Here is a 144179-nt window from a genome sequence, read left to right as displayed (position 1 = left end):
TGATAACATAAGACAGAGTCAAAAGGTCGCATGGTTCAAGAACGACCGTCAGATAAGTGAAAATAGCGTATTACTTCAGAGTGATTTGATAGACCCTCAGCGGTACAGTCTTATAGGAAATCCAAAGTACAACTTGTACATTGCCTCACTTCCATACCAACATGCATTTCAAGATAGCGGTCGATATCAGTGCAGAGTTTTGAATGCTGACGGTAGTCTTGTAATTGCATCTGACGAAATAGAAGTCACGGTCAATGTCATTCCAAGAGACCAATACCCCGTGTGTAATCAGTTTGTAGATGGACGTCAGTACCAGGGCAATAGATCTGAATACTTTAACGGGGACAGTGTGACCTTGCAGTGCTTATCTGATCCCGGAAAACCAGCGGTGGTCTTCATGTGGTTCAGAAACGATTTTGTAACACCTTTAACCATCAGGACATACACAGACAGAGATTTAAGTGATTACCAAAGTCTCAACTTCACTTTAGATTTATCAACAGAAGTGACGGGTACAAAATTCATCTGTCAGCTATCACAGATAACACATGAAGGCCAGATGAACAGAAACTGTACCATAGGACCTATCACTATTTATGACGAACCAACCATCAACATTTACCCGGAAGTAACTCAAGTCAATTCAACAAACCAAACTGTCACTTTTACCTGCAATGTTGAAACAAGTGATCCAAGCATTAAAAATTACTATTGGAATGTGGAAAACATTGCAAATAGCAGTGAGTTTGCCCTCTTTGAAGTTGAATATATGTTTGGTAACAATACTATTACTTTATCAAGATTTGAAAGCATTGACAATGGGAAGTATAGCATTACATGCGTTGTGGATTATGGCTTCACTTTCAGAAAGACATCAGCAAGATTACAGGTAAGCATACCCTCACTACTGCCCTCAACGACAGAGACACGTTCAACGATAGCAACGTTTACTCCTGAAATGACCGTTGCTCAAGTTTCACATCACACACGTATTGACCAATACTCTTCCGAGCAGATAAATAAGGGAGATATAAAAACGACGATTGTTCATGACCAACAATCAGATGATCATCCGAAGACAGAAACAGTTGTCGGAGCCATCTTTGGTGTTTTAATGCTTATATCACTTGTAGTAATAATAACCATAGTTTACATCCGTAAACGACCAAATCGCAAACAAGAAGACGAACGAGAAATGGCCACGCAGGGTGACTATGCTAATTTGACTGTAGACCGACCTGAAGAAATTCCTTCTGACATTAATGCCTGCCCTCCTGAAGTTACTGACAATATTCATGAGACGGATAAAGGACGCACAGGGGAGGACGGATATGCTAACCTGACCGTCGAGGGACGTGATAAAAGTGCTGATTCTGTGTACACTCAGTTGAACCACGTTGACAACGACAGTATTACCCGTATGCAGAGAATGGTCGGCGAAGACGGATATGCTCTCGTAAATTTGGGTCGGAGTGAAGATAATGTAGCATCTGAATATGCTCATTTAAGTCCCATGACAGACGAGAGTTCAGTTGTTAAGAGAGAGCTGGTCGGTGATGATGGATATGCAAATTTGACAAGACGATCTGAAGGTGATAGTGACCTATCATACGCACAATTAAGCAATGTCGGCGAGGATAACAAAACCACAACAAACACGAACGAACAAAACGATGACAGAATTATAAATAAATGAAACCTTGCGGAGATAACCCTTTCAGATATCTGATAAAATATACCATATGCTTTGTATATACACGCGTATAGTGAGAGTCCATGGTATATTTTGTCAGGTCGAAATATTTGAAGTTAGTACATCATTGTTAAATTGTCGTCTAATAATTTCAAAATATCAGAAATTCAAATTTGTTGCGATTGACATTTTCCTTGTTCTACATTCTAAATAAGCAGCACTCTTCTTTCTGGATTATTTTATATTCTATTTGATTTCGCCATCGTCCGACTATTTACTACTATACCAGTTAAGAGATATTATCAGATGGCCGATGAATTCGATATTGTATTTTTCGCTTCAGTATCCTTTAGAAAAGTGACGTAATTTCCCCATTATCCCAAACTACTTCCAATTGTATTTTACGGTAATAATATTTTACTATGTTATCCTTGAGTTGAAAATATTAATATTGAATGAGATACACTTGCGCGATGACAATAAATCTGTAGTACTTTGCAGAATGACAGTACATTTTCAGACATGTTATCGTAAACATATAATTTGCCTCGGAAACAATGGTATGCGTACACAAATGAGGTAATTACTTAACATGTAGTTCCCCATCACATAGGTCAATTGGTCCCATCGAGGCATGATCATCAACGTAACTTTCACTTCCCACTTATAGAGCACTGTAGTTTGTCAATATCAATATCTCTTTGGACATGCCTACTTCTCAATTCATGCTTCCCAAAGTGGTAACGTGTATTCGAGCGGTATTTCAGACAATGTGAGGTACCGCCAACGAAGCGGTTTGCCAAAAAAGTATTCGTGCGCAGATTTAGCGTGCGGGCAAATGGAAAAGTACTCAACTGGAGAAAAGGTTTATAATTACAGCGGAATACTATAGTGAGATAGCGAAGGTAAAGTAATAGGTATACACTAGACACAGGCAAGGCCAGTATAATGAAAAGGTTTTACATAACGATTATTGAACATATTCATAAATTCTAGACGAATAATGCCTGCAGTACCCTGTGATGGAAGTGACTTGAAAAGTAATTGAAAGCAGAGGTTGGCATCGTAATTACAGAACTTTGAAGTTGCCGTGCGTCATGAATGTACGAAGCAAATATTTAACATCTGACTTACTTTTACTTCTCTTTTGAAAGTGGTTCAAAATATTAATTTTCTTTGTAAATCAGTGATGCCCGTCCAACTACCTGGTATTTTCACTGACTGAAGTTCTGCTTTGCAAATTCATTTGAATTTATGACATGCATGATTCTCAAACTGAAAAAGCACGCTTTCAAATAAAAAGTCAGCGGGCGTAAATTGTGCTTTTCTGGAGATTATTCAATCAACGTAAGGCCGAAATAACAAATATAAGTTTGTCTCATAGACCAACTTATGAAATTGCTTGTTGCTATTTAGTATTGTTATTAAATAATATGAGGGAAGTTTGATTATTTGGCTCGGGTTTTGTTTTAAATTTATTCATATTTGTTAAATAGATTTCTCACCAGGTAAAATTGAGTATAAAGTTTCCCGACTATCGGGAAAATGCTCATTCCATTTCAACTTTGAGCATTAGAAGTCCGTTGCAATTAAGGCTTCGTTCACAAAGAACGGATGGGGAGGGTTTAAGGAATCGTGATTAATTTTTTTCAGACCCCCTCAATACCCTAAAACATTTTCAAGTCCGCCCATCTATATGATCAAAAAATTTTCAAGTCCCCCCTCCATTTATCATATGGCCGCATATTTATTAGAGATGCACGCAAAGAAAAAATAAACATGTTGGCCTATTTAGCAGTTCTGCTGGCAGATGTTCACACTGCCTGTTATTAGCAGCTTCTAGAGCCATGCTTACAAGGCCAGTTCCTAAAATGATTGTTTTAAACGCGTCCGAGGACTTTATTTGACTTTTCACTCTAAGCCGACTTCAGTTAATCCATCTCTAGCCAGGTCAATGACACCTGCTGAACAGCACACAAAAAGCAGTCATGAAGTATGCAAATTGTGAATTCTTGGCTACATTAGATGCTACTTAGAAACGTTTTGCAAAATTGACAGTAGGTTCGAATATTCTATCAAATATACATCTTAATATCTGGAACTTTTAGTGTGATAATGGTAAATTTGTTAAAATTAAAACATTTCTATTTATAGTCACACATGTTTTTCATTTAAACTAGAGTCTCTTCTGTACAAAGTTTTACTTTTGTGTTATTTTACGATGAGCATGTAATTGTATAAAAATTAGAAAATCAAGCATGATGACCATCCTCCTTTAATATTTGATTATTCCCATATGCCAGAATTCAAAAATCCTGATAACTTTCAAGTCTCCTGGCCTTCCATGTGTTGCTTTCTGGCCTGATCTTGTGTACAAGTATGTTTCACTGTCATGAGCGTCACATAACCCGAACTCTTCTTCAGCTACTTCATAGTCAGAGCTATCTCTGTCACTGCCGGTATGCAGTGACAGTGACACTGTCCGTAGGCAGTAGCAGGGCAGTACTTTCATAATTTTGACAATAGTTTTGTTCGGTTTATACAGCTTTGTTGTTTTTCTTCTCCCTACAGCATGTTGAACTGTCCAGTATTAAGCTTGCCAACACAGCCTGTGAATGTGTACCAGCATTTGTACCGTGCATTAACAAATGACTTTCAGCCTGGACTCTAATTCAATTATCACCCAATATTTATATATGCAGGCTTTTGTCGACAAACTGAACATTGTGTGTTTCAGCATGCTGTAGGGAGACAGCAAGAAACTGTATTTGATATATTGCATAGAAAAAAATATCAACACTTTCAGCTTCTGCCCCGATACTAGGCCTACTTGTGTTTACGAAAATTTATACTATTTTAGATTTTTTCGAGAATGTAATGCGACAAAATGGTTCTACATCTTGTTTAATTATTGCTTACATTAGAACAATTGGACGGCATTAAAATGTTATCAAATTTCCATTAAATTACCCACAAAACCTTGGAATCGGAAAAGTAAAAGGGAACCAAAATATGTTCAGCCCCCACCCTAGGCAGAACAAAACTTTCTAGTCTCCCCAACTACCCCTAAATGTCCGAATGCCCCCTGAATTCCTCCAGCCCCCCTCACTTCTTTCTTGTGAACGCAGCTTAAGAGTAAACCAGATATGAACTGAATGGCCTCGCGTGCACATTTTGTAAAGTACTTCTTGGGTATTGGCTTTTATGAAGAAGGAAAATGTGTCAATAGATGACAAAATTTGTTCCCGAATTTCTCAAAATTAGAATAGTTGGACGATAAAGTTTCAAAGTTATAATATGAATATAGAATGTAAAGTACAGCCGTGTGAGGGCGCTCCATATGCCCGGCTTAAAAAACAGAGCGCCCTCACACGACTGTACCTTACAGTCTACATGTATATATTGAACAGTGACACTGATTTTCATTGGCAATGAACAGTCAGAGGTTCTGTTCATAACTATTGAATGTTTGAAGTCGTGTGGTTGTATTGGTAAGAATGAGAGAAATACATTTTTAGTGAGGTCAAAGGTGAGGGGGTAACGCCAAAATTTGGCTGGTTTGGTTTTATACTGGTCTCCGGTGAATAAACAAACAGCAATGCCATAATATGTCATCATTAGAATTATGTGACAGAATCAGACATGATCTATGATGTTGAAATTCGAAATGTAGTACTATCAGTCACATGGTCTGCAAGGAGTGTGTACCGAATTTTGATTAATCATTATTTATGCAAAGATTTATACATACATATTATAGTTGAAATCAAAGATTTCTCCTGGTTATGTGAGCTATTGTTGTGGTAATGAAATCAGAAATCAGCATGCAATATAGTCTACATGCAGTGAAAGCATTAATTTTCTGCTGGGTTTTAATTTTGCTATTTTGATTATCATTGATAAAACCACCTGCAGTAAATTCCAATGAAAATGAAACATAACAATAGGAGTGATTGTTCTAAAGCTGAGCCTGTGCGTTTAAAATCCATTGAAATTTCTCTGATCATCAAACCATGAAAGTAAATCCGAGTAGTAATAAATGGTTGTACAGTATCTGGCAAATTACAAGTCATTTGGTGCAGTTGCAATGATTTATGTACTTCATCTGATATTCATATTGATATTTGCTATCAGAATTGAAATTATTTTTGCCATCCATAAGAAAGGCTGGTGCTGTAATATATTCATTATTAACGAATGTGAATATGGGATGTGTTATAATCTTGAAATACCATTTGTGTAATGTACTGGAAAACAGCAAGAGAGTAGTCTTTCTGGTGTGAACATGACAGAGTTTTTATTTATACAAAAGTAATGGAGTGACAACTTTAAAGTGTATAACATCTGTGTTCTTTCCGTACTGGTAAAGAAACAGTAAACTGTGAAACATCAGGATCAACAATATTGAGAAATGCGTTGAAAGTTACAGTTGCTGTCCCTATCACAAGAGGGAGCATATGACAATCTTAGTGCAGATGAATTAAACTTCGAAATGACAAAAATGTGAAAACAACAATATGAATACTGTTCTGATATTGTCAAGTGAAATGACATTCATATGTATGCCACAGAACTTATCCTTCTTTCAACTTTAAATCAAATTGGTCCGGCTTTTGTTTGTGTTATAAGAGTTATATTTCTATGAACTAATTTTAATTTAAACATAAAATCATAAAAATAATGTCAAAAGTTACAGGTCATGGGGCTTTCTCGGTTTCGCATACAACGTTCTACACCCATGATGCTTTTCGAATCTATAGCGCCTAATTTATTTAAGGACGGGGACTATGTACGAAAATCGACGTCTGCGCAGGTGTTGCGCAATATTTATGTCGTAACAGAGTGAGCTAAATATCGCAAAAGGAGATTATTTGCGACATCTTAAATTTAGGCTGTGTTACGCATAAATGAAGGTAAACGTATTAACTTGATGATGGTTGTTATGAATGATCAAATTAATTATGTGACGATAAAATATTGTAAATTTCCACGATATTGGCATCGATGTGATCGATTTAAGAAGGTACCGTAAATGGACTGGACCCTGCGTATCATACCGCCATTAGCCATCAAACTACGTCGCGCTATCAGTGAAACTATGTCGTTTGATCGTGCCAGTCAGCTGAAAGTCACAGGTAGATTCACTACCAAAGGAACACAAAACAGAGCCAGAAGAGTTTGTGAGGCCCTCAAGGATAAATGGCAATCCTCTAGTCATGAAATTTAAAATCTGATACTCTTGTCGAGTCGACTGCGGCCACAACGGCTGACGACCATTGCTATGTTTGCTCGTGCAACTCGGTTCCGGAACCCATATGAAGTAGTCATATGTGAATATGATGAAGTCTACGATCCTTGGCGGCCAACAACCTACAGTGCCACGAGGAGAGATGGTAAGCGAATTGTTGATCTTGGTATCCTTGCAGATGGTTTATATCTGGCTGCAAGCAATGCAGCCTGGCGTTACGGATGACCGACACTATCAGCGAGACTCGTCATGGTCTGGGCATGGAAAAACTGGGTAGCTGGCTGCTTGTCAGGTGTTGCAACCCCATTTGTAATTTTGTCAACGTTATTCCCTTGGCCTGAGACACGGACCAAATAAAACGATTTTGGATGTAAATACCAAACTTGCAATTGGTAAGTACGAATTTTTTACTTTTTTTGTTTCATGCACGCGCGCGAGTGCCAAGTCTCACGTTTACCTCAAAGCGAACAGATGGCTTGATAATATAGTCAGTGCACAGAAACGCTAGTTTTCCATAAGCTGACAGTAACACTGGACTGGTCATAATGCGACTCAAGTGTTATATTTATGCCAGAAATTACAAACATTGTTTCAAACCAGCCCAGTGACCATGTGATGTGGATCGAGTTAGCATCAATCTACACATTGCTTATGGTCATGGCACATATTTATAGAATTTTTCAGGGACAATGAAACTACCGTTACTTCCTTTCATAGTGTCATCAATTTGGATCTGTCTAGCCACTCTAGGAAGCTATTTATGTAGTTCTTCTTATCACAAATGTACCCTGAAGTGTTGGCTTTTGAAGTTGTATTCTCACACTTTCCCTGGACATGAAGTATAATTACTTCTATTCTGTGAGATTTTGGCAAATACAAGAAATTGTATCTTATGACCATAAATAATTTCAAACTGGAGTCGAGACAGCCCATTCAGTTAACAATACAACAAAAATATTTCAAAAATTTATACTGATGTCATTGTAAACTTGTCATTGTTTTGCCATAGGTAAATGAACGGATTGTCATGTCTCCAGGGAAGTATTGTGTGTCACGTGCGTCCTATCTGGATAATCAAGAAAGAAAGAGACGGATGAAGAGCCAGACCCGGTGTGCCAAAAAACATCGTATCAAGCTGAAGGCAAACAAGTGTTTACAACAGAGTGTCCAAGAACTCCGTGAAGGTGACACATACACAACAGGAATGACCTTGTTCAAAGTAATTACTTGTTTAATCTTGTTTATAATTGATTGAATGAAAGTTTGGATTCAGATAGATGTAGGTGAATGATTTTAGAATCAATGTAAAATGACTCTAAATTGCTAATAGTTGAATGCTTGTATTGATATGGCTCCCTGCATATACTGACTTACCTTTCAACTCAATGTCATAAAACTGATGAAACATGTGCATGAAGGTTTGTAGTAAGTTTGACATTTATTGATGTGGTAATATTGTAAATGATCACACAAAAACCTAATGCTTACATTATGACATGTACCATTTCATCTACAAGTGTGCACATAGTCATTGAGTGACCTGATGTACTCTATCATTTGCTGGATGGCAATTTTTTTATTTGCATAATTGTAAGAATAGTTACTCAGTTCATGTCTGCTTAAAGTTTGTGATTTGCCAAATACCTAAAACATTTAGCCATGGACCATAGGCTGTACTATTTTGTGAATATTCTGTTTCATTAGAAGTAAAAACTGAATCATTCATTCCCATATATTTTATCTGTATCTGTTTCTATTTTTTTATTCAGAAACCCAAGATATACAGGAGATACCTTCCCTCTCTACAGAACCTGTTCCACAACCAATAGAATTGACTGATCAACCTGTAGTGTATTTTGACCTGGAGACTACTGGATCAGGTAGGTGTTGTTGTTATCAATGTGATAATACGTGTTGTTTAATCTGATATTGCAATCATTTCACTACTTCATCGTAATACCTTTAGAGGCTACAAAGGCTATTGAACTGTACACACACAGATCAATCATTAAACTGAAGCAAATTTTTACTGGAAACAGAACAAGTTCATCCATGATTCAAATTTCTGACAGCATTATTTTAATGATCATGACTTGCTTATCAAAATCAGCAATGGTTTACAGACAATAGTTAGATGACATTATTTTCATACCAACAAGACAATCATGCCTCAAGTGTCAGTTTCAGTTTATTACTCATCTCCCAGGGCAAAGTCTGACTCAGCAAATGAAATTTTCATTGAAATTTACTGTAATCCAAAATAACATAAACAAATTATCTTGCCATTTGTCATGAGTTTTTTTCTTTTTCAGCAAGAACATCACACATAACACAGCTTGCAGCTGTTGGACCAAAAGGGTGTCTGAATGTGTATGTGATACCTAGGATTCCAATAAGTGAACCAGCATCAAGAGTGACCGGTCTGGCAATGAAAAATGGAATCCTAACACAGAATGGAAAACCTGTCAGTGCAGTACCTGTAAAACAAGCATTGTTGACATTGTGTGACTTTCTTGGACCAGAACCTTGTATTCTGGTTGGACATAACATCAAGTCATTTGATTGTAGAGTTTTATATAATGCTGCTGTAGCAACAGATATGGTTGATCAATTGTCTTCACACATTGCTGGCTTTGTTGATTTGTATAAAGTCTTTAAGACCTCATATCCTGATTGTGAAAAGTACTCACAAGTTGAGCTTGTTCAAAATTTGTAGGAGAAAGTTACAGTGCACATGATGCTTTAGCAGATGTGAAAGGTTTAACCCTTTCACCCCCAGTTCCCTGTATACAGGTCCAACTTTACCATAGAAAACAATGGATTTGGGACAAACCATGGTGGTGAAAGGGTTAAAAAACTTATTGAAAAGGTACAGCCATCTTTTGATGAGTTGACATTTACATGGGAGTTTGTGAGGGAGTCTGTAGAGCATGCAAAGGCAGCAAGCCTAAACATGCAAACCTTACATACTCTTGTACTCAAAGGGTATATAAGTAAATGTATGTGTAAGAAAATTGCAAGCAGTGGCCTTGCTATGGGCCATTTAGAGCTTGCATTCCACAGGAAAGGTGAAGAAGGCATTGAATTGTTGTTGAAAGTGAAAAATCAAAATAGAAAAGAAAGGGTGACAAAATCAAATAAGTTATCAATAATATTTGTAAATTTTCTCTCACAGAATCAATACTGTATGTCTAGCATCGTAACTTTGAAATTTATGGAAAACTCCATGTTGACTTGTGTTAGATATTGATAACCTTAACTGTTAAAGTTCTCCTGACATGACAAACCATCTCAATTGCATTAGCAAACTTAAGTATAATAATAGGTGAAATAAATTCATTACTGTTGAAAACTGTATCGTTGACCCTAGAATAAACACTTTTTCACCCAATCACAGCGATTTGAAAGAACACACCTAAAGACCTGAAGTGCTCTTTTGGTGATTTTACAAATACGGAAGTGACGCAATACAAACACAGTACCGCTGAGCCAAGCCAAGACTGTAGACGTCCCTAGAATTTGGAAGATTATCATGTTCAAAAAGTTCTGACATGCCAAATTGCTGTATATGTATCGCAGCAGAGTGCTCAATGTTTCCAAGTGATTGTGTTTCATTACTTCAGTTTTCAAAGACCCAGGATTATTTGAAATCTGGGTTGCAAGTGCAGTGCCTGAAGCAGAACTGGACACCTATCCAGTACCCGCAACTTGTGTTGTGCATGCAGTGATCATGCATTTGAGGCTGCTGCTTCCAAATCTGCACCAGATCTGAAACAATGAAAGCTATAGTACTAGGATTCAAATACTTTCTGCCATTCTCATGGTTAGGAATTTGCCTTGTGAGGCAAAACACAAAACATGTTGAATATTTTTGCAAAATTTCGCAAAATGAAAAACGCTAAAAATCACCCATACACGAGAATGGCTGAGCAAGCAGCCTCAAATGAAATTTTGCTCGTCTTTATTTTTACAGCTAATTTTACCATTTTTTGTCAGGCCATCCTGAAATGAGCTATCAAAGATATCAACCTTCTCCATCCATACATGTGTCACAAAAAGTTATTCTCTACAGAACACACCAGAGCTGTGTCAACCGCTGGTATAAATATTCGGTTAACAGGTCCCTAGGATGACCTTAGTGAGATAATTTCATACAGTCAGGAAATACTAAATTTTGTATCAATGTCTATAGTAGCTTCAGAGACTTTGGTCCTATGTTATCCTCAGCTGGTTTGGAAATGTCACTCATGTCAACACTCTGTTCACTAACGTAGTCATTACGGTATTCAAATTACAATTTTTCTTATAACTTCAAATCATTTTACACATTGGAATATCTATTTGCATATAAACCAGTCATTTTGAGGTCATTTACAGGTCATGCAGAGCTGTTGAGACAATACTGAAAGATTTTGTAGAATATTTATTGTACATACTATGCTTGGTATTATGGCATCTAACTATGCCTTACTTAACAATCCATTGTATCTTGAAATACTTTTAGTGTGTATGCACAGTTGGCTTGGTGATTCATTCTCCATCTTTTAATCACTCCAGAGCAAATAAGTAAATACAGCATAATATTTATAAAATATTGATATAAATATTTATCATATAATATAGATTATACAAGAAGATATCATACTATGATGTAAGTATATATGAGTAAGCAATAAAGCAACATTATCAATCAGTCAAACCCTGCTTATGCTCTTTTTTTCTACACTTGTGTAAAGGACACCCTGTAACTCAAAAAATAACACTTGAAACTTCCTCAATATTTGTTGACATATAACCAATGCAACAACATAAGCAAAAATCAGAAAAATGACAATATTCTCTGATAATTTTTGAGCATGTACTTTGCTAAACCTTTTTTCCCTCTTGTTTTTGTTGACATAATTGATCAAAGAAACTATATATTCAAAAATCAGAAAAATGACAATATTCCATGACAGGTTTTGAGCATGTTCCTTTGCTGAAAGTGTCAAAATGTGAGAAAAAGGCCCTTTTTGGTTAAAAAAAACATGGGGTAGGGGTACTTTAGGGACCCTCAAACTTCAAAAGTAGCATGGGAACTCCACTTTTTCTGTTGATATTTATTGACATAATTGATCAGAGCATATTATATTCAAAAATAAGAAAAATGACGATATTCCCTGACAGGTTTTGAGCATATTTCTTGCTGAAATTATCAAAATGTGAAAAAGGCCCCTATTCAGCTGTGGGAAAAACATGGGGTAGGGGTATTTTAGGGACCCTCTAACTTCAAAAGTAGCATGGGAACCCCCCTTTTTCTGTTTATTTTTGTTGACATAATTGTTCAGAGCACAATATATTCAAAAATCAGAAAAATGACAATATTCCCTGACAGGTTTTGAGCATGATCCTTGCTGAAATTATCAAAATGGGAGAAAAAGCCCCTTTGTAGTTGAAAAAGCATGGGTAAGGGGTAATATAGGACCCCCTAACTCAAAAAGTAGCACGGGGACCCCCCTTTTTCTGTTTATTTTTGTTGACATAATTGTTCAGAGCACAATATATTCAAAATTCAGAAAAATGACAATATTCCCTGATAGGTTTTGAGCATGATCCTTGCTGAAATTATCAAAATGGGAGAAAAAGCCCCTTTGTAGTTGAAAAAGCATGGGTAAGGGGTAATATAGGACCCCCTAACTCAAAAAGTAGCACGGGGACCCCCCTTTTTCTGTTTATTTTTGTTGACATAATTGTTCAGAGCACAATATATTCAAAAACCAGAAAAATGACAATATTCCCTGACAGGTTTTGAGCATGATCCTTGCTGAAATTACAAAATGGGAGAAAAAGCCCCTTTGTAGTTGAAAAAGCATGGGTAAGGGGTAATATAGGACCCCCTAACTCAAAAAGTAGCACGGGGACCCCCCTTTTTCTGTTTATTTTTGTTGACATAATTGTTCAGAGCACAATATATTCAAAAATCAGAAAAATGACAATATTCCCTGACAGGTTTTGAGCATGATCCTTGCTGAAATTATCAAAATGGGAGAAAAAGGCCCCTTTGTAGTTGAAAAAGCATGGGTAAGGGGTAATATAGGACCCCCTAACTCAAAAAGTAGCACGGGGACCCCCCTTTTTCTGTTTATTTTTGTTGACATAATTGTTCAGAGCACAATATATTCAAAAATCAGAAAAATGACAATATTCCCTGACAGGTTTTGAGCATGATCCTTGCTGAAATTATCAAAATGGGAGAAAAAGGCCCCTTTGTAGTTGAAATAGCATGGGTTAGGGGTAATATAGGACCCCCTAACTCAAAAAGTAGCACGGGAACCCCCCTTTTCTGTTTATTTTTGTTGACATAATTGTTCAGAGCACAATATATTCAAAAACCAGAAAAATGACAATATTCCCTGACAGGTTTTGAGCATGATCCTTGCTGAAATTATCAAAATGGGAGAAAAGGCCCCTTTGTAGTTGAAAAAGCATGGGTAAGGGGTAATATAGGACCCCCTAACTCAAAAAGTAGCACGGGGACCCCCCTTTTTCTGTTTATTTTTGTTGACATAATTGTTCAGAGCACAATATATTCAAAAACCAGAAAAATGACAATATTCCCTGACAGGTTTTGAGCATGATCCTTGCTGAAATTATCAAAATGGGAGAAAAAGCCCCTTTGTAGTTGAAATAGCATGGGTAAGGGGTAATATAGGACCCCCTAACTCAAAAAGTAGCACGGGGACCCCCCTTTTTCTGTTTATTTTTGTTGACATAATTGTTCAGAGCACAATATATTCAAAAATCAGAAAAATGACAATATTCCCTGACAGGTTTTGAGCATGATCCTTGCTGAAATTATCAAAATGGGAGAAAAAGGCCCCTTTGTAGTTGAAATAGCATGGGTTAGGGGTAATATAGGACCCCCTAACTCAAAAAGTAGCACGGGGACCCCCCTTTTTCTGTTTATTTTTGTTGACATAATTGTTCAGAGCACAATATATTCAAAACCAGAAAAATGACAATATTCCCTGACAGGTTTTGAGCATGATCCTTGCTGAAATTATCAAAATGGGAGAAAAGCCCCTTTGTAGTTAAAATAGCATGGGTTAGGGGTAATATAGGACCCCCTAACTCAAAAAGTAGCACTGGGACCCCCCTTTTTCTGTTTAATTTTGTTGACATAATTGTTCAGAGCACAATATATTCAAAAACCAGAAAATGACAATATTCCCTGACAGTTTTGAGCATGATCCTTGCTGAAATTATCAAAATGGGAGAAAAAGGCCCCTTTGTAGTTGAAATAGCATGGGTAAGGGGTAATATAGGACCCCCTAACTCAAAAAGTAGCACGGGGACCCCCCTTTTTCTGTTTATTTTTGTTGACATAATTGTTCAGAGCACAATATATTCAAAAACCAGAAAAATGACAATATTCCCTGATAGGTTTTGAGCCAGATCTTTAGTGAAACCAGCAAAACATACGAACAACAGGCCTGTCAGTAGTTGAAAAAGCATGGGGTTAGGGTGCCTTACGAGCCCCTAACTCAAAAAGTAGCATGGGAACCCCCTTTTTCTGTTGATATTTGTTGATATAACTGATCAGAGCACAATATATGAAAAAATCAGAAAAATGACAATATTCCCTGACAAGATTTGCGCATGTTCTTTGCTGAAAGTATCAAAATGTGAGAAAAGGTCCCTTAACACTTAAAATAGCATGGGTTAGGGGTACTTTAGGACCCCCTAACTCAAAAAGTAGCACGGGAACCCCCCTTTTTCTGTTTATTTTTGTTAATATAATTGATCGGCCACAACATATGCAAAAATCAGGAAATTGACATACTTTTTATTTTGAGTAGACCTCCACCTTAACACAGGTCTGCTATGATCAAACATATTTCGCCTGTTTTCAGACCCATTCTGTCGACAAAACTTTGTTAATTGGGCGTTTTGTACATATTTCTATTTATTTTAGCGCTGTCAAATGCAGTTTTGCCGTTTAGTCAAATTTTATGAAATTACAGAAAATATTTTTGCGGTGTAGCAAACATCAGTGAATTCGCAATATTGTAAATTAGAGTGGTTGCAATAACGAAGGCGATAGATTCGAAAAACATCATGGGTATAGAACGTTGGTACGCGAAATCGTGAAAGGGCTTGATTAATACTGTTGCTGATAAGCTGGGATTAGTGGTGACGACCGAGGGTCTTGCATCAAAATTTGGAGGAAAGCCTCGTATAATGGGTAACATTGTGGGTTTGACATAGTATTTTGTTTCTCAGAATTAAAATATATGGACATATTTCTATGCATTTTAAAATTTGGATTTTTGCATTTTATGGTACAGTGTGACTAATTGAATATTGATTTACACAGAATATTTGTGACACAATCACTTTTATTAGCATTTTGACACATTATGGACTTGCACTATAATCTATGAAAAATGTGATAAGAACTTGGTGCAGGTGCCTGCACCATTAATTCATTCAATTTTATAAAATGAAATACACACTGTACGTTACACTGAACAACAAATCCTGTAATTTTCAAAAGTATATGGATGGAGTTTATTGTTTACAATGCAATCCAGATTGGTTTGTGATCACTGTAGTATGATTCAAGTATACCAAATTGTGTGCAGTGAATGTTGGTATAAATATGATCAAGACAAGATCCATAGTCTGTTGTTGGTTGTTGAATTAATTGTCTATACTGGAGCTGGTTTGTCATAAGCTCTGTCAATTGTCTCGTTGTTGTTTGCTCTAGCAAATCCACATTGAAATCACCAAGGAGCACAGTTGGTACAGTGTAGTCGATTTCATCTATAATTTTGAGAAGAGCACATTGTAAATTATTTATTGATGTTGAAGGGGAATATAAACAGCAACAACTTGAACTAATCCAAATGTTGTTTTGTATATCGCAGTGACAAAATCACAGTTATAATAATGCAGTGATTGCGGAAGAGATTCCAGTGTGTTAGGCTTGCTATACAAAATCATGCCATGATATGGTCTTCTTGTTTGTTGATTACTTTTATCATCATATCTGTAAATTTCAAAACCTGGAATTCTGTAATCATCATTCTGATCACCACTTTGTAATCTTGATTCACTGCAAATAAGTACATCAACTGATGTCAAACTGAAATCATTGACAACATCTTGAAAATGGCAATGAAGAGATCTTACATTTTGATAAGCAACAATAAATTTGCTTTGTATATCATAGGGAAAAGTCAAACAAAGTTGTAACATGGAATGTGATCTCATGCGTTGTATTTCTTCTGTGACATCACTGCTGACTGATATTTGATTTTCCTGTAATGTGGTTATGTGAAGACCAGCAAGTTTAGTGACTCTGCTCAGAGCAACATAGTGTATATGACACTGGTTTCTGTTTGAGGCAGTGCTAAAATCAACAACCACATCATTTAGAGTATCACCTTGGCAACGGTGGACAGTCTTTGCACTGGCTGGTCTAATAGGAAATTGTTTTCTCACAACTTCAGCATTTTTGTGTCTTCCTACTCTGAATTGCCGTGATATCTGTGTAATGGGTGTCCATGTTTTGGTAATTCTCCTCTGGTATAAATGTCTTTTTTCTTGTCGCACTGCTTTGCCAACTGTACTATCATCAAATAAAATCCATAGAACTGTGACATGATCCAAGTCTGGTCCATCAATCAACTTTATTATCCCTGGGGTGCCATTTATTAATCCATCATCAACAGACAGATTCATGCAGAGTTCAACTCGTTGATTAATTCCAACAGATAATTGAGATATTAATCCCATTGTCTTTTGAGGACCTAACATAGCAACTATGGATAATGTTTTTTGTTTCACTGTTTCAGAGACATCTCCAATTACAGTATCAGTTGCAGATATAATTGTTTTAGTTTCTGTAAGTCTATCATACACTAACACATTGTGGTTATCAACAAGTCTGTTCTCACAATATAGATGGACTACTGAATCATCATAAAGTGGGTTTTCATTATTCCTTTGTAGTATCCGAGTTTTAAGAACATTTATGTCATGTGATGTCTGTTTTCCTTCACGAATACGATTCAGTAATTCAGCAAAATCCAAGTCATCTTTTTGGCGCATGATATCTGTTAATTCGAACATTTTGAAAAGTTCTTTCCAGATATTTAAGGCAAGTGGTCCGTAATCATGCCTAAGATCATTAAATATCCAGCCATCAAAGACAGGCTTTAATTGATATAAGTCACCAAATGCAACTATACTGACACCACCAAAGAGTTGATTATTTCCCATGATTTGTTGAAGTCTAAGGTTGATATAATTGAACATGCCATTACCAACCATGGAGATTTCATCAATGAAAATGACTTTTAGATTTCTATACTTTGCTTGCAAAGTATTCAGTCTTTCTGATGTTAAAGGTCTGTAATGAAAGCCTTGACTTGCAGGAATTTGCAGAGCTGAGTGAATTGTGTTTCCCTTGATATTGTAAGCAGCCTTTCCCGTTGGTGCCATGAGCAATAAAAATATATTGTCGGGATTTTGACCAGGGAGACTTGAAAGATGTTTCAGAAGTACCTGATACAGTGATTTCAGAACCAGAGATTTTACCAACTCCTGCTCCCCTGTTACAAACACATACAAAGGATCTTTCTTTGTTTTAATCCAATGAATTATATGATAAATATTTGTTTTTGCTTCTTGTTGAGAGTCTGTAGAAGGGGGTACAGTTCACTGTTAGCCATCCGTGGTTGATGAAGTTCTTCCATATTTGGATTATTCACAGCAATTCCAATGTCTTGTCCTATGTCATATTGTGAATGACTGCTATTATGTGGGGCAAATATGTTCATAGTGTCACTTGGTCCTTGTGCACAGTCTTGTCTTTCTTGATGTTGTGTATTTGGAGCAACATTATCAAACATATCCATAGCTGTGTTCTGCACTGCTTCTATTGCTTGATCTAATGCTTCAGCATTCTTATTGTACTCTTTTTCCTTGGCATCAACCTCCTGTTTGATTTGCAAGTAGCGGTCATAATATGTGTCTACAACCAGCAAGTATTGATTTTCATGTCGCCAATGATAGAACAACATTATCAACTCTCTGTAATAATTTTCTCTGTCTTTCTCTTTATGAAACCGAACATATCTGATCACTTTACTTTTAGTGCGTTTCTTGTACAAAAGACCACCTACACGATAACTTGTTTGACTGTCATCATCTTCAGAATGGTACAATTCATCATTGTCTTTATCCTGATCTTGTTGATCATCTTTTACCCACTGAAAAGTATACCAAGCAGCCAAATCTGCCAAGCACAGTTTCTCAATGGCTTTTGGACGCTGTTCATATTTCTTCAAGATATTATCACTTTCTATATCAGTGGCATTTTCTTTCATATTTTGTATTTCATCCAATGGTTTCAGTAGGATAACTCTATCATCGGGTGGTGATGTATTAACAAATATGAAACTACGTGAAGCTCTTCTGAGTTTCATTTGCATAGTGAGATACACAGCCTCTTGAGCACTAACTTCAACATGATTAAGGAATTTGTTTCCAATGTGTCTGACACTTTCCCTGATGTCTTGATTTCCTTCTCTCACTTCATCTACAGCTCTAGCTAGCAAGTTACTCATTCCACGCTGAGCTTTGCTTATGTAAGATGCTATGTACATAGCACAGGCATAAGGATCTATTATAAACTGGATGTCCATATTTGCTCTCCAAGCTTTCAGTAGAATCTCATTATAATTGTTAATTCTTATTTCATTTGGTGATCTCTTGAGGAATATTTTATCACTTGTTAGAGATGATTGTACTGCATTAATGTAGGTTGTTTCATCCAGTTGCAATTTATCTAAGAATTCAGAAAAAGACAGATTTTCTCCAAATTGAAGATCAGCAAGTACACTTTTGATACGTGCATAATGTTCTTTAAGTGTCTGCTCTGTGCTGTCATCAATATCCATAGGTAATGGTTGCAATATCATTGTTCTTGGCATAGGCGGCACTGGAAAGCCAAATCTACAAACACACTGCCCTTTGATTTTACATGTCTTTGCATGTCTATGCATCTGATAATTTATCAACTCAGCAAAGGACTCGTCATCCGTATCATTGTCACATGTAATGTACTGATCGATAAACTTGGTTACTTCATCATCACTATTCTCATTATACTGAGGGCTATCTTTGATCCATAGAAGCATATGTATATGGGGTGATCCCCGTTGTTGAAACTCCACTCTGTAAAAGAAGTCCTGTATTTCACCAACTGGATGAAGTGAGCTCATGAGAAAATCATGCATAAATCGCTGAAAGGTACGGTCAAAGTGTCGAGCACAAGTAACAGGGTCTGACTTGATCAACTCAGATTTTGTACTCCATGACATATTTCTTATTTCATTTTCTGTATATTCTTTATCATGAACTGTCTTTCCTAGAATTTTCAATAGATGTATCCATTTAGATTCTGCTGATGAGAAAGACATGAAAAATGTGGGAATACCAAGCTGCCGTATCATAGCAAATATGTCTCTCTTCGCACTTTCCCAATACGGTGGCGAACCTCTTAATGTTTTTAATACTCTGAATCCCTCATCAAGTCGCACAATCTTGTCCACATTTTGGGGAGATTGTATTTCACCTGCTGTTACTTTACGTCCCTTCAGATTACATTTACGCAAGCACAATGTTGCCTTGTCTTTGATTTGCTGAATTTGTAACTTTTTCACTTTAAAGAAAATGTTAGGAACAGATTTGGCAACTCTTCTATCTTTGTGTCGCATTTCCCATTTGCAGAGTGTGCTGTATGATACTGGTATCAATCGTTCACTTGGTCTTGGCTGACCACAATATATGGTTGGAAAGGAAAGTTCTTCAGAATACTTGTCTTGAAATATACCTAATGGTCTGTTGCCTTCACCGGGTGCGTAACAAAATGCACCTTCTGAATCAGTATGGTCATCATGCAAGTGAGACAACATTGTATCTAATGTACCACCAAGATGATCCTCTATATTTTTTTTGTTCTGTCCATCATCATCATCATCATCATCATCATGATTATTCTCATGTTCACCATCATGCTTACAGTTTTCGCTTTCAGACGTTTGAGAAGACCTATTGCAGCCACTGTCATCACAAAATTCTCTCAATTCAACATTTGTTCCATTCTTTTCACAAACATCCCAACAGGTAGAAACTGTTACTTTCTCTGCCTTATAAAGAGGACTGTTTTCTATTAACCACTTTGCCGCCTGGAAAACTTTCTGAGGTCTAACATTTTGCACCTGATAGGCATGACTATAGCTTATTTTTCTTTTAAATTTGACAGGTATTGTTTGTGATTCATTCAAAGTCCTCGGTAATGTAGAAACAGTACTAGATACATCAGATATAACATTGACAATGTTACCTCTTAGACTGACTTGTCTGCCCCGTGGCAATTCTCTTATTTGCATGAATGGAATACGTAAAGCAACAAGTCTTTCTTCTAGTGGATGTAATTGTAACTCAGGGGGGATTACTGGAAATGACATTTTATTTGTAATGGCACAAGGAGGTAGTTTTGAGTCTTTTAAATACGAGTAACAAGTTTTACATAGTGGCAACATTTCATCATCTGTAGCATTTATGTGGGTCAATGCAAATACAGACAATTTACTTTTGATATTATTGTAGTTTACAACACTTTCTCTGTACCACAGCTGTTCACAGCACACACATACAAAAGTTGGACCATCTCGAACTGATTCATGGAAATTTTCAATAAGCTGTTCTGTAGATTTAGGAGCAGAGGAATTTCGCTTATTTTTTTTAGCAATGACATCTTTATGTCTTTCATTTTGTCTGTAAACTTCATCACTTCTTCTTAATTTCATTGAATTAGCATTTCTCTGCTGTTCACTTTCTCTGTAAACTTCATCACTTCTTCTTAATTTCATTGAATTAGCATTTCTCTGCTGTTCACTTTCTCTGTAAACTTCATCACTTCTTCTTAATTTCATTGAATTAGCATTTCTCTGCTGTTCACTTTCTCTGTAAACCTCATCACTTCTCCTTAATTTCATTGATTGAGCATTTCTCTGCTGTTCACTTTCTCTGTAAACTTCATCACTTCTTCTTAATTTCATTGAATTAGCATTTCTCTGCTGTTCACTTTCTCTGTAAACCTCATCACTTCTCCTTAATTTCATTGATTGAGCATTTCTCTGCTGTTCACTTTCTCTGTAAACTTCATCACTTCTTCTTAATTTCATTGAATGAGCATTTCTCTGCTGTTCACGTTGTCTCCAAATATCATTACTTCTCTTGGTTCTCTTTCTTGTAAAATCAGTAATTTTTTCATTTTCTCTGAACCCACTTTGTTTTCTCTTTTGTCTTTTTGCAATCCTGTCCCTCTCTTTTTCGCATTCTCTGTAATTTGTACAGCTTCTTGTTATCGCAGACATATCATCTGTTTCATCCAATGCATCACCAGCATTAAGTGCCCAAGTAAGATGTGTTTCTATACTTTGCAAAAAGTCATAATGGCCGCTATCAATTTCTCCTCGTACACGAATTGGGTGATATAACAGATGTACAGTTACAGAAGAATTACCTACAGTTTTTAATGGTTCACTCTGTATATCTAGATGTACAACAATGTTGACATTGTATGCAAATGCAGCTGCAGTCAATTCAATGTCACCTCCATAAGTTGCAAAACCTGGCTCAGATTTAGACATGAACTGCTTGTATTGATCTGGATTATTTATGTGCCATCTTTCATATTCTCCTTTAATTGGTTCCTCATATTCATCCCAATGATCAATTATGTAATTTATAGTTTGCAATCTGATAGCGTTATGATGGTCTTGTGTTCCATAGATGCCTTGACTTATAGCACGGAATAAACAGTTCCCATCTCCTTCAACAATAACCTTCTTGTAAGATTTTGGTTGAATAGACAACTGTTGTCTTTTATGTTGCATGTGTAACTTGCTTTTTTCATTTCTAGTCTTTGTGCTTGATCTTTTTACTCTCATTGTATTTGTTTTGTATTTTCTTATATGAAAGATGCGACAATAACAGATGTTACAAGGTGCTTCAATCTGTACTTATAAAATGACAAATAATGTAAACTATGATCAGTGTAAGGCTGTTGTGTATTACTCTAGATTTTCCCAAAATTCAAGTGAAGAGCAATGCTTCGAACAGTGTAGATGGTATTTTTAATGGTCTGAATACTTAGATTGTACACTTTGATTATAAGTATGTCTATATTATTTGTTTATAGTATCAACCCTTGCACTACTGTAGACAGTCTAACTCTTGTTAGACTGTTACACAGGAAAAGTAGAGGATAGGGTTGATGGAGTCTGTGGGTAAAAATGTCACTATTCACAAGAAAATCGTATGATGATAATGCACCAAAGAAGTGTTGAATCTTCTAATTTAGACTATCGATATTACAATGTAATAAATAACTGACCTGTTGTGGTGGCTGATAGCATAAAAATGCAAGTGGTTCGATTTACCCCTAAGTAAAATATAAGTGTATGTGATTGCCAAATTGTTTGTATGATGAAGGAAAAGAAGTAAAATGTCAAAATTATTTGCTAATTTCAGTGAGAATCAATGTTTGCAGTTATTGCTAATCAATCTGTGATTTTTTCTCGGCCTCTGTGGGCAGTCTGTGCCGCTTACTGGCAAGTGATTGTTTGCGCCTCTTATTGGCAAGTGATTATTTGTACCTTTATAGGTAAATGGTTATTTGTACCTTTATAGGCAAGTGATTCTTTTTGCCGCTTACGGGCGGGTTATTATTATGCCACTTTTGGGCAGATGGGCCACAGTGTGGCAGCTTGTGGTGGTCACGCCGGCTTTGTCGACTTTTGCAGCCAGTAGCCTTGTCACTTCTAGCACACAAACTGTAAAGAGAAAGAAGGCAGACATGTTAACAATGTATAATGCCTATGTATTAAGATATAGACATGCAAAAAACTACCTTTGTAACTTTGCATAGTTGCACTCATTTGCATATTATAGTAAATGCAACTATATTTGAACAAAATTCCATCTACAATCTCTATACCAAATGAAAGTTTTATGATCAATCAAGGAGTTTTGATGTTTACGTGAATCTGGTTACTTAGAAGAATAGCTTTGTAAATTTGTTCCCTAGGATTATGTATACCAACTTTAAGAACAATTAGAGATTTTCTATCCACAGCAAAATTTGTCCAAAAAGACAAATATGCAAATTTTCCAGAAGTTCATCAAATTTTACTCAAGGATCCTATATACCAAATTTCACAGTAATCAGACAAGTGGTTTCAACAGAAAATTATTTTTGACCAATAACAGCAAAACTTCCTCCAAAACCAAACATGTACAAATTTGCTCCTATTTGACTTAATTCCATTTAGGTAAAAATATGAAGATGTCATATTGTACACATACACATGCAGTATTAGAAATACTTAGTGCACGTTCAAGGAACAAGAAATTCACACGTGATCAAAACTGAAACACTTACCTGAACTTACTGCCGACGCCAATTTATACTGGGGAGCAACTCTGTATCAATTTCACTTGCACAGTCTTTAGATGGTTGTAAGGTTGCTGTGAACTGTGCCTATGACAAAGATAAAATAATGATGGCGTAAATAAAACATACATACAGACATACATACATACAGATGACGGACGCCGTGTCATACTATAAGCACACATTGGTATACCAAATGTATGCCAAAAAAAATAAATAAAAGCAAAATCAGCTTATAAACATTGGAAAATTTACAGAATTAAAACTTTTACAAATCATTTACATTACATTGTTTTTATTCCCGAAATTAATCCAATCTATCTAAATTTGACATTATCCCCACTGTATTACGCAATGAAAAAAAGAAGAGAAACCATTTGAAAAATTATGATCCAACAATATCTGTCGATGCAAGTGCAAATGGCTGAGCAGGCTCTTGACTGGCAGAGGTCGCGTTTGCGTATACATTCTGCATATTTCACATAAAATTGCCATGTAGAACGAGTTGACCTACTTCACAGTATCTCAATGCGCCCAAAAACGATACAATCATCTGTGCCGCGCCGTGCAGCAACAAAATGAGTTCGTGACCTTTGAAGTACGCGTTTCAAAAAAATAAATACCCATGGGAACCTGCCCACCACGCCACGCAACTCATGTACAGCTGACTATGGTGCACTTGTCAGGCGATGGTCGATGATTCTGGTTATTGCCTATATTGTCAAGTTCAATGCCTAATTTACGGAAACACGAACTCTGTCTAGTGTATTCGAAGCTCTGCGTACAGGTTGTGCACACGGCCTCTACCACGTGGTGTCCTGTGGACAGTGTGGTACAAGCCGTCGGCCTACCACCGTACCGCCGGGAAACGCAGACCTATTGTACGCAGGAGCTAGCCTACTGCTGCTGATTTAACATCAATGCCAACATGGAAATCTCATGAAAAATTTGTCATTGTTGGTTCTGTAGCTAATACAATCTTGAAAAGCAACTTAAAAGACACAGACTGTCAATACGTCGCCATAATATTATGCTGATCTCAGCGGAACCATGCCGGAATATAAATTCGCTGACACACACACAAGATTGAAAAGTGTCACTCTACATCTCATTCTCAGAGAAAATGCATTGATCAAATATTATGACGCTTACCTTCGATAATCTAGCTTTTGGTTCGCTATGTCCAGAGTAACCCACACGATTCTTAAAGTCAAACGTCGACACGACGACATCAACAGTCAAAACTCAAGATTAGCGATCAGCGCGACCGAGTGACTAATTCAGAAATAACTTTGTGTAAAATTTTAGTATAGCGCCCTCAAACATACTTATTATTTAGCTCCCATAGACTTATACAGGCCACAAATTTCTTTTACTCATAACTTGATAAATTCGCAAAGCACAACCACCCAAAACTAATCAGTTCTTGCAAATTTGAAGAACAATTGTGTGCGAAATGTGATCGGAATCTGCCAAGCCGTTTTTGAGATATCGTGCTAACAGACAGACAGACAGACACACACACACAGAAACGCCTAAACCATAACCTCGCTGCGCGCATGCGCACGCGAGGTAAAAATTCCCCCACGCATCAAATTTCTAAAACGTTTGATATCGATCAGTACATGAAGAAAACTTTTACTCCTTTGAAAACTAAACTCACTTTGTTGGAAAATCACTATGTCAACCTCTGTAGAATTCGTAACGATTAGGATCTGTAGTCACAAGGCACAGTTGACTAACCAGTAGCGCCCAAGCTTATGACAAGGGATGGTAGTTACTTGAACGAAACACACATAGAAACAGTAAATTGGGTTAGATGATGAGTTTACTATAACTGTGCGATTTTTAAATGTGAAAGCTTACATATCGGTGAGGTAACAGAATGTGCTGCTCAGAATGTGTCTACCCGCGTCAGGTCTGTGAATCCGTAATAGAGGTAGTTTCGAAACGGACGAACTACAGACAAGACTAAAACTGTACACGACATAAAATGCATAAGTTGTTGTGTAGTTGGAAGTGAATGTCAGGCCTACGGGCGCTCTAGCGATTTGTTGCAAACGTTGAATAAAAACTTTTACTCTTAGCATTATAAGTTGTCGGTTTTAGAAATTGTAGTTGTAAATCTCGCATTATGTTAGAGATCAGTAAAATAATAACCATCTTTTAAAACTTGAAATCTGTTGAAAGGACGCTAGCAATATAAACCCTAAGCCCCGCTTACAGACAGAAAACATGAATATTAAACATTAAACAACATGAGTTTCTCATAACTACCGGAAAGATATACTATTTGACCATCACAACGAAATTAAATGTTACTGTAATTGTATCTTGTATTGTATCTTGTATTGCATAATTTTTCTTCTCATCGATTAAAGATGTATATATGTCTCTTCCAAAACCAAAGCCTCCACTGTTATGTTTTTCTAACAAATAAATGTTTACTGGAGTGACCATCAAAAGCCACAGTAGACCTAGTCTGCAGTCTGCAGCGTCACGATAATCATAGAGTCTGTCCTGCTGGCTTTCTTTCACAGAAATTGTACCTTTCAGTATTGCGTATTAAATACTGTATGTAACGTCTACATGCAGTGAGTTAAGACAATCTGCCCTATACACTCTAACATTACAATGAAGGAAAGCACATAAATTGACAGTTAAATAGTACAAACACTTACCCACTTTCTCAGAATTCACCTATCTCTAAATACTTAATTTCATAGCACGGATGTATATTTTATGTATGCTAGTCGCTGAATTACATGTGGATTAGTTGATTTCATCACAGAGATAAATATTCTCTTTCTCAGCGGATTGAAATAATATCGGTGAATATACTTCAACCTTAAAGGGAAACAGTCGTGGAACTGCGCCTGTCCGAGTTTCTTGTTTACAAACTAATTATTTTCACGATATCTAGATGCACCTCATTATCATAGCTGCAACGTTCAAATTATACCATGTAGATTATGATAGGCATGTTTTAACTTTCAAGAATCGCCATCGTACCTGGAATTAAGTGTTTACATTGGTCGTATGGGTCCCATACGACCTTTGAGCGCAGTTCCGACGACTGTATCCCTTTAAACTATCAGAAAAGTTACACGGTAAAACAAAGTGGCATTTGTTTTCAACCTCATTCCTATCAGTGTTTAACAAACATATTCGCCCATGTACATCACTTTTCAATTTTCTATCTGTTTCAATTAATAAGTGATGAGAAGAGTAGTTGAACTTGATATATACAAAAGAAAAAGGCTAACTATTTTTTTCCATTAATGATGACATATAGATATTAACCAATTATGTAAATGGTATACAGAGTTACTCCCCTGGTTAAACGATAACTTCAGATTAAAATTCATCAGGTTTTTGGAATATGCACATTTCTTTGTTCTTGTAGAAATTCGAAGTACGTATACTATTAAGGCGATACCGAAGGATTCAAAGCGCGCGTGGTTGCTATCGCTGGCACGTTCCAAACGCGCACTTTTGCACGTATTATACTGAAAAAATAGACAAAAAATATACAAAAAATAGAGCTATTAAGGAGAAAACAAAATGAGTGAATTTTTAGTTGATGAAACCCCACTAGCGTAATATACAAGTATTTCTGCATAAAGGTTACGGCTAGGCAAAGCTGTTGTGTTTTGTAAATATGAATTTGCATATCAAAGAGTTTCAAATAACGAATGGGTGTTTGCGACCTGTGACGACCTGTTAAATAATTTGCATATAACAAGTACTATACAATTTGTACACATATAATTCTCCTCGAAAATAGGACAAATGCAAAAAATACTTCGAGTAAGGTATAACTACACAACATGCCGTTCGAAATCACGACAAGTAAATTCAAATTTTACAAACTTGGTATGACATTCGTCCACATGAAGCGACGGTGGATATATTTTGTAACCTGAGGACCACGACTCCATGAGTTATTCCTGAGTATAATAAATAACACTGGTGATTTCATATAAATTATTACTTTTTTGTTAGTTATAATTCTGAATATACACGATTTGTTATCTCACCTACTCATATTGTTTTTCCCTGAAAATCATTCTCTGAAATTCAACAAAAATACTCATATTAACAGACAGCTGGCCCACTTCGGAAAGCTTAGGCCAGTAAAAAATGTCGGAAGGTGTGATTTCACATACCTGTGGGTCCATAGTTGAGGTGTTTTCAGACGGGATTTCTGCATTTTACGGGATTATTTTGACTTTTACGACTTTTATGTGGTGGAGGGGTAAAAGTCTGAACCAACAGCTGGACTTCATGTAAAGAGGTTTGGCAAAGATTTAGAACAGTCTTGTACTTTAAGTATTTATTAAAGGCCTACATTTGTGGTAAACGCAAATAATTTTTGATCACGACGCATAGAATGAAAAAGATACACGGCGACTGCCTTTGGAAGCATTAGAAAGAGAGGCCTCTTTCTAATGCTTCGTTTTACGTGTTTAATATACACACGTCTATGGGGCGCGTAGGCCCAGAGCGGAATTGCAGCCAACAAGTGAATTTGATTCATGAGATATTAGCCAAAAGGGGCCAGTGAGCCGAACGCTGTCCTTGCAAGAGTCAACTATGATCGCAGCTAGATGTTGTCTAGAGGTGAGTAGTACTCGGCCTCTTTTTGTTGGCTTTGCATACATTTCGTCAAGTGTTTTGTTTGTTGTATTCCCCGCTACGGAACTTCGTTCGGTTGTTAGCCGTCGGCCACTTGCACTCTCCTGACCCCCGACCTCTCTCAATTGTCCACCTTTGTTGTTTGACCCGACTGGTCTGTCAACATTTTTATTTCCGTCTTCTTTATTTCCATCAGGAGTGGGCCTGACTTTCTTTTCAAGTGTCTCATACAAATTGCCCTCGGCGTAGGCCGTATCTTTCGCCGAAATATTATCGGCGCTTTCGTATGCTATATTGTCGCGTAGATTCGCAGTTCGGTCGTCGAAAAAGCTATCAGCTGTTTCGTGTGTTTCGTTGTCACGTAAATACTGGGTCTGGTCCTCACTATGTGTATCAACACTTTCATATGCCACATTGTCCACTAAATGAGTATGATCATTCCCTTGGATACCAGCGCCTTCGAACGCTATATTATCGCCAAACTTTGAATTTCGGTTGTTCACCATATCATCGGCGCTTTCGTATGCTATGTTCTCACGTGAGAATGTTGTCTGGTCCTTGCCATTGTTGTCAACACTTTCATATGCCACGTTTTCAAGTAAATGTGAAGTTTGATGATTTTCCGGGTCATCAGCTCCACTGCATGCAGAATTCTCGGGAAATGTCGAATTTCGGTTGTTATCTAAGTCATCGACCCCTTCGTATGCTATGTTGTCACGTGAATACGGATCTTGGTCTTGACCATGGTCGTCTGCGCTTTCATATGCTATGTTTTCGAGTGACTGCAAAGATTGGACTTGCCTCCCGTTGTCAGCACTTTCATCATTACGCGTGTTCTGGGTACTTTCGTAGGCAATGTTGTCTTCTAAGTAAATGTTTTTGCTTTCACTCTGGTCATCGACGCTGTCATATGCTATATTCTCACGTAAATGTAAAGTTTGGTTTTCCTGCGATGGATGTGCAATTACGTTAACCTCAATGTGCTGGTTCAATACTATTTCGGAATTTCTAGTCTGTTGGTTCGTTTTTCTATATTTTGAGATACACAACGCTAGTATGGCAATAGTCAGAATTAACAAAAAGCCAAGTCCACCGACAGTAGAAGCAATGATTATCACACTAGCGTCTGTGCTCTCACTGGATGAAGTTAGTGTTGCAGTTGTTTTGGTGTATTCACTATTCAGACTCGTTGCACGTGGTTGTTGTTTATGTATCGTTGTCTGCATTGACATCGTAATTGGCAACACACCAATCTGCAGAGTTGACATTGATGTTGTTGATTCTCCTAGAGAGTTTGTTGTTGGCAAAGCTACAATATTGATGACCAAACGTGCTGATGCATTACGGGAACTAAATCCATAATCCACATTGCATATGACATTGTACTCCCCATTGTCAGTACTCTGAAATCTTGAAAAATCAATAGTTTTGTTACCAAACATGTAGTCAACTTGATGTAGAGCGAACTCACTGCCATTTCCAATGTTTTCCACATTCCAATGGTAATTTTTAATGCTTGGATCACTTGTTTCAACATTGCAGGTAAAAGTGACAACTTGTTTTGTTGAACTTATTCGAGTTACTTCCGGGTAGATGTTGATGGTTGGTTCGTCATAAATAGTGATAGGTCCTATGGTACAGTTTCTGTTCATCTGGCCTGGCTGTGATAGCTGACAGATGAATTTAGTACCCGTCTCTTCTGTTGATAAATCTAAAGTGAAGTTAAGACTTTGATAAAAATCTGTGTATGTGTATGCCTTGGTGATTAAGGGTGTTACCGTATCGTTTCTGAACCACATGAACACCACCCCTGGTTTTCCAGGATCAGATAAGCACTGCAAGGTGACACTGTCCCTGTTAAAGTATTCGGATCTATTGCCCTGGTACTGACGTCCATCAACAAACTGATTACACACGGGGTATTGGTCTCTTGGAATGACATTGATCGTGACTTCTACCTCGTTAGATGCAACAACAAGACTACCGTCTGCATTCAAAACTCTGCACTGATATCGACCGCTATCTTGAAATGCATGTTGGTATGAAAATAGGACAATGTACAAGTTCAACTTTGGATTTCCTACAATGCTGTACCGCTGAGGGTCTATCAAATCACTCTGAAGTAATGTGCTATTTTCACTTATCTGACGGTCGTTCTTGAACCATGCGACCTTTTGACCATGTCCTATGTTATCCACTTGGCAGGTTAGGTAGACAGTGATCAAGGAAGTGTTTGCGACCGATCCAAAGTACAGCGTTTCAGAATAGCTCTTTGGCGATACGTCGATGGACAGTGTTGACTTGACTGACACCAGAGTCAAACCCCAGATTATACACACGATCCATGTACAAAAGGTAGAGTATTCAGAAGCCATCGCCAATGACTTTGTCGAGCCACAAAGTTAGGCAGTTTGATTGAAAGTTCTGAAAACACCTGAGAGTAATGGGTACGTGTCTTCAGCGACTTTGACAACGATAGTCTGTCTAGTTATTTTACTTTTACTTCCGCGTGATCTGCGCACTCTCGGTATAGTTACTTTTCGTGTATGAGCCGGTCTAGAAACAAGTTTTAAAGGCAAGACAATATCATACTTTTCACTGAAATTTCAAGAGTGATTAAGTCTCTCAGCAATGTTTGGGGAAAAAGAAACTAGAAGTAGAACAGATCAGTAAACGAAGATAGAACAAGAGATATAAAAATCAGCAAAAACGCAGCAAAGATAAAACAGTAAACAAACAAGCAAGTAATCAACAGCAGACCAGCAAGACATTCATATCGAAATGACTGAAAGATTTATAGCATATATGCCTCGTGTTATTAATAAACTTATTTCAAGCAATCATTCCAATGATGAAATTTTGCTGGTCGTCACCCTTCTTTCATCGCCGTGGTCATACTTTACTTTTGTGACCTTTTCGGATGAAGTATTTGACAAAAACTGATTAGATGATTCCGAATGGGTTTCACACTTCTAAAATGTCGCATTCGGTACAGCTTATTTTACATAATATTCTATCAGCCTGTCAGTCACGCCAACGTTTCGTTCTGATTGGACAAGTATTTATTTTCATTTGATTGTTGTTGTATATATATAATGACTCTGTTTCTTTATATTTTCTGGGGGGGGGGTGGATTTCTTGTGTTTTAAGAAAATTACGAAGATACCATTGTGAATTCAAACATCGAAGAAGAAACGTGTATCCGCCAGGAGAAGTTTACATAAAAGGAAGACAATTTTGTACTTAATTTTTTATTTCTTTTTAATTAATTTTTTTATTTATTCTTTAATTCGAGAACGTGCTCATAAAACCAGAGGAAAAAAACAAAAAAAACTTAACTAGGAAATAAAACAAACAAGACATACTCGTCACTTGGAACACAAGTACATAAAGTTTAAAAACAGTCTGAGAAAATCTTGTGCCAAAAGTTGCTGTGTCGAATAATATCAAAAGATAAAGCTGCTGCGATGAGATGATTTTCGCTTTCCATCAAATGAACATAGAAATTAGAAACAGGCCATCCATTGTTTATTTTGAAATATCATGATGCAATGACTGACAAAGGTTTCTGAAATACTCAGTCGGTGTCTAATACCCAACAATATTCTAAAAGCGTTATTTTATGAAACTCTGACATCATTGATACATTTCTCAGTGTATGTACTCCAAAGATGGGAACAATACAGAGCAGAACAATATGCCTTAAAAATACATATTTTAACTGAAGAAGAACATTTATAGAAAGTCCTAATCAAAGAGTTGGCACTTGTATAGAAACTCCTCATCTGTCATCATTTCCTAAATTATTTAACATAATCCCAAGGTACAAATGTTTCTTTACAAAAGTAAGCAGTGAGCCATTTAAATACACATGAGGAATGCGAGTGATTCCGCATTGCTTTGGCATTACAAATATACAAATTGACTTATTTGCATTAAAGACAATATCGTGTGAAGATGTATAATTACTACAAGTTTTTAATTTCTATTCAGACCTTTAACAGAGGGACAAATAAAGACTATATCGTTAGCATACATCAAATGGTTAAGACAATGTCCCGCAATGTGACAGCCTATTTTAGTTTTACATAGCAAGTTTCTTAAGGGAGCGTTCAGTTATTATGGCCGGGGGTGGGCCGGCAAATTCTTCCTGCGCATCAGTCAAAATAAGTGAATTCCCCTACCCATTGTACCAAAAAATTGATGACCCCCCTTTTAAGATGACAAAAATTTCATGACCCCCCCCCCCCCCACATTGCTTGAGTAAAGCTGCACACACAAACACCTCGGGGGTATGGAGCGATAGAATCCAAAAAAAATCTTAGATTTTTTCAAATGACCTTCCTTACAAACTCACAAGGTGTTAATGCTCAGATTTCCCCTTCTGACTTGCTATAATTTTGAAATTACCCCTCAAAGGGGTTGGACAGAAATTACAGGTGGATCGCAATATTTTTGCGCAAGCGTGTGTGTGATATTTGGATTTAATTGAAAATCAGCTGTTGATAATGTTGATTCACTATACATGGTAATGTATGAGAAAACTATGTAATACTTTTTCAATGCAAAACCATATCTATGCATTTATAGATATTTGATAATTTACATAAATGTACTTAAATGAAATAGGGTTGTTACAACTGGTATGTGGACAAAAAGTTTGACTTAGAATTTCACCAAAAATGTTCATCCCACTATACATGGGAGTCAATGATAAAATTGTGAATATTTTTTTCCAATGAAAAACTTGCTATACTTGTGCATATACAGACGTTCAATAATTAACATAATTGTACTTGATTAGAATATGATGGTTCAAGGTGCATATTATGTGTACAAGAAATCTGATTATGAAATTTCACTGAAAATGATCATCCACTATACATGGGAGTCTATGATGAAAGTATGAATAATTTTTTTCCAATACAAAAATAGGTAAACCTGTGTATTTATGTACTCTCGATTATTAATATTAATGTACTTGATTAGACTAGGGTGATAAGAAATGGATGTGTTCGCCAGAAATTGGATTTTGGAATTTTACCAAAATGTAGATTCACTGTACATGGGAGTCTATGAGGAAACTATGAATAATTTTTTTCCAATACAACTATCAAAATCTGTGTATTTATAGACATTGATGATTTATTTTATAGTACTTAGTTAGCCTAGGATGGTTAAAGGTTGATATGTGCGCAAGAAATTGGATTTTTGGAATTTCACCGAAATGTTGATTCACTATACATTGGAGTCTATGAGAAAACTAAGCATAATTTCTTTACAATACTAAACTAAATTGATTTGTGCTTTTATAGGTGTTTGATAATTGATACAAATGTACTAGATTCAAATAGGGTATTTGAAAGTTCAGATGTGGACAACAATTATGATATTGGAATTTCACCTAAAAGTATTATTTAACTTTTCATGGTACTGGTAGTCTCAGTACAGGTAACTATTAAATAATTTCCCTGACAAAACTTGCTATATCTCTAATATGTAAGTAATAGGAATTGTTCATTGCCCTCAGTGAGCTCGATTTACAATAAGACAAGCCTCAGAGTTGCCAAGTCAAGATGTTCATGTGACAGATAATTATACTTTTGTTCAGATTTACATTTCAATAACTTCAGAGAATGAAATCATGCAACGCATCATTTTTATCTCCCAGAATATTTCTGAACACTGAAACTGCTTTTTGACGGGACGGATACTTATGAAAATTAAGTGACCCCCCTCTGAGCTGTTTGAAAAATACATGACCCCACTCCTTTGCAGTTTTCAAATTTGAGGTGACCCCCCTGGATTTTGCCGGCCCACCCGCGGCCATAATAATTGAAGGCTCCCTAAGTTTCAATGCATATATTAAATAAAAGAGGGATAATACACCTCCTTGTTTAACACCATTGTAAACATGAAAGGCTTCAGAGATGACAGAGCCCCATCTGACATGAAATTCTTGGTTTCGGTACCAACATATTATGATTCTAACATATACAGACGAACATTCCTGTCGAGTAACTTACGAAACAGAGTCCAATTATTGACTCTGTCAAACGCCTTTGTGGCATCTAAAAAGCGCAAGAAAACTTGACTGTTATGACGTTTGTAAAAGTCTATGGTCTCTTTCAGAAGAAAAACACACATGTCTGTAGGATGGTGGGTCTTAAAACCAAATTGATGATCACTGGTATCAAGATATGATTCACATATGTAAAGCAACAAAAATTCATAAAGCTTAGAAATCACAGTAGCAATAGCAATTGGGCGATAATTGCCAGTAAATGTAACATCACCAGTTTTATCCTTGACAGTGGAATTAAGATTGTATCTAACATGCGAGATGGCAAATATGAACACTTGTAAATAAAATTGACAGCAACAGGTGAAGATGTCTGTCAGCAGTTTTCAAATGCTCAGCAGAAATACCATCGGACCCTACTGCTCTTCCAAAAGCTAGATTACTGACACACGTAACAATCTCGTCTGCCCTGAAAATCATGTTTTTGTTAACATCAACTCCTGAGATACCATTCATAACATAGGATTCACTACTATTGTCGGTAACAGATGACATTAGGCCCGCAAAATGGTCGCGCCACATTTCAGCGATATTATTGTGGACTTATGCTTCCTCTAATAGCAGTTTTTAGGAATTATACATACACTTGTTATTTTACAAAGTGTGGCTCAGCTATATTTCGAGCAGATTTATTGATCACTCAAATACGCTTACCCTCACAACTTCAAAGGGGATAATGTTTTATTGAAGTTACAGAAGAGTGTTCTGCTTAGTGTTTTAAGGGAGCGTTCAGTTATTACGGCTGGGGGTGGGCCAGCAAAATGCAGGGGGTGTCACCTTAAATTTGAAACAACAAAGGGGGGGGGGGGGTCGTGTAATTTTCAAACAGCTCAGAGGGGGGATCACTTAATTTTCATAAGAATCCGTCCCGTCAATAAGCAGTTTCAGTCTTGAGAATATTCTGGGAGATAAAAAAAGAATCGCTGCTTTATTTCGTTCTCTGAAGTCATTTAACTGTAAATCCGAACAAAAGTATAATTATCTGTCACATGAACATCTTGACTTGTCAACTCTGGGGCTTGTCTAATTGTAAATCAAGCTCACTCAAGGCAATGAACAATTCCTATTAATTACATATTAGAGATATAGCAAGTTTTGTCAGGGAAAATATTTAACAGTAAGGTGAAATTCCAATATCAAATTTGTTGTCCACGTCTGAACTGTCAAATACCTTCTTTGAATCAAGTACATTTATATCAATTTTCAAACACTTATAAAAGCACAGATTAAGTTAGTTTAGCATTGTAAAAAATTATTCATAGTTTCCTCGTAGACAACCGTGTACCTACCTTTGTATTGGAAAAAAACTTATTTATAGTGTTCGTCATAGACTAACATGTATAGTGGAATCAAAATTTCGGTGACATTCCAAAATCCAAATTCTGGCACACACATCCACTTGCAACCACCCTAATCTAATCAAGTACATTAAAATGAATCATCAAATGTCTATAGATACACAGATTTAGCTTGTTTTGTACAGGGAAAAATTATTCATAGTTCCTCATAGACTGCCATGCATAGTGGCTGAACATTTTCAGTGAAATTCAAAAATCAGATTTTTTGTTGTACACATAATATGCACCTTTAACCATCATATTCTAATCAAGTACAAAATGAATTTTGTCATCTTAAATGGGGTCATCAATCTTTTGGTGCAATGGGTAGGAGGGTTCACTTATATTGACTGATTCGCAGGAAGAATTTGCCATCCCAACCCCGGCCATAATAAGTGAACGCTCCCTACATGTAAACATCTCGTCCAAACTCACTGTTGCGATTTGTCAAAAGAGCAACAAAGCCTATCAGCCTGTAGGAACTGATTAGTGTCTCTGTGTGTAGGGTAAAGATTTCCTGACTTTCCATCCCCGTACATTTCGACAACTTTCTCACAATCAGCTTCTTGCGCATGTACACCTCTTTTCCCGCGGATCATATTTTGCCAAAGAACTTCATTCAATGCAAAAGCAACAATTAAGAGTCTAAATGACAACTAGACTCTGACTCTGCTGTGATACAATTTAACTTAAAGCGGTGGTATATATTACATGTAATGTAATGCGATTATGTGTATGTAAAGTACCCTGCAAAGGGTACTCCCTTGTGGGTGTTTATTTTGGGTTCATAAAAGCTCTTTGATTTTCACCGCAATTACAACAAGTCAGTGCAACTTCTGAGGCAAGTTTGGAACAACTTTACAAATTTAAACCAATCAGACAAGTGTGATATCATTTAGATCAATTTCACTGTCCATTCTTATCTGCATGGCAGTGTAAGTGCTCTGAATAACTGTTGACTGGGGATATTTGAAAGTTCTGTACGAAAGGGCACAATCTAGACAAAATGAATGATGATACCTGTGAAACTTGTCGATATTTTTTTCGTGAAAATTAAATGATGTGTGTATAAACAAAACACATGTTGACTGGCCATATACGGGTCACAGGTGCATGGAGTTGCCAGTGTAGTGTACATAGAGAGAAGCCCCTCTCTCTATGTATACTACACTGTCAACTTCTGGCACCTGTGATTCGAGTAACATCATACATCTCCCGGGCCTGAGAGTCGATAAAACTGTTTTCGGGCGACTCTCCGGCCCTCGGGCGAAATACGTATGCTGTTACCTTCATGGCCGGTCGATATGTGTATATTATTAACTGCTCTTTATGAAAACGAACAAGGTGATGTCACTAAAAGGTGAATTACTGGTGCTGAGGGAGTTGGAAGACTTTGGCACCAAAATAACTTTTGACCAATATAAATGCATTTTAAAGCAAATTCCATTTTTCAACCAGGCGCAAAGCAAATCTCCCCTGTCAACTTCACACAGAGTTCTAAAACTTAATTTCAAGGAGATTTCTGGACAATGAAAAAGTGCTTTCTACGTATACATTCCACTGGATAATATTGATGTTCTATTATCCAGAAAATTAGCATGGAAAACGATTGAAAGTAGGATGGAAGATTCAAAATTTTCTATTCAATGTTCAATTCGAGAATTTAAGAGATCTGAAGTGAATACCAATCAATTCTGTGTACTAAATCGAACACCGAAGATGAAAAAAATAGAATACAAACATACGTGTACGTAAATGCTGTATGATGTCGATTTTCTTAGGATGTAAATGATCTAAATTGATAAAAATAAATGAGAACATTATTGCCAGGAAATAATGAGATCATTTCCTTACGTTGCGCAACCAAACGTTTTAGTAAATATTGGCGTGCGAAAAACACTGTCGGTAGATATTGTGGCCGGTCTGTGGTGGAGGTAAAACAACTGCAAGATATTTCATTTGTAGGGATTTTCTCAGGAGACAAGACAGAAGACTATAATCAGGTTTTTTATGCGTCTGAGCTGTATAATGACATGCTAATGAACCTTCACTACAAAAATATTACGTATCAGGTCGATCGGAACCACCGGCCACACTGTGCTTGGCCGCATTTCGAGGTTTTCTACTTACATATCATGAACCCCTGGGAGAGTAATTGAAAATCGTGAACTTGAGATAACAATACATGAAATAGGTTTTAAATTGGGTAATAATTTTAGAGATTTTGGAGCCATTTTTAATTGTATCCAGAATATGGTGGGCATTATCAACCTGATAACTCTAAAATTGAGGAAAGATCAATGCATTTCCTTACAACAGATGATGGTTTCGATGTTAAATTGTAGCGTCACAATTCACTGATTATTGTGTTAATTGTATTAGGCCTATATTCAGATAGGCCACGACTCCCTCTGCACAAATTTTCCTGTCAGAAAAATAATCTTCTGAAATAGATATAGATGAAAAGAACGTCGGCGGGACTGCCCTGTTCCTGTGTCAAGACGCACGAAACTTTCAGCCCTAAAATTGCAATATCACATTGTTTATCACTGCAATTCCTCCCACATGTAGAATAATTCAACTAACTGTCACTGAAACATAGAAAATAAACCAATAGTCCATGGCTCGTACTCTGGGTCTACAATATCTTACACATATGCAAATAATCGCTTTTGTATTGAAATGAAAGTATGTATTGTAGGTTCGTCAACAGAGGTAGTTCAGACGATCAATGGAATGTTTGAAGAGGATTATGATACACAATTTCGAATCGACAAAACGCTCCTGTTCATTGTGTGGACCACTGGCAACTCTATATTTGTTCGCTCTACTGATCAGCACTGAGTGACTGGGAAATGCGGCCAACCGGGTCACAGAGGTAAAAGTAGATAGAGTATTGTTCCTCATGCAAGCGGCACTAAGGCTTGCATGCTGTCATTTACCTCCAATACTTGGCGTTGACTTCATTGTCAGAGTTCCGAAAGCAAGATCTCGTGTACATATGTGGATTATATTGCACATGTTCTTCTGGCTGGATACTGACAAGGTCATTTGTGATGAGTTCTGAGTTCCCTACCTGTTACACATGGACCGTGTGTATAATCTGGGGTTTAACACTTGTGTCAGTCAAATGCACACCGTCCGTCGACGTATCGCCAAGCAGCTATTCTGAAACGCTGGACTTTGGATCGGCCGCAAACACTCCCTTGATCACTGTCTACCTAACCTGCCAGGTAGATAACATAGGAGATGGTCAAAAGGTGGCATGGTTCAAGAACGACCGTCAGATAAGTGAAAATAGCACATTACTTCAGAGTGATTTGATAGACCCTCAGCGGTACAGCATTGTAGGAAATCCAAAGTTGAACTTGTACATTGTCCTATTTTCATACCAACATGCATTTCAAGATAGCGGTCGATATCAGTGCAGAGTTTTGAATGCAGACGGTAGTCTTGTTGTTGCATCTAACGAGGTAGAAGTCACGATCAATGTCATTCCAAGAGACCAATACCCCGTGTGTAATCAGTTTGTAGATGGACGTGAGTACCAGGGCAATAGATCTGAATACTTTAACGGCGACAGTGTCACCTTGCAGTGCTTATCTGATCCTGGAAAACCAGCGGTGGTCTTCATGTGGTTCAGAAACGATACGGTAACACCTTTAATCACCGGGGCATACACATACACAGATTTTTATCAAAGGCTCAACTTCACTTTAGATTTATCAACAGAAGAGGCGGGTACAAAATTTATCTGTCAGCTAACACAAGTAACACAGACAGGACCGATGAACAGAAACTGTACCATAGGACCTATCACTATTTATGACGAACCAATCATCAACATCTACCCGGAAGACTCTCAAGTAAATTCAACAAACCAAGTCGTCACTTTTACCTGCAATGTTGAAACAAGTGATCCAAGCATTAAAAATTACAATTGGAATGTGGAAAACATTGCAAATAGCAGTGAGTTGACCCTTTTTCAAGTTGAGTATATGTACAGTAATAAAACTATTACTTTATCAAGATTTCAAAGCGTTGACAATGGGAAGTATAACATTAAATGCATTGTGGATTATGGCTTCACTTTCAGAAAGACATCAGCAAGATTACAGGTAGCATACCCTCACTACTGCCCTCAACGACAGAGACACGTTCAACGATAGCAACGTTTACTTCTGAAATGACCGTTGCTCAAGTTTCACACCACACACGTATTGACCAATACTCTCCGAACAGATAAATACGAGAGATATAAAACGACGATTGTTCATGACCAACAATCAGAAGAGCATTCGAAGACAGAAACAGTTGTCGGAGCCATATTTGGTGTTTTGATGCTCATATCACTTGTTTTAGTAATAGCCATAGTTTTTATCCGTAAACGACACAATCGCAAACAAGACGATGAACGAGAAATGGCCACGCAGGGTGATTATGCTAATTTGACTGTAGATCAACGTGAAGATATTCCTTCTGACATAAATGCCTGCCCTCGTCAAGTTACGGACAATATTCACGAGATGGATAAAGGGCGCATAGGGGAGGACAGATATGCTAACCTGACCGTTGACGGACCAGACGGACGTGATAGAAGTTCTGATTCTGTGTACACTCAGTTGAGACCCGTCGATAACGACGGTATTAACCCTATGCAAAGAATGGTCGGTGAAGACGGATATGCTCTCGTAAATTTGGGTCGGAGTGAAGATAATGTAGAATCTGAATATGCTCATTTAAGTTCCTTGACTGATGAGAGTTCAGTCGCTAAGAAAGAGTTGGTTGGTGATGATGGATATGCAAATTTGACAAGACGATCTGAAGGTGATAGTGACCCAGCATACGCACAATTAAGCAATGTCGGCGAGGATAGCAAAAACACAACAAACACGAACGAACAAAGAGAAGACAGAATTATCAATCAATAAATACCCGCTGAGATTATTCTTTCAGATACCTGATAAAAATTTACCATATACTTCTACATACAGGCGTAAAATGAGAGTCCATAGTATATTTTTGACATGTAGAAATAATTGAAGTTGTACATTACTGTGAAATTGTTCACATTATATAACTTCAAAGTATCAGAAATTCAAATTTGATCACGCATGACATGAATAAGCAGGAATCTGCATTTTGTATTACATATTGGATTTCCCTTCCTATTCAGTATTTATTGATGTACCAGTCAAGAGATATTATCAGATGGCCGGTGAATTCAATGAACGCTTAATTTTTTTTCCATATTGTATTTTTGCTTCAGCAACCTTTAAAAATTGACGTAATTCCCTGTTATAAATGTCACCTTTATCGACAGATTTTACAGTGCTTGTTATTTGAGTTTGGACTTTCAGTGTTTGGCACACATAAATTTCTTGACTGTGAAGTACAATCTGTTTTACTCTAACACACAACATCAAAGTATGTGTCGATTGCCGCATGTTCTCTTATCATACGAAATAAATACACTGTAGCAGAACTTTTACCTCTCGAATGACAGTACATCATTACAGATGTGTTATCGTACACATATAATTTGCATCGGAAAGTATATGTATCTTATGCGTACACAAATGAGTAATTACTTATCATGCAGTTCTCCATCACATAGGTTAATTGTCCCATCGAGGCTTCATCGTCAACAAAACTTTTACTTCCCACACTAGCCCACGTTAGTTGGTCAGACACCGCAAGCAATATCTCTGTCGACGTGCCTACTTCCCGATTTGTGACCTTTACTTCCCAAACTGGAAATGTGTATTCAGCAGACATTGTACATTTTGCACAAACATTGACCGATGCAGCTTGCCTGCAGGCAGGCTCAATTATTAAATTCTGTTTACTTAAGCTCGTAATGATAGTATGATAATGAGTTTGTTGAAGAGACTGCTTTTCACTGATTTTTCTGTAAACATGTATATTTTAATGTTTAAATATTAGTATTTTCTTTAAAAAAATCAGATATATCAGATATATTTTGCATAAATGATGAAACAACTAGAAAATGTACAGGTCTCTATATTGTCATGAATATTTTGATCTCTAACTATATGAATATGACATGCTAAAATTGCATAAAAATTAAAACTTAGTTTTCTAGCTGACGGTGTGATCTGTACATTACTTAATACCTTAAAGATATTAAGTAATTTCATTTTCAAGGAAAGTTTCCTTTGCGTGAAAGTATACATGTTGCGAATGAAGTTATATTTTTACTAAGCGACCTGCAAACTATATATATATATATATATATATATATATATATATATATATATATATATATATATATATAAACAAGATAGAATAATACAAAAATAACATTCATTGACCAATTCTATTCTTTGTGTCTTCGTTCTATTCTTTTTTTCTTTTTAGCTTGTCGGGTTTTTTGAATAAAGAACATTTTCAATTTTTATGTGTCCGTTTGTCTCTAGGATCAAGTAACACGATTTGAACTAATATGAGATGATTGGATCTTTATATTTTTCAAATTTCTCAAAAGCTGAATGTTGTGATATTACAAATTACTCATAAAATTCATTAAATCGACTCATTAAATCGACATTACTTTACCATCCAATTATCCCAAATGAGTTCCAATCGTGTTAAGTATCTATGCGTCAAGCTGTGTACCTATTGCCTTTTCAGTGACCCTGGTTGTACTCTGTACATCTAGAGTACAGACATGTTTGACAAAAGGGCATAAAAATCCTGCTATAATTTAACGAAGGTCACAGTAGGTCGAAAAGACCAGCGCTACATAGCTTAGCGTACAGATAGCTAGTCCTAAGACAGAAAGACACATGAACACATTAAAAAGGAAAATTTTCTTTATTCACAAAACTTATCAAGCTAAAAAGGAATAAAGAAGAAAAAATGGTCAAGTAATTTTACTTTCTTGTTATTTTCCCTGTTTCATTAATATTTATACAGATATTCTAGTTATTTTTGCCCCTATTGATTAAACTATACAAGGTGCAAACTGTAAGGTTAATATTACAATGCAAACTGTATTCGAATATTCTTGAAATAAAAAAATCGTAAGAGTGAATGCCTCTTATTGGTGATTGAACAATTTCACGCAATGGAAATATTTTTTGCGGTGTTTGTATGCACTTTATTGTCTTAGAAGTAATTTGGACACAGTGTCAAATGGTCGGGGAAGAAAAAGTTACCTCTGATAACAATGTTATTTGCGCCACCAGACAAAGCCAATGTGATATGGATAAAATCATTACTCCACTGTGAATTAACAATCGACTCAATATAGTTTCACATTACGAAGGAAAGTACATGTAGAATAATTGACAGATATATTATCAATGTTTACTCAACGTCTTCAGTCCTTTTCACTTATCTATTTTCTAAATCTCACAGCATTGAATATATATATATATATATATATATATATATATATATATATATATATATATATATATATATATATATATAAATGAACAGATTACTTCAAGTACAAAGTAATGAAATCTATTACTTAAGTTTCATGCATCTTGCAATCCTCAGATAGAGTGAAAGGATTACTAGCTCGACACTCTTACATATATGATTGGGACGAACCATTCTATTTGTAGGTAGTGTTAAAATTCGATAAATAATATTTGTTTTGGTGGCGACATTTTGAAACCAACTCAGAGCGTTTGTTTAACAGTGTAGCATTGATAATGTGCAGCTTTTCTGATATACAAATGTCGCCACCAAAAGAAATATTATTTATCTAATTTTAACACCACCTACAAATAGAATGGTTCATCCCAATCATATATGTAAGAGTGTCGAGCTAGTAATCCTTTAACTGAGGATTGCAAGATGCATGAAACTTAAGTAATAGATTTCATTACTTTGTACTTGAAGTAATCTGTTTATTTATAACGCTCTGCTTTTGCATCGAGCACTGTAATTTCCCACGAGGACATCTGTATTCTTCGATATATATATATATATATATATAATATATATATATATATATATATATATATATATATATATATATATATATATATATATATATATATATATATATATATATATATATATATATATATATATATATATATATATATATATATATATATATATATATATGCGCTGCTAGTCGCTGACTAATATTTGGGTCAATCGATTTAATCAGAGAAAGACATTGTCTCCCTGTCGCAGGATGAAGATAACATTGGGGAAAATACTTTACCCTTTAACAATCGAAAAACAAACACAGTAACAATGTGGTATTCGGGTTTTTTTTCGGTTTTTTTTCGACCCCGTTCCTATCACACAATAAACATATTCATTCATGTACATAATTTTTCAATTTTGAGTTTCATTTCGTAAGTGACGAGAAGAGCATTAATTGTTCTCAATATAAATACGAAAGAAAAATGGCTAACGATTTTGCCCATTAATGATGACATATAGATATTAGCCAAATATGTAAATGGTAGACGGAGTTGCTTCCCAGGTTAAACTATAACTTGTGATTAAAATTAATCATTTTGTCTGAACTGAGCACATTTCATTGTTCTTGTAGAAATTCGAAATAGTTTTAACCTTGCCAACACAAAGTACATAGTTGTAATTAATTATAATGAAAATAACAACCATGTAGGCCTACAGGTTATGTTGACTAGTTTAGCACTACTAGGAATTTCTATCTGATTTTCAGGAGTAGGACAAGAAAACATATTTACCAAGATATAAAAACACACACACACAAAAAACAAAAAGTTTAAGCTAATGGATCCCACATCATTTTGTGATTTTTGTTATTCTGTGTCGATGAAAACCCCTATCTTATATAAGTATTTCTGTATAAAGTTTACGGCTAAGTAAAGATGTCGTGTTTTATAGATGTGACTTTGCATATGGAGTTGCAAATAACATATGTGTTTATGACTGTGACTACCTGTTGATTAATTTGCATATTACAATCACTATACAATTTGTGCACATATCATTGTCCTCGGAAATAGGACAACATAAAAATTATACTCCGAGTATTGAGATATAATTGAACAATATGCAGTTCGAAATCACGACAAGTAAATTCAAATCTTATATCTTTCGTATGACATCCCTTCTGCATAAAGGCATTTATAAATTGAAGACAACGACTCCATGAGTCACTCCTGAGTAAAATATATAAACACAGTCATTGAATTTTAAATATGCATATTAATTGTAAGTTTTGCGTTAATTATTATTCAGAATGTTTTACGATTTATGATCTGAAATATAAAATCTCATCTACTCATATTGTTGTTCATTGGAACATTTTCTCTGAAATTCAACAAATATAATCATTTCAATAGGCTGAATCACAAACCAAGCCAGCCAGTGTTGAAAAGCGTAGGCAAATAAAAACTATCTGAAGCTATGTCTTAGTGTTTCTAATGAGATTAATGGAACATTCTTGTATTTTGTAAAAAGCCCTGGTTTCAGGCAAACGCAAATTTCTTTATTCAGAGTGCGCAGAGATGAGGAGAACCCATGGACTGGTATTATTCACGAGATTTAGGTCAACAGGAGTGAATGAACTGAACACTGTCCTTGCTAGAGTCAATTTATGACCCCAGCTACGTGTCTAGAGAGGAGTGTTCGCTCTCTTTTTGTTTGGCTTTGCATACATTTCATCGAGTGTTTTGTTTGTTGTATTCCCCGCTATAGAACTTCGGTCCGTTGTTAGCCGTCGGCCACTTGCACTCTCCTGACCTCCGACCTCTCTCAATTGTCCACCGTCGTTGTTTGACCCGACTGGTCTGTCAACATTTTTATTTCCGTCTTCTTTATTTCCATCAGGAGTGGGCCTGACTTTCTTTTCAAGTGTCTCATACAAATTGCCCTCGGCGTAGGCCGTATCCTTCGCCGAAATATTATCGGCGCTTTCGTATGCTATATTGTCGCGCAGATTTGCAATTTGGTTGTCACCCAGGCCATCGGCGACTTCGTGTGTCCCCTTGTCACGTAAATTCTGGGTCTGGTCCTCACTATGTGTGTCAACACTTTCATATGCCACATTGTCCACTAAATGAGTATGATCATTCCCTTGGATACCAGCGCCTTCGAACGCCACATTCTCACGAAAATTTGAATTTCGGTTGTTCACCATATCATCGGCGCTTTCGTATGCTATGTTCTCACATGAGTGCGTTGTCTGGTCCTTACCATGGTTGTCAACACTTTCATATGCCACGTTTTCTAGTAAATGTGAAGTTTGATGATTTTCCGGGTCATCAGCTCCACTGCATGCAGAATTCTCTGGAAATGTCGAATTTCGGTTGTTATCTGAGCCATCGACACCTTCGTATGCTATGTTGTCACGTGAATACGGATCTTGGTCTTTACCATGGTCGTCTGCGCTTTCATATGCTATGTTTTCTAGTGACTGCAAAGTTTGGACTTGCCTCCCGCTGTCAGCACTTTCGTCAGTACTCCTGTCATGGGAACTTTCGTTGGCAATGTTGTAAATATTTTTGCTTTCACTCTGGTCATCGACGCTGTCATATGATATATTCTCACGTAAATGTAAAGTTTGGTTTTCCTGCGATGGATGTGCAATTACGTTAACTTCAATGTGCTGGTTATACTATTTCAGCGTTTTTTTTGTTGAATGATTTATCTTTCTTGATTTTAATATGCACACTGCAATTATGACAATAGTCAAAAGTAATAGAAAGCCAAGTCCGCCGACAGTAGAAGCAATGATTATCACGCTGGTGTTAGTGTTCTCAGTAGATGAGCTTGACCTTACAGTTGTTTCCGTATGACCACTGCTCGGAGTTGTAATATATGGGGTTTGTTTTTGTGTCGTTGACTGCGCTGATATCGAAATTGTTGACTTGTGTGTTTGTAGCGTCAACATTGATGTTGTCAGTGTTGTTGCAATGTTTGCCGGTGGTATAGATGAAATGTTGACGTACAAACTTGCTGATGCATCTCGGGAACTAAATCCGTAATCCACGACACATCTAATGTTGTACTTCCCGCTGTCAGCACTTTGAAAGCTAGAAAACGTAATAGTGTCATCAGATAGATTGAAAGATCGAGAATCGGAAATAAAAGAATTCTGTCCCATCTTTTCAACTTTCCAATGATAGTTTATAACTTTTGGGTGACCTGTTTCAACATTGCATTTAAAAGTGACAGCCTGATCAGATGGATTTACATAAGTTACTTCCGGGTAAATGTTGATGGTTGGTTCGTCATAAATAGTGATAGGTCCTATGGTACAGTTTCTAGCTGGCTGTAATAACTGACATCTAAACTTAGTACCAGTCTCCTCTGTTGATAAATCTAAAATATAGTTGTTTATTGGAATTACGACCAAATCAATGTCTGTTTGTACCCACGTGCTGAGTGGTGTTGTTTCGTCGTTTCGGAACCATTGCAATATGACCTGTGGTCTTCCAGGATCAGACAGGCACTGTAAGGTGACATTGTCACCACTGAAATATTCAGATTCATTTCCATGGAAATGGCGTTCATAAATAAACTGTTCACAAATAGGATATTGTTCTCCAGGAATCACATTAATCGTGACATTTACAACGTTAGATTTAGCGACAGCAGTGTTATCTGCATTTAAAACCCAGCACTGGTAATTACCACCGTCTTTATATGCGTCTAAAGATGTGATTTGAGTAATCTGTAGATTGTATTGACCGACAATTTTGTATCGTTCGTCAATCAATTGATCGTCCAGTACTTCTCCATTTTCACTTATCTGACGGTCCCTTTTGGACCAAACAACCCAGTGATTCTGTTCCAAATTACTCACTTCACATCTTACATAGATAGATGTTGCATGCTGTGATCCATAGACCAACGTTATAGAAAAGTGTCTCGGATGCACGTTGACAGAAGGCGTTGAGTTGACTGATAGAAATGTGAAATCATAAAATACACATACAATCCAAGCACCTAGGCAAAAACATTCACAAGACATCGCAACAACCAGAGGGACGATTTCCTGCGATATTGACAAATAATAAAACAGTATCCTTTACCAGTTCGACAGCATATAGACGTGTAATAATGCTGTATGTATGTGGATCTTGAAGTAAAGTTTACTTCCGTGATCCGGGTACTTTTGAAGACGATTGACCTGTGCAGTGAGGAGCATGCATGGACGCCCGCAGAGAGTCGGAGGTTAGGGACGGACCATTAGATCTTGGGAGGGGGTGGTCAAAAAGGGTAAAAAATTCAAACCAAAAAGTTTGGAAAAAAAATCTTCAGACTAGTTTGCAAAATAAAAAAATAAAATCAGAACGCAAATGTGTAAAAAATATGCAAAATTCATTATAAGGCCAGGAAGAAAAAATAAATTGTTCATCGGAATCGCCGCTTCTACTTTAGCATATTTGGAATTTTTTTTTGATCGCGGCAAAATCTTACTTCCGCATTACAAATATTTTTAGTACTGCCGCTAGTGGCACCCTAGCACTTTGTAGGGTTTTCGCTGGCATGGGATTTTGAATGAGACTTCCGACGTGTTTGGACTTGTTGACCGCCAACACGTTGTTGTGATGTCTGAATTTGGCGAATCACGACACAAAGTGGGTCGATTTGGTTAGGTTAGTACATGTCACCTCATGAGTATTAATTTGATGGCCAACATTCGACGTGATGGCCAACAGTTAGTTCCAAAGACGTTATTTAGTGTTTGTCCTGATATAGGCCTAACGTTCGGCGATTTTTCAACAAGATCGTGACAGCAGATGGAGGGTGCATCAGATTTAATGAAAATTGCATCGAAAGCATAAAAATTTACGGCAATGACAAAACACATGGTTGCGTCGATGTTAAAGTACGACCTGAATGATGACTATATAACTTCACTTCGATCACAGTACAGTCCCGGGAGTACAGTGTTGCACAGGCGCTCCTTAGCTGGGTAGTCTGCTAAGTAGATCGATTTTCGGATCCATCTATTGATCCTGTAGTGGATATGCCCACCACTGTGAGTATTTAGGTTGCAGTGGAGGGCATATCCACTACAGGATCAATAGATGGATCCGAAAATTGATCTACTTAGCAGACTACCCAGCTAAGGAGTGCCTGTGAGTGTTGTTAGACCATTGTGTAAAATGTGTAGAGACAGTGGTAAAGAGGCCAAAACATGGGGCCAAAGTAAAATGAAAAAACTCAGATGCTAGGTCCCACCAGGACAATATTAAAGGACAATACTGAATTGTTGGATTTCAGTGATTTGCTGTACATTTCAGTTTTATTCTGAGAGAGTGTTGAAATACTCAGAATATGCTGTGCAAACACTAACTGTGAATGTAATGGCCTATGTTATTGTTGGGAAATATAGTATTGCATTCAGTTACCAGTATCAGTGTTTCTTGTCTGATATATATCTGGTAAAAAGGGAAACAATTATCTTGCCTTGTCTGCATCTGTGCAAAAATGCCACAGACCCGCATTTACCTTCGGCCTAAAAAAATTAAAAAAAAAATTTTCGCTCGCCGCTCCTGGAACTTGGTCCAAACAATCCGATGAACAAGATTTTTTTTCTCTGGCCTAATCTTAAATTTTTTGAGATTTTACCAGCAGGAAGCAGTTATCTGTATTGCATATACCCCATAAACTGGAAGTTGCGATCATCTCATCTTTTCATAAATTTTATATCTCTGATCACTTGAAAATTATAAAAAATATTATTAATTCATTTTTTCGATTCGTTTTGTACATAATTTAGAATGTAGCAGGTAAACCAGGTAAACCACTGAAAGTATAGTATGGTTGTCAAGACAGAAAGTTAAATTTTGCTTTTTAAGATCTAGGTGTACGGATACAGGCCGATTAAGCAGTTCATTCACTTTTCACAGTATTTTCTTGCAACAATGAAGGCAAGAATGGGTGAACAAGTAGTAGAAATATGCCCATAATGATGAAACAACAAATCAAAAGGCATTTTCAGTTCGCAACAAACCTTTTTATCATTTAACAATACAATATGTAACATGCCATCTATCCAGCGAAACACAACACAAAAACACATGGAAGGGTTGAACTTCAGGTTTGTGTATAGCAGATACTGAATGAATCTGCAAGACTAATCAAAGTAATTGGCAAAAACAAAAAGATAAACTATATTGACATTCAGTGTCAGTTTTGACATAGCAAATTACCTGAAGACTTCATAAAAATAGAAATTTGGATAAAACGCTTTCCACGTTACTACATCAAGACACCTCTGACCTCAAGAACTCGATCGATTATTTTCATCTGACTAATTTAGAGGTGATCGAACTGTGGAGTTAACCGATGCGGGACCCTTGTACTATGAAGGGTATATAACGCCGGCAACCAAGAAGGTCCTTATCGTAATTTTGTGAACAGATCAAGTACATCCTTGTGTGAACGTGGAAATTTCTTAGTTTAAAACAATCAATTATATCAACCATTTGACCATTTTACTGATATTACGAGTCACTTGGGGGTGGTGTAACCGCCCAATACAAACTCGCCTGATACCAACTAGCCCGGAACCAATTTGTAATTTTTAAGAGTGAATCATCCTGACAAATCATCGACTCCAACCGCAGTCTCCATGTGGTCTGTTAGAAGCGATATTCATGACTCAAGATAGGGCCGTACTCTGCTGGCAGTACGGTCTGTAGTCAGTGAATAACAGTTAATCTGCGTGTATCATTTGATTAAGTTGTTTTATTATCATTATTAAGTTGTTTTATTATCGAGATAATGCTTTAAAATTGTAGACGTGCTGTTTCGTTGAACTTGATGGGACTATGATGATAAGATCATGTTCTGTCATATAGCAGTTGCGCTCTCTCGCTCGTGCCAATACTCACCTACTTTTTTATTGAGCCGCCTACTTTTAAAGCTAAGGACAACACTGCATTATACATGTGCATTTCAGCACAACAATGAATGGCTCTATTATGATGGGTTGAAGTGCTGCAGGGACAAGAACTGTGAAAAATTTAAAGATAAACCAAATGGATATCGCTTGTCGACTTTGCTTTATGTAACGAAAAAATAAGTAGGACTGTCAATACGAACGACTGAGTGGATAACGGTGGGCGAAAACACTCACAAATACACAAATTTCACCACTCCAGGAAATAGCTGGAAATGTACTTGTAACTATATAGCCAAATGAATCCCTAGCTGACACCCTATGTGATTTGATAACAAACTGCAAGATGATGTGCAACACTTAGCAATACTATCAGCTAATCGCTCAGCCATATGTATGTTGGAGTTATGGTGTACAATCTTTATTTATTTATATGGTTGATAACGAATAAAAAGTCCTCTAAACAGACTTCGTCAAACTTAATTAAAAATGTAAATCTGGCAGTTGACTTCGACAAAAATAAACACACCATGACTCACTCAGAAAAAAATCAAATATTTACCATTGTAAAAAAAAATCACAATCTGATTGTAACCATCCCCTTCCAAGATCTAATGGCACAGATATTGTTTTATGTTTTACATTGGAAAAAGTTGTTCATAGTTCTCTCATAGACTACTATGTATAGGGAATCAACATTTCGTTGAAGTTCCAAAATCCAATTTCTTGCACACACATGGACTTGTAACCATCCTAGTCTAATCAAATATACTAATATTAATAATCAAGAGTACATAAATACACAGATTTTCGTCGTTTGTATTGGAAAAAAATAATCATAGTTTCCTCATAGACTACCACGTATAGTGAATCAACGATTCGGTGAAATTCCAAAGCCCAATATCTTGCTCGCACATGCATTTGTAACCACCCTAGTCTAATCAAATACATTAATATCAATAATCAAGGGTACATAAATACACAGATTTACTTAGTTTTGTTTTGAAAAAAAATATTCATAGTTTCCTCATAGACTACCATGTATAGTGAATCAACATTTTCAACGAAATTTACAAATCCAATTTCTTGTACACACATGCACGTTTTACTTCCCACTTCAAGCAAAGTATATTTACATATATTATCAAACATATATAAGTGTACAGATATAGCTTGGTGGGGGGGGGGGGGTTTGTCACTTATTTGCCTGATAGACTCCCATGTATTATAATTTGATATTTTTTGCTGAAGCACTACATTTGAATTTGTACTTTTAGATAATTTTGTGCAAGATAATAACTTCATCTTTTCAGACATTGAACGCCTGCATCCTGATACTTTTACATATTTAAGTGATTCATGTTTTGCTCGAAGTTGGCTTGATCATATCATTTGCTCTTCATCTGATAACATCGTTGATTCTGTAAAGGTAAACTATGATATCATTTCTTCCGATCACTTTCCTGTAATGTTCACTTTGAAGACCGATTTGCTACCTAGGCTCAGTAGTTCGTCACAAACTGAAGCACATACTGCTTGCTGGAACAAAGCGTCATCTTGCCAACTTGTGGACTTTGAAGTGGTTTGTGACACTTTTTTCTGAATTCATATTCCCATTGAGGCTTTGGCTTGTACTGACACAGACTGTTGTATTCATTCTCATTTGATTGATACATTTTATAGTGACATTATTTCACCGTTGTTGACTGCCCTAGATAGGACTCTTCCCAAAGCCACAAAGTCAAATGGGCATACGATACCAGGTTGGAATACAGTTGTGAAAGAAAACTATGACAAAGCACGTACTGATTTTTGGATCTGGTAGGACAACGGTTCTCCTAAATGTGGCCCTTTCTTTGAACTTATGCGAAGGTCTAGGGCACAGTTTAAAGGCAGTTTGCACAGTGTAAGAGGGCAGAAAAAGAAATGCGTGCGAATGCCATGGCTGAAAAATTAAAGAGTAACTCTAAGGAGTATTGGAAAGAGGTCAATAAACGTAAAGGTAGAGTAATAGCTACATCATCTGCTGATGGTCATGCTGGTGACGCTGAAGTAGTAAATGCCATTATGAAACTATTTTGACCAAAACTGGTAACGATTCGACACCTGTCTTTTCAAACATTAAATACTGTAATGACATGACTGTGCACCACGAAGAAATTTGTGAATTAGTTAAGAACCTCAAGACAGGTGCATCATCGGGTATTGACGGTATATCACCTGAGCATTTGAAGTATGCTCCATATAGAGTCAATGTTCTTTTGTTCCTTTGTTTTTCGGATATTTTAATTCATGGAACAGTTCCTAGACAATTGATGACCACTGTTTTAGTTCCTATTCCAAAAAATCCAGGTGGCAACATTTGTGACAAATCTAACTATCGTCCTGTTGCTGTTGCAACAACAATATCCAAACTGTTCGAAAGGGTCTGGTTAAATCGCTGTATGGAATGTTTAACAACCACTGATCACCAATTTGGGTTTAAACCAGACCATGGTACTGATATGTCAATATTTGTTTTGAAAGAAATTTTGAATTATTATAAACGATGTAATACTCCTGCTTTCATCACCTTAATGGATGCATCCAAATCATTTGACTATGTCCGTCACGATATTCTGTATGTTAAACTATTGCATAGGGGTGTTAAGCCTTATCTCATTAAGATTTTGTCGTATAGGTATCAAGACTTTGTTGTGAGATGGAATGGGTTACTGTCTGAACCTTTTCATTCAAAGAATGGGGTAAAACAGGGCGGCATTACGTCACCTTTCTTTTTCACCGTCTATTTGGATGATATCAGTAAGAATCTCTCCACACTTCCCTATGGATGCCTTATTGGTGACTATAAGGTGAATCATTTGATTTATGCTGACGATTTAGTTATTATATCTACTGGAGCCTATGGCCAGCAGATGCTTGTTGATATATGTGGTCATTATACAATCATTCAATATTCTTCAATGAGCAAAAGACAGTTTGTATGCTAATTCAACCAAGTATTCGTAAGCTTAGACAAGTTCCAATTTATCTTAATGGTAAAATGCTTAATTATGTTAGTGTTTATAAATACCTTGGTCACTTAATCACTTGTGACCTTAGGGATAATGAGGACATTCAGGCCCAGACTCGGCAATTTTATGTTCGTGGCAATGCTATAATTCGTGATTTTAAATTCGCGTCTCTTTCTGTAAAATGTCACTTCTTTTCTGTCTTGTGTGATATTCCTTATTGTTCTTATTTGTGGAGTACGTTTTCTTTATGTACGTTTAATGCAGTTAGACGAGCTTGCTCCAATGTTTTTCGTAAGTTGTCTGGTTTTAAACATTCTTTTATTCAGAGTAACAGTGCAATGTTTGTCAGTCTTTCGATTTTAAGTTTTGATGAAATCCTTCGGAAAAAATCATTTAGTTTTCAGTGAGTAGACTCCACCTATCAAGTAACCCGCTTGTGGTGAGTGTTTTATCTTTATCAGTGTTATCACAGAATTGACTGTGGAGGATTTGGAGTAAGCGTATATTTTAAAATGTATTGTTGTTTTGCTATGGATTTTTATAATCTGAAATAAAGATATAATAATAACAATAATATAAGCCACATCTCGCCACCTTATAGTTGCGCAAAATATGGTGACCCTCCCTTACATGCATGACTCTTCAAAAATGCTTGCCCCATGTAAATTCTGTCCGTAACTTACATAACAATTAATTCCGACTGATCCATCAGCTCAGTTGGAAATGAGCATCCAAAATGTATACGGGGGATGTGGGTTCGAGTCCCGCATGGGTCACTTTTCATTTCAATTTCTAATTGTTATGTAAATTAGCTGATACTGTTCCGGTTATTGATTGGGAGAAAACTGCTGTGATTGGGGAGAATAAAGTTTAGAATGTCGGATAAGATGGAGGGTCACATTTTACAGTACAGGTGCGCATGAAATTCCCCGGCCTAACTGAAGGCTTCCTATAGAGGGACTATGCATTAAGGAACGGTCACTTCAGTGATCTGGGTACTTTTCAAGACAATTTCCCTGTAACGTTGAATGCTGCATAAATGTAAATTAGAAGACTGTTCGGGATTAAGACATATTCGGACCCTAATTGTTGTAATGCGCATTGGTTTTCCGGCTAATGATATACTCCGAGCTTGGACAATATTATAAATGAAAAGCACATTCTCTCTGACCTCAGATTTTCACTATTTATTGAAAGAAGTCACAGAGTACATTCCTTTTCAAAAACATATACAGTGTCAAATTGCCACGTAAACTCTAATTGTATCCTCCATGCTATTAAAATATGGTGTGTAGTGAGACCTGACATTGTTATGTGCTTGTATCATAAATGTTGGCAAAAACATATTTAGCTGCCGTTGACGGCGCGCATCGACAGCTTATGAAACAATCAGATTTCCTGAAGTTTGCGCATTTCAGGAATATTGCGACAATTATTTTACTTTTGTTGGAACATTTTTCTCAAGTCGTTGCGGGATATTTTATCTCTTTGTCTATTCGACAGTTATCTCAAAGTAATCCCCCTAGAAATCGATTGGTTTTCCATTTTCAGCATTTATCGATAGGGGCACTACTGGCGACGTGGGAGACATAATTTGCTGTTCCGACCACACAGAAAAACACACGTTTTATTGTGTACCCAGACATTACCTAAGCGCTCATATCGGTTACCCCTGTGCGTACAGTCATGGTTATGCTTTTGGACCGAAAAGTAGAGGGCGCATCTCAGAATGAAATCACAGTGTGCGAGGATTTCTTCCATTTGGGTGGACAGAATTTATAGAGTAGCTTACGAAATGTAGACCTACGCCAATGAGGAGACAATCCCTGTTTAACCATCAGGTCAAGACCACAACCAGACACAGGATGTCGGAGATAAACGTCGAACTTTATTACGACTGGTACAAGACTAATACAACTACAACATGGCGATGCGGAGAGAGAGAGAGGAGAGCATGCGCAGAACAACTAGTCCAACAAAGTGCCCATCGCGAGAGGGCGATATAACAATGCAATAACACATAGTGGCGTGACCACTTTTTCCTCAAAATAAGAAGTCCGCAAGCCTGGAAAAGAACAAAGAACTAAACTACTAACAACATCGGTCAACTGTCTCAGAACGCAAGAGGGGCACGCAAAGACTATTGCCTCAAACTGTCTAAAAGTTCAGAATGAAGTCACTTAAGTGTCTTGGGAGCTTGCGCTCACGGGAAGATCGTCTACTGTCCTTGGCATCACTGGGAGCGTTAGCACTGGGACTGTCAACTGGATGTGGCCGTGGAACACTGTCGACACAGGTTGCCTCCGGTGAGGAAAGAGGTGGGTCTCCGACAGGCTGACTCTGAGGTTGGCAAGTTTCATGTAGGTCTGGAGGTCTACCCTGCGAAGAGAGAACTTGTGGAATGCAGGGAGGCTCAGGAGGATTCTGGGCTGGACGTGGTGGGATTTCCTCGTCCGATGACAAATCTTCCGTAGTGTCACGTCTAAGGTGAGGAGGAGGGCCTGTAGCCTGTGGTACTTTATAACACTCACATTCTTTAACACGGTACAATGTCCGACGAAGCTGGTACCCTCGGGACATTACACCATTGGCCGTCAACACTGGTAATTAAGTAACGGTCACGTGCTGATGACTTATTGCGGTCTGCATGTAAGTAAACAAGATCACCAACTTGTAGAGGGGGAGGAGTTACAGTCTTACCTCTTGGAACTTTGGACTGTTCACTAGCACAGTGGTTAGCCAGGCGCTGAGCATGCTGTGCGATGATAAGATTGTGATCGTTTATTGGTAGCTGGGCGCTGGTGAACTGGTCTCTTTGCAACCACATTTCACGGGCGGAGAGGCCCCTGGACCGGATGCGGGAATTAACATGAGCAACAGCTATTGCGAGTGATAGTGGCGTGATAGTCGCGCACAGTGGATCTTGACGGAGAAGTTCATCTTCCACTTCTTGGATCGCTCTGTCAACAACTGGGTTTTTATTACGATTCTTGATGCGGCCTATCTCAACTGAAAGTCTGTGCTGCTTGAGTAGAGCATCATTACGGAGAGCAGTGAATCCTGGGGCAGGGTCGGTGCGGATGACGGCGGGGGGGGGGCCATCTAGTGGTCGCATCTCAATACACAGTCGCACAAGAGCATCACGGAGTGAAGTATGGCGTTCATCCTCCACAAGGCAAGCTGTGGTGAAAGAGGTGACGCATTCACGAAGAACGAGGACAAGTTGGCGTTCTCTTTTGATAACATCAGCAGCGAAGGAAATACCAACAACCTCAGGTGGATCCGTGGTAGACTGTTCGGCAAGTGATCGTGGAACCTTGCGCAGGGAGGCGCACTGGTGACATGATGAGAATACCTTCTGAGTGGACTTATCTAAGTCAAGGGCATAGAAGTAGCTACGTATGATCTGTTTCATCTTATGACAATATGGGTGGCTTCATCTGATGTGCATAGCTGTCAGGAAACTATCCAGAACCTGGCACGGGATTACAATGCATTCATGTGAAGGTACAAATGGGTTAGAGTGTTTAACAACTAGTAATCTATCTTTCTCAATTATCACAGCGTTTAAATAGTGCTTGATATCCTTGATGTCAGTCATCTTTTTGGATGGACGAGTTCCTTGGGTCAAGTGTGCATGCGTTCTGCGTAGATCGGAGCACTCTGACTGTAAGTCGTGCCATGCACCCCTATTTGTGAAAGGAAGTCGAGCATTGCCTGAGACAATATCCTGGATTGACAGGGATCTGACAGTGCTGTCCTCAATGCGTTCAACAAAGGAGCAAACCTGACAGGACGGAGTGGAGCATGGTTGTGCGTTGCGACTGGCAAAGTCCGAAGGAATATTCTCAGTGCCTGAGAGATGGCGAACCGACGCTTGGTATCTGCTCGCAGCCGATAAGAATGTAGTCACTCGCGGACTGGCAGAAAACTCTCCATGGCACAACTTCTCATAGGCTTGCACGCAGGGCTTGCTGTCTGTGAGGACACAAGGCTTGTGGTGAGACTGGATAATGTATGGACTGAAGTGCGTCACAGAGACAGCGATACAGAGGGCTTCGACTTCACATGGAAGCCATGTTGCCTTGCGTCCTTATAATTTGGCGCTGAAGAAACCTGCAAGGTGTAGTTTGTTGTGACGGGAAATATACAGAGTAGAAACAATACCATGGCTTTTGACGGCTGCGTCAGTAACAAGCCATAGTTGGTCAGAAGGTCTGGAAGTGTTATTGCCCGATTGGTGGACAACGCTGATTGCGCTGCATGGAAGGCGTCATAGAGGGTATCAGTCCTCACAATGTTGTCAGCTGACTGGAGGCCGGCAGTTGCGTCTTCAAGTGGGGTGAGGAGTGAGGCACAACTTGATATAACCCTTGCTAACATTTTATAGGCACCAATAATGAGCGAAGACCGCGGACTGACTTTGGAGGTTGGCAAGACGACAGAGTTGCGATGCTATGCCGGCTCGCTGAGAGAGTGCCTTTGTGCCACATCCAACCGAGTATTGTTGCTGTAGCGGGACATATGATGGTCTTGGTAGCTGAAAGACATAGGTTGTTCAGGTGTAAGGCCTGTAATACACGCTTCCAGTTGACTAAAAGCTCTTCAACGGAATTAGCGCCACAGTAGAGGTCATCTGCTATCTTGGCTACGATGCCATCGGCAAGAAGGTCACCTAAAACTCGGCACATTAGCTCTTCCAGGGCTGTTTCGGAGCCTGGCATCCCCATGGCAGACCGTGTATACACTCGAACACCGCGAAATGGGGTGGCTACACCACAATACTTAAGAGATTCGCGGGAAAGGGGGATCTGGTAGAATGCCTTGGTGAGGTCGGTGGCAATGATATACTCCCATTGTGCTATCTGGTTCAGTGTACTGTCCACACTAGGTAGTAACGATGGTTGTGGCTTACTATAGCGCCCTACATCAGCAAAGGCAGTGACAAGTCTCGAACCACCACTGGGTTTCTTGACTAGGAACGACGGGTTGATATATTCAACATTAACCTGGATATCCTCCGGGCGAGCAAAAACACCCATTTCCTCTAGCTCATCGAATTTTTGTTGCAACTCGATAAGCTTGTTGCGAGAGTATTGAGGAAGACGGCCCTTGCGTTGCGGCGGCTGGACTGGACCCATGTTGACGACCGCCTGAAATGGACCGGATGCGCCGTTATAACCTTTGATACAAGGGTTGAAAACGTCATCAAAGTCCTGGTGTATCTTGCGAAACTCAGCTAGCTGGCTGTGCGAGAGTTGGTTATCCGGGTCTAGTCTGATGGAGGCAGAGTGGGTAACATCTGTGCGTATGTTCCTTGGTTGGGTAGGTGGACTGGTCACACTACAGTCATCTGTGGCTGGGATGAACACCGGGCGGATAGTGCAAAAGTGTTCACTGCGCTTAAGTGACTGAGGAGTACTGGACAAATTCGGTATGCGAATTTTCCCGGACAGACTTTGGTATACGTCTGGCAATGGCCATACTTCTTGTGTACCACGAGTCTGTGGGCTTCTATGAGGCTCAAGAGCAAAGGTTTCATCAGATCGGTGAAAATCGCCAGTAATGTCCATTTCAATAAAGTCTCCTGGCCAGATAGTAGTGGGTTGGGTAGGAGCTCGTAAGACACAGGCACGACGAATGGTGTTGATGTAGTCTGAGGGTTCGACCCATACGTGTAGGTCGAACCATCGCAGAGAGTAACTTATCGTCTTGCAGGACGAATGCTGATGTCGTTAGCTTCCATAAACGGCGTATCTGCTAAAATGTCCACATCGAGGTTTTCGACAACAAGACCTTCGAACGTAAATTTGACACCATTGCAGGTTAGAAGAAACTTTGTCTCTGCAGTGACATTTAGGGGTGATGAACCGTCAGCTTGGTGGGCAGACTGGGAACTTGCTTTGGTTGGTACACCCAGTCGTCTGGCAGCAGCCAGGCATATCATATTACCTGTAGCACCACTATCAATGGTTAGTCGGGCTGTCTGATGGCCATAGAATACATCAAGATAAGGAGACTGACGAACCTGGACCCTCATGGCAGTTGGGGTGTCGCCAGATGGGGAGATGTCATTGTCCACTTCGTCAAAGGCATCGGGTTGACAGTCAAACTCAGTATCGTCATCTATGATATTGACAATCTGCCTCGCCTTGGCCATATATTTACGGTCTTTGGCTGGTAAGAAGCTGCACTCGCTAAGAAAGTGGACATCAGGACGGCCTGCTTGTTTACATAGAGGACAGGAGCGGGACGATCGCTGCTGGTCTCTGGAGCGTGTCCTTTGTTTGGCACGTCTATTGTGGTTGGCATCTTGGTGTCGTGAGGACGTGGTGCGCATCACAGCAGCATCCTCCATGGAACGGATTTCATCCAGAAGGGAAGTGAGGGCTTGAGATATTTCGGGTTTTATTGACGCTAGTGTGCGTGTGCGGAGCTCTGTTCCGTATCGTTGTTTTACAAGCCGTGGCAGGTCCTTATGGACCAACTGCAACCATGTCAATACAATATAGTTCTCAAGGGAAGGAGACAGCTCCTCATCATCGACAATTTTCTCGCCGTTATGAGTAATGCCACAGTCCTTACGAAGCAGGTTGTCCTCGACAAATGCTGTCAAGCGTTGGAAAAGGTCCTCTGGGCGCTCGTCAGGTTCAAGATGAATGTCACAAAAGTCCAGAAGGTGTGCTCCAGTGGACTGAAAACCATAGTGGAGACGTATGGTTTGCCAGATATGGTCCACTGATGTTGACTTTCTAACTATAGTGTTACGGGAAATGATTGGGCAATAGTTAGCGATCTGACCTAGCATGAGTTCAAGAGCGTTGACCTTTTGTTGTGTTGTACGACGTTTGGCAGCGAGGGTGTCTTCGCCATCGTCAGTAAATCCTCTAAGAGGGGAAGACTTGGTTTTGGCTTTCCATGTGGCGCCCTCACTCAAGAACAGTTCAAAGTTAGGGTCTAGTGACAAAGTGTAGCTGAGATTTTGGCGCCAGCTCTCAAAGGAAGTAATGGTTTCTGACTTACTTAAGCACCATTGCTTTGGTGCGCGGTGAAGGTTTGCCATGTTGAGTGTAGCTTGAGAGTGTCCGAACGTCCCTGATACCCAGTAATATTATATTTACTGATTGGCTGTCCACCCTTTGTGAGAAGTCCGGATGGCTGCTGGTACAGGAACGGCTGAGAGGAGGTTGGAAAATCTCCTTTTACTCCCTAAATGGCGATTATGTCCGTAAAACACTGGCACAGTGGCAGTGAGGAAACAATCCCTGTTTAACCGTCAGGTCATGACAACAACAAAACACAGGAAGTTCGAGACAAAAGTCGAACTTAAGTACGACTGGTACAAGACTAATACAACTACAACATGGTGATGCGGAGAGAGAGGGAGGAGAGCATGCGCAGAACAACTAGTCCAACAAAGTGCCCATCGCGAGCTCGAGAGGGCGATATAACAATGCAATAACACATAGTGGCGCTAGTTACACGGACGAGAAAATGCGACCTCATCACATCGTCTATTTGGATTAGCTTCTAATACATATCATCATGACATTTAGAAATATGGTTCCATTCTCACGGCAGTATACACCTGTTTCCTATATTTCAATCTCAGCCAAAGATTTGAAATTTAGAAATAGACCTAAAAGTTAATAATCAAGATGATAAAACCATTGAAAATTGAAAATTAGTTCCATTTCGATTTTCTTTTTTGAAAATGCAAATTGGTTTATTGGTTGGGCGAAAGTCCCAGAAGAGCAAACAGTCAAACATTAATATAAACTGTGCTGCACCTAAAATCCAGCGCACGCAAGCTGCCGACTCACTGCGGGCGCCATTGGTGATATTTTCTCTTTATTAATAATACTCCACAATGAACAGGTCAAACGTCTTCAAAAGTACCCGATCGCAGAGGTTAATGCTCCTTCAAGCTCCACGTACATATACATTCACCTGTCGTCGGACATGTTAGTGACAGTGCTTAGACTCAACACCACAGGAAATCATTTCGTCGCACCATCCGGTTCTTGCCATGTCTCAAGAATGTTCTTGCTCTGTTGCATGGATCGTATGTGTTTTATGTGTTTTATATTGTTTGACTACTGTATCAGTCAAATCAACGCCTTCCGTCGACGTGCGACCAAGCACAGGCGTGATGTTTTCTGGGTCGTTTCTATAAGTGTAGTTTATTCTACGTTTCGACGTTCTCTTCCGTAGCCTAATCACCAAGGTAAGAACCAGAATTATCCGGCCTGCCAAGAAAACTGCCCGTTCTAGTCGAAAAATAAACACGAATCCTACAGTCAGTTATCTCTTTTGACGCGGAAGGCTCTCTACTGTCCAAAAAACACTCTCATGTCACGATAAAATGACAACTTTAGGAGAAATCTGCCGTGTTTTGACAAAGTAGGCATTTCTGGCGTCCAATGTTGTAATAACGCAACTCATTATCATAATTGTACGCCGTCCACATCGCTGATTGGTCCGTGAGCAACGCCATCAACGGCATCAGACTGAGACGCACCACTTTCTATGTGCAGACACCGTCCATTATGTTAATGAGTTGCGTTATTACAACGGTGGCCATCAGAAATGCCGATGTTGTCAAAACGCGGCAGATTTCTTCGAAAGTTTTCATTTTATCGTGACATGAGTGTGTTTTTTGGACAGCCGAGATCCTTCCGCATCTAACTAGGTAACTCAATGAAGGATTTGTGTTTATTTTTCGACTAGAACGGGCAGTTTTCTTGGCAGGCCGGATAATTCTGTTTCTTACCTTGGTGATTAGGCTACGGAAGAGAACGTCGAAACGTAGAATAAACTACACTTATAGAAACGACCCAGAAAACATCACGCCTGTGGACCAAGCCACTTTTCTACAACGTTGGTCTATGGATCACAGAATACAACATCCATCTATTTCAGATGTGAAGTCAGTAATTCACAGAATCACAACGTTGCATGGTTCAAGAATGACCGTCAGATAAGTGAAAATGGAAAAGTACTGGACGATCAATTGACTGACGAACGATACAAAAATTGTCGGTCAATACAATCTACAGACTACTCAATCACATCTTTAGATGCATATAAAGACAGTGGTAATTATCAGTGCTGGGTTTTAAACGCAGACAATGCCGTTGTCACTAAATCTGTGGTTGTAGATGTCTCGATCAACGTGGTTCCTGGAGAACTATCTCCTATTTGTAAACATTTTATTGGTGAACGGCATTTCCATGGAAATGTATCTGAATATTTCAGTGGTGACAATGTCACCTTGCAGTGCCTGTCTGATCCTGGAAGACCACAGGTCATATTGCAATGGTTCCGAAACGACGAAACAACACCACTCAGTACGTGGGCAGAAAGAAGTAGGAATTTCAACGTATTTCCGACCAACTACTACACTTTAGATTTATCAACAGAGGAGACTGGTTCTAAGTTTAGATGTCAGTTATTACAGCCAGCTAGAAACTGTACCATAGGACCTATCACTATTTATGACGAACCAACCATCAACATTTACCCGGAAGTAACTTATGTAAATTCATCTGATCAGGCTGTCACTTTTACATGCAGTGTTCAAACAGCTGACCCTGAAGTTATAAACTATCGTTGGACAGTTGAAAAGGTTGGACATAATTCTTTGATTTCTGATTCCCAATTGTTCAATCTATCTGATGATAAAACTGTTAACTTTTCTGGATTTCAAAGTTCTGACAGCGGGGAGTACAACATTACATGTGTCGTGGATTACGGATTTAGTTCCCGAGATGCATCAGCAAGGTTGATTGTCAAAATTTTATCTATATCACCGGCAACCACTGCAAAAACACTGACAACGTCAATGATTACTCAACAAACACATGAGTTTACGATTTCAAGCAGTAATTATGTTGAAAGACCTGAAAATACCTCCAATACATACGAAGATGTCGAAACAAGCTTAACAACCGACCAAAGTGAAGGTGACCAACAACCGACTAATAACGGACAGACAGGAACAATAATTGTAGGTTCTATTGTTGGGATTTTGATTTTCATATTACTAGCCATTTCATTTATCAGTTTGTTTGTCTTTAAACTGCGAAAAAAGAAATACAAACATGGGCAAGATGACGCTCAAGGAATGGCAGCAGGGGAGGGAGCAGCTAACTTAGCACTGAAACGCCGTGAAGAAACTGCCGATTATGCAAACGCTAATTTGAGTCAAACTGGCGACACAAGTTCTGACAATGAACTTGGAAGTGTGGTAGAGGATGAGTATAATAAGTTACAATCTAGGGGAGGCGAACAATTCACAGAACCAGAATATGCCCATTTGAGTCACTTGGCAGATGAAAATCCAGGAATTAAGAGAGAATTGATTGGGGATGACGGGTATGCAAATTTGGAAAAAAAGCAATCTGCAGACGATGCTGAACCTGCATACGCCCATCTTAGCCATGTCAGCGATCGTAAACTAAACTCTTGAATTATGCTAGAAACTTTTCTAAGACTTTAACTATGCACCTTTTTTGTTTGTGCACTTCATTAATTCTATTTATTTAAGTTCCATCGGAAAACCGCGGATGCTTTTCCACCATGTGACTCTGCCAATTTGTCAAGATGCCTGCTACATTTCAATACAAATCAAAACAAATTATGTAATCAGTAGATGCAAGGAAATGTGACATGAAATTGAAATCGTTCTCTGCGTAATTGTTTTATTTACTGCCTTTTGTGCATGAGTCAAGATACTTTCGCATGACCAAAATTGTAGAAAATGTGTCGATATCTTGAACCTCTCAAATGCACTACCGTCTATAGTGGCCTATCTCTTGAAGTCTGAGACTCTTGTAGTATATACATGGAGCTTGATTTCAAAACAAATCAAATCCGGTTGATATTTTATGCTTGAGTTTGTCTCCTTGACACGCAAGGTTCATCGTAAGAACTCTTGATAGCGTATCCAGGATTACCAGTTAAAATATCAGATTCGATAAAAATAGTGCGATGAAGGTTTAATGAGGGGTTAATCAACATCTTGTACATATATAAGCACCACTCGGAGAAGCGAGGAAGCTGAGGAAACTTATCACGTTTCACTTACGCACTCTGATGATGATGACGATGATGATAACACGCTAGCTGAATATACTGTCTTTGTACCAATTATTGAAATGTAAACATGTGATTTAATGTTTGAATGGTCATATTTTTCTTCAAAAATAAAAATAGATTTTCCATGTATATAAGGAAAACAGCTAACAAATTTTAAGTTCTTGATATGACCATGGAATTTTTCATCTCTGACGATATGGGTTTGATATTTTAATGTTGTAATTTTATAAAACTATGAATTAATTTTTAAGTTTATTTACTGATTTTGTAGACTACTTAGCATATTTCTTATGTATTAAATCATCCACGATACGATTTCTTTATGTACATCATAATTATTATTTTTGAAACTGCAAAGTAAACAGTTTTATGACACTGTGTGAACACAGCAAACTTTACAGGGAAAGGTCGACTTACATTTTAAATTCACAGACAGTTTTAGGACTAACAAAATTTCAGGGTTTGAGTATTTAGATGCAGCATTTCTCACAAACTTCCTTGGCCTCACAAACTTCCTTGCCTATCCAAGGCACAATGGTGATTGATGAAAGTTAAAACATGTCTGTCATAATCTATCATCGTATAATTTAAATGTTGCAGCTATGATGATGAGGTGCATCTTGATATCGTGCACGAAATATATTGTTTATAAACAAGGAACTCGCACAGGCGCAGTTCCGACGACTATATCTCTTTAAGCCTCAACATCAAAAGGATTAAAGATAATGCTAATAATGGATGATAGCAATGAATTCGTGTTCTGTGACCTGTAACAACCTGTTGAGTACTTTGTACTACAGTCACACAAATGTGAATCTTTTCCAGTGAAAATAGGAAAGATACAGAATAATTGGAAGTCTAACAGAAAATAGTCCAAACAAAATGACTGGTAGGGTTCGCTAACATTGCATGGTAGTTCGTCTACATAATTCTTTAAATATAATTTTGCTATTGAAGAAAACACTGTCTTCATCATAATTTATGAGTCTAATTCTGCAATGTAGAAATGTAGGTACCGAATAGCCTGGTCTACATTCAGTAACCTGTGTTGTCTAAGAAAGGCCAAGAGGGTGAAAATATACACGAAAGAAGTTGATTAAATTTTTGACAAAGGAGCACCCACTCACCTCTACCGAAGGGTAACGCATGTAAATGTACCAGTTACAGACACATAAGGCCATATTCAATGTTACCTGCAGAACTGATACGAGTTGCCACAGATTTGTTGAAAGAGAACAGATATACTTGCCATAAGGAAAATGGTAGTTTCTATAACCCTTAAAAGGAAAAAGACTGTAGCAATCTAGAAGTAAAACATCCCACAGTGATCTTGTGTCTAAAACGTTTGATATCGATCAATAGTCAAGAAAATGCCATTTTATTGAAAACAAAATGATTTTTGTTGATAAATTATAATGTCAACCTCTGTGGAATGTGCGACGATTAGGGATTTTTTGTCACCATCCCGTTGAAGACATAGTTGACTTATAACCTTTTTACAAGGGGTAGGGGTTACTTGAACGAAGACACACTCAGAATCAGACAAACAGCACATTGAGTTAGGCTGTCAGTTTACTCTATGTGTACGATGTGTACATTTATTAGCTAACATATCGGTGCCATTGATATGCGACCATACAGGCGTCACGATTATCAGATATTCTGCACTGATGGCTTTCTTTTACAGTAATTGTACTTGAAGTATTAAGTATTAAAATATGTAAGGTCTTTATTAAGGAGGTACGCTACCATTCCAAAAATGTTGGGACATTCTTGAAGTTGACTTTTCTGAAATAATCTTTATGTGTACATTGCAAAGATATGAAAAAAATATGGGTACCCATGCAAAATTTTTGAAAAAACACATGCTAAAATTGACAGAAAACTCTAAATCTCCCTTTTTGCGAAATTTGCACTTACCAGCAGAATCTTTATTTCATTGCAAACGATTAACAGATCCTAGTGTGCATACCACATTTTTGCATTGCCAGGACAGCTGAATTAGGATAATCAACTAAACTTTGTGATGTCTTGTCTTAAAGATTAAATATTAGACCCTAAATTTATCATTTAACTGTAAAATTAGTCTTTTTAACAATATAAACTTCATATAAATGCACAAAATAATTTTCAAAATGTTAAAAAGTACAGCAATATCTATCAAACAGATAGTGTTCTTTGATTTAGAAGCAAAAAAAGTTGGGGTCACCACGCAAATTTGCTTGCTAAACAGCAAAAAGTGACAAAAAAGGTATATTTTGTTAGACCTGAGATTTGACCCTCTAGCTTACTGATATTATGTCAGAGTTACAATTGTTAATTATTCTCTTTCTTGATCTTTCAAAATAAAAATAACTGTCGATTTTTCAGTGCAAAAATATAATTTCGGTTGTTTTGATTCATAAAAACTTCTGAAAGAAATATTATAAGGTCACTAGCATGATTTTTTGCCATTTTGTCCTGTTATTCACGCTCACCAGGTTAGGTAGTCTAAAAGGAACATGTACATCTTCTGGACAAAAGAGGGCGCTCTCCTATATAGAATGGTAGCGTACTACCTTAAGTGACGTAAGGCCATTGGCTGAATATACTTTTTAACTTGCGTACTTCTTTGTTTCATGTGTAGTACGGTACAGTCAATTGTTCTCATGACTTTTTAGTAGAATTCCGAGTCAATTTTCTTTGCTTTAAAAAGACTACAATGACAAGATCCTTTTTCTGTACTTTTAAACGGTTTTAAAAGTAATTTAAAACTTTAGTTTTCTCAGTATTTGTTAAAGTTTGTATGTTTTGTCTCTGTGTTTTAACCAGGTATCTGTATTTTTTCTAACTGTCTTCCTTAATGGCCTTTGAAGTCATTATCAATACAATAAAATAATAAAGTAAAAGTGGTATTCGTTTTCAACCTCGTTCCTATAACATAACAAACATATCGTTCATGTACACCATTTTTCAATTTTCTATCTATTTAATTCAAAAGTGATAATAGGAGCAGTTGTTGTACTTGATATGTACAAAAGAAAAGGGCTAAAGTTTTTGCAAATAATGTCAATGGTAGACGGAGTTACTGCCCTGGATAAACTATATAACTTCTGATTACAATTCATCAGCTTTTGTGAAATACGCTCATTTTCTTTTTCTTGTAAAATTCGTAGAATTTTTAAGCTTGCCAGCAAAAAGTACTCAGTTATAATGAATGATTATAATGTTACAAACATAAACTTACAGGCCTACAGATTGTGTTGAAAGCTGAACACTATAGGAATTTGTATCTGATTCCCGGAGAAGAACAGGGTACGTATTTAAATAAGTACAAAAATACTGTAAACACAAAAAGTTAGAGGTAATGGAGCCAACAGAATGAGTGATGTTTGTGTCGGTGGAAAACTCCCGCAGAGTATAAATATTTCTGTATAAAGGTTACGTCTTGGCACAGCTGTTGTGTGTCATAGATGTGACTTTGCATATCAAAGAGTTTCAAATAAAGAATGTGTGTTTGTGACCTGTGACGATCTGTTGAACAATGTTAAGCTCTAAACAATTTTTACACATTTCACTGTCCTCTAAAATAGGACAAAAGCGAAAAATACTTTGAGTAAGATGTAATTGAAATATATGCCGTTCGAAATCGGAACAATGCTGGCAAATTTAAATTTTACAAACTTGGTATGACATTTGTATACATGACCACAACTCCTCGAGTCATTCCTGAGTACAATATACAACACTGATGATTTAATGTAAAATGTATTACATAAACTATTACTTTTTTATTAGTCATGATTCCGAATAACGCCGAATTGTTAAAAATATAAATCTCATCTACTCATATTGTTGTTCGTTGAAAAATATTCTCTGAAATCTAACAAAAATACCCATCTTTAAAGACGAAATTATTAACAAAAGACAGCTAAACGCCATCCTTGCAGGAGTCAACTATGACCACAACTAGATGATGTTCAGAGAAGAGTAGTACTTAACCTCGTTTTGTTTGGCTTTGCATACATTTCGTCAAGTGTTTTGTTTATGGTATTCCCGCTACAGAACTTCTTTTCAGTTTCGAGCCGTTGGGTACTTACACTGTTTTGATCTCTGACCTTTCTCATTTCTCTACCGTCTTTGTTTGACCCGACTGGCTTGTCAACATTTTTATTTCCTTCTTCTTATTCCCATCAGGAATGGTTCTGACTTTCTTTACAAGTGTCTCATAAAATTGCCCTCTGCGAAGGATGTATCTTTGGCCAAAATAAGCTTATTATCGGCGCTTTCGTGTCCTATATTGTCGTGTAGATTCACAATTCGACCGTCTTCCAGGCCATTAGCAGCTTCTGTTTCGTTGTCACGTAAATACTTAGTCTGGTTCTGACATTTTGTATCAACTTTTGTATGCCACATTGTCCACTAAATTAGTATAACGATTGCCTTGGACACCAACGTCTTCGAACACTGTATTGTCGGCAAACTTTGAATTTCGGTTGTTCATCATATCATCGGCGCTTCCGTATGCTATGTTCTCACATGAGTGTGTTGTCTGGTCCTTACTATGGTTGTCAACACTTTCATATGCCACGCATTCCAGTAAATGCGCAGTTTGATCATTCCTTGGGTTATCTGTTCCGTTGTATGCAGAATTCTCCGGAAATGTCGAATGTCGGTTGTTATCTGAGCCATTGACGCCATCGTATGCTATGTTGTCACGTGAATACAGATCTTGGTCTTTAGCATGGTCGTCTGCGCTTTCATATGCTATGTTTTCAAGTGACTGTAAAGTTTGGACTTGCCTCCCGTCGTCAGCACTTCCATCATTACGCGTGTTCTGGACACTTTCATGGGCAATGTTGTCTTTTAAGTAAATGTTTTTGCTTTCACTCTGTTTGTCGACGCTGTCATATGCTATGTTCTCACGTAAATGTAAAGTTTGGTTTTCCTGGGAGGGATGTGCAATAACATTAACTTCAATGTGCTGGTTCAATACTAGTTTCTTGTTGATTGATTTGTCTTTCTAGATATTGATATCCATACTGCACCTTCAGTATGACAATAGTCAAAAGTAACAGAAAGCAAAGTGTGCCGACAGTAGCTAGTGTTAGTGTTCTCATCAGTATGATCACTGCTCGGACTGGTAATATGTGGGGCTTGCTTTTGTGCCGTTGATAGAAATTGATGGATTCTGTGATGTTGACAATGATGTTGCAGTGGTTGCCGGTGGTATAGATGGAATTGACACAATCAAACTTGCTGATACATCTCGTGAACTAAATCCATAATCCACAACTTAGGTAACATTGTACTCCCCGCTGAAAGCACTTTGAAATCAAGAATTTTTCTAGCACTTTCGCCTGATCCGTACGGGCACTATCGATAATGGCTTTTCAAGTATGGACTGGTCTACAACAAGTATAATGCACTTTTAATATCGCATGACAAACTTTATATATATATATATATATATATATATATATATATATATATATATATATATATATATATATATATATATATATATATATATATATATATATATATATATGTCGGACTGGAAACAATTTAATCAGAATTGCCACTTTTTTATCGACTGGAAAGCCTTCAAGTAGCATTCCTTGTTCAGCGAAACAAAAAGAGAATAGAAACGAAACAGACAGAAACAAAACAGACAAGTAAACAAAAAAAACATTATTGAATAAGAGAGAGTGACACTAGCAAACACGCAGCAACGATAAAAAACTAAGCAAACAGGCCAATAAGTAAACAACAGCCGACTAACAAGACGGTTGAGTTGAAACGACTGAAAGATTAACAGCATGCTAGCATATGCTCAGTGCAATCAATCAACTTGCTTCACACAATCACCCCATTGATGAAATTGTGTTGTGCGCACTCTTCTTATTGCCATGGAGTGAAACTAACTTACTGAGCTTCCAATGCCGTGATACAACTCCTTTTGTGACCTGTTCGTATAAATAGTTGGACAAAAACGGATTACGTGATCGATTCCATCGGCGATTTCAAATTGCTAAAATGCTGCATTCTGTACAGCTTATTTCATAATATATTTTATCGGCCTGTCAGTCACGCCAACATGTTCTGATTAGACGAGTGCTAAAACAGGCCCCTCAACAGCATATAAGCTTATAATGCGGAGAGAGAGCGGTTTTTACCTCGCGTGCGCATGCGCGCAGCGAGGTTATGTCGCAGCGATGTCTGTCTGTCTGTCCGTCTGTGTGTCTGTGTGTCTGTGTGTCTGTCGGTCTGTCTGTTGGTCCATTTTCTCAAAAACGGCTGAACGTATTTCAGTCAAATTTGGTAGACATCTTCAGAATTCAAATGGCTAGAACTGAAAAGGTTTTGGTGGGCGTGGCTTGGATATTAATGAAGTTATGAAAGTTTTAATTTTTCTGTTACGCCGCGTATGACAAGTGAAAACAATCGACTGTTTGAGGGCGCTGTGAAATGTGCTTGTCCAGGTTGGCTACAGCTGGATAGCTCTGGTTTCAACCACGGTCCCTCCGTGTTTCAACCTCGTATTGAACATTAAAAATATGATATTTTATTACTCATTCAACTCACTATTCAAGATAAAATATCGTTTAGCAAATTAGCTTCATCCTTGGTAATTGATTGTTTCCCTCGCTGCTCGATCGCCAGAAATGAGTACATACGTTCTTAGCCCTGCGTACGATGCTGTGTGTTCCGCTACAGCTATTAATAGCCCCGCTCACCACAGCCCTGCAAAGACCCGTACGTAGAGTTGGTGACTTCAAATCCATTTTTGGACTTGACGTAAAAAGCCAAATTACTGCCGAAATTCAGCGTTCCTGGGCCCAAGTCGTATCCCTGCCTACCGCAGCTACTCGATCGCTTCCAAAAATGCCAGTCTTTTATTCTTTTATCGTAAATAACCGTCGATGTCGGCAACTCTCTCGCTAGCCCTGCGTACGTACGCGGTGTACGCTGTGCATTCCCTGTGTGCGTTCCTAACACACAGCGTACACTGCGTACGTAATACGTTCTCTACCTAGCCTCATGGCATGGAAGTGCTGATGAATAATAACTTTGGGTCAAAGGTATTGAAGTGTCCAATCAGGTTCGTGCACAGAGTCCAAGGCCATGACCTACTTCATGTACTGCTGCACTAAAACATTTTACACAAAGTGATTTCTGAATTCAGTCACTCGGCCGCGCTGATCGCTAATCTTGAGTTTTGACTGTTGATGTCGTCGTGTCGACGTTTGACTTTAAGAATCGTGTGGGTTACTCTGGACATAGCGAACCAAAAGCTAGATTATCGAAGGTTAGCGTCATAATATTTGATCAATGCATTTTTCTCTGAGAATGAGATGTAGAGTGACACTTTTCAATCTTGTGTGTGTGTCAGCGAATTTATATTCCGGCATGGTTCCGCTGAGATCAGCATAATATTATGGCGACGTATTGACAGTCTGTGTCTTTTAAGTTGCTTTTCAAGATTGTATTAGCTACAGAACCAACAATGACAAATTTTTCATGAGATTTCCATGTTGGCATTGATGTTAAATCAGGAGCAGTAGGCTAGCTCCTGCCATGCTCCTGCGTACAATAGGTCTGCGTTTCCCGGCGGTACGGTGGTAGGCCGACGGCTTGTACCACACTGTCCACAGGACAGCACGTGGTAGAGGCCGTGTGCACAACCTGTACGCAGAGCTTCGAATACACTAGACAGAGTTCGTGTTTCCGTAAATTAGGCATTGAACTTGACAATATAGGCAATAACCAGAATCATCGACCATCGCCTGACAAGTGCACCATAGTCAGCTGTACATGAGTTGCGTGGCGTGGTGAGCAGGTTCCCATGGGTATTTATTTTTTGAAACGCGTACTTCAAAGGTCACGAACTCATTTTGCTGCTACACGGCGCGGCACAGATGATTGTATCGTTTTTGGGCGCATTGAGATACTGTGAAGTAGGTCAACTCGTTCTACATGGCAATTATATGTGAAATATGCAGAATTTATACGCAAACGCGACCTCTGCCAGTTAAGAGCCTGCTCAGCCATTTGCACTTGCATCGACAGATATTGTTGGATCATAATTTTTCAAATGGTTTCTTTTCTTTTTTTTCATTGCGTAATACAGTGGGGATAATGTCAAATTTAGATAGATTGGATTAATTTCGGGAATAAAACAATGTAATGTCATAAAAGCCAATACCCCAAGAAGTACTTTACAAAATGTGCACGCGAGGCAATTCAGTTCATATCTGGTTAGATAGCAGGTAAAATCGAAGTTAGAACAAATTAAACTATTTAATACTTTGAGATAAACGTTTAACAAATAAGGACCAATAAATGCCATTATTCCCGCGATGACACTTCCCCTGTATTGCGGCTTTGTTTTATTTTGCAGATGTTGTTTTTGTTTATGTGTTTATTTTTTCGTTTGATTTTTGTTGCTTATTTGTTGTTTTTGTATATTTTACAACATTACGAAGATTCCATTGTGAATTCAAATATCGAGGAAACGTGTATCCGTTAGGAGAAGTTTACATACAAGGAAGGTGATTTTGTATTTTATGCTTCCTTTAATTGCAGTTTTCAAGACATTTATCATACATAAGTGACATTTTACAAAATGTGGATTAGCTTCATTTTTGATCATATTGATTGATAACTCAAAGACGATTACCTTTACAACTTGAGAAAGGATGATGTTATAATCAAATATAAAAGTTACTGAAGAGTGTAATATACACTCGTAAAAACTCTCAGTTACGATTTGTCAATTTACGGTCACATGGTATGCGTTATTGTGATGCTGATACATGTAAAGAGCAAGTTATCGGAAAACAGTTTCTGAAACTCTGAATCGAATATGATGTCGGAATAACCGTTGACTGGCACATTGTAGACTAGAAGAGTAATGATATCGAGGAGTTTCTCGATATTTTTTTCGAGAAAATTGGATGTGGTGTGTTAATAACACACATTGACTGGCTATATTCGTTCGGGTAATAGAACGCATTTGTGTTCTCTCGGGAATGAAAGTCGCCGTGTCGGGTGACTCTCAGGCCATCGGGGCGAAAAACGTATGCAGTTACCCTCATGGCCGGTTTGTCAATAAACGAACAAATGGCGATGTCGACTAAAAGGTAAAACACTGGGTGCTGAGGGAGCTGGAAGAATTTTGCTCAAAAGCAACTTTTGAAAAGTATGAATACATTTTGAGAGTTTTTCAGGTGGACGCAAAGCAAATTTTAAGTCCCCTATCAGCTTCATTGAGAGCTCTCAAACTTCATTTCAATGAGATTTCCAGATAATGAAAAGTCGTTCTAAATGCTTTCTATGTGTACATTCCACTGGATAATATTTGATGTTCGAGTTAACATGGTCAACGATTAAAAATAGAATGGAAGATTCAAATTTTCCCATTCAATGTTCGATCATAGAATTTAAGAGATCTCAGACTGAACTAAAATAACAATCAGTTGTGTGTACTAAACCGAACACACCAAATATTAACAAAAGTAGGCTAAAATATACGTGTATGAAAATCTAATAATATTTTGTTCATTTGCTTAGGATGTAAGTGATCGAAACTAATAAAATAAATGATAAGATGATTGTTAGTAAAATGATAAGATTGTATTTTAAAGTTGAGCTACCCAAAGTATTATTAGCGGTGAATAAAATTGCACACGTCTACTGATCTGCTTGTATATTTTCTGTTTATTTTGTTGGTAATTTTGATACAACGTTTCGTCCTAAAAGTAGGACTTCATCAGGTTGAAGATGTCTACAAAGGGAGAATACAGAGAATACGTATTATTAAGTATTGAAATGCGAAAAACACTGTTAGTAGATATTCTGGCAGGTCTATGGTGGAGGTAAAACAATTCCAAGTATTTGGTTTGTAGGAATTATCTCAAGAGGTAAGTCAGCTGGTTGGAGAAGACCCTAATCAGAGTGTTGATAGGTCTGCATGATGACATGCTGATGGACGTTCACAACAGAAATATTATGTATCAGGAACAGAAATATTATGTATCGGAACCTGCCGGCCACACTGGGCATGGTTTGATGTCGACGTTCTACATACACCACATGAGTCCTGGGAGAGCAATTTAAAATCATGAACGTGAGATGGCAATAACAGGTTTTAAATTTTATAGTAGTTTTCGGTATTTCATTGTCCTGTTCTATAAATGCGCTGAGTGGGGTCTTTTATTTCTATCCTAAATATGGTAGACATTATCAAATCGATGACTCTAAAATGATTCTTGGTGGAAAGATATCAGTTCATTTCCTTACAGCAGATGACGGTTTTTATGTTAAATTGTATTGTCACATATTCACTGATTATTTTGTTACTAAAGTTGTATAATATTCAGATAGACAACGAGTCCCTCTGAACAAATTTTCCGGTCAGAAAAATACTCTATAGTGAAACAGATACAGATGAAAAGAACGTCGACAGAGCCGCCCTGTTCCCGTGTCAAGGCGCACGAAACCCTCGGCCCAAAAATTGCAATGTCGCAATGTTTATCACTGCAATCCCTCCAACCAGCCGTCACTAAAGTCCTGAAACATACAACATGATTCAATAGTCCAGGACTTCTACTCTTGGTCTACAATATCTTACGAAAACGTGAGCAGAAATTTTCTTATTTAGATGTATGTATGTATTGTAGGTTCTTCAAGAGGTAGTTCGGACGATTATGATGCAGCATTTCGAATAGACAAAACGCTCATGTTCCTTGTGTGGACCACTCGGAACTCTATTTTTCGCTCTTGTGATCAGAACTGAGTGACGTGGAAATGCGGCCAACCGGATCACAGAAGTAAAAGAAGAGTATTGTTCCGCAGCAAGATCTCGTGTATATACATGTATGTCGATTATATTGTCCATGTTCTTGTATGAGGATGCTGATGTCATTTGCGATGGCTTCTGACTACTTTACATTTTGTACATGGACCGTGTGTATAATCTGGGGTTTGACTCTGGCTTCAGTCAAATCAACACCCTCTGTCGACGTATCGCCAAAAAGCGTTTTTGAAACGTTTGTCTTTGGATCGGTCGCAAACACTTCCTCTGTCAACCTAACCTGCCAGGTAAATAACATAGGACATGGTCAAAAGGTTGCATGGTTCAAGAACGGCCGTCAGATAAGTGAAGAGTACACATTACTTCAGAGTGATTTGATAGACCCTCAGCGGTACAGCATTGTAGGAAATCCAAATTACAACTTGTATATTTTCCAACTGTCATACCAACATGATTTTCAAGATAGCGGTCGATATCAGTGCAGAGTTTTGAATGCTGATGGTAATTTTGTTATTGCATCTAACGAGGCGAGAGTCACGGTCAATGTCATTCCAAGAGACCAATACCCCGTGTGTAATCAGTTTGTAGACGGACGTCAGTACCAGGGCAATAGAGCTGAATATTTTAACGGGGACAATGTTACCTTGCAGTGCGTATCTGATCCTGGAAAACCTGCAATGGTGTTCATGTGGTACAGAAACGATTTTGTAAAGCCTTTAAACGCTGGGACATATACAGACACATATCTTAACCAAGTCTCAACCTCACTTTAGATTTATCAACAGAAGAGACGGGTAACCAATTCATCTGTCAGCTATCACAGTCAGGCCAGAAGGATAGACACTGTACCATAGGACCTATCACTATTTATGACGAAACAACCATCAGCATCTACCCGGAAGTAACTCAAGTCAATTCAACAAACCAAGCTGTCACTTTAACTGTAATGCTGAACCAAGTGATCCAAGCATTAATAATTACCATTGGAAAGTGGAAAACATTGGAAATAATATTGAGTTAGCCATCTTACAAGTTGAGTACATGTTTGGTAACAAAACTATTAATTTATCGAGATTTCAAAGCGTTGACAATGGGAAGTATGACGCTACATGCATTGTGGATTATGGCTTCACTTTCAGAGAGGCATCGGCAAGATTATTGGTCAACATATCATCACCACTGCCCTCAACGACAGAGAGATTTTCAACCATAGCAACGTTTTCTCCTGAAATTACAACAGATGAAGATTCAAATCACCCACGTTTGACCAATACACTTCCGAGCTGATAAATACGGGGGATATGAAAACTACGATAGTTAGAAGCCAACCTGGTCAACAATCAGAAGATCTTTCGAAGACAGAAACCGTTGTCGGAGCCATCGTTGGTGTTGTAATGCTCATATCACTTGTAGTAATAATAATCCCACATTGACAACGACAGTATTAACCCTATGCAGAGAATGGTAGGCGAAGACGGATATGCTCTCGTAAATTTGGGTCGAAGAGAAGATAATGTAGCATCTGAATATGCTCATTTAAGTTCCTCGACTGATGAGAGATCAGTTGTTAAGAGAGAGCTGGTCGGTGATGATGGATATGCAAATTTGACAAGACGATCTGAAGGTGATAGTGACCCATCATACGCACAATTAAGCAATGTCGGCGAGGATAGCAAAAGTATAACAAACACGAACAAACAAAACGATGACAGAATTATAAATAAATGAAACCGGAGATAACCCTTTCAGATATCTGATAAAATATACCATATGCTTTGTATATACACGCGTATAATGAGAGTCCATGGTATATTTTTGTCAGGTAGATATATTTAAACTTTGTACATCACTGTTACATTGCTCGTCTTATAATTTCAAAATATCAGAAATTCAAATTTTATTGCGATTGACATTTTCCCTGGAAATGGCAGCAGTCTTTTTTGTATTATTTTTGTATTCTATTGAATTTCGCCATCTTCCGACTATTTACTACTGTACCAGTTTAGAGATATTATCAGATGGCAGGTGAATTCGATATTGTATTTTTCGTTTTAGTATCCTTTAAAAAAGTGACGTAATTTCCCCATTATTCCGAACTAGTTCCAATTGTATTTTACGTTAATAATAGTTCATAACTAGATACTTGGCTATGTTATCCGGAGGTTGAAAATAAGAATATTGGATGAGATAAACTTGCGCGATGACAATAAATCTGTAGCACTTTGCAGACAGTATATTTTCAGATGTGTTATCGTAAACATATAATTTGCCTCGGAAACTATGGTATGCGTACACAATTGAGGTAATTAGTTAACATGTAGTTCCCCATCAGATAGGTATATTGGTCCCCTCGAGGCGTGATCGTCAACATAACTTTCATTTCCCACATATAGAGCACTGTAATTGGTCAGATGCCGCTATCAATATCTCTTTTGACATACCTACTTCTCAATTTCTGATCATGTTTCCCAAATTGGTAACGTGTATTCGATGGGTATTTCAGACATTGTCAGGTACCACCAACGAAGCTGTTCTTCCAAAAAGGTGTTCGTGCGGGCGGGCAAATTGAAAAGTACTCAGCGGGAGAAAAATTTTATAATTACAGCGGGAATACTATACTGAGATAGCGAGGTTAAAGTAATAAGTACACAAGCGACACAGACAAGCCTTGTATAATGAAAAAAAAGGTTTAATACGTGACTATTATTGATCATATCCATAACTTCTAGACGAATAATGCCTACAGTACCCTGTGAGTGAAGTGACTTGAAAAGTAATTTGAAGGCAGAGGTTGGCATCGTTAATTACAGAACATTAAAGCTGCCGTGCGTCATAAATGTACGCAAGCAAATATTTAACGTCTGACTTACTTTTACTTCTCTTTTGAAAGTGGTTCGAGGTGGTAATTATCTTTGTAAATCAGTGATGCCTGTCCGACGATATGGTATTTTCACGAACTGAGGTTCTGCTTTGTGACTCATTTGAATTTATGACGTGCATGGTTCTCAAACTGAAAAAGAACGCTTTGAAATAAAAAGCCAGCGAGCATAAATTGTGCATTTTGGGTCATTCTTCTATCAACGTAAAGCCGAAATAACATATATAAGTTTGTCTCCTAGACAAACTTATGAAATTGCTTGCTGTTATTTAATATTGTTATTAAAATAATATGAGGGGAAGTTTAATTATTTGGCTCGGGTTTTGTTTTAAATTTATTCATATTTGTTCAATAGATTTTTCACAAGGTAAAATTGACTACGAAGTTTCCCGACTATCATGAAAATGTTCATTCCATTTCAACTTCTAACATCAGATGTCCGTAGCAATTGAGGCTGCGTTCACAAATAACGAATGGGAAGGGCTTAAGGAATCGCGATTAATTTTGTTTTCAGACCCCTCTCAATACCCTAAAACACTTTCAAGTTCGCCCATCTATATGATCAAAATTTTTCAAGTCCCCCCATTTATCATGTAGCAGCATATTTATAAGAGATGCAAGCAACGAAGAAGTAAACATGTTGGCCTATTTGGCAGTTCTGCTCGCAAATGTTCAACACTGCCTGTTATTAGCAGTTTCTAGAGCCATGCTCCTAAGGACAGTTCCTAACATGACTTTTCACTCTAAGTCTACTTGAGTTTACCCAACTCTAGCCAGGCCAATGGCACCTGCTGAACAGCACACAAAAAGACGATCATGAAGTATGCAAATTGTGAAGTAATGGCTACATTAGATGCTACTTATAAGCATTTTGCAAAATTGACAATAGGTTTGAACATTCCATTAAATATACCTTTTAATATCTGAAATGTTTGGTGTAATAATGGCAAATTTGGTAAAATTAAACATTTCCATTTAGTCACATATTTCTTCATTTAAACTAGAGTCTCTAATGTACAAAGTGTTACTTTTGTATGATTTTACGATCACAATGTAATTTTATAAAAAAATTAGAAAATCAAGCATGGTGACCCCTTTAATATTTGACTATTCCCATATGCAAGAGTTCAAACACCCTGATAACTTTCAAGTCTCCTGGTCTTCCATGTGTTGCTCTCTGGCTTGATCTCGTGTACAAGTACACTTCACTGCCATGAGCGTCACATAACCCGAACTCTTCTTCAGCTACTTCATAGTTTGAGCTATCTCTCACTGCCGGTATGCAGTGAGAGTGACACTGTCCGTAAGAAGTAGCAGGGCAGTACTTTCATAATTTTGACAATAGTTTTGTTCGGTTTATACAGCTTTGTTGTTTTTCTTCTCGCAGGCAGGGTACGCTTACCCATTCCGGACACCTGGTACCATCACTATTTTGTGGTTCAAGAGGACCCCTTTGCCTTTGTCATTTTCAATATGTTCCTTGGACCTGCTAAATTTCTTAGTTACCTTGAATGATAACGATTATTGGACCTGATTTGATGTTTTTCTTCTCCCTACAGCATGTTGAACTGTCCAGTATTAAGCTTGCCAACACAGCCTATGAATGTGTACCATGCATTTGTACCGTGCATTAACAAATGACTTTCAGTCTGGACTCTAATTCAATTATCACCCAATATTTATATACGCAGGCATTTGTCGACAAACTGAAAATTGCGTTTTTCAGCATGCTGGAGGGAGACAGCAAGAAACTGTATTTGATATATTGCATAGAAAAAAATCATCAACAGTTTCAGCTTCTGCCTCGATACTAGGCCTACTTGTGTTTATGAAAATCTATACTATTTTAGATGTTTTCGAGATAAAAGTAATGTAATGCGACAAAATGGTTCTAGATCTTGTTTAATTATTAAAACGATTGGAACTAATTTGGAATAAAATTGGATTTTCATATTTTGCAAATTTTTCAAAAGTGTTAGGTGGCATATAGCTGAATGTTGCAATACTGCAAAGTACCCATAAAAACAAGAGTGTGATATAAAAAGAAAAGCAGATGAGATAACATTTGGAGATTAAATCGACATTACTTCACTATCTATTATCCCAAATTAGTTCCAATCGTGTTTATTGATTAGATTAGAACAATTGGATGGCATTAAAATGTTATTAAATTTCCATTGAATTACCCACAAAACCTTGCAATCGGAAAAAGTAAAAAGGAACCAAAATATTTTCAGCCCCCCCACCCTAGGCAGAGCAAGACTTTTTAGTCCCCCTACTACCCCAAAATGTTCGATTGCCCCCTGAATTCCTCAAACCCCCTCACTGTGTTTTGTGAACGCAAAACATTCCACAAGGCATCAAATTTCTAAAACGTTTGATATCGAACAGTAAATGAAGGAAACTTTTACTCCTTTGAAAACTAAACTCGATTTGTTATAAAATCATGTCGATCTCTTTAGAATTCGTAACGATTTGGATCTGTAGACTAACTACGAGTGGGGATCAAGCTTATGACAAGGGTATGGTGATTAATTGAAGGAAAACACACATAGAAACAGTAAATTTGGTTAGATGATTAGTTTACTATAACTGTACAATTTTTAAATGTGAAAGCTTACATATCGGTGAGGTAACAGAATGTGCTGCTCAGAATGTGTCTTCCCCGCCAGGTCTGTGAATCTGTAATAGAGGTAGTTTCGAAACGGACGAATAGTGACAAGACTGTTACTGCACACGACATAAAATTCATAAATTGTTATATAGTTGGAAGTGTGAGTGTGAGGCCTACAGGCGCCCTAGCGATTTGTTGGAAACGTTGAATGAAGACTTTTACACTTAGAATTATAAGTTGCTGGTTTTAGAAATTGTAGTCGTAAATCTCGTATTAACTTAGAGATCAGTGAACTCGTAACCATCTTTTGTTAACTTGAAATCTGTTGAAGGGATGGTAGAAATATATACCCTAAGCCCCACTTACAGAGAGAAAACATGAATATTAAACATTAAACAACATGAGTTTCTCATAACTACCGGAAAGACATACTATTTGACCATCAAAACGAAGTTAAACTTTACTGTAATTCTATCTTGTATTGTATCTTGTATTGGCATAATTTTTCTTCATTATCGATTAAAGATGTATATCTGTCTCTTCCAAAACCAAAGCCACCACTGTTATGTCTTTCTAACAAATTAGTGTTGACTGGATTGCCCATCAGAAGTCACCGTAGGCCCAGTCTGCAGTCTGCAGGCGTCACGATAATCATAGAGTCTGTCCGGCTGGCTTTCTTTCCCAGAAATTATCCTTTCAGTATTGCGTATTAAATACTGTATGTAAGGTCTACATTCAGTGAGTTAAGGTAGAACGCGCCTCGGGGACAGACATTTGGACTCTAAAACTTTTACAATTCTGTTCTGATATACCACATGTGGGGGTTCATTTTAAAGCTCTTGGTGAAAGAAAACTTTTCAACGGCTTAGTTTTTCGAGATTCGAACTTTTTTATTTTTATCCATAGAGTTAACACAGGGATGGCGGCCATTTTGAATTTCTAATATCGGTAAATCTTGGGTATATTTGTTTCTCTAGTACCAAAATTTGCGCGGTGACCCCCTATTTTTATTCTTGATTTTGAAAGAGAATGATTGAAAGATTCCTTGAGGAAAGTTAGAGCAAAAGTTTAAGTCTTTTACTTTCGAGGTGCATACTACCTTAAGACAATTTGCCCGATGCACTCTAACATTACAATGTAGGAAAGTACATAAATTGACTGGTAATTAGTACAAACACTTACTCCACGTTCTCAGAATTCACCTATCTCTAAATTCTTAATTTCATAGCACGGAATGTATATTTTATATATGCTAGTCGCTGAATTATATGTAGATTAGCTGATTTCATCGAGATAAATATTCTCTTTCTCAGCGGATTGAAATAATATCGGTGAATATACTTCAACCTTAAAGGGAAACAGTCGTCGGAACTGCGCCTGTGCGAGTTTCTTGTTTACAAACAATGTATTGCGTGCACGATATCTAGATGCACCTCATCATCATAGCTGCACCGTTTAAATTATACGATGTAGATTATGATAGACATGTTTTAACTTTCATCAATCGCCATCGTACGTTGGATACAGTGTTCACATTGGTCGTATGGGTCCCATACGACCTTTGAGCGCAGTTTCGACGACTGTATCACTTTAAACTATAGGAAAAGTAACACAGTAAAACAAATGGTTTTCAACCTCGTTCCTATCACTGTTTAACAAACATAATTGTCTGTGTACACCATTTTTCAATTTTCTATCAATTTCACTCAATAAGTTATGAGACGAGTAGTTGTACTTGATACATACAAAAGAATAAGGTTGACTATTTTTCCATTAATGGTGACATACATATATAAGCCAATTATGTAAATGGTAGCCAGAGTTACCCCCTGGTTAAACTATAACTTCTGATTAAAATTCATCATTTTTTTATACCCACATTTCTCTGTTCTTGTAGAAATTCGAAGCACTATTAGCCTTTCCAGCACTGAGTACCAAGTTGTAATCAATAATGAAAAATACAAACATAAAGGCCTACAGGTTGCGTTGACGAGTTGAGCACTAGGAATTTCTATATGATTTCAGGAGTAGAGCAAGGTCACATATTTAACAAAAAAGTACAAATATACTGAAAAATATACAAAAAATATTCAAAAAGTTAGAGCTATTAATGGAGAAAACAAATTGAGTGAAATTTGAGTTGAAGACCCGCATAGTGTAACATACAAGTATTTCTTCATAAAGGTTACGGCTTAGCAAATCTGTTGTGGTTATAGATATGAATTTGCATATCAAAAAGTTTCAAATAACAAATGTGCGTTTGTGACCTGTTACGACCCGTTGAATAATTTGTATAACAATAACTACACAATTTGTACACATGTAATTCTCATCGGAAAGAGGACAAATGCAAAATATACTTCGAGTAAGATGTAATTAAAATCAATTTGTCGTTCGAAATCACGACAAGTAAATTCACATTTTACAAACTTAGTATGACATTTGTCCACATGAAGCGACGGTGGATATATTTTGTAACCTGAAGACCACGACTCCATGAGTTATTCCTGAGTATAATATATAACACTAGTGATTGTGTTATATATTAACACACGTCTAGGGAGGGGGCTGTAGGCGCAGAGCGGAACTGCAGCTAACAAATGTATGTGATTAAACCCACGAACTGGTATTATTCATTAGATATTGGCCAAAATGAGTCAGTGAGCTAAACGCCGTCTTTACACAAGTCAACTATGACCGCAGCTAGATGTTGTCTAGAGAAGAGTAGTGCTCGGCCTCTTTTTGTTTGGCTTTGCATACATTTCATCGAGTGTTTTGTTTGTTGTATTCCCCGCTATAGAACTTCGGTCGGTTGTTAGCCGTTGGCCACTTGCACTCTCCTGACCTCCGACCTCTCTCAATTGTCCACCGTACGCGTCGTTGTTTGACCCGACTGGTCTGTCAACATTTTTATTTTCGTCTTCTTTATTTCCATCAGGAGTGGGCCTGACTTTCTTTTCAAGTGTCTCATACAAATTGCCGTCGGCGTAGGCCGTATCCTTCACCGAAATATCATCGGCGCTTTCGTATGCTATGTTCTCACATGAGAGCGTTGTTCGGTCCTTACTATGGTTGTCAACACTTTCATATGCCACGTTTTCTAGTAAATGTAAAGTTTGATGATTTTCCGGGTCATCAGTACCACTGCATGCAGAATTATCAAGAAATGTCGAATTTCGGTTGTTATCTGAGCCATCGACACCTTCGTAAGCTATGTTGTCACGTGAATACGGATCTTGGTCTTGACCATGGTCGTCTGCGCTTTCATATGCTATGTTTTCAAGTGACTGTAAAGATTGAACTTGCCTCCCGTCGTCAGTACTCCCATCATTACGCGTGTTCTGGACACTTTCATGGGCAATGTTGTCTTCTAAGTAAATGTTTTTGCTTTCACTCTGGTCATCAACACTGTCATATGCTATGTTCTCACGTAAATGTAAAGTTTGGTTTTCCTGCGATGGACGTGCAATTACGTTAACCTCAATGTGCTGGTTCAATACTATTTCGGCGTTTCTTGTCGGTTGATTTGTCTTTCTGGATTTTGATATGCATACTGCAAGTATGACAATAGTCAAAAGTAACAGAAAGCCAAGTCCACTGACAGTAGAAGCAATGATTATCACGCTGGTGTTAGCGTTCTCTGTAGATGAGCTTGACCTTAATGTTGTTTCAGCATGATCACCGCTCGGACTCGTAATACTTGGGGCTTGTTTTTGTGCATGATCACCGCTCGGACTCGTAATACTTGGGGTTTGTTTTTGTGTCATTGACAGCACTGATATAGAAGTTGATGGATTCTGTGTTTCTTGAGTAAACATTGATGTTGTCAATGTTTTGTCAGTGGCTGTCGGTGGTATAGGTGGAATTTTGACAATAAAACTTGCTGATGCTTCTCTGGAACTAAATCCGTAATCCACGACACACGTAATGTTGTACTCCCCGCTGTCAGAAGTTTGAAATCCAGAAAATTCAATAATGTTGTTATCAGATAGATTGAAGAATTGAGAATCAGAAATCAAAGAATGATTTCCCTCCTTTTCAACTTCCAAAGATAGCTTATAACCATATGGTCACTTGTTTCAACATTGCAGGTAAAAGTGACAACTTGGTTTGTTGAATTGACTTGAGTTACTTCCGGGTAGATGTTGATGGTTGGTTCGTCATAAATAGTGATAGGTCCTATGGTACAGTGTCTGTTCATCTGGCCTGACTGTGTTATCTGACAGATGAATTTTGTACCCGTCACTTCTGTTGATAAATCTAAAGTGAAGTTGAGACTTTGGTAAAAACTTAAATCTGTGTCTGTGTATGCCCTGGTGTTTAAAGGTGTTACAATATCGTTTCTGAACCACATGAAGACCACCGCTGGTTTTCCAGGATCAGATAAGCAATGCAAGGTCACACTGTCCCCTTTAAAGTATTCAGATCTATTGCCCTGGTACTGACGTCCATTTACAAACTGATTACACACAGGGTATTGGTCTCTGGGAATGACACTGACGTTGACTTGTATCTCGTTAGATGCAATAACCAGACTACCGTCTGCATTCAAAACTCTGCACTGATATCGACCGCTATCTTGAAATGCCTTTTGGTATGAAGTTAGGGCAATGAACAAGTTGTGATTTGGATTTCCTACAATGCTGTACCGCTGAGGGTCTACCAAATCACTCTGAAGTAATACACTATTTTCACTTATCTGACGGTCGTGCTTGAACCATGCGACCGTTTGACTATGTCCTATGTTATCCACCTGGCAGCTTAGGTAGACAGAAGTGCTTGTGTCCGATCCAAAGACCAGCTTTTCAGAATAGCCGTTTGGCGATACGTCGATGGACGGTGTTGAATTGACTGACACCAGAGTCACACCCCATATTATACACACGATCCATGTGCGAAATACAGAGTACTTAGACACCATCACGAATGACCTTGTGGTGCCACGAAGTTGGGCAGTTTGATTGGAAGGTCTGAAAACGCCGGAGAGTAATGGGTACGTGTCTCCAGCCATCTTGACAACAGTGCACGTCCCATGCGTTGCGTCCGTGCAATGCCTTTGTTTCTAGACCGGCCCAACTTGAAAAGCCACTACCGAGAGTGCCCGGGTCACGCCGGAAGTAAAAGTCAAATAACTTGAAAGACCATTGTTGTCAAAGTAGCTAGAGACACGGACCCATTTACTCTCCGACGTTTTCAGAACTTCCAATAATATTGTCTCACTTCGTTGCTCTACAAGGTCATTCGCCATGGTTTCTAAGTACTCTACATTTTATACATGGGCCCTTTGTCCAGTAATCTGGGTTTGACTCTGGTGTCAGTCAATTCAACACCGTCCATCGACGTATCGCCAAACAGCTATTCTAAAACTCTGGTCTTTGGATCGGTCGCAAGCACTGACTCTGTCTACCTGACCTGCCAGGTGTATGACATAGGACATGGTCAAAAGGTCGCATGGTATAAGAACGACCGTCAGATAAGTGAAGATTACACATTACTTCAGAGTGATTTTATAGACCCTCAGCGGTACAGCATTGTAGGAAATCCAAAGTACAACTTTTTCATTGCCCTACCTTCATACCTACATGCATTTCAAGATAGCGGTCGATATCAGTGTAGAGTTTTGAATGCTGACGGTAATCTTGTTATTGCATCTCACGAGATACAAGTCAACGTCAGTGTCATTCCCAGAGACCAATACCCAGTGTGTAATCACTTTGTTGATGGACGTCAGTACCAGGGCAATAGATCTGAATACTTTAAAGGGGACAGTGTCACCTTGCATTGCTTATCTGATCCTGGAAAACCAGCGGTGGTCTTCATGTGGTTCAGAAACGATATTGTGACACCTTTAAACACTGGGGCATACACAGACAGAGATTTAAGTTTTTACCAAAGTCTCAACTTCACTTTAGATTTATCAACAGAAGTGACGGGTACAAAATTCATCTGTCAGCTATCACAGACAGGCCAGATGAACAGAAACTGTACCATAGGCCCTATCACTATTTATGACGAACCAATCATCAACATCTACCCGGAAGTAACTCAAGTCAATTCAACAAACCAAGTCGTCACTTTTACCTGCAATGTTGAAACAAGTGATCCAACCATTAAAAATTACAATTGGAATGTGGAAAGCATTGCAAATAGCAGTGAGTTCGCCCTTTTTCAAGTTTCCGGTAACAAAACTATTACTTTATCAAGATTTCAAAGCGTTGACAATGGGAAGTATAGCATTACATGCGTTGTGGATTATGGCTTCACTTTCAGAAAGACATCAGCAAGATTACAGGTTAGCATACCCTCACTACTGCCCTCAACGACAGAGACACGTTCAACGATAGCAACGTTTACTCCTGAAATGACCGTTGCTCAAGTTTCACATCACACACGTATTGACCAATACTCTTCCGAGCAGATAAATAAGGGAGATATAAAAACGACGATTGTTCATGACCTACAATCAGATGATCATTCGAAGACAGAAACAGTTGTCGGAGCCATCGTTGGTTCAACGATAGCAACGTTTACTCCTGAAATGACCGTTGCTCAAGTTTCACATCACACACGTATTGGCCAATACTCTTCCGAGCAGATAAATAGGGGAGATATAAAAACGACGATTGTTCATGACCTACAATCAGATGATCATTCGAAGACAGAAACAGTTGTCGGAGCAATCGTTGGCGTTTTAATGCTCATATCACTTGCAGTAATAATAACCATAGTTTACATCCGTAAACGACCAAATCGCAAACAAGAAGACGAACGAGAAATGGCCACGCAGGGTGACTATGCTAATTTGACTGTAGATCGACGTGAAGAAATTCCTTCTGACATAAATGGCTGCCCTCGTGAAGTTACGGACAATATTCATGAGACGGATAAAGGACGCACAGGGGAGGACGGATATGCTAACCTGACCGTCGAGGGACGCGATAAAAGTTCTTATGCTGTGTGCACTCTGTTGAGCCCCAGCAACAACGACAGTATTAGCCCTATGCAGAGAATGGTCGGCGAAGACGGATATGCTCTCGTAAATTTGGGTCGGATTGAAGATAATGTAGAATCTGAATATGCTCATTTAAGTTCCTTGACTGAAGAGAGTTCAGTTGTTAAGAGAGAGCTGGTCGGTGATGATGGATATGCAAATTTGACAAGACGATCTGAAGGTGATAGTGACCCATCATACGCACAGTTAAGCAATGTCGGCGAGGATAGCAAAAGCACAACAAAATACGAATGAACAAAACAATGAAAGAATTATAAATAGATGAAACCTCGCGCAGATGAACCTTTCAGATATCTGATAAAATATACCATATGCTTTGTATATACACACGTATAGTTAGAGTCCATGGTATATTTTGTCAGGTAGAAATATTTGAAGTTTGTACATTACCGTTAAATTGTCGTCTAATAATTTCAAAATATCAGAAATTCAAATTTATTGCTATTGACATTTTCCTTGTTTTACATTCTAAATAAGCAGCAGTCTTCTTTTTGTATTATTTTTATATTGTATTTGATTTCGCCATCTTCCGACTATTTACTACTGTACCAGTTAAGAGATATTATCAGATGGCCGATGAATTCGATATTGTAATTTTCGCTTCTGAATCAGTATCCTTTAGAAGAGTGACGTAATTTCCAGATTATCCCAAACCAGTTTCAATTGTATTTTACGGTGATAGTAGTTCATAACTGGATATTTTGCTATGTTATCCTGGAGTTGAAAATATTAATATTGGATGAGATAAACTTGCGCGATGACAATAAATCTGTAGTACTTTGCAGAATGACAGTACATTTCCAGACGTGTTATTGTAAACATATAATTTGCCTTGGAAACAATGGTATGCGTACACAAATGAGGTAATTACTGAACATGTAGTTCCCCATCACATAGGTAAATTGGTCACGAGGCATGATCGTCAACATAACTTTCATTTCCCACATGTAGAGCACTGTAGTTTGTAAATATCAAATTCTCTTTCGACATGCCTGCTTCTCAATTCATGTTTCCCAAATTGGTAACGTGTATTCGAGCGGTATTTCAGACAATGTGAGGTACCGCCAACGAAGCGGTTTGTCCAAAAAGTGTTCGTGCGCAGATTTTCAGCGGCGGGCAAATGGAAAAGAACTCAAAGGGAGTAAAGGTTTATAATTACAGCGGAAATACTGTACTGAGATAGCTAGGGTAAAGTAATAGGCACATACTAGACACAGGCAAGACTTGTATAATGAAAGAATGTTTAATACATGACTATTATTGATCATGTTCATAACTTCGAGACGAATAATGACTGCATTACCCTGTGATGGAAGTGACTTTAAAAGTAATTTGAAAGCAGATGTTGGCATCGTTAATTACAGATCATTGAAGTTGCCGTGCGTCATAAATGTACGCGAGCCAATATTTAACATCTGTCTTACTTTTACTTCTCTTTTGAAAGTGGTTCGAGATGGTAATTTTATTTGTAAATCAGTGATGCCTATCCGACGACATGATTTTACTAACTGAGGTTCTGCTTTGGAAATCATCTGAATGTATAACGTGCATGGTTCTCAGACTGAAAGAGAACAGTAATCTTTTAAATAAAAAGTCAGCGGGCATAAATTGTGCTTTTCGAGTGATGTTCAACACTGCCTGTTTTCAGCAGTTTGTAGAGCCATGCTTCTATGGTCAGGTCTTAAATTGATTTACTTTTAAATGCGTCATTGAAACGTTTGGGTGTATCAGTCAAAGCCGACTTGAGTTAATCCAATTCTGGCCAGGCCAATGGCACCTGCTGAACAGCACACAAAAAAGACGATCATGAGAGAGTATGCAAATTGTGAACTGGCTACATTAAATGCTATATATAATAAAAGTTTTGCAAACCTGACAATACTGAAAGTTTAGAATCTTCCGTCAAATATACATATTAATATCTGGATTTTTTGTGTAATAATGGCAAATTTGGTAAAATTAAAACATTTTCATTTAGTCACACGTTTTTTCATTTAAACTAGAGTCTCTACTCAGTTTGTACAAAATTTTACTTTGTGTTATTTTACGATGTGAATGTAATTTTTAAAAAAAAATAGAAAATCAAGCATGGCGACCCCATCTTTCTCCTTTAATATTTGATTATTCTCATGTGCCAGAATTCAAAAATCCCTGATAACTTTCAAGTCTCCTGGTCTTCCATGTGTTGCTCTCTGGCTTGATCTCGTGTACAAGTACATTTCACTATCATGAGCGTCACATGAGCCGAACTCTTCTTCAGATACGTCGTATAGTCAGAGCAATCTCTGTCACGGCCGGTATGCAGTAACAGTGACACTGTCCGTAGGCAGTAGCAGGGCAGTACTTTAATAATTTTGACAATACCTTTGTTCGGTTTATACAACAACTGCTTCCTTATTCTCCTCCTTACAGCATGTTGAACTGTCCAGAATTCAGCTTGCCAACACAGCCTGTGAATATGTACCTTGCATTTGTATCATTGACAAATGAATTTCAGTTCAGCTGGACTCTAATTCAGTTATCACCCATTGTATTATAGTTTTGTCAATACCAGTGAATTTTGTGACGTCATACCCCTGATTATTATTAAAAATGTATAGTATGTAAATGTATATAGTATACAGATTCAGGGCCGATCATTCGCTCACGGGCTTCAAATTCAGCTTACACTGCCGTTTTTATTCATTTTCTACATCTACAAATTCATTGGCATTGCCAAAACTATAAAATAATAGCAACATAATAATGTATCCCCTCCCGGTCCATAATGGACTCAAGAAAACTTTACACTCCATAATGTACGAGGCGAAGCCGAATACATTATGTCGTACACAGTTTGCTCTCGTCCATTATGGGCCGGGAGGGAGTACATTATTATATATGCAGGCTTTTGCCGACAAACTGAATATATTGTGTTTCAGCATGCTGTAGGGAGACAGCAAGAAACTGTATTTGATATATTGCATAGAAATATTGAAAAAAATTATCAACAGTTGCAGCTTCTGTCCCGATACTAGGCCTACTTGTTTGCTTTTTATGAAAATTTGTACATTTTTATATTTTTTCGAGATAAAAGTAATAAAATGCGACAAAATGTTGTTTAATTATCGCTAACATTATAACGATTGGATGGCATTAGAATGTCATTAAATTTTCATTGAATTACCCGCAATTGAAACCTTAGAATCAGAAAAAGTAAAAGGGAACTAAAACATTTTCAGCTCCCCCCAAAACTTTCAAGTCCCCCTACTACCCCTAAAATTTTCGAATATATACAGAACATGAACAAAACAGCAATTAATTGGAAAAGTTGAATGGACGCTTTTATTAGAATGATAAGTTGCTAGTTTTAGAAATTGTAGTTGTAAATCTCGCATTACGTTAGAGATCAGTGAACTCATAACCATCTTTTGTTAACTTGAAATCTGTTGAAAGGACGGTAGAAATATACCCTTAGCCCCACTTACAGACAGAAAACATGAATATTAAACATTGAATAACATGAGTTTCTCATAACTACCGGAAAGACATACTATTTGACCATCAAAACGAAGTTAAACTTTACTGTAATTCTATCTTGTATTGTATCTTGTATTGGCATAATTTTTCTTCATCATCGATTAAAGATGTATATCTCTTCCAAAACCAAAGCCTCCACTGTTACGTTTTTTTAACAAATTACTGTTTACTGGATTGCCCATCAGAAGTCACATGTAGACCCAGTCAGCAGTCTGCAGGCGTCACGATAATCATAGAGTCTGTCCTGCTGGCTTTCTTTCACAGAAATTGTCCTTTCAGTATTGCGTATTAAATACTGTACGTAAGGTCTACTTTCAGTGAGTTAAGACAATCTGCCCAATACACTCTAACATTACAATGTAGGAAAGTACATAAATTGACTGGTAATTAGTACAAACACTTACTCCACGTTCTTAGAATTCACATATCTCTAAATTCTTGATTTCAAAACACGGAATGTATATTTTATGTATGCTAGTCGCTGAATTATATGTCGATTACTTGATTTCATCAGAGAGATAAATATTCTCTTTCTCAGCTGATTGAAATAATATCGGTGAATATACTTCAACCTTAAAGGGAAATAGTCGTCGGAACTGCGCCTGTGCGAGTTTCTTGTTTACAAACGATGTATTTCGTGCACGATATCTAGATGCACCTCATCATCATAGCTGTATGGTTTAAATTATACGATGTAGATTATGATAGACATGTTTTAACTTTCATCAATCACCATCGTACCTCAGATACAGTGTTTACATTGGTCGTATGGCTCCCATACGACCTTTGAGTGCAGTTCCCACGACTGTATCCCTTTAAAGTATTGAAAAAGTAACACAGTAAAACAAAGTGGCATTCGTTTTCAACCTCGTTCCTATGACTGTTTAATAAACATAATTGTCCATGTACACCATTTTTCAATTTTCTATCAATGTCACTCCATAAGTTATGAGACGAGTAGTTGTACTTGATATATGCAAAAGAATATGACTATTTTTCCGTTAATGGTGACACATAGATATAACTCATTATGTAAATGGTAGGCGGAGTTACTCCCCTGGTTAAACTATAACTTCTGATTAAAATTCATCATTTTTTTGAAATGCCCACATTTCTCTGTTCTTGTAGAAATTCTAAGCACTGGGTACCAAGTTTAATCAATAATGAAAAATACAAACATAAAGGCCTACAGGTTGCGTTGACGAGTTGAGCACTAGGAATTTCTATCTCATTTCAGGAGTAGAATAAGGTCACATATTTAACTAAAGGTACAAATATACTGAAAAATATACAAAAAATATTCCAAAAGTTAGAGCTATTAATGGAGAAAACAAAATGAGTGAAATTTGAGTTGAAAACCCGCATAGTGTAACATACAAGTATTTCTGCATAAAGGTTACGGCTTAGAAATCTGTTGTGGTTTTATAGATATGAATTTGCATATCAAAAAGTTTCAAATGATAAATGTGCGTTTGTGACCTGTCACGACCCTTTGAATAATTTGTATAACAATAACTACACAATTTGTACACATATAATTCTCATCAGAAATAGGACAAATGCGAAATATACTTCGAGTAAGATATAATTAAAATCAATTTGCCGTTCGAAATCACGACAAGTAAATTCAAATGTCACAAACTTAGTATGACATTTGTCCACATGAAGCGACGGTGGATATATTTTACAACCTGAGGACCACGACTCCATGAGTTATTCCTGAGTATAATACATAACACTAGTGATTGTGTACATTAATATACACACGTCTAGGGAGGGAGGGGTGTAGGCGCAGAGCGGAACTGCAGCTAACAAGTGTTTGTGATTAAAACCCACGGACTAGTATTATTCATGAGATATTGGCCAAAATGAGTCAGTGAGCTAAACACCGTCTTTGCACAAGTCAACTATGACCGCAGCTAGATGTTGTCTACAGAAGAGTAGTGCTCGGCCTCTTTTTGTTTGGCTTTGCATACATTTCATCGAGTGTTTTGTTTGTTGTATTCCCCGCTATAGAACTTCGGTCGGTTGTTAGCCGTTGGCCACTTGCACTCTCCTGACCTCCGACCTCTCTCAATTGTCCACCGTCGTTGTTTGACCCGACTGGTCTGTCAACATTTTTATTTCCGTCTTCTTTATTTCCATCAGGAGTGGGCCTGACTTTCTTTTCAAGTGTCTCATACAAATTGCCCTCGGCGTAGGCCGTATCCTTCGCCGAAATATTATCGGCGCTTTCGTATGCTATATTGTCGCGTAGATTCGCAATTCGGTTGTCACCCATGCCACGGGCGACTTCGTGTGTTTCGTTGTCACGCAAATGCTGGGTCTGGTTCTCTCTGTGTGTATCAACACTTTCATATGCCACATTGTCCACTAAATGAGTATGATCATTCCTTGGATGCCAGTGCCTTCGAAAGCCACATTTTCACGAAAATTTGAATTTCGGTTGTTCACCATATCATCGGCGCTTTCGTATGCTATGTTCTCACATGAGTGTGTTGTCTGGTCCTTACCATGGTTGTCAACACTTTCATATGCCACGTTTTCTAGTAAATGCGCAGTTTGATGATTTCCCGGGTCGTCAGCTCCACCGCAGGAAATGTCGAAATTCGGTTATTATCTAAGCCATCGACACCTTCGTAAGCTATGTTGTCACGTGAATACAGATCTTGGTCTTGACCATAGTCGTCTGCGCTTTCATATGCATTGTTTTCAAGTGACTGCAAAGTTTGGACTTGCCTCCTATTGTCAGCACTTCCATCATTACGCGTGATCTAGACACTTTCATGGGCAATATTGTCTTCTAAGTAAATGTTTTTTCTTTCACTCTGGTCATCGACGCTGTCATATGCTATGTTCTCACGTAAATGTAAAGTTTGGTTTTCCTGAGATGGATGTGCAATGACGTTTACCTCAATGTGCTGGTTCAATACTATTTCGGCATTTCTTGTTGGTTGATTTGTCTTTCTGGATTTTGATATGCATACTGCAAGTATGACAATAGTCAAAAGTAACAGAAAGCCAAGTCCGCTGACGGTAGAAGCAATGATTATCACGCTGGTGTTAGCGTTCTTAATAGATGGACTTAACAACAAAGTTGTTTCAGTATGATCACTGCTCGGACTCGTAATGTTTTGGGTTTGTTTTTGTGTCATTGACTGCCCTGATATCAAAGTTGATGAATTCTGTGTTTGTTGAGTCAACATTGTTGTTGTCAATGTTGTTATTGTGGTTGCCGGTGGTATAGATGGAATTTTGACAATCAAACTTGCTGATGCATCTCATGTAATATTGTACTCTCCGCTGTCAGCACTTTGAAATGTAGAAATGTTAATTGTTGTTATCAGATAAAGTGAACAATTTAGAATCAGAAATCGAAGAATTATGTCCAACCTTTTCAACTGTCCAACGACAGTTTATAACGCCAGTTTCCACACTGCATGTAAAAGTGACAGCCTGATCAGATGAATTTACATAAGTTACTTCCGGGTAAATGTTGATGGTTGGTTCGTCATAAATAGTGATAGGTCCTATGGTACAGTTTCTAGCTGGCTGTACTAGCTGACATCTAAACCTGGTACAAGGCTCTTTTGTTGATAAATCTAAAGTGTAGTAGTTGATTGGATATAAGTTGAACTCCGTGCCTGTTTCTACCCATGTGCTGAGTGGTGTTGTTTCGTTGTTTCGAAACCATTGCAAAATGATCTGTGGTTTTCCAGGATCAGACAGACACTGCAAGGTGACATTGTCACCACTGAAATATTCACATTCATTTCCTTGGAAATGCCGTTCACCAATAAATTGTTCACAAATAGGATATTGTTCCCCAGGAATGACGTTAATCGTGTTTATACCACTCCAGGTCATGTGACCTATTGTTCTTGCCATCCATTTATCCCTGAAAACACGACTGCCACCTATTGTTCTTATGCAAATTAGTAATCAGTCATACTTTTATTCATATGTAAATAAGTAATCACCACACTTTAATGAAAGAAAATCATTATCATATCAATAAAAGTGTAGTGATTACTGATTTAAATATGAAAAAAGTATGACCGATTACTAATTTGCATGAGAACAATAGGTCCAGTCGAGATGCCTAAAGCATTCACACACATTCAATAACACAATAAAGACAATTTTTCAACTGATATGTTATAACATCACATTTTATAATTCAAATTTAACTTTCTTTGAACCATGCTCAATATAAGCAACACGATTTGTTGATGGAGATCTGTCTATTTTTAGATTCGGCGTCTTCTTAGGTTGGACCAATCCTGTCTGTTTTGTTATGTTGTTTTGTAGCAACGATAGAGACTGGTTTACTTACAGCTTCCTCTGCTTTATCACTAGATGAAGGTGGTAGTAATGTATTCGACACATGCTTTTGTAGTGCGGTAGACAAACATTTGAGGCGCGTAAACCGTCATCTGATCTGTGACCTGTTTGTTCTTTGATAAGCTGCTCATCGAATCCCTGATGGTACAAAGATGTTGCTGCATTGACCTGAAATTATCAAAAACAAAACATATGTCACAAATAGCATGGAAATAAGTACAGCCTTTTTATAACGTCTGTGGAATAGTGGAAAGAAACTCTGTGATATTGCCGCACACACAACAAAATATTTTGATCAATGAATTTAATTTTATAACTTTACAGAATTTTTTTATGATTGTATAAATATCTTAGTAAAAGACTAAAATTACCTTGCCAGAATGTCCAGTGTGATGGCTTTCTATCCAAGCCATCTCGCACATTTGCTTCGCGTAAAGACGCCTACTTTCTGGGAGGAGAACTTGATTACCCCTTGGCAAGTGTCGTCGATAGTACGGTCCTGTCGGCGGTATCATCGCCAAGTACTTTTTATAAGTTGAACTGCACATCGTGGATTTGATGCATTCCGTAGTGGCGGCTGCTCTTATAGGGCAGTTTGCCCGTGTAAAATCCACTTTGGTTGTTTTTACATGGCCGTCCATGGACCTCTAGGAAGTCTCTGGGGTCATCAGATCAGACAAGTTGACAAGATCCATCTTGACCAGTCGAAAACACGAAAATGGCATTGAAAGCCTGATGCATCCACGAGGCAATCACATGCATCTACAGATTGAATTCTATCTCGCCAGCCAATAGCCAATAAGATAGAGTAAGGCAAGCCATTTAATTTAACCAATCAGACTAAAACAGTTTCCTTCTACACAGGTGCATTACACCACTCTGTAGCCCTTATTCAAATGCAGATTTGCAGTTGACCAGAGCCCTTGTCCTACTTGTCTGGGATAGGTCATTCTCCCAAACTCGCATGTCAGGTGCACAACGACCTCTGTGAACCTTTTGACGTACAATGATTTCGCCCCATTCCATTGTGGGTGTTCAAATCAAAAGAAGACGATTTATTGACAGTAATTTTCAAATTTTAGAGAAGATTGGCCTGTTTTTCGTGGTATAAGTCGTTAATCGCACCTCGTAGGTGAGCTGTGACAGTTGTAATCACCACACTTATGTTCAGGAACTTGTAAACATCACTCGGCCTACTCGTGCGATTAACTATACTTATCTACAATATCAGATCTAGCAACAGCAGAATCGTCGGTGTTAAAACCCGGCACTGGTAATCACCACTGTCTTTATATGAATGTACATATGTGATTGGAGAAATCAGTAGGTTGTATGGTTCGACAATTTGGTATCGTTGGAGGTCAGTCAGGTCACTTGGAAATATTACTCCATTATCTGACAGTTATTCTTGAAGCAAGCAACCCTATGATAATTCTGTTTAATTCTGTTTGTGACACAGCATCTTGTGATGATGCAGTTGCTACCTTTGAGTCCATTATTAATAAAGTCTCGGACAGTTCATTAAGAAAAGTTTCACCAAGGGTGAAAACCAAGAAATCAAGGGCAAAAAAGCAAAGTTGGTTTGATAAATCTTGTTATTTAGCAAGGAAGGACTTGCGTGAGGCATGTAAGTTATTGAGTCGCTTTCCTAGTGACCCTTTCATCCGTGGCAAATGTTTCAAATTGAAGAAAGAGTATAAAAAGTTGATCAAACACAAAAAATCTACTTTTAAAAAGAATCAGATTGCACAGCTAGAAAATGCACATACTAACAAAAGTACTGATTTCTGGAAACTTTGGAAAGAAGTAACAGAGGTGCACACAGAAAACAAAGGAGCATCTTCCATCTCCCCTAATATTTGGTATGAACATTTTAAGAAGTTAGGCAATTTTGATTCTGCTGAAATAGACACGTGGTCGAAAATGGTTGTTACTGATTTAACTGGTTTAGAAATGAGCAACAATGAAAATATATGTCCCATCTTAAATTGCTATTTCTCCAATTCAGAATTACAAAAAGTACTTTGCAAATTAAAGTCTGGGAAATCCCCAGGAACGGATGGTATTTTAAACGAGATGTTGAAATTTGGGGGCCATTCCCTTCTCAACTCACTTTGTTATTTGTTCAATGCTATTCTTCGATCAGGCAGCTTTCCAAATTCATGGAAAACTGCCTTTATAGTACCAATTTACAAATCAGGAGACAAGAATGATCCTTCTAATTATAGAGGTATTTCAATCAATAGTTGTATTGCTAAGCTTTTTACTTCTGCCCTTAATTGTAGACTTGTTACCTTTTTGAATAAGAAGGGAATTAATACACCTTTCCAGTCTGGTTTTAGAGCTAAGAGAAGGACTGCAGATAATGTTTTTGTCTTAAAATCAGCTGTTGACAAATATTTGTATTCTTCAGATAAGGGAACAGATTGTATGCCCTGTCACAAACGTATGTTCTGCTGCTTTATTGATTTCCATAAGGCCTTCGATGGAGGACTGGTTTGCTTTGGAAACTTAAAAACTATGGTATCAATGGGAATTTTATATGCTTATTAAGTCTATGTATGAGAATGTCAGTTATTGTGTTAAAACTAATAACAGTTTTACTGACAACTTTATGTCCAATATTGGGGTTAAGCAAGGCTGCAATTTAAGTCCTACTTTATTTAATATTTATTTGAATGATCTTCCTGGGATTTTTGACTCTGTTAATGACTGCCCTATCAAACTTGGTACACTCTCTATTAGTTGTCTCTTGTATGCAGATGACTTGCTATTAATGTCTGAATCACAAGCAGGATTACAAAGTTGTCTTGATAAATTGTATCATTTTTGTTCAAAATGGAAGCTTACAATTAGTACTAAGAAAACTAAGGTGATTATTTTTAATAAAACTAACAGGGTTCTCAAAAATATTACCTTACTTTATAATGGTATACCACTTGAGTTGGTGAATGAATACTGTTACCTTGGCTTTGTAATAACTCCCAATGGTAAATTTAAGGGCAATTTTCGCAACCTCAAGTTAAAAGCAACAAAAGCTTTGTTTAGCCTATAGAAGGGAATGTCTCACAATAATGGTTTCCCTGTCAAAGTTGCATTAGACCTTTTGATCGTTTGATCGTACCCATTATGACTTATGGATGTGAAATTTGGGGAAACGAAATCAATGATAAGAAGAATTTTATGAATGATGTAAGTTTTTCCTTTTACAGGTATTTACTTGGTGTTTCTAAACAAGCTCCACGAGCTGGTATTGTTGGTGAATTGGGTAGATACCCCATCCAGTTCACTGTTATACTACATATGATAAAATATTGGCATGGATTGGTTTTATCAGATGATATTCTACTATGTGCTGCATATACAACTGCTAAGCACCACTCCCAGTGGTTTGAGTATATTAAATATATTCTGGATAATTATAGTGGAAGATCTATCTGGTCAAATATCTGTAACATTAATTTCACTGTTAAAGCAATTCACAGAGAACTGAAAGAAAGATATTGTGTCTCATGGATTAATGATTTACATAATGATGTAAGGACTCAGAGTGTGGACAAAAATAAACTAAGAACGTACAGAAAATTTAAAACTTTATTTACTTTTGAGGAATACTTGATGGATATTACAAATATTAACTGCAGGAAACTGATTACCAAGTTTCGTATTTCTGATCATAATTTACAAATTGAGATTGGCAGAAGGTCAGTCCCAAGAATCCCGTTAATGAGAGATTTTGTACTTTTTGTAAGTCTTCTGTAGAAGATGAGTTTCATTATATTATTAAGTGTGACAAATATGTTCATAATAGAAATACTCTTTTCACTAGTATGAAATTACATTTTGAGAACTTTGAATATTTAAGTGACAGAGAGAAATTCCTGTACATCATGAATTTTGAGGACAAGAAGCCTCTTTTAAGGTATATTTCTTACACTACAGATTCATCCCCAGCAGCAGTCTTACCTGAACATGTGTGTAATGTTTGATTGTTTTGCTCTACCGCACTTCCCGAAGTGTGTTGTTATGCAATAAAGTATTATTATTATTATTATTATTATTATTATTATTATGATTCTGTTCTAAATTACTCACTTCACATCTTAGATAGACAGATGTTTTATGTTGTGATCCATAGACCACTGTCGCAGAAAAGTGGCTGGGTGACACATCGACGGAAGGCGTTGATTTGACTGATACAAAAGTCAAAAAATAGAATACACATACAATCCATGCAGCTTGATAATAACGTTCACAAAACATCACACCAACCAAAGAGCACAACTTCCTGTGGTTTGGAGTCTAAGCACTGTCAGTTACGTGCTCGATGACAGGTAAATGTGTAATCACACAGTACTTGTGTCAGAACTTGAAGGTACGTTCGCTTCCGTGATCTGGGTACTTTTGAAGGCGATTGGCCAAAGCTGTCCACAACAAGGCTGAGAAAAATTCGAAGCCTAATTGTCGGAAAGCTCATTAGATTTCCAATAATTGATATACTGCGAGCAAAAACAATATCATAAATGAGCAGTAAATTGTATCATAACAATATTTCTAACTGTTTATGGAGCAAGTCACACAGAAAATGTCCCTTTTCAAACACTTATTGCGTCAAAGTTAAAATTTTAACTCTGAAATATGTTCGCCGTGGTACAGGAAACATGGAGTACGGTTAGTTTTAAGGAAACTTTTGTTACCGTGTATGCGTTTGTGTCATAAAGCCGCCGTGGGCGGCGCGCATGCAGAGAATGCAATCAGATTTCCTCGAGTTTGCACATTTCAGGGACCTTGCGATAATTCTTTACCTTCTTTTGGAAAATTTTTACCTCACGTGTTCACACACGTGGGCTAATGTCGCAGCGATGTGTGTGTGTGTGTGTGTGTGTGTGTATGTCTGTCTGTCCGTCTGTGGGCCTGATATCTCAAAAACAGCTATTTAGATCAGGGTCAAATCTGGTACATAGGTTCAGTTGGCAAATGGCAAGAACTGATAAGTTTTTGGTGGGTGTGTGCTTGCTTCCTTTTTGTTCATTTGCATAATTAATGATTATAGAAAAAAACGGATATATCGGCATTGAGAACGACTGCAAACAATTTGATGAGATTTGCTACAAATGTTGATAACACCAAGACATATCAGCTATGAAAGGTATCAAGACGTGACATAAAAGATAAATGCTAATTTGCATATTTGATGAACTTTCTTAATTAGGGATATATATATCTGAATGGACGCAATCGAAATTGACTAAACTTGGTATGTATATAGAAGACACTGTGAGCTAACATTATTGAAAGCATATTTACTTCAGCCAATTCCTAATTTGCATATATAATGAGCCTTCCTAAATGGGGATATCTGAATTGACTGAACCAAAGTTGCTGACTCTAGCTATGTACATTAAAGATACTATGATATAACATAATTGAAAGTCATTCTGCATTTACACTTCAGCCGACTCCTAATTTGCATATTTAATGAACTTTCTAAATTATCTGAATTGACTTGACCAGGGTTGACGAAAGTTGCTATGTACACTGCAGATACTTTGACACTACATTATTGAAAGTTACTAAGCATTTTGACTTCAGCCAATTCCTAATTTGCATATTTAATGATTCTTCCTAAGTTGAAGAAACTTGCTATGTATAGTTAAGATACTATGATAAAATATTATTGAGAGTCATTAAACTTATTTTCTTGAGCAAAGTTCAAATTTGCATATATAATAAACTTTCTCAGGGTGGAGCTGCATGTTGCCAACACAGTTGTTTTCAAAGGCTAATATATATATATATATATATATATATATATATATATATATATATATATATATATATATATATATATATATATATATATATATATATATATATAAATGTATATATATTTATATAAGACTACATTTTTGGAAAGAAAGATTGCTTAGATCCTCGCCACTCTGACTATGGATGTTCTGAAACAAATGGAAAGAAATTCGATGTTATGAAAGAGGACACCCGGCGGTTTATTTTTCCTTCGTTTCAACTTGCAGGTTTTCACTGTCGTATGTGTCTGCATTGTCTGCATCTGCTCGAAAGCATAGTCACTCCGCGCTGCACCTAAAAATCAGTTGCATGCGAGCCGCTGACTCAATACTATATATTATTGCCTGAATATATGGGTTCATGTGCCCGCCAGCAGGTGACAACACAGGGTATCGTGAGCAATGTTCCTTAAAAGTTATGAATATGATCAATTACTGTAATGTATTTAAGGTGAAGGGCGACGAATTCGGACGCGCACACGCTTTAGAACGTTTCTGCGCAGATTGAACTCCAGCCTGCCGCAAATGGGTTATTGTGTAGCGCATGTATTTAACATCACCTGTCATTGTTGAAATTGTGCTTTTACCTAATTTTATGACCCAGTGTCTTAGAAATACATTTGACCTATAACCTTGTCATATTTTGACCCCTAGGAAGCTGATTTTATTCAATATGAGCGAAAAATTAACATTTCTCTCCCATTTATATGGCGCAAATTACCCATTCACCTGGAGATATTGTAAAAAGTAGCGTGGTGACACCTTTATTAAAAGTGTAAACTAAATTGTATTATGTCAGGAGTTTATTCGCCAAGTTTGGTCAAAATGACACCATTCAAAGCGACAGGAAGAAAGTTCGAAAATTATGTAGTGATATAATTCCGATATCGTCATTTTGTAATCGATACTTATGTTAAAATTTTTCACAAACATCATGAAAACTATACATTTGATAGATATGTATCTTAAGTCTTGGTATTTATTAAAATTAACTCATTTGCTAAGCGTTTTATAATTGATTTCTTTAGTTTAAGTGAATTATATCATTTTTATTTATTTCTAACGACGCCATTTTAATGTCCGTTTCCATGGAAACAAGCATGGTGACCCCATTTTTTATTTCATTTTTGCACTTGCACAACTTCCAAGAATATTTGTGCAAAGTTTCAAGAAAATGACACCACAACTTAATTTGACGTAATTCGTAGTACTTCACCTTAACAACACCACTCAACACGTGGGTAGAAACAAGCACGGACTTCAATGTACATCCAATCAACAACTACACTTTAGATTTATCAACAGAGGAGACTGGTACTAAGTTTAGATGTCAGTTATTACAGCCAGCTAGAAACTGTACCATAGGACCTATCACTATTTATGACGAACCAACCATCAACATTTACCCGGAAGTAACTTATGTAAATTCATCTGATCAGGCTGTCACTTTTACATGCAGTGTTCAAACAGCTGACCCTGAAGTTATAAACTATCGTTGGACAGTTGAAAAGATTGGAAATAATCCTTGGATTCCTGATTCTCAATTGTTCAATCTATCTGACGATAAAACTATTAAATTTTATAGATTTCAAAGTACTGACAGCGGGGAGTACAACATTACATGTGTCGTGGATTACGGATTTAGTTCCCGAGATGCATCAGCAAGTTTGATTGTCAACATTCCATCTATACCACTGGCAACCACTGCAACAACACTGATAGCATCAATGATGACTCAACAAACACATGAGTTTATGAGTTCAAGCAGTGATTATGCTAAAAGATGTGAAAAGACCTCTAATACAGTCGAAGATATCGAAACAAGCTTAACAACCGGCCAAATTGATGAAGCTGACCAACAACCGATTAATCACGGACAGACAGGAACAATTGTAGGTTCCATCGTTGGGCTTTTGATTTTCATATTACTAGCAATTACATTTATCATTGTATTTGTCTGTAAACTACGAAAAAAGAAACACGAAGATGGACAAGATGACTCGCAAGGAATGACAGGAGGGGCCGGAGATACTGACTTGGCCCTTGAGCGCCGTAAAGAAACTGCTGATTATGCAAATGCTAATTTCAGTCAAATTGCTAACACAAGTTCTGACAATGAACAAGAAAGTGTGGGAGAGGATGGGTATACTAAGTTGCAGTTAAGGGGAGGCAAACAATTTACAGAACCTGAATATGCCCATTTGAGTCACTTGGCAGATGAAAATCCAGGAATTAAGAGAGAATTGGTTGGGGATGACGGGTATGCAAATTTGGAAAAAAAGCAATCTGCAGATGATGCCGAAACTGCATACGCCCATCTTAGCCATGTCAGCGATCGTAAACTAAAGTAAACCGCTTTTCCACCATGTGACTCTGCCGATTTGTCAAGATGCCTGGTACATTTCAATACAAATCAAAACAAATTACGTAATCAGTAGATACAAGGAAGTGTGACATGAAATTGAAATCGTTCTCTGCGTAATTGTTTTATTTACTGCCTTTTTTTGCATGAGTCAAGGTACTTTTGCATAAGCAAAATTGTACACAAAGTGTCGATATCTTGAACTTGTCAAATGCACTATCGGCTATAGTGGCCTATCTCTTGAAGTCTGAGACTCTTATAATATACATGGAGCTTCAACATGCTGTGGGGATATAAAAAGAATTTGCAATTGATGTACAAAACAAAATTAGTGAAAAATGATAAAATATTACAGCTACTTGCCCCTGAAGGGGTAAATGGTCAGTGGTTTTCTTTCTGAAATCATTGTAGATCGCATAGTGATAACCACACATTTTAAAACTGTCGTATTTGGTTGCAATTAAGCTTTGTTTCATCCATTCACACAACTGCAAATCGCCTCTAGGAATTTAGCCACAGACAAAACGAAGTTTTTAAAAGTCTTACCACTAGTATCTACGACAAGTGTCTGTTAGGTGTATGGAGGTATGTAAGGTGTATGGAAAATGTTGTTTATTCAGACAAAGGGATAGATACCAGAAATCAAACTTGGTTTCTATTTATCAACAAAATAACGAGTTCACAATGTATAGCTTACACTTAATTCCATTACAAGATATTGCAGAAAAAATATACAAAGAAACGTGATATTAAAGACCAGTAGCTGTAACTTTTGATTTTTTCCCGCTATTTTAGTTTAAGTATGTCTATTACAAGTCCTTGTTCTACTCCCGAAAGTAAATTAAATCACCTACTGTTTAGCTTGTCAACACAAGACATCTATACGTGTAAAATGCACTGTTATTGTTTACATTGAATTCTTGTCAAGAGCAGAATTCACATGTCAACAACAACGATGCAGTTTACACATAACAGGCTGAGTTGACTTGCTGAATACCACTGAACTCTACATGCCTGTATAATAGAAAATAAGACATTGAAACCAACATATGGAAACATTCATAAAACGTTACAACAACTGACCCTTTAAGAATGAGACAGTGATGATGTGATATTTGCTGCCTACCAGAACATGCAAAAAAAGGCAATGGCTACCCTAGAAAGCTGTCAACCTTGGCATACAGTAAATAAGGTCATAATTAGTTGAGATCATGGTTGCCTTAGACAGGAAGTATTTTATTAATTTTGACTGTTCGACTACGATATTTTAAATAAAGATCTGGACTCCAAACCGTTTGACTGCTTTCTTATTATCCACAAGTCCTTATCTCCTCGCTAACATATGTACACACCACGTTACCTGCTCCGCAAATATTGCCAACTTACTAATCGGCTGTCAGTATCACCGGAGTAGTCGTTAAATTCGATTGACTTCTATACATACTTAGATTCGCGTTTTTACGTGACACTATTTCTGTGATTTTTTAAAACCTTGTCTTATTTACTAAGTGTGGGACAGCTGTGGTGTTGACTTAATCAATTGATCCGATGATACGGACAGTCGATTGGCAAGTTGGCAATATTTTTCGGAGCAATTAAAATGGTATATACAAAGGTTGGAGAGGAGATAAGGACTTGTAGGTAATGAAGAAAGCAGACTGTTTGGAGTTGAAATCTTTATTTGAAATATCACGGTAAAAATGGAAAAAATAAAATAAAATAAACCGTTGCACTAACAACCCCACCCCAGGGACTGAGAGCTGTGCCCTATGCGTTTTTTTCGACAGTTTAGGTTTGCGAAACGTCTATAAATAATGCTAAACTATTTTCAAATATAGCTAGCCAATGTTGTGGGTTTTGTTTTAAATGTCAACTGAAATTCATCCATTATCATACAATCGATATCATATAGACGGAACAAAAAGTCCTTAAAATCTGAACATAACATGCTCACTTTCTAAACCTGAAATTCACTTAAAATTGCAAACCATAGCCTCGAGCAACGCACAGTTTTTTCTTATTTCAGACAGGTCAGGTAAGTCAACCTTGTCACCGTGGATGTATTGTTCATACAGTTTGGGCCAACAATAGCATTTAAGCTCCGTGACAAGAGTCTATCAACGTAACGCTATTCTTTAAAACTGAATGTGCCCTGCTTTGACAGCAGCTTCTCGTAAATATAAATATGCCGTTGTATGTGTCGTGCAAACATGTCATCACATGCTTTATGTATGGTCGTTCCCGCCGTTCCAAGCCACTGCTCACTAACACTATTCTGACCTTTGACATGTTAAAACTGTCCCCTGTTGTTGTTTGCCTCTCCACTGGTCCGTATCAACACTTCGTCTTAGGTCTTTTGTTAGTTTCCCTCGGATTTCTGTGTATCTAAGTTGCTCTGTTCAGCCATAATTTTTATATGTAATGGGTGCTTTCGGATGCTACACTTGATTCCGGCATTTTGTCACTATTCGAATTATGAACGCACGTGAATATGAGATCTGGTCAAAACCACGGTCATCCACCGTTTTCTAAAAAATACCATTTTAAGTAGATACTTTAAGTTTGTCAGGCTCATCGATGTTTTGTATGCCATGATCTGACATGAAAAAAGAATTTTGCGTTACCTAGTTATCAGAGGTTTATTACGTTACCAGGTATTAGGGTCAGCACTTTCGTTGGCTATTTCTCTGCGAAATGAGTATTTTTGCCCCTTCTCATTTCCCTGACCTTGGTATGATATTCTCTCACTGACTTGCAGTTCTTTGTCACCGTCACGAGGATTTGCAATGATGTTCACTTCAATGTACTGGTTCATTACAATCGCGGTGTTTTGTCTTGGTGTTTTCGTCCTTCTGGATTTTATGATGTACACAGTCAGTGCTGCAACAGCCAACAGTAACAAAAAGCCGAGTCCCCCAACAACAGAAGCGATGATTGCTAGGAAGGGCTTACTGCCCTCATTAGACATTGTAAACTTTTCGGTTGTTTTTATACGACCACTGTTATAACTTGTCATCATACTTGGTCGTAGCGATTGTAGCTTTGTATGATTACCACTACAATTTGTGATCGCCTTTGATCGGTATCATTTTTCTTTTGTGCTTTTGATATTAAATTTGATGATTCGTGTGTCTCAGTCGACATTGATGCAGTCAGTATTTCTTCAGCAGTTGTTGTTATTGGTAAAGATGTAACATTGACTTTCAAACGTGCTGACGCAACTCAGGAACTAATCTAAATCCAAAATCCACAACACATGTAACCTTGTACTCCCGCTGTCAGCACTATAAAATCCTGATAAATTAATAGTTTTGTTACCGGACAGGTAATGAGCTTGAAAGACAGGGGTCTTCATGTCATTTAAAACGTTTTCAACCATCCACAGGTAGTCTTCATGCTGGGACTGCTGGTGTCAGCATTGCAGGTGAAAGTGACTTGATGGCTTCGGGAAATAATTTGAGCTGATTCTGGGTAAATGTTGATATTTGGTTTGTTATAGATAGTAATCGTTCCCACGATACAGTGTCTATCTACCTGGCCTGACTGAGATAGCTGACAGCTAAACTTTGTGTCGGGATCTTCTGTTGATAGATCTAAAATAAAGTAAAGTTGAGATTTGGAAGCACTTTTACGTGCCAATCGCTTCCCATGCAGATGTTCAGTGGCATTACACAGAACACACCAGATTTTATAAATTGCAGAAAATATCAGCTTGGCTTCTTTGATTACAACGTTAAACTTGATAAAAATCCTACAACAGACAAAATGGCATGGCAGGCGGGTTAAAGTTTGTCGCATAGTTGGGAAATTTACAAAACCTTTGTATCATAATTCAACTCATTGTCTGGAGAGCTATCATGAATGACTCAATGGACAAAAACAATATTTGAAGTGTCTCAAAAACCTGCATTATTTGGTCATAAATCTCAAGAAAACACATTCACAGAAAGTTCAATACTTAATTCACTAGTACATCATATTCATAAGGGTGGATGCACAAAATAAACACCATTAAACTGTAAAATCACTCGCCTACGACACACAAGATAACAGGCAGGGTTAAAGGTCAATATGTAACAATTTCGTTTGCAAATAATCAGATGGCGCCTCAATCATAGGTGAGGTAGGTGAAAACAAACTTTGTTTACAAACACCACTTTATAAAACAGCCTCATAACCACTAACATACTATTACACATAGTCAAATTCTCCCTGTCAGAAAAAAATGAGCGAAACGTGTGCTGCATCCTCCAAGTGTATGTCAACTTCAACTAAAAAAATATTGTATGGCTCATCAACCTTAACTTCAGTATCAATATTGTTCTCGGTACCAACATGAATTTCTTGTATGAGCTCTCTATCATTATGACTGTCTCTGGCTATACTTGAAGTTTCTGATACCTGATACTGAATTTCTAGAAAATCACCATAACTCATTTCACTCTCTGTATGACCGTCTTTACTGTCAAAATCAGTCTCAGGAATTTTAAATGTACTGCATTCAGTACTCTTCTTGTCACTGTTGGAAGGAAAGTACATGGCTTCAACATATTCCTGTGTGATGTCCGTTCTGTTTTCCCATCTTCAAATTGGAGAACATAAACTGGGACATCTCCTATTTTTTGAAATTACCACATATGTTATGGCTTCTCATTTGTCACGGAGCTTGCATTTGCCAATCTGTGGAGTTTTATCGACTACCAGCACTCAATCACCTGGGTGTAAATTCGCATAATCTCTGGCACATTTAGCATGATAGTTATCCTTCTGTTTACTCCTCATTCTATCTGCCTGCTGAATTGCTTCATTATAAGAGTACTGCAATCTATCACGTAGTCCTTGAACATAAACCGAAAAGCTAATTTCTTAATCTTTTTCATCATCACACACTCCAACAGTCAAATCTATAGGAAGACATGGATGTCAAAATAATCGCAATCATACCAATCCATAATCCAATGACAGTTCAAATCTATAGGAAGACATGGATGTCAAAATAATCGCAATCATACCAATCCATAATCCAATGACAGCAGGTCAGAATTCGTAAGACAATAGTTGTAAACATAGACACAAAACAGCACAGAACAGACAGTAAATAGACGGTACACAAACAAAGTCATATTCATGAAAGAAAGATATATGGACCTCTGGCCAGAAGACCAAGAAGTGATGTCAGGTGTTTCGAAAATAGTAAGCGCATCCTGCCCCACATGTGGCACCCGCCATATATCAATCTATAAGTCAGATAGGTAGTGGTCACTAACTAAGGCCCAATGTCACCGATGCCATCAGTGATCATTTGTTGAAGAGAGATATTGTATTTATCTACCAGCTTGCAAAGAAACATTAAGAAGAAGGGATAAAAACCAGTAGGGTAAAGGCCATTACAATATAAGCATGCACCAAGGTTTACAGGTATTCCTTCCAATCTTGCTTCTGTGAAGGATCCAGAGTTCCAAGCATGTTTAGTAAAGTATGTTAAACCGCTCGGTCATTCCATTTTGGTGTAGATGGTATGGGGTTGTTCTGCTTTCCAGTGAGATTCCAGTGAGAGTAAACAACTCGACTAGAGAGCTTTCGAAGTTTCTGCCTTGATCAGCATGAATTCTTTTCGGATAACCATAGTTATAGAAAACTCTTTTCCAGAGGATTTTGGCTACAGGTTTTGCCTTTTGATCCTCTGAGAATATTTTGTGAAGTGATCTGTGACTACAAACACGTTTTCGTCACTACCTTTGGATCTTTCAAGAGACAGGAAGTTTATACATACCAACTCCATTGGCTCTGTTTTGTGAATATTAACTAGTGGTACTCGTGTAGCTGTTTGTAGCTTCCTTGAGACAAATCGTTTACAAGTGGAACACCATTGCTTAACATAGCCAACCATCTTTAGCCTGTAGTAGCGCCTCCTTACTAGATCCACTTATCTTTCAAAACCAAGATGACCATTCATGTCATGAAGACTCTGAAGAACTTGTTCTCTCAGTTTTTCAGGCAGGACAAACTATAAGTGTGTATTCCCTTCACAACCATCCAAACATCTGTACAGAAGTACTTTTTATACAGTTAACTTTTCCCATTGTCTGAGGAGAAGATCTTTCTTTCTGGACTCATTTGCTTGTTGTCTGCGGGTTGGCTTTCTTCCTTCTTCCTTACATACAAACACTCACCTAACTACTGTATCGTCTGTCTGAGATAACTAATTTCTCTTTGATCCCTTTATGGGAGAACTGGAACACCAACATGATACTGTTAACATCTGTTGAAAGGTGATCATCCAGTTTCGACCTTCTATTGCTCCCGGAAATTTCAGAACTAACAACTCTAAAAGCTTCTGCAACATCTTCTCTGGGCATCCTGGACAGGCCATCAGCATTAGCATTACTTTTACCAGGCCGATACTTAATTTTGAAAGTCAAACAATGCCAACTCAGATGTCAAACGCCGACCTGATGCTCCCAATTTTGCTGTGGTCTTTATATACGGTAAATGATTATTGTCAGTAGCAACTGTAAATTTGTTTCCATAAAGAAAATCCTTTAGCTTTTGTGTCACAGACCATATAGACACAAAAATTACTGTGTATTGGCTGGATAACGTGTTTCTGAGGGTGAAAGGCCACCTCTGGCATAAGCATTTAGTTTGCTTTTCCTCTTGACACTGAGTCAGAATAGCTCCAAGACCATTAAGGGAGGCATCTGTCTGTAGGGTAAATAGAAGAATGATATCGGGGTAGCCCAGCACAGGAGCAGTCGTTAGTTTTTCCTTTGGAGCTCAGAAAGCAGATTCACATTCATCTGACCACTCAAATGGAGGAAAAATCTTATGACTTATTTTTATTCTTCTTTCGAATATCGCCTGATGTCAGTTGACTGAGAGCTGCAATACCTGAAAATCCTTTCACAAACTTGCGTTAGTAGCCTGCAAAACCCAAAAACAGCAACACTTCATAGCAATTCGTCGGCCTCTTCCACTTTATAACTTTATCTATCTTCTCAGGGTCAGTAGCTATGCCATTTGCAGTGACAATATGGCCCAAATACTGCTGACTTCTGTATGTAAGAACACGCATTTTGAAGGCTTCAACTTAAATCCATGTTTCCTCAGATGGTCAAAAACTATTTCAAGCCTTTCGAGATGCTGTTCAAATGTCTCTGAAAACACAATTATATCATTTAAGTATATAAGAACAGTAGCAAAATTTAGGTCCCCAAGACAGCACATCATGAGCCAAAAGAAGATTGCTGGTGCATTTTGAAGACTGGCAGGCATACGATTAGCTTCATAAAGACCCATTGGTGTTGTAAATGCTGTTTTATTGCGATCGTGCTCTGCTACTTCCACTTGCCAATGAGCATAAGTGCGGTCAAGAGATGAAAAGTATTTCGCTTTTCCAAGGGCTTCTAGTGGTTCATCCATTCTAGTTAAAGGATAGACCTTTCGCATTGGGCGCAAAGTCAGCTGTCGATAGTCAATGCAAACATGCAGTTAACCATCTTTTTTCCTATTTATCACCATGGGAGAAGCATTAGGTGATTTACTAGGATGTATCACACCAGTATTTTCCAGACCCTTTAAGTGCTGAAGAACTTTCAGATATTGTGATGGAGGAATTCTCCAATGAGGCAATCGAAATGTCCTATCACCTATAAGAGGAATCTCATGCTGTATCGTAGTTGTATGACCATAATCAATAGAGTTCTGAGAAAAAATCTGAGTTATGGCTCTATTAATCTCATAACTGCTGACGTTCAGTTTCATTCGCCGCTGTAACTCCACTAAGGTTGCTTCTGGAAAGTCACTTCTTTCTGTTGTGTGATGAGAACACACTGTATGGCATGGTGATAGAGATCTGTGTCGATGTGAACTATTTTTGGAAGGGACTTTCATATTTATTGATCTTCGAGCGAAATCTTGGTCTACCCCGGTCTCGATCTGACAATTTTGATATGACGTTAAATATTTTTCCTTGTCAGCCTATAAAACATCTTCTACTCTGACATCAATTTGCAAATTAGCAAGTGTAGTGTTCTGATGGATTGACATTGGCTTAGTAGATACGTTACAGACCCGTACAACTATACGATCATTCTCCACAGTCGTCAAACTTTTTGCTGATACAAGATTTCATTTCACCTCGATTTTGAGGACTCTCTATGAGTGCTGTATATGGACGAGCATGCCTAGTGTTTTGTGCCTGACAATAAACATGTGCCTCCCTCCCGGGAGGAACAATGTAAGGACGCATCCAATATATTTAACAGGACCAACTAGACCATCTGCTCTGTTAACTTTCATGTGCCCAGCCTCTTTGTATGCACCATACCAAACTGTAGATTCCTTTTTAACCTTCTCCAAGAACCATGACCCAAAATCATTTTTCAATTGTATACGACTTGCTCGAATTACATTGGTACCAATAAGTAAAGGAACCACTGTTCTGTAATCTGTGGTGGTAACTAGAAATGCAGAAACCCTTCTTAATTTTTGACCAAGAAATTCCAAATCTAGCAAAATGACTCCATCATATGGAACTGATTGAGCTGTGGCACCCTCTATTATAACATTAATGGATTGAAGAGGTTGTTTGCACACTTGTGGATGTTCATGTACAAAACTGTTCGTTGGAGAAGTATTGTGTGAACAGTGTCAATAAGCACCCTACAGACAACACCATTAACAATTACAGATTCTTTGTTAGCTGGACCTATCAATGGGTGATGAGAACAATCAACTGTCTCTGCTTCAAAAATGTTTCTTAGAGAATTTTGTAAGGTTTACCCGGTTTCATGTTACTGTCAGAATTCATAACAGGGCCACATGCCTGTGACGTGCCCTGTCGTCACAGGCTTTGGTCGTATCAGTTTTGGCAGTCTCATTTGATCTGGCAGTACACTCTCGGCTTATATGGCCTTCCTTACTACAAGTAGAGCAAACAACTTGGCGACTAGGGCGGCTTCGGAAGTAGTTCTGATTGCTATCTCTAGTGGCTGTTTTGCTAAGTTAAGCTGTCATAACTTCAAATCTTTGTTCCAGATCATGCATTCTCTTGGCTTGTTCTTCCTGACTTGAAGCCATTTTCTTCATTAAAGCTGTAAGCTCTGATATCTGTCTAGAGCGGACATCATCTTTTTTAAGTTTTTTTTCACATTACTGTTATCAACATTGACAGCTTGTGGTTGGGTGTTTGCTTTTTCGGCTTATATGAAGGGTTTGCCCTCTGTTCACTGAGCAAACGTCGAACTCACTGCGGGACGAATGTATGCATGATTGTTTCATATTCCGCGAAGAGCGCTTTCGGCCGGTTGCTAGTGACGACAGCGAACATTGTATCAATTTATTTTCAATAGAATATCGATCGAAATCTGGTGGCGTACGGGCTCATGTGTCGAGGTCAAATCATTAATATGTCCACATAACCCGTATATCTTGACTTACATAACACAAAATCAACGTATCCGTTAGTTTCTTGTACTTAGATTGAATAGTCGACACTTTTTTACAGTTTGGCGATGCGTTCACATTTTGGCGCTCTTTGCAAGTTTGGCGCCATTGTGAGCTGAATATGACCTGCGAGTGAGCACGACAACAATGTATCAATTTCCGATAAAAGGATATCGATCGATAACGTTCACTGCACGATTACAGTGGAGAGTCTGCGCCCGTTCGCCTCCGTTCTGTGTTATTTTTCACATTTACTGGAATTTTCATCGTTGATTTTCGCCAAAATTTGGCATAAATTACAACAACATGACATGTATTTAGTCTGTACATCTTACGAGACGCATACTGATTAAAATGCGTCAATTTAAGGCCCGTGTTCTGCATATGTACACGCGTCAGCTCGCCAAATTATTGACGGCAACAGATATTTCAGTGATCGGAGTAAATAAACGTCAAATAAAACAATTTTCGTGAAGAAATTCAAAAATCTAAAACGATAGGAATTTTGTATATTAATCAAAGGATCACCATGTCAATTTCATCATTATTCGTTCAAAATTGAGGAATTTGAACCGACGAGAAGCGTGCAATCTGTTCGGTGTATCACACGCCATTGTTTTCTACGGGAAATCGAGCTTATTCGCCGCGTCGTAAAATGAAAAATATATCTGAAAAAACCCGTTGGTTTAACTTTTTCATTTCGCTGTAATTTCTTACGATATTTGAAATAGCACATCTCATGAAGGTTAACTAAAACTCTATCATTTTACTTTTTTGAGTTTCCTCTTATTTTTATGAAATGACGAGTTAACGATCGTTTGGCTGTTGACTGTGTTTTCACCTATTTTTGCATATGAATAATTATCGCATATGTATTTTCATAATTCCTTCATGAAATTATTGCCAAAATATCATAATGAAAAGGTCAACATATGAGGAAATTGAATCTGCAACTCTTCCATCAATATTAAGCTGTGCAGCGTGGAAATTTGGCGAAATTTAATACATAGCGTCAAAGGCGGATTTGACTCGCTGTACGTGTACACGACGTATGTGCGGCGAAAAAGTGACACGCTAATATGAAACAAAATGGGGGGCCTTTGGCCCCGCAGTGAACTTGTGCCCAAAGCTGACTGAAACTTAAACACCATGGCTGCATGGGGTAAAGCCGGTTATAAACAACATCATCCTGAAGGCGCTCATAAACTTATGTGTCAGACGATAGTATCAGTTAGGAAGAGAAATTCCTCATTTCTGTTTCTCCTCTATATTACGTAAGTGTAAGACAGCTTCAAGTGATGTCGCATAAGAACTAGTGGATTCATTAGGTTTTTGCATTCTTGCATAGAAATCTGCTAATCTGTAAATGCGCAGGCATTCCTTCTACATTAAGCAAATATTGGACATCTTTAATCCAATCTTTGACCAAAATTTATAGTCTGGGCCTCTAGTTAATATTGCAACATTTTTCAGTTGATCTGAAGATGTCACGTAAGAACTTGGCATATTTTAATAATGAGATGAATATTGAACAGGAGTTAAAGGTGGATATTCTGCTTGACTTTGAGCAGCAGTTTGGCTTACACAAAGGCTTGACTTTTTCTGTGTCACTGTTGACATGCCCGCTGTACTAAAAGGAATTCTGTCTTGTTGAAAACTTTGATAAGCTGGAATGTATTTAGTTTTACCCATACCTTCATCTGCTGCCATGTGGCAACGGGAGGAACATTTGTTCCATATTCAGGAACAGAAAAATGCCGCTGTTTTTATGAACAGATTGATAGGTTGGCTGATAGTTTACATTACCACCAACCCCTGAAGATACATGAGGATATTGCGTTGTATATTTTGGTATTGCACTAGAAGGATGTGTTTTTCAGGCAAAACAGTACTAGTCTAGGTGTCAACAACATACTCAGTAAAAGGACTATTCACTTGTTTGCCTTGTTCAAGGGATGTCTCTACCCTGACAAATTGTTCAGGTGCGGCACCAGTTGCCATGATTCAATACACACAAAAAATGTAAGCCCCACCAATGCAATGCAATTACCAAATGTGGAACAGGTACAATGAAAGTGATATTTAAAGACAAAATATGAAACTCAAAAAGTTTCCCGAAACCAGAAAAACCCCTAAAGAACAACTATAGGTTTTCTTCTCAGAAATAAACAAACGTAATACTCAACAAACACAATGTAGCAAATCTTCTGTCCCAGTAGAATATCGATCAACGTATTACACTTGAAAAATCTTGCTTCTTGTTTGCATCAGAAAAAATTGATCGGCTAAAAGAAAACTTGAATGCCACAGGCTCTTGTTCCCATCGGCACAGCAAAACGTCATTTGTTCCTTACAACCAGCTAAAAATGCAGTGACACGGACAGTTTCTTCAATGCCAGACAGTTCTGTACATTTCTTGTAAAAAAATGAACAAAAATCGTACGTTAGAGCCAGTGGTCCTTAGGTGAACACCATTCAGATAGCAAGGTGAGCTAACAATATCCACAATCACGTCGGGTTACCATTTGTGGCTCGCTTTTCAATAAAGGTACTGCATCGGCAAATTGCTTGTTGGTAGGTGGCTTGAGTGCAAACACAGAACACACCAGAGTTCAGAAATTGCAGTAATGTAAGCTTGATTTCTTTAATTTCAACGTTAAAGCCCCAATAGCTGCGAATTTTATGCATTATTTTCATTATTTTATTTTCAAACCACAGTTGGTTGCGCCACTTTCGACACTCATGACAGTGTTATACACTTATTGAGGCTTTAATGGGTCTTATTCAAAGACCTCTTAGAAAACAGGGGATATTTCGAGATCAGTTTATCGCACATTTGCAGCTATCGGCGCGTTAAAGTTGACAAAAATCCTACAACACACAAGATGGCAGGCTGGGTTAAAGTTTATCGCATAGTTAGGAAATTAACAAAACCTTTGTATCATAATTGAGCTCATTGTCTAGAGAGCTAACATGCATGACTCAATGGACAAAAACAATATTTTGAAGTGTCTCAAAAACATGTAATACTTGGTCATAAATCTCAACTATTTCACAGAAAGTTCAATACCTAATTCACTAGTACATCATATTCATAACGCTGGATGCACAAAATAAACACCATGAAACTGTAGATTGCATACAGCAGAAAATCACTCACCTACAACACACAAGATGGCAGGCTGGGTTAAAGGTTCTTATGTAACAATTTCATTTGCAAATAATCAGATGACGCCCCAATCTTAGGTGAGATTTCATATAGCAAACATTTTTTTTGTGACGAGCACTTTACAATTTGTGCATACATACAAAACATACCTTGAGTACTGAGATATTATTGTACAATATGACGATCGAAATCAAGACAAGTAAAGTCAAACTCTTACAAATTTCGTATAACATTTTCCAACATAATGCGGCGGTGCATGTATTTGTAACTTGAAGGCAACAACTCCATGAGTCATTCCTGAGTATCATAAATGACACTGGTGATTTAATGTAAAGTCTATACGTAAAAGTGTTCCGTTAATTATGATTTGGAATATTTACGAATTATGATCTCAAATATAAAATTTCACCTACACATATTGTTGTTCATTGGAAAGTATTCTCTGAAATTCAACAAAAATAATCATTTAGTCAATAGCCTGAATCATAAACCAATAACAGCCTGCCCTCTTTGAAAAGGTACAGGCACATTAAAACTGCAGAAGCTATGACTGAGTGTTTTTCTAGATTATTTTAACATTCTTGTATTCTGTAAAAGGCCTACTAGGTTTGAGGCAAATGCAGATGAATATTGACTTGAATTCGCACAGATGGGGAAAAACCAACTGACTGGTATTATTCACGAGACTTAGGCCAACAGGAGTGAGTTAACTCTTCACTGTCCTTGCTAGAGTAAATTATGACTGCAGTCAAGTTTCTACAGAAGAGTGTTCGCTCTCTTTTTGTTGGGCTTTGCATACATTTCATCGGGTGTTTTGTTTGTTGTATTTCCCTCTATAGAACTTTGGTCCGTCGCCAGCCGTTGGCCACTTGCACTCTCTTGACATCTGACCTATCTCAATTGTCCACTGTAAATTGTTGTTTGACCCGACTGATCTGTAAACATTTATATTTCCGTCTTCTTTATTCCCATCCTGAGTGGGTCTGGCTTTATTTTCAAATATCTCATACAAATTGCAGTCGGCGTAGGCCGTTTCTGTCGCCAAAATTTTATCAACGCTTTCGTATACAATATTCTCGCGTAGATTTACGATTCGGTCGTCACACAGGCCATGAGGTGCTTTGTCACGTAAATGCCTAGTCTGATCCTCGCTGTGTGTATCAACACTTTCATATGCGACATTGTCAAATAAATATGTATGATCATTCCCTTGGATACAAGCGACTTCGAACACTGTATTCTCGCCAAACTTTTCGGTTGTTCACCATATCATCAATGCTCTCGTATGCTATGTTCTCACTTGAGTGTGTTATCTGGTCCTTAGGGAGCCGTCATTATTTACGGCCTGGGGTAAGGGTTGGAGGAATTTCATCGGAAACTCCCAAATTTCGAGTAACCCTTGCCATTCATGATGAATTTGAATAACCCCTTCTCTACTTCAGAAATTTTGACTGATCCCCGCTCCACTTAGAAAAGTGAAATACAAATACATGTTTTTGTAAAAATACAAAAATACAGTAATATAAAGACCTATCCAATTCTTATGTACCCTGCTAGATTATCGTCGGTTATCTCATGACGCTTGGAAAAGGTGATACCAACAAAATGAAATTCAAAGTGACAACAAAATACAGATATAAACGCTCACGCTGTGACCAGTATCAAACTATATAGTATTCTTTAACTTGGATGGGTATCATGACAGAGTTTCACTAGGATATCTGACTGGGCAGAATTTGAAAGTACAGGCAAAGAACACGCAAGAGGTTGAGGAGGAAAGTGTCAGGTGCCCCCTATCTTGTTTGGAAATTTTGAGAAATTGATGTGTGCAATGGTGCAGTCTGGTGCAATTATAGATGTGTTTCTAATTTTCTTTTTTAATAAGTAAAACTGTTAGAAGAGGTGGGTGCCCCCTGTCGCGTAGAAAATTTTGAGAGATTGATGTGTGTCAGGATGCAATCTGAGAGGTGTTTCAATTTATTTGCACTCGATATAATTGTTAGAGAATGACCGTAAACACTGATATTTTTATTATAATTTTTGCATGCTTAGTGTTTATATTCAACAACCAAACGATGACAATACATTGTAAAACAATTCACAGTTTGTCAGAGATTTAAGACCAAAGAATATGCAGGCATGCAAAATCTGTTACCTTCTTTTGTCATTTATCCAGCTGCCAGCTTCTAATGATAAGCCTGAATTTTGTATGGTAAAATGTCAAAATGATTATTAAACTGATGTAAACATAATGTTCGTTGATAATAAAGGATGAATTCACAACAGTGCAAATTTTTCCTAGATCCTGTGAGAAATTCGAGAAATTGATGTGTTCAAGGGTGCAGTCTGGAGCAATCTAAGAGGGTTTTCAGTTTGTCTTTACTAGTAACACTGTTAAAACCCCCGAGGGGGGAGACGACAGGGGATGTAACCCCCTTTTGCATCGAAAATTTTGAGAAATTGATGTGTGAAATGTTGCAATCTGAGAGGTGTTTCAATTTATTTCGCTCCAAAAATTGAGTAACCCACTTCTTCCTCTTCACATTTTGAGTAACCCCCCTTGAACTTTTCAGTTTTTTGAGTGATCCTCTCACGTTCCTCAGACCCCAGGCCGAAAATAATGACTGCTCCCTTACAATGATTGTCAGCACCTTCATATGCCACGTTTTCCGGTAAATATTAATTTTGATGGATACCCAGCTTTGTTGTATGCAGAATTGTCGGGCAATGTCGAATTTTGGTTATCTGTGCCATCGACACCGTCGTATGCTGTTGTCACGTGAATACGGATCCTGGTTTTTACCGTGGTTGTCTGCGCTGTCATATCCTGTATGTTTAGAGTGACTGTAAATTTTGAACTTTCCTACCGTCGTCAGCACTTTCGTCATTACGCGTGTTTTGGACACTTGGATGGGCAATGTTGTCTTAATATTTTGCTTCCACTCTGGTCGTCAACGCTGTCATGTTCTCACGTACATGTAAAGTTTGGTAATCTTGGGATGGATGTGCAATTACGTTGATTTCAATGTGCTGGTTCAGTACTATATCGGAATTTCTAGTGGGTTGGTTCGTCTTTCTATATTCTGAGATACATAGCGTTAGTATCGCATAGTCATAATTAACAAAAACCCAAGTCTACCGACAGTAGAGGCAATGATTATCACGTTGGCGCTGGGGCTCTCACTGGATGAAGGTAATGTTGCGGGCGTTTTCGTAGAACGTTGGTGTTCTTTATCTGTCGTTGCCTGCATTGATATTGCAACTGACGACTCATCAGTCTGTGTTTGCAAACGTGAAATATTAATACTCAAACTAGCTGATGCATGACGGGAAGTAAATCCATAATCAACAAGGCATGTGACATTGTAATCTCCATTGTAGGAGCTTTGAAATCTCGATAAAAAATAGTTTTGTTACCAGACATAAGGTTGATTTGAAAAAAGGCGGTCTCAATGCTATTTCCAACATTTTCCACATTCCAATGGTAACTTTTAATGCTTGGATCACTTTTTTCAACATTACAGGTAAAAGTGATAGCTTGGTTTGTTGAGTTGACTTGAGTTACATCCGGGTAGATGTTGATGATTGGTTCGTCATAAATAGTGATAGGTCCTATGGTACAGTTTCTGTTCATCTGACCTGCCTGTGATAGCTGACACATGAATTTTGTACCTGTCTCTTCTGTTGACAAATCTATGTCTGTGTTTTCTCCGGTGTTTAAAGGTGTCATAAAATCGTTTCTGAACCACATGAACAACACGGCTGGTTTTCCAGGATCAGATAAGCAATGCAAGGTGACAGTATCTCCGTTAAAGTATTCAGCTCTATTGCCCTGGTTCTGACGTCCATCTACAAACTGATTACACACGGGGTATTTGTCTCTGGGAATGACATTGATCGTGACTTCTGCATGGTTAGATGCAACAACGAGACTACCGTCTGCATTCAAACTCTGCACTGATATCGACCGCTATCTTTAAATGCATGTACGTGTGAAAATAGGACAATGTATAAGTTGTACTTTGCATTTCCTACAATGCTGTACCGCTGAGGGTCTATCAAATCACTCTGAAGTAATATGTAATCTTCACTTATCTGACGGTCGTTCTTAAACCATGCGACCTTTTGACCATGTCCTATGTCATACACCTGGCAGGTCAGGTAGACAGAGTCAGTGCTTGCGACCGATCCAAAGACCAGAGTTTTAGAATAGCTGTTTGGCGATACGTCGATTGACGGTGTTGACTTGACTGACACCAGAGTCAAACCCCAGATTAGACACACGGTCCGTGTACAAAATGTAGAGTACTTAGACACCATCGCAAATGATCTTGTCGAGCAACAAAAGTCAGGACGTTTGATTGACAGTTCTGAAAACGCCGGAGAGTAATGGGACGTTTCTTTACCGACTTTAGCACCGATGGTCTTTCAAGTTATTTTACTTTACTTCCGCGTGATCTGGGCACTCTTTGTTAGTTGCGTTTCAAGTATGAACATGTCTAGAAACAAGGACAATACATTTTTAGGTAAATACAAAGAGAATAGAGACGGAAGAGACAAGTAATCAACAAACAATTATAGAACTTACCAGAGATAGAAAAGTAAGCAAACACAACAACGATAAAAACAAAGTAAACAAGCACGCAAATAAACAACACCAGATAACGGACGTGAGCAGACTAAAAAGACAGTCATGTCGAAACGAAAGAAACAGTTGTAAAACACTTGCCCAGTGTAATCAATAAATTCTTCACAATCATCCCATTGATGAATCGTGCTGGTGTTCATCCTTCTTTCATTGCAATGGGCTGAAACTAACTTAGGAGCTTTCAATGCAGTGATAATTCACGTAAAGTGTTAGACAAAAACTGATCACGTGATTCCGGTACGTGATTTCAGTACAGCTTATTTTGCATTATATTCAATCAGTCTTTCAGTCACGCCAACGTGTCGTTCTGATTGACGGGTGCTAAAATAGGCCCCTCAACGAGCAGATAAAAATATAATGCAGAGAGACACAGGTTTTGGGAGCCGGAAACGATTAAATACTTCAAGATAATTGTAAGAGCAGTGTAAACGTTTAAGAAATTAGGATTAATAAAGCCAACCATTTTATCGGCGACACTTCCCCTGTTTGATTGCTTTGTTTAACATGGCAGTTGTTGTTTTTGTTTGTGACTGTGTTTATTTTCGTTTAATTATTGTTGCTTATTTGTTGACTTTGTTTTTTGTATTTTCTTGGGGTAGATCTTGTGTTTTAAAAAATTACGAAGATCCATTGTGAATTCAAATATCGAAGAAGAAACGTGTATCCGTCAGGAGCAGTGTACATAAAGACGACAATTTGTACCTAATGCTTCCTCTAATAGCAGTTTTTAAGAAATATACATAAAGCAGATTTATTGATCACTCAAATACGGTTACCCTTACAACTTCAAAGGTGATATAATCAGATATATTGAAGTTACAGAAGAGTGTACTGCCTAGTGTTTTAAAATACCAGGTCCAAGCTCACTGTTGCGACTTGTCAAATTACTGTCACGTGGTATGTGTCATTACGATGCTGGTACGTGATGCAAATTATCGGTAAACAGTTCCTGAAACTGTTAACCAGTTAAGAGTTCGGAATAACTGTTGACTGGGGAAATTTGAAAGAGCCGTACGCAAGGGCACATTCTAGACGAAATGAATGATGATACCTGTGAAACTTCTCGATATTTTGTCGAGAAAATTGGATGACTTGTTTGTTACTAAACACATATTGACCGACTTTATCCATGACAGTTTTTCTACAAAGTTGGTCTACGGATCAGTCTGCCACGTCTATGTATCTGAATTGTCGAGTAAGTAACTTACCATTACAGGGTTGCTTGGTTCAAAAAACAATGTTCAGATAAGTATAAATCACACATTGTTTGGCAATGGACTGACTGACCTTCTACGGTATAACATTGTCGGAATGTACAACTTACAGATTTCCTCATTATCTGTACACGCTATTAAAGACAGTGGTAGGTACCAGTGTCAGGTTTTGGCAGCGGACAACACTGCTGTCATTAAATCGGACACTGCCGTTGTCACAATTAATGTTATACCTGGAGAACAGTATCCTATTTGCAAACAGTTAGTAGACGGACGTCATCACCAACGAAACGAATCTGTGCACTTCACTGGAGACAACGTCACTCTGCAGTGTCTGTCTGATCCCGGAAAACCTGTTGTCATTCTGCAGTGGTTCAGAAACGGTGATTCAACGCCACTGAACACCTGGGCTGGTAGCAATACTGATTTTTTAGCATATCCAAGGAACAGCTACACTTTAGATGTATCAGCTGAGGAGACTGGTACAACGTTTACATGTCAACTATCGCAGGCAGGCCAGCATGGCTAGACACTGTACCGTAGGACCTATTACTTTTTTGACGAACAAACCATCAACGTCTACCCGGATATTACTCGAGTCAGTTTAACAGACCGTTCGTTACATTTACCTGCAGTGCTAATACAAATGGTCCAAGCATTAAAACTTACCATTGGAATGTGAAAAATGTTGGAAATGGCATAGATATCGCCCTCTTTCAACTTAACTATATGTCTGGTAACAAAATATTACTATGTCAAGATTTCAAAGTGCTGACAATGGGATGTTCAGTGTCACATGCGTTATGGATTATGGATTTGTTTTCAGCGAAACATCAGCAAGATTACTGGTCAACATATCCTCATTACTGACCTCAACGACAGACATAATTTCAACGGTACCAACGTTTATACAAGAAATGGCCATTGCGAAAGTTGCAAATCACACACGTTTTGACAAATACACTTCCGAGAAGATAAATACGGGAGATTAAAAACGACATTAGTTCATGGCCAACTTAACCAACAATCAGAAGATCGTTCGAAGACAGAAACAGTTGTCGAAGCCATATTTGGTGTTTAATGCTCATATCACTTGTAGTAGTACTAACCATAGTTTACATCAGTAAACGATCAAATCGCAAACAAGAAGACGAACGGGAAATGTCCACGCAGGGTGACTCTGCTAATTTGACTGTAGATCGACGTTAAGAAACTCATGATGATATAAATGCCAGTCCTTGTCAAGTTACGGATAACATTGACGGGACGGATAAAGGACGCACAGGAGAGGACGGATATGCTAACCTGACCGTCGAGGGACGTGATAAAGGTGTTGATTCTGTGTACACTCAGTTGAGCTCCGTTAATGCGGAGAATTGTCGGTGAAGATATAGATGCTCTCGTAAATCTGGGTGGGAGAGAAGATAATGTCGAATCTAAATACGCTCATTTAAGTTCCTTGCCTGAAGAAAGTTCAGTTGTTAAGAGAGAGCTGGTCGGTGATGATGGATATGCAAATTTGACAAGACGATCTGAAGCTGATAGCAAAAGTATAACAAACACGAACAAACAAAGCGAAGACAAAATTAGAAATAAATGAAACCGGAGATAACCCTTTCAGATATCTGATAAAATATACCATATGCTTTGTATATACACGCGTATAATGAGAGTCCATGGTATATTTTTGTCAGGTAGATATATTTAAACTTTGTACATTGTTCACTGTTACATTGCTCGTCTTATAATTTCAAAATATCAGAAATTCAAATTTTATTGCGATTGACATTTTCCTTGTTTTGCATTTTAAATAAGCAGCAGTCTTTTTTGTATTATTTTTGTATTCTATTGAATTTCGCCATCTTCCGACTATTTACTACTGTACCAGTTTAGAGATATTATCAGATTGCAGGTGAATTCGATATTGTATTTTTCGTTTTAGTATCCTTTAAAAAAGTGACGTAATTTCCCCATTATTCCGAACTAGTTCCAATACTTGGCTATTTTACGTTAATAATAGTTCATAACTAGATACTTGGCTATGTTATCCGGAGGCTGAAATAAGATGTAATGTGCGATGACAATAAATCTGTAGCACTTTGCAGAATGACAGTATATTTTCAGATGTGTTATCGTAAACATATAATTTGCCTCGGAAACTATGGTATGCGTACACAAATGAGGTAATTACTTAACATGTAGTTCCCCATCAGATAGGTATATTGGTCCCATCGAGGCATGATCATCAACGTAACTTTCACTTCCCACATATACAGCACTGTAATTGGTCAGATGCCGCTATCAATATCTCTTTTGACATACCTACTTCTCAATTTGTGATTCATGTTCCCAAAATTGGTAACGTGTATTCGATGGGTATTTCAGACATTGTCAGGTACCACCAACGAAGCTGTTCGTCCAAAAAGGTGTTCGTGCGCAGATTTTCAGCGGGCGGGCAAATGAAAAAGAACTCAGTGGGAGAAAAATTTTATAATTACAGCGGGAATACCTTACTGAGATAGCGAGGTTAAAGTAATAATAGATACGCAGACGCACGCGACACAGGTAAGGCTTGTATAAATAAAACAGGTTTAATACAAGACTATTATTGATCATATTCATAACTTCTATACGAATAATGCCTACAGTACCCTGTGAGGGAAGGGACTTGAAAAGTAATTTGAAAGCAGAGGTTGGCATCGTTAGTTACAGAACACAGAAGTTGCCGTGCGTCATAAATGTACGCAAGCAAATATTTAACATCTGACTTACTTTTACTTCTCTTTTGAAAGTGGTTCGAGATGGTAATTTTCTTTGTAAATCAGTGATGCCTGTCCGACGATATGGTATTTTCACGAACTGAGGTTCTGCTTTGTGACTCATTTGAATTTATGACGTGCATGGTTCTCAAACTGAAAAAGAACGCTTTGAAATAAAAAAGGAGCGAGCATAAATTGTGCATTTTGGGTCATTCTTCTATCAACGTAAAGCCGAAATAACATATATAAGTTTGTCTCCTAGACAAACTTATGAAATTGCTTGCTGTTATTTAGTATTGTTATTAAAATAATATGAGAGGAAGTTTAATTATTTGGTTCGGGTTTTGTTTTAAATATTGATATTTGTTCAATAGATTTTTCACAAGGTAAAATTGACTACGAAGTTTCCCGACTATCATGAAAATGTTCATTCCATTTCAACTTCTAACATCAGATGTCCGTAGCAATTGAGGCTGCGTTCACAAATAACGAATGGGAAGGGCTTAAGGAATCGCGATTAATTTTGTTTTCAGACCCCCCTCAATACCCTAAAACACTTTCAAGTCCGCCCGTCTATATGATCAAAATTTTTCAAGTCCCCTCATTTATCATATAGCCGCATATTTATAAGAGATGCAAGCAACGAAGAAGTAAACATGTTGGCCTATTTGGCAGTTCTGCTCGCAGATGTTCAACACTGCCTGCTATTAGCAGTTTCTAGAGCCATGCTTCGAAGGACAGTTCCTAAAATGACTCTAGCCAGGCCAATGGCACCTGCTGAACAGCACACAAAAAGACGATCATGAAGTATGCAAATTGTGAATTAATGGCTACATAAGATGCTGCTTATAAGCGTTTTGCAAAATTGACAATAGGTTCGAACATTCCATTAAATATACGTTTTAATGTCTGAAATGTTTGGTGTAATAATGGCAAATTTGGTAAAATTAAAACATTTCCATTTAGTCACACATTTCTTCATTTAAACTAGAGTCTCTAATGTACAAAGTGTTACTTTTGTGTTATTTTACGATCAGAATGTAATTTTATAAAAACAAATAGAAAATCAAGCATGGTGACCCCTTTAATATTTGACTATTCCCATATGCAAGAGTTCAAACACCCTGATAACTTTCAAGTCTCCTGGTCTTCCATGTGTTGCTCTCTGGCTTGATCTCGTGTACAAGTACACTTCACTGTCATGTGCGTCACATAATCCGAACTCTTCTTCAGCTACTTCATAGTTAGAGTTATCTCTGTCACTGCCGGTGTGCAGTGACAGTGACACTGCCCGTACGAAGTAGCAGTTCAGTACTTTCATAATTTTGACAATAGTTTTGTTCGGTTTATACAGCTTTGTTGTTTTTCTTCTCCCTACAGCATGTTGAACTGTCCAGTATTAAGCTTGCCAACACAGCCTATGAATGTGTACCCTGCATTTGTACCGTGCATTAACAAATGACTTTCAGTCTGGACTCTAATTCAATTATCACCCAATATTTATATACGCAGGCATTTGTCGACAAACTGAAAATTGCGTTTTTCAGCATGCTGGAGGGAGACAGCAAGAAACTGTATTGTGATATATGCATAGAAAAATATCATCAACAGTTTCAGCTTCTGCCCCGATACTAGGCCTACTTGTGTTTATGAAAATCTATAGTTTTTTAGATTTTTTCGAGATAAAAGTAGTATAATGCGACAAAATGGTTCTAGATCTTGTTAATTATTAACACGATTGGAACTAATTTTGGATAATTGTATTTTCATATTTTTCTAATTTCTCAAAAGTGTTAGGTGCCGTACAGCTGATGTTGCAATATCGCAAATTACTCATAAAAACAAGTGTGTAATATAAAAAAGAAAAGCAGATGAGATAACATTTGTAGATTAAATCGACATTACTTCACTATCCAATTATCCCAAATTAGTTCCAATCGTGTTTATTGCTTACATTTGAACAATTGGATGACATTAAAATGTCAATAAATTTCCATTGAATTACCCACAAGACCCTGGAATCGGAAAAAGTAAAAGAGAACCAAAATATTTTCAGCCCCCCCAACCCTAGGCAGAGCAAGACTTTTTGGTCCCCCTACTACCCCAAAATGTTCGATTGCCCCCTGAATTCCCAACCCCCTCACTGTTTTTTGTGAACGCAAACATTCCACCAGGCATCAAATTTCTAAAACGTTTGATATCGACAGTAAATGAAGAAAACTTTTACTCCTTTGAAAACTAAACTCGATTTGTTATAAAATCATGTCGACCTCTTTAGAATTCGTAACGATTTGGATCTGTAGACTAACTACGAGTGGGGATCAAGCTTATGACAAGGGTATGGTGGTTACTTGAAGGAAAACACACATAGAAACAGTAAATTGGGTTAGATGATGAGTTTACTATAACTGTGCGATTTTTAAATGTGAAAGCTTACATATCGGTGAGGTAACAGAATGTGCTGCTCAGAATGTGTCTACCCCGCCAGGTCTGTGAATCTGTAATAGAGGTAGTTTCGAAACGGACGAATAGTGACAAGACTGTTACTGCACACGACATAAAATTCATAAATTGTTATATAGTTGGAAGTGTGAGTGTAAGGCCTACAGGCGCCCTAGCGATTTGTTGGAAACGTTGAATGAAAACTTTTACACTTAGAATTATAAGTTGCTGGTTTTAGAAATTGTAGTTGTAAATCTCGTATTAAGTTAGAGATCAGTGAACTCACAACCATCTTTTGTTAACTTGAAATCTGTTGAAGGGATGGTAGAAATATATACCCTAAGCCCCATGCACTTACAGAGAGAAAACATGAATATTAAACATTAAACAACATGAGTTTCTGATAACTACCGGAAAGACATACTATTGACCATTGACCACAAAACGAAGTTAAACTTTACTGTAATTCTATCTTGTATTGTATCTTGTATTGGCATAATTTTCTTCATCATCTGATTAAAGATGTATATCTGTCTCTTCCAAAACCAAAGCCACCACTGTTATGTCTTTCTAACAAATTAGTGTTGACTGGATTGCCCATCAGAAGTCACCGTAGGCCCAGTCTGCAGTCTGCAGGCGTCACGATAATCATAGAGTCTGTCCGGCTGGCTTTCTTTCCCAGAAATTATCCTTTCAGTATTGCGTATTAAATACTGTATGTAAGGTCTACATTCAGTGAGTTAAGGTAGAACGCGCCTCGGGGACAGACATTTGGACTCTAAAACTTTTACAATTCTGTTCTGATATACCACATGTGGGGGTTCATTTTAAAGCTCTTGGTGAAAGAAAACTTTTCAACGGCTTAGTTTTTCGAGATTCGAACTTTTTTATTTTTATCCATAGAGTTAACACAGGGATGGCGGCCATTTTGAATTTCTAATATCGGTAAATCTTGGGTATATTTGTTTCTCTAGTACCAAAATTTGCGCGGTGACCCCCTATTTTTATTCTTGATTTTGAAAGAGAATGATTGAAAGATTCCTTGAGGAAAGTTAGAGCAAGAGTTTAAGTCTTTTACTTTCGAGGTGCATACTTAAGACAATTTGCCCGATGCACTCTAACATTACAATGAAGGAAAGTACAGAAAATTGACAGGTAAATAGTACAAACACTTAGTCAACGTTCTCAGAATTCACCTATCTCTAAATTCTTAATTTCATAGCACGGAATGTATATTTTATATATGCTAGTCGCTGAATTATATGTAGATTAGTTGATTTCATCACAGAGATAAATATTCTCTTTCTCAGCGGATTGAAATAATATCGGTGAATATACTTCAACCTTAGAGGGAACAGTCGTCGGAACTGCGCCTGTGCGAGTTTCTTGTTTACAAACAATGTATTGCGTGCACGATATCTAGATGCACCTCATCATCATAGCTGCACCGTTTAAATTATACGATGTAGATTATGATAGACATGTTTTAACTTTCATCAATCGCCATCGTACGATGGATACAGTGTTCACATTGGTCGTATGGGTCCCATACGACCTTTGAGCGCAGTTTCGACGACTGTATCACTTTAAACTATAGGAAAAGTAACACAGTAAAACAAATGGTTTTCAACCTCGTTCCTATCACTGTTTAACAAACATAATTGTCTGTGTACACCATTTTTCAATTTTCTATCAATTTCACTCAATAAGTTATGAGACGAGTAGTTGTACTTGATACATACAAAAGAATAAGGTTGACTATTTTTCCATTAATGGTGACATACATATATAAGCCAATTATGTAAATGGTAGCCAGAGTTACCCCCTGGTTAAACTATAACTTCTGATTAAAATTCATCATTTTTTTATACCCACATTTCTCTGTTCTTGTAGAAATTCGAAGCACTATTAGCCTTTCCAGCACTGAGTACCAAGTTGTAATCAATAATGAAAAATACAAACATAAAGGCCTACAGGTTGCGTTGAGTTGAGCACTAGGAATTTCTATATGATTTCAGGAGTAGAGCAAGGTGAAATATTTAACAAAAAAGTACAAATATACTGAAAAGTATACAAAAATATTCCAAAAGTTAGAGCTATTGATGGAGAAAACAAAATGAGTGAAATTTGAGTTGAAGACCCGCATAGTGTAACATACAAGTATTTCTTCATAAAGGTACGGCTTAGCAAATCTGTTGTGGTTATAGATATGAATTTGCATATCAAAAAGTTTCAAATAACAAATGTGCGTTTGTGACCTGTTACGACCCGTTGAATAATTTGTATAACAATAACTACACAATTTGTACACATATAATTCTCATCGGAAAGAGGACAAATGCAAAATATACTTCGAGTAAGATGTAATTAAAATCAATTTGCCGTTCGAAATCACGACAAGTAAATTCACATTTTACAAACTTAGTATGACATTTGTCCACATGAAGCGACGGTGGATATATTTTGTAACCTGAGGACCACGACTCCATGAGTTATTCCTGAGTATAATACATAACACTAGTGATTGTGTACATTAATATACACACGTCAAGGGGGGGGCTGTAGGCGCAGAGCGGAACTGCAGCTAACAAATGTATGTGATTAAACCCACGAACTGGTATTATTCATTAGATATTGGCCAAAATGAGTCAGTGAGCTAAACGCCGTCTTTGCACAAGTCAACTATTACAGCAGCTAGATGTTGTCTACAGAAGAGTAGTGCTCGGCCTCTTTTTGTTTGGCTTTGCATACATTTCATCGAGTGTTTTGTTTGTTGTATTCCCCGCTACAGAACTTCGGTCGGTTGTTAGCCGTTGGCCACTTGCACTCTCCTGACCTCCGACCTCTCACAATTGCCCACCGTCGTTGTTTGACCCGACTGGTCTGTCAACATTTTATTTTCGTCTTCTTTATTTCCATCAGGAGTGGGCCTGACTTTCTTTTCAAGTGTCTCATACAAATTGCCCTCGGCGTAGGCTGTATCCTTCGCCGAAATATATATTATCGGCACTTTCGTATGCTATATTCTCGCATAAATTCGCAATTGTGTTGTCACCCAGGCATCAGGCGACTTCGTGTGTTTCCTTGTCACGTAAATTCTGGGTCTGGTCCTCACTATGTGTATCAACACTTTCATATGCCACATTGTCCACTAAATGAGTATGATCATTCCATTGGACACCATCGTCTTCGAACGCCACATTCTCACGAAAATTTGAATTTCGGTTGTTCACCATATCATCGGCGCTTTCGTATGCTATGTTCTCACATGAGTGCGTTGTCTGGTCCTTACCATGGTTGTCAACACTTTCATATGCCACGTTTTCCAGTAAATGGGCAGTTTGACGATTTTTGGGTTATCAGATCCACTGCATGCAGAAATCTCGAGAAATGTCGAATTTCGGTTATTATCTGAGTCATCGACGCCTTCGTATGCTATGTTGTCACGTGAATACGGATATAGGTCTTGACCATGGTTGTATGCGCTTTCATATGCTATGTTTTCAAGTGACTGTAAAGTTTGGACTTGCCTCACATTGTCAGTACTTCCATCATAACGCGTGTTCTGGACACTTTCATTGGCAATGTTGTCTTCTAAGTAAATGTTTTTACTTTCACTCTGGTCGTCGACGCTGTCATAAGCTATGTTCTCACGTAAATGTAAAGTTTGATTTTCCTGAGATGGATGTGCAATGACGTTGACCTCAATGTGCTGGTTCAATACTATTTCGGAATTTCTAGTCTGTTGGTTCGTTTTTCTATATTGGTGAGATGCATAACACTAGTATCCCAATAGTCAGAATTAAGAAAAATCGAAGTCCACCGACAGTAGAAGCAATGATTATCACGTTGGTGCTCTCACTTGATGAAGGTAATGTTGCGGGTGTTTTGTTATGATCACTACTCGGACTCGTAGTAAGTTTTGTTGTTTATGTGATGTTAACTTCATTGACATTGGAATTGACGACTCATCAGTCTGTGGAGTGATTATTGATGTTGCTGATTTTGCTGGAAAATGTGATGTTGGCAAATGTGTAATATTAATAATCAAGCTTGCTGATGCACGACGGGAACTAAATCCATAATCAACAACGCATGTGACATTGTAATCTCCATTGCCAGCGTTTTGGAATCTCGATAAAGTTATAGTTTTGTTACCAAACGTATAGTCAACTTGAAAGAGGACGAACTCACTGCTATTCGCAATGTTTTCCACATTCCAATTGTAATTTTTAATGCTTGGATCACTTGTTTCAACATTGCAGGTAAAAGTGACAGCTTGGTTTGTTGAATTGACTTGAGTTACATCCGGGTAGATGTTGATGGTTGGTTCGTCATAAATAGTGATAGGTCCAATGGTACAGTTTCTGTCCATCTGGCCTGTCTGTGATAGCTGACAGATGAATTTTGTACCCGTCTCTTCTGTTGATAAATCTAAAGTGAAGTTGAGACTTTGGTAAAAACTGAACTCTGTGTCTGTGTATGCCCCGGTGTTTAAAGGCGTTACAATATCGTTTCTGAACCACATGAAGACCACCGCTGGTTTTCCAGGATCAGATAAGCACTGCAAGGTGACATTGTCCCCGTTAAAGTATTCAGATCTATTGCCCTGTTTCTCACGTCCATCTACAAACTGATTACACACTGGTATCGGTCTCTGGGAATGATATTGATAGTGACTTTTATCTCGTTAGATTTAATAACAAGACTACCGTCTGCATTCAAAACTCTGCACTGATATCGACCGCTATCTAGAAATGCATGTAGGTATGAAGGTAGAGCAATGTACAAGTTGTACTTTGGATTTCCATCAATTCTGTACCGCTGAGGGTCTATCAAATCACTCTGAAGCAATGTGTAATCTTCACTTATCTGACGGTTGTTCTTGAACCATGTGACCTTTTGACCATGTCCTATGTTATCCACTTGGCAGGTTAGGTAGACAGACAGAGTGCTTTCGACCGATCCAAAGACCAGCTTTTCAGAATAGCCGTTTGGCGATACGTCGATGGACGGTGTTGAATTGACTGACACCAAAGTCAAATCCCAGATTAGACACACGATCCATGTACGAAATGCAGAGTACTTAGACACCATCACGAATGACCTTGCGGAGCCACGAAGTTAGGCAGTTTGATTGGAAGTTCTGAAAACGCCGGAGAGTAATGGATATGTGTCTCTAGCCATCTTGACAACAATGCACGTCCCTGCACCGCGTCATGCAATGCCTTTGTTTCTAGACGTATAGACCGGCTCAACTTAAAAAGCCACTACCGAGAGTGCCCGGGTCACGCGGAAGTAAAAGTCAAATAACTTGAAAGACCATAGTTGTCAAAGTCGCTAGAGACACGGACCCATTACTCTCCGACGTTTTCAGAACTTCCAATCATATTGTCTCACTTCGTTGCTCTACAAGGTCATTCGCCATGGTTTCTAAGTACTCTACATTTTGTACATGGGCCCTTTGTCTAATCTGGCGTTTGACTCTGGTGTCAGTCAATTCGACACCGTCCATCGACGTATCGCCAAGCAGCTTTTCTGAAACTTTGGTATTTGGGTCGGACACAAGCACTGACTCTGTCTACCTAACCTGCCAAGTGGATAACATAGGACATGGTCAAAAGGTCGCATGGTTTAGAACGACCGTCAGATAAGTGAAGATTACACATTACTTGAGAGTGATTTGATAGACCCTCAGCGGTACAGCCTTGTAGGAAATCCAAAGTACAACTTGTACATTGCTCTACCTTCATACCTACATGCATTTCAAGATAGCGGTCGATATCAGTGCAGAGTTTTGAATGCAGACGGTAGCCTTGTTGTTGCATCTAACAAGATAAAAGTCACTATCAATGTCATTCCCAGAGACCAATACCCAGTGTGTACTCAGTTTGTAGATGGACGTGAGTACCAGGGCAATAGATCTGAATACATTATCGGGGACATTGTCACCTTGCAATGCTTGTCTGATCCCGGAAAACCAGCGGTGGTCTTCATGTGGTTCCGAAACGATTTTGTAACACCTTTAAACATCGGGACATACACAGACAAAGAGTTCAGTTTTTACCAACGTCTAAAATTCACTTTAGATTTATCAACAGAAGTGACGGGTACAAAATTCATCTGTCAGCTATCACAGTCAGGCCAGATGAACAGAAACTGTACCATAGGACCTATCACTATTTATGACGAACCAATCATCAACATCTACCCGGAAGTAACTCGAATAAGTTCAACAAACCAAACTGTCACTTTTACCTGCAATGTTGAAACAAGTGATCCAAGCATTATAAATTACTATTGGAATGTGGAAAACATAGGAAATAGCAGTGAGTTTGCCCTCTTTGAAGTTGAATATATGTTTGGTAACAATACTATTACTTTATCAAGATTTGAAAGCATTGACAATGGGAAGTATAGCATTACATGCGTTGTGGATTATGGCTTCACTTTCAGAATGACATCAGCAAGATTACAGGTGAGCATACCCTCACTACTGCCCTCAACGACAGAGACACGTTCAACGATAGCAACGTTTACTCCTGAAATGACCGTTGCTCAAGTTTCACATCACACACCTATTGACCAATACTCTTCCGAGCAGATAAATAAGGGAGATATAAAAACGACGATTGTTCATGACCAACAATCAGAAGATCATTCGAAGACAGAAACAGTTGTCGGAGCCATCGTTGGCAGTTTAATATTCATATCACTTGTAGTTGTAATAACCATAGTTTACATCCGTAAACGACCAAATCGCAAACAAGAAGACGAACGAGAAATGGCCACGCAGGGTGACTATGCTAATTTGACTGTAGATCGACCTGAAGAAATTCCTTCTGACATAAATGCCTGCCCTCGTGAAGTTACGGACAATATTCATGAGACGGATAAAGGACGCACAGGGGAGGACGGATATGCTAACCTGACCGTCGAGGGACGTGATAAAAGTTCTGATGCTGTATACACTCAGTTGAGCCCCAGCAACAACGACAGTATTACCCCTATGCAGAGAATGGTCGGTGAAGACGGATATGCTCTCGTAAATTTGGGTCGAGGAGAAGATAATGTATCATCTGAATATGCTCATTTAAGTTCCTTGACTGAAGAGAGTTCAGTTGTTAAGAGAGAGCTGGTCGGTGATGATGGATATGCAAATTTGACAAGACGATCTGAAGGTGATAGTGACCCATCATACGCACAGTTAAGCAATGTCGGCGAGGATAGCAAAAGCACAACAAACACGAACGAACAAAGAGAAGACAGAATTATCAATCAATAAATACCCGCTGAGATTATTCTTTCAGATACCTGATAAAAATTTACCATATACTTCTATATACAGGCGTAAAGTGAGAGTCCATAGTATATTTTTGACAGGTAGAAATATATGAAGTTGTACATAACTGTGAAATTGTTAATTAAATAATAACACATGAGAGCGAGTACGGCTCGGGCATCATCAGTATTTCGATCATGACCACCAGTCCGGGGTTAGGCAAAAAAGCTTCAGATGAGCTTACATTTGCAGATTAAATCGACATTACTTCACCATCCAATTATCCCAAATGAGTTCCAATCGTGTTAAGTATCTATGCGTCAAGCTGTGTACCTATTGCCTTTTCAGTGACCCTGGTTGTACTCTGTACATCTAGAGTACAGACATGTTTGACAAAAGGGCTAAAAATCCTGCTGTAATTCAATGAAGGTCACAGGTAGGTCGAAAAGACCAGCGCTACATAGTTTGGCGCACAGTTAGCTAATCCTAAGACAGAAAGACACTTGAACACATTAAAAAGGGAAATGTTATTTATTCATAAAACTTATCAAGCTAAAAAGGAATAAAGAAAAAAAATTGTCAAGTAATTTAACTTTATTTTTATTTTTCCTGTTTCATCAATATTTATACAGATATTCTAGTTATTTTTGCCCCTATCGATTAAACTCTACAAGATGCAAACTGTAAGGTTAATATTACAATGCAAACTGTATTCGAATATTCTTGAAATAAAAAAATCGTAAGAGTGAATGCCTCTTATTGGTGAGTGGACAATTTCACGCAATGGAAATATTTTTTGGTGGTGTTTGTATGCACTTTATTGTCTTAGAAGTAATTTGGACACAGTGTCAAATGGTCGGGGAAAAAGTTATCTTTCATAGCATTGAATATATATATATATATATATATATATATATATATATATATATATATATATATATATATATATATATATATATATATATATATATATATATATATATAACCGTACTCTCTGTGCCCAAGTTCAGAGGTTGCCATAAAGCCATTATGGTGATAACCGGGAGGGCACATTGTATACATTTTGTGTATTTCGCTCACTGCTTTAATAGTAGTTAGAGCACTCTGAGATTGTTGGACAGCCTCTTGCGTAATATAAGGGGCGTTCACTGTTGGCACTATGCTTCGCTCATGGTATGTATTGCCGTTGGAGCACTCTGGTGAGTCCATATTTTCAATCCTCAACAATGTGTAACCGTACTCTCTGTGCCCAAGTTCAGAGGTTGCCATAAAGCCATTATGGTGATAACCGGGAGGGCACATTGTATACATTTTGTGTGTGTATTATATATATATATATATATATATATATATATATATATATATATATATATATATATATATATATATAATATATATATATATATATATATATATATATATATATATATATATATATATATATATATCTATATACACACACACACACACACACACACACACACATATATATATATATATATATATATATATATATATATATTATATATATATATATATATAAAGTATTCAGTTGTAATCAGTTATAATGAAAATTACAACCATATAGGCCTGCAGGTTATGTTGACTAGTTGAGCACTACTAGGAATTTCTATCTGATTTTCAGAAGTAGGACAAGAAAACACATTTGAAAAAGATAAAAAAACATTAAAAAACACAAAAAGTTAGACCTAATGGATCCCACATCACTTTGTGATTTTTGTCATTTTGTGTTGATGAAAACCCGTATAGTATATAAGTATTTCTGTATAAAGTTTACGGCTAAGTAAAGATGTCGTGTTTCATAGATATGACTTTGCATATGGAGTTTTAAATAACAAAAGTGTGTTTGTGACGGGACATGTTGACATGTTGAATAATTTGCATATTACAATCACTATACAATTTGTGCATATATCATTCTCCTCGGAAATAGGACAAATAAAAATTATACTCCGAGTATTGAGATATAATTGAACAATATGCAGTTCGAAATCACGACAAGTAAATTCAAATCTTATATCTTTCGTATGACATCCCTTCTGCATAAAGGCATTTATAAATTGAAGACAACGACTCCATGAGTCACTCCTGATATAAACACAGTCATTGAATTTTAAATAGTATATAAATTGTAAGTTTTGCGTTAATTATTTTCGGATGGTTTCACTATTTATGATCTGAAATATAAAATCTCACCTACTCATATTGTTGTTCCTTGGGACATATTCTCTAAATTCAACAAAAATAATCATTTCAATAGAATGAATCACAAACCAAGCCAGCAAATCTTGAAAAGCATTAGGCAAATAAAAACTATCTGAAGCTATGACTTAGTGTTTCTAATGAGATTAATGGAACATTCTTGTATTTTATAAAAAGCCCTGGTTTCAGGCAAACGCAAATTTCTTTATTCAGAGTGCCATGGATGAATATTTGACTTGAATTCGCGCAGATGAGGACCCACTGACTGGTATTATTCACGAGATTTAGGTCAACAGGAGTGAAGGAACTATGCACTGACCGCAGCTACGTGTCTAGAGAAGAGTGTTCACTCTTCTTTTGTTTGGCTTTGCATACATTTCATCAAGTGTTTTGTTTGTTTTATTCCCCGCTATAGAACTTCGGTCCGTTGTGAGGCGTCGGCCACTTGCGCTCTCCTGACCTCCGACCTCTCTCAGTTGTCCACCGTTGTTGCTTGACCCGACTGGTCTGTCAACATTTTTATTTCCGTCTTCTTTATTTCCATTAAGAGTGGGACTGACTTTCTTTTCAAGGGTCTCATACAAATTGCCCTCGGCGTAGGCCGTATCCTTCGCCGAAATATTATCGGCGCTTTCGTATGCTATATTGTCGCGTATATTCGCAATTCGGTCGTCACTAAAGCCATCAGCGACTTCGTGTGTTTCCTTGTCACGTAAATGCTGGGCCTGGTCTGTACCATGGTTGTCAACACTTTCATATGCCACGTTTTCAAGTAAATGTGAAGTTTGATGATTTTCCGGGTCATCAGCTCTGATTGAATGCAGAATTCTCTGGAAATGTCGAATTTCGGTTGTTATCTGAGCCATCGACACCTTCGTATGCTATGTTGTCACGTGAATATGGACCTTGGTCTTGACCATGGTCGTCTGCGCTTTCATATGCTATGTTTTCGAGTGACTGCAAAGATTGGACTTGCCTCCCGTTGTCAGCACTTTCATCATTATTCGTGTTTTGGACACTTTCATGGGCAATGTTGTCTTCTAAGTAGATGTTTTTGCTTTCACCCTGCTCATCGACGCTGTCATAAGCTATGTTCTCACGTAAATGTAAAGTTTGGTTTTCCTGCGATGGATGGGCAATTACGTTAACTTCAATGTGCTGGTTCAATAGTATTTCGGAATTTCCAGCGGGTTGGTTCGTTTTTCTATATTTTGAGATACATAACGCTAGTATGGCAATAGTCAGAATTATCAAAAAGCCAAGTCCACCGACAGTAGAAGCAATAATTATCACGCCACAGTTAACGCTCTCTCTCGATGAAGTACTACTCGGATTTGTAGTATGTTGTGGTTGTTTATGTGTCGTTGACTGCATTGACATTGGAATTGGCGACTGATCAGTCTGTGGAGTGATTATTGATGTTGATAATTTTCCTGGAAAATGTGATGTTGGCAAATGTGTAATATTAATAATCAAGCTTGCTGATGCACGACGGGAACTAAATCCATAATCAACAACGCATGCGACATTTGTACTCCCCATTGTCAGCGTTTTGAAATCTTGAAATAGTAATAGTTTTATTACCAGACATAAAGTTGACTTGAAAGATGGCGAAGTCACTGCTATTTGCAATGTTTTCCACATTCCAATTGTAATTTCTAATGCTTGGATCACTTGTTTCAACATTGCAGGTAAAAGTGACAGCTTGGTTTGTTGAATTGACTTCAGTCACTTCCGGGTAGATGTTGATGATTGGTTCGTCATAAATAGTGATAGGTCCTATGGTACAGTGTCTGTCCTTCTGGGCTGACTGTGATAGCTGACAGATAAATTTTGTACCCGTCTCTTCTGTTAATAAATCTAAAGTGAAGTTGAGACTTTGGTAAGAACTTAAATATCTGTCCATATATTTCCCGACGTTTAAAGGTGTTACGATATCATCTTTGAACCACATGAAGACCACCGCTGGTTTTCCAGGATCAGACAAGCACTGCAAGGTGACATTGTCCCTGTTAAAATATGCAGATCTATTGCCCCGGTACTCATGTCCGTCTACAAACTGATTACACACTGGGTATGGGTCTCTTGGAATGACATTGATAGTGACTTCTATCTCTTTAGATGCAACAATAAGAGTATCGTCTGCATTCAAAACTCTGCACTGATATCGACCGCTATCTTGAAATGCATGTTGGTATGAAAGTTGGACAATGTACAAGTTGTAATTAAGTGTATTTCCGTAATGCTGTACCGCTGAGGGTCTATCAAATCACTCTGAACAGTCTGATCTAATGTGAGATCTTCACTTATCTGACGGGTGTTCTTGAACCATGCGACCTTTTGACTATGTCCTATGTTATCCACCTGGCAGGTTAGGTAGACAGAAGTGCTTGTGTCCGATCCAAAGACAAGCGTTTCAGAAAAGCTGTTTGGTGATACGTCGACGGACGGTGTTGATTTGACTGTCACCAGTGCCAAACCCAAGATTATCCACGCGGTCCGTGTACAAAATGTAGAGTACTCAGAAGCCATTGCAAATACCACTGTCGAGTATCAAAGTCGGGCAGTGCGACTGAATGTTCAGAACACGCTGGAGAGTAATGGGCATGTCTTCAGCGACGTTGACAACGATGATCTTTCACATTACTTTACATCTGTGATCCGGGTACTCTCGGTACTGGCTAAAAATTAGGACAATGCACTTGCAAACTCGTGACAAACCGTATGAATGTCTGTTCTCTGCGTAGCTACGTAGAAACCAAATGAACTGGTGTGTCATTTTTCTATTAATTGAAAAATCCATCTCATATCATACTTTTCACTGACTTTTCAAGAGCCACAATTAGCCTCATTCAGGGAAATAAAAAGAAAACTTGAAACGAAACGGAAAAGTAAACTGACAAACAAAACTATTATAGAACATGAGATACACAGCAAGCAGGCACGTAGCTATGATAAAACATCATAGCAAACAAGCAAGCAAAGAAACAACAGCAGACCAATAAGGTAGCCATGTCGAAACGAGTGAAAGATTTACCGCATATATACACAGTGTAATAAAAGTTCTTTACGCAGTCATCCATTGATAAAATTGTGCCTGTGCTCACCCTTTTTTCATTACCAATCAATGGACGAAAGTACGGAGCTTCCTATGATACAGCGTCATGTATTTTGTGACCTGTTCGTATAAAGTGTTGGCCCCAAACGGGTTCCCCGGGCAATTCCATTGGATTTCAAACTACTAAAATCTCGCATTCGGTAATTTTAAAGCGAATTTTATATTATGTCATATCATATCAGCTTGCCAATCACACCAACGTGTTTTCTGATTGGACGAGCTAGAACAGGCCCTCTCAACCAGCACAGCGGTTTTAGATAGCAGCAAAATTTTGTTATTTCAAGAGTAGTGTAAACGTTTAACAAATGAGGATAAAAATGCCACTGTTGTTTTTGTTTCTATGTTTATTTTGTTAGATGTTTTATGCATGCTTGTTTAAGGTTTGGTGCGCCTTTTATTTCTCACCAATAGATTTCATTAAAAATTCTGGAAGGACCAAGAACCCCGCATAGATTAATATTGTCAACAAAAATTAGGGTGTCACCGTAAAAATTTTTGAGATATCCAATCATTAAAATTTATGATTTTCATATTTATGCATAGGAAAACAATGGACTGAATAATTACGAAATAACATGGCAGAATTTAGTATTTCTCGCCAATAGATTTTGATGAAACTTCCTCAAACGAGGGATAAGTGTCCACAAAGTATATCAATAGAAAAAAAGTGGGGGTCACCACCTTAGTTCTTTAGATATATAGCCAAAAGTTCTAAAAACCGGAGACTTTGATGTTGAAGTGCGCCCCCTAGAGGTAAAGATGAGAAATTATGTTTCATAATTTATGGCAATATTACCATGATATACTCGTAAATTGTGAAATTCTTGACAACTCAGAACAATAAAATATGTGACATAACAAGTAATTGCATCAATAAAGCCTTTAAATCACGTTTACTTCAGCTTTTGATTGTTACTCTACCGTGACAATCATGCATACAATTTTTTTTTTGTATCATTGTTGTGAGATTGCTGTAAAATTATTTGGACTGAATAATGATGAGATGTAGGTATAACTTTGCTTTAATATGTGAATGGAAACATTATTAAATACAATAGGGCATTAGTGAGGGTGTTTTCTTATCTTGAACTCAAAAACTCTAGACAACATTATTAGACTGATATACCATCAGTGTATTGGTGAATTAATGGAATTTTATTCATTTTGAAAACTAAACTACTAGACAAGTCTATAATGTGTAAGAAAAATCTCTCTTTATTCAAAATACACTAATATCATATTAGTACCACTGAAGTGATCAAACAATGAATCAATAATTTTTTTTGTTTTTGGCTGGGCCATGGCCACTGACTGTAGCTAGCAAGCGACGTCGTAGTTGAAATTCGCGGTAGGCCTACATGTTTATATACAAATGGATTAGAATTGATAATGTTTCTTGAATACACGAAACAGGTCAGCTGCCAGGCATATAGAACTTCCTAAATTCACTTACATTATTTGGGAATCAATATTATTCGTGGGATTTTAGATTTGGCAACACATTTGTTCATGTTTATACATAACATACGTACCCTATAGTATACGTAAATCTCAAACTGTAATAAACGATGTTGTGCTGCTATGCCACTGACAAGAAACAAAGTACCTGTACGCCATTGAATTCGTAACAAAAGGAACATGAACGGGATAAGTTCATCATGTACCTTGTTCAATTTTTCCATTTTTTTGGAGCTTGACTTCGCCTTATTATTGATTTTCTGGAAACAAATTTCCCTGCTGTCGACGCGTCGCGGACGCGGACGCTGCCATCTTGACTGACCTCTAGTGCGCAGAATACGTTGCGCACTATAAAGGGCGCGCAAAACCTAATTAGTTTCTTGATATTTTCTTAGGTAGATTCTTATGCTTTGTGAAATGACGAAGATTGCATGATGAGTTCAAACATCGAAGAAGAAATGTACTATATTCACTAGGAGAAGTTTACATACGAGGAAGATAATTTTATATTTCTGTTCTTTTTAATAGAAGTCTATAAGACTTAGGAACTGGTCACTCTTTTTAGCCTTGCAGGGTTCACACTGTTTTTGACTTTGGTGATGGAGGTCACCATGTTTTGAAATGCTGTATTTGGGGGGGGGGGGGTGTCAGTGTGTTTTTGAATTAAGACAACGGCTCATACTTGCATAAAATGCATCGTTCCACCCATGAATTGCAGTATTCATGTGCAGTTTCAGAAGATGAATCACTGGATATCCATTAAACTTGAAGAATTCGGCCCGCAAACAATTTTTGGCCTATAAATTTTGTTTTAAGTGTATTGAAATAACACTATTTTAAGTAGACGCAAAAAATTTCAACAAAAGTTAATTTATGGGGATTTTCAAACTATGGAATATCCTTAAATGCTTTCTATGTGTACATTCGCTGGAATTTTGATGTTCAATGTTTTGAAAATTAGCATGGCCAACGATTTAAGGTTGAATGGAAGATTTAAATTTCCACATTCAATGTTCATTCGAGAGTTAAGAGACCTGAAGTAAATAACGTTCAGTTCTATGTACTAAATCGAACGCATCAAAGATTAAAAATTGGGCTAAAAATATATACATGTATGTAAATGCTGTATGTTGTCATTTTCTTCGGATGTAAATGACCGAAACCGATAAGAAATGAGAGATATCAATGTATTTCCTTAGGGACAGGTCAGTTTCTCCGGCCTTGGGGCAATTTTTTTTTGCCGACGTCAAAAAGTCGCTGCCCCTATTCCAAATTTTGAAATAAGGATGAACTCCCATTCCAAGTTAACATTGTGAACCCCACGCGACAATGGTAAAACAAAGGTGGAACTTAAATTATATATATATATATATATATATTATATATATATATATATATATATATATATATATATATATATATATATATATATATATATATATATATATATATATATTATTACAGTTGTAAGATATAGGAATTCCAAAGTGTCAATTTTAAGGTTTGAATGAGCTGTGAATGTATTTCACAATTTCTATGCTTAATCAGATGTCCTGAACTGTTGTACAGAAATGGATGTCAATTATTAACATCAAAGAGGAAAAGGCAGTAAATCAAAAACTTGATGGGTGTTAAGACTTGCCAGCCATCCAATTAAATCTCCATAGAAGCCATAGAGAGCTATTTTAGCCAAATCTGATGTGCGTAGTGTCTGAGAGGACCTTTTCTTTTAACGTTGAAAACATAAAAGCACAGCTACTAATGGCGAAAACTGCCTTTTGTGAACTGTTGCATCAATGAGAACGAAAAATATCTTGTCGATATTTCTATTTCGAAAATATGTCATTGTATCAAATGTATATTGTGAAATATTTGTGCCTGTTGCTTTCTCATACTGAATTCTCGAAGAGGAAACGGAAAGTATCAGGATTTGTCATGATTTTCATATGAACTGCAGATTTCATAATGGTACACTTTCACTTAGCAAACACCAAGATATCTCTGACATATATCTCTAATTATTCAAGTACGGCGCCCGAAGGTCGAGGCGAAAAACATGAAACATCCAGATATCTCTGATATATATGTCTGATATATTAAAGTCATGAGCCTGAAGGGCGTGCTGAAAATGTCTGATATATTAAAGTAATGCGCTCCAAGAGCGCGCTGAAAAATATTGAACATACAGATATCTCTGATGTATGTATGTCTTATATATTAAAGTCGGGCGGGCTGACTGAAAAATATGTATGATCTTTAAAGTTACGTGCCAGAAGAGCGCGCCGAAAAATGCAACTTAATGATGACATTTGGGGCTGGCACGATGCATTTTAGGCAAGTATGAGCCCGTGTCGAAACTCAAAAACACACTGACCTCCCTATTGGACACTTCAAAAACATGGTGACCCCTACCACCAAAGTCAAGAACAGGGTGAACCCCACATGAATCCACCGCCTTAGGCCGAAGAAACTGACCAGTCCCTTACAACAGGTGACGGTTTTGATGCTAAATTGTATCGTCACTAATTCACCGATTATTGTTTTAGTTTCATAATATTCAGATAGTCACCGAGTGCGTCTGAACAAATTTTCCTATGAGAAAAATAGTCTCCGGA

The 144179-nt window shown here is 37.7% G+C and overlaps 2 protein-coding genes and 1 long non-coding RNA gene across 3 annotated transcripts; 1 reads left to right on the top strand and 2 right to left on the bottom strand.

Moving 5' to 3' along the window:
- Window positions 1-8146: 8146 nt before the first annotated feature.
- On the top strand, window positions 8147-11593 carry LOC139142349 (uncharacterized). The gene is made up of 3 exons (XR_011554370.1): window positions 8147-8160; window positions 8711-8821; window positions 9254-11593. It is a non-coding gene; the product is annotated as an uncharacterized lncRNA (long non-coding RNA).
- A 5994-nt stretch (window positions 11594-17587) lies between these two features.
- Window positions 17588-21895, bottom strand: LOC139141580 (uncharacterized). Its single transcript, XM_070711173.1, has one exon. The coding sequence runs from the start codon at window positions 21893-21895 to the stop codon at window positions 17588-17590; it is 4308 nt and encodes a 1435-aa protein (XP_070567274.1).
- A 4159-nt stretch (window positions 21896-26054) lies between these two features.
- LOC139142348 (uncharacterized) lies at window positions 26055-85168 on the bottom strand. The gene is made up of 2 exons (XM_070712261.1): window positions 82108-85168; window positions 26055-26301 (listed from the first exon to the last, which is right to left on the bottom strand). Exon 1 carries the CDS (start codon window positions 84576-84578, stop codon window positions 83475-83477), a length of 1104 nt encoding a protein of 367 aa, XP_070568362.1. The 5' UTR covers window positions 84579-85168; the 3' UTR covers window positions 26055-26301; window positions 82108-83474.
- Between the last annotated feature and the right edge of the window lie 59011 nt (window positions 85169-144179).

This window comes from Ptychodera flava, chromosome 10, assembly GCF_041260155.1.
Source record: "Ptychodera flava strain L36383 chromosome 10, AS_Pfla_20210202, whole genome shotgun sequence".
Lineage (NCBI taxonomy): Eukaryota > Metazoa > Hemichordata > Enteropneusta > Ptychoderidae > Ptychodera > Ptychodera flava.
The sequence above is the reverse complement of the archived record's forward strand: the minus strand, read 5'-3'. Positions and strand labels throughout refer to the sequence as shown.

What these genes read in the sequence shown, in the direction of transcription:
- LOC139141580 (XM_070711173.1), bottom strand. Translation starts at nt 21,895, where the DNA reads ATGCAACATAAAAGACAACAGTTGTCTATTCAACCAAAATCTTACAAG.
- LOC139142348 (XM_070712261.1), bottom strand. Translation starts at nt 84,578, where the DNA reads ATGTTTACTCAAGAAACACAGAATCCATCAACTTCTATATCAGTGCTG.